This window comes from Pipistrellus kuhlii, unplaced genomic scaffold (assembly GCF_014108245.1).
Source record: "Pipistrellus kuhlii isolate mPipKuh1 unplaced genomic scaffold, mPipKuh1.p scaffold_m20_p_15, whole genome shotgun sequence".
Taxonomy (NCBI): domain Eukaryota; kingdom Metazoa; phylum Chordata; class Mammalia; order Chiroptera; family Vespertilionidae; genus Pipistrellus; species Pipistrellus kuhlii.
In genome coordinates this window covers 21,846,479-21,990,657 of record NW_023425460.1, presented here as the reverse complement: position 1 = coordinate 21,990,657, position 144,179 = coordinate 21,846,479, and the positions used below count along the sequence as shown (strand labels likewise).

Sequence of the window (144,179 nt, the reverse complement as noted above, 5' to 3'; positions counted from 1 at the left end):
CAGCAGGGCTGAGGGGACTGGGTGGAGAAGAGGACTTTTAGTTCATAGGGAATATACGTGCTCAGCCATACTAGGTTCTGACAAACTGTCCTCCACATTGGGCCATCAACCTGCTCTCCCAGCATGAGTCCTTTTCTCATACATTCTCCTCTAAACTTGGTATGAATCAGACTTTCTAATTGTAACTAGTCTTATGAGTGTGTAAAATATCTCACCATGCATGAGTATATGTGCACCATTTAGCATATTTGGGGAATTAATATTTTTTTTATTCTGTGTATTTTATAAGTATGGCACCTGACCAATAACTTACCTTTCACCCTTTAATTTTACATGGCTTTTATTTTAAATTAAAAAAACAAATTTATCCACCCTCTTTTAATGGTTTGTGATTTGTGCATAGTATTTCAGAAATTCTTTCTTATCTGGAGGTCATAAAATTATTTCCTATGTTTTTTTTCTAACGTTCTGTAGTTACTTCAATGAAGAGAAAAGAATCTAAGTAAAGGCTTCTACATATTTAGTGTTTTTCCTTACTAAGTCTTAGTCCATTTCTTCTGTTTTCTCTCATGATTTTATCTATATTCCGAATACTTTCAAAATACTTAACATGTTTCTGTCAAAAATCAATAATCTTTTCCCACTTGAAATGAATAGGAGAAATTTCCTAAAAAATGCCCCAAGTCTGTTTGTCTTAATACAGTTTGGAATTTCTAAACACACACACACACACACACACACACACACAACACACACACACACAAAACAACAAAAAACCCCCCACAACAACTAAGAGGTGAAATATTTAGTCTTTATTTTATCATTTTAGAATTTTAGTGGCTCAATAGGATGCTATAAACAACCTAATGCCTGACCTTCGTCTGTCCTCTGTTCTGCTGTATCATCTGCTGTCTGGTAGTACAGCCCAAGTTCTTCATAGCTACAGACACAGCTTTTACCTTAAGACAGATCACCTTCCTGTAGTCGATTTGCCTGAAGTTTCAGGCTGCTGTAATGGAGTAGTTGTTTGATGGTGTCATGTATCAGAATGGCCAGTACCAAGGGCTAGGTTGGTTCATAACCATTAATTTAAAAAAGGCGTTAGATGCCCTCCGCCTACCTTGATGGGGAACCCCATAGATTACAGAAGCCACACATTTCCCTTTGCTGGACTTGCCATTTTGATGCTCTAAAACAGTGATTTTTCAACCTCTTGCATTTCTTGGTGCACATGGACCAGTTACTAAAATTCTGCAGCACGCCAAAAAATATATCTTAAATTTTTTGCCGATCTGACAAAACACACACACACACACACACACACACACACATAGATATAATTTGATTCATACACATCAGATAGCTGTTATTGTTATTTGCTGTTGTCACTTTTTTTTTTTAATTTGACAATCTAAGGAAAAGAAGTCAGTGTCCCTGACTAAAAATAGTCAGGTATTGTATGTTTTACCAGTTGAAAATCTCCACTCTAGAACAATTTATATTCATGCAGTAGCTATTTCTTCCTTTTCTTCAATATTTTTCTATACTTCCCTCCATTTTATATAGGACAGTTTTTCCCTTCAGAGGCATTTGCAATAATTTTATAATAGTTTTAAATATGTGTCCTCAACCTGAAGTATAAAAAATGTGTTTTTCTGTATCACAACCTAATTTTAGTTTCAAAACTTCATTCTGTAGGAGTATGAGGGGGTTGTTCCAGGGGCTTCTGTGGCACATCTGTCTGAGCAGGGAAGGTCAGAGACCTACCTCTCATATTTAGGCCTTAGTCCAGCCACACAGATTTCTCTCTCTTTTTTTTTTTTTTTTTTTAAAAAATATATTTTTATTGATTTTTCACAGAGAGGAAGAGAGAGGGATAGAGAGTTAGAAACATCGATGCGAGAGAATCATCCATCAGCTGCCTCTTGCACACCCCCTACTGGGGATGTACCCGCAACCAAGGTACATGCCCTTGACCGAAATCGAACCCGGGACCTTTCAGTCCGCAGGCCGACGCTCTATCCACCGAGCCAAACCGGTCCCGGCCAGGGCACACAGATTTCTCTTGAGATGATCATGCTCTTGTCCTCAGGGCTCCTTCTCGTCTGTTAGCATTTGTCTTCCCCGTCAGAGGCAGATTTAAGGTGTGGACATGGTCCCACAGCTTCACATGGCAGTGGGCGTTCTCCACGTCTGTCCAGAACTCTGCTTGCCTGGATCCATTTCCCAGGACTTCTCTCCCCTCACTGTTGGTTTGCTGCCTTCCCAGAGCCCACTGGGAGCATCCTGCTGGGGAATCCAGGCACAGCCCGCCCTCCCCTCCCCCCTCCCCTTTCCAGAAAGCTATGGTTTCTCTTTTGTGTTCATTTCTTACCGTCTCTTGTCCTCTCCACCCAAGGGGAGTATGTTTCTAGCCTGAGTGGGAGTGGGCATGTACCACCTTTTTTTTGTTCCTTTGCTTTTTCTGTACGTTTTATTCTAAACCCTTACACTTACAGTTTCTCCCCAGGCATCTAAGCATTTGGAGCACTAAAAGGCAGACTGATGGGCTGTTTCTGCCATGTGTCCTGTTTCCTTCCTTTGCTGAAATGGTGAATGTAGGATCAAGTATTGTATTTGCCTGTGTGAGGCAATAGATAGGGAAAATTCTTGGAAACCATTAAAAAAAAATATATATATATATTAATTTTTAAAAATATATTTTTATTGATTTTTTACAGAGAGGAAGGGAGAGAGATAGAGAGCTGGAAATGTCGATGAGAGAGAAACATCGACCAGCTGCCTCCTGCACACCCCCCACCGGGGATGTGACCGCAACCAAGGTACATGCCCTTGACTGGAATTGAACATAGGACCTTTCGGTCCGCAGGCCGAGACTCTATCCACTGAGCCAAACCAGTTTTGGCCCATTTTTTTTTTTCTAAAGGAAAACATCAGTTATCTTCTTCAAACCATTATCCTGCCATGCTTATACTTTATAGTTTTGGTTGCAATAGCTTTGATTTCTGTATTTTTAAATTAGTATTATAATTTGGTGTGTTTATGATTGCCCTCTGATGATTCCATTTAATAGGAGTAATACTAAAAGTTCTCATTTTTTTTCAGTCTAAGTTCTTGCCAGCTGCCAGACCTGTACCTATTAAAATCCACATTTATTAATGCTCGTGGTTCATGGTTTGCCTTGAGTCTTTCTAATCACACTGTCCTTCCTGTCTTAGTTTTCTTTTAAATCAGACTTTAAAACATGTCTCCATTTCCTACCATCAATCATTAGTTAAGCCTTGGTTTGTTAAAACCTCTGTCTCAAGCATTACTCTAGCAAAATGATTGGACTCCAAGTCCATGTCTCTTATCATTAGCCAGAGTTCTTGCATCTGATCCCCACAGCGATTCAAGTGAAGAATTGTTTTCCATGAGCTGTCAAGGAGAAGGAGGTCATTATGACAAAAGCCTCCTGCCTAATTTATATGGTAAGGCATGCCCACTCACTCTGGCGTCAGCGCTCTGACCAGTTACCAATTGATTTCTATCAGTGTTGTGTGAGATGATAAATTTTAATCAGAGCTTTTTGGTCTCTATTAGTCTGGCTTTCTGTTTATAATGGGTTTCTCTCATTCATGCTTTTCCTAGTCTGCATTTTTATGACTGTGATGGGCTTTGATTTACTTCACTCAAAGTACGATGCTCTGGCTTCAATTACTCCATTTAACTTTAAATAGACATCGCTACAAGTCTCACTGATATAAAGAACATCTGGTGTCAATAAATTGCAGCAGGAGGTGCCATGCGGGAAGGAACCCAAACACTAAGCACGTCTCTGGGCACATCCATCAGGGCACGAACATGCATGTCCTGGCATCCGGCCACTGAGCTTCTTAAATGCTATCAGCGTGCGGCGAGTTCTAGGAGTTTAAGCCAGCTTGGCATCATTTTGATTTTTATTGTAGTAATTGCTGACTTGCTGACCCAAAGTTCTAGACAGAAAACATTTTGTTCAGTCGATAACATCTTTGAGGAAAACTTTTGCTAAACAGGAACGGCACTTTCTAAAAAGGAGACACTTTCTTCGGTGTCTAGGACAGACTGTTCAAGGAAGGATGTTGTAAAGAAGTCAGAATAAAGAATTCTGCTCTTTACACCCTCTCTAATCCTCCAACCCCTCCTCACCAACATGCACCAGAATCAAAATTCTGACATTTCCACAGGGAAAACCATATTTACTATTTTTGAGTGTATCCCAACTACAAATTTTAACAATTACCTAAGACCACCAAATCCAGATAATACAGTGTACCATGATTAAATAAAGATAAAACGTTGCCTTCCTTTAAGCCTTGAGGAGTAAACTCTTTCATTGTAAAATTAAGTATAATCCTATATAATAAAAACCTAATATGCTAACTGTCCAGTCGACCAGTAGGCCATTCAACCAATCTAAGTGTAATATGCTAATGATATGCTAAGGCAGCTCAACCACTCACTATGACATGCACTGACCACCAGGGGGCAGACACTCTGACTGGTAGGTTAGCTTGCTGCTGGGGTCCAGCCAGACTGAGCGAGATTGGCTGGACACACCCATGATCCCTCCCTGGCTGGCCAATCTTCCATATCTCTCCCTGGCCCTGATTGTGCACCAGTGGGGACCCTCGGCCTGGCCTGCGCCCTCTCACAATCTGGGACCCCTCGGGGTATGTCCGAGAGCTGGTTTTAGCCTGATCCCACAGGTGCACGGATTTGTGCACTAGGCGTCTTCTAGTATTTTAAATTAGTGCTTCACACTCTTTTGAACATAAGAGTACTTTTTAAATATTAAAAATTATAAAGCCTTTGGTGAGAGTAGATTGTGACAAAATACATAGTGCCCCTAACTACTGGGAATTCAGTAACACTTTTTATGTTTTCTTAGTTATAGTAACATTTCTATGCAATTGAAAAGTAGTATGTACATTGAATGCACAATACATACTAATTTTTTCTAAAGGTCACACTTAAAGTATACATGGATAAATTTGAGTTCCTAGTGAGGCACACAACACACAAATTGGGAACCGCTGCTCTAATCCATTGTTTCTGTCATGTGTAAAGGTACAGTCTGATTCCCTTCCTCTTTTTCCTCCTTACTCTCTTAACCCATAGAAAACACAATGACAAAGATATTTTTAAATTGCTTTTTATTGCTTTGATCATCAGTATTTGATTCAATAAATCAGAAGCTTTTGTGTGTGTGTGTTTCATTTTCTACTTTATACTGGTACAAGATGATGCTAGTACAGAAATAATTTCCCATAAATGCAATTTACATTTAAATTTTATTCTGTATTCAGGATCTCAAAGTCAAGTTATGCAATGATAATCTGATCCTTTTGAAGAAGGGTGTTCTTAAGCATAGGTTTTATTTAAATGACCTTCACTGACTTAATTTTTGGGCCACAAACGGGGAAGCATATTTCTGTTTTTTCACAGCATCTTGAGTATTTTGAAACTCAGATTTTTGGGCATGAGAACCAGGAACTCAGCCTCACCAGCCTCTTTTTGTCCACACAGCTTGTTTCTGTCTGGCTTCATGGGCTCTCTTCCTGAGCCTGGGAAGCAGGTCACGATGAGCTGTAGACATTACGTCCTCCCAGTCCAATGAATGCTCTCATCAGAGTGTTGCTCTTCCCCACATATTAACCTCCTAGCAGGACCTTGATTACCCTGTTCTGTGATATGCTCATCCTTGGAGTTATCACAGCTACAAGGAAGAGGACAGGCTGATCCAATCATTGAATCCACTACGTGGGGGAACAGTTTCTCTTCCCAGAAGAAGGAACATGAAAAAGCTGTCTGGGCAACAGAACAAAACAAACAAGCATACACACACACAAACAGGCCACGTAAATAATAGTTACCACCACTGGTGACATTTAGCAAACCAATTCTGAATAAAGGATTTGGAGAGAGGCATGCATTTCACACTGGAGACGTTTCATTTTCTTTGTTGTGTGTACCCAGAGCTGAAATGTCCTCGTTGGACAGACTGTCATGTCCTGCCATGAGATGGAAGGGAACAGACACTTCTGCACTTTGGAAGGATTCAACGGCAGTGAGACAATGTCACCTGAGATGCAAATATCAGAAAAGGGTTAGGCTAGGTCAGCACATTTTCAAGTATGTTCTCAGAGGATGGCAAAAAAGATGGCGTTAAATGAGTCAGAAAGATTTCTTTAATGAACATTTTTATAAAACTTTTCACATACCAGAATACTTTTGAGGATTTCAGAGGAGGATATGGCATGCATAATTTCCAAAACATATATAGTCAGAGAACTCTTTTAATTTTTATTCACTCGGGAAAGTAAAAGATGAAGTGGTTTCTTAATATCTTGCTTATCCTGATGTTCTTTAGATTTTGTAAATTTAAGAGCAATACAAAGCAGGGATTTTGTTAATGCATTGGATGTCTATGGGGACAGCCACAAATTCAAGAAGCTTTCCATACCCTGTGCTGATCTTCCTTCCCCATGTTCATGCCCAGATCCTGTAAAGGAGGGTCACTGGAATCATGTCACCTCAACAAAATGTGAACTACAGAGAAAGCAATATCATGAAAAGCATTGCAGTGCCTGCTATATAACAAAACTTCACTAGGGAAAGTCATTAAAGTTCAAGGTTCAAAATCCAGTTTATAGAACATCCATGTAGCTTTCCGAGAGTGGGTACCCACATTATCAAAGTACTACATATTACTTGACATGAAAGCTGAAGGAAACAAGGTATAGACACCGAGTCCCACTTCTTTCTGCATTCCTTGATTCCATAGCAACTTCACCTCATGTTAGAACTTCTTGAAATTCTCTACATCGATTCATAAAACTTGATACACATAACTAAAGTTCTGCAGGTTTAAAAAGTGCTCAAAAGAGATAAAAATCTACCTTTTTATACCAACTTCTCTGTGCAGAAACCAGCCATTTGACTGTCTTTGTCTAATGAATGTCACTTATGTTAAGCCAGGTATCTGCCAATACCTGGACAGAATGTTTTTGTCAGCTATTTTTAATCATGTTTACTTCACTTAGTGAGTTTTTTAAAGCAAGTATTTTTGCTTTAAATGTTTTTGCTTCTTTGCAATTTATTTTACTTTTGTACCTTTTCATAAAACAAGGTTAGTAATTAAAATGTGAAAATTTGGTAGGCAGCATATTTGATGGAGAAGGTTAAGAGAGTAACATACTTAATCCCATTTCAAAACCTGATGTCCAATGCAATGAGGTTTTAATAACATAGGGAAATCACAATGAGTCTCCGTATTACAACTTTTGATCTCCTCACAGACAAGATTCATAAACTCAACATTAAGTTTTATCTGTTCAGGGAAAACAATTGAATTGGTTTTTCTAGAATTAATATGCTTTCAGTTTTGAGTTGTGTCAATCTTATCAAAGTGCCAGTGTCACTATTTGTAACTGAATGACGGTTAATTTCTGAGATCACTAATAAGTGTTCAGGAATCAATGCATACGTTCACATCTATCACTCATGTTTTCAAAGTTTGTGTTCAAACAGTATAGTTAATTTAGACGTTTTACATGAAACAAGTATATGGTGTATAATATTATATGAAGATCCAGAATCAAACTCTCCTGCCCCTTTTATCTGTCTCTTCTTGGGTTGGTTATTTCATCTCCCTGAATTTTATGTTCCTCATTTGTAAACTGAGATGATAAGAACAACATTGGTTCTGCCCATTCACAGAGATGAGTGGTGATCAAATGAGATCATGTTTGTGATAGTTTGTATATTTGAAAATACTTTACAAAATCCTGGGTTGTGTACTAGGAATACAATGATGAATTAGAGAACCCTGAGCATATGAACCTTGCAGATAAGCAATTACTGTGTATAAGGGAAGTGTAGGGTGGTATCTAATACAGTCTTACAGAAGCAGAGGAGACCTCTGAGAGGCGGTGTCACCTCCTGTATGAGTTTAAAGATAACTAGGGAAAATAAAGAGGCGACATTTTTCAGATGGAGAATATGCAGGAATGAGAAGGAGAGAGAGCATGGCATATTTGGGAAATAAAAATGAGTTCAATTTGCTTGGACTATTAATTTTTAGAATTGGGCAGAGCATAGCAAGATATGGAGTGGGAAAGATAAATGGAGGTTGATGGTTTAAAGCACATTTAAGCATTTGAGATTTTAACATGAGAGAAGTGAAGAGTACAAATACAATTTATTTTAAAAGTTTAATTAGGGAATATCCAAATCATTTTAGGAATATTGATTATTTTTTGGATTTTTGTTAATTATTTTAGCAATGGTATTGAGATAGCCACTCTCACTTAACCTGCAAACATTTCGGAGAATGTTGTGAGGCAGTGTCCTGAGAACACTGTTGAATGATCCACACAGTATCCTTCTCTTTAACGTCTCCGTTCTTCGTTATTTTGTGTGGAACACACACGTTTTTAATAGACTTAATCTGCCATTAAAGAAACTTGGTAAGGTAATGTCAATCATAAAATAATTTGGAAATACAGAATAGTGCAGACATGCCTAGAATTTCAGTTGAACTGCATTTTGCGATTTCTTTAACATTTTCCATCAAAGGTTCTGTTGCCATTAATAAGCTTATAAAGCTTCATAATTCAGTTTGGGTTGCCATCCAACCAATGCTCTGTCAAAAAAATAGATATCATTTTCCAGGAAATGATGTGTCCAACTGATTGCTCTTAAACTCCACAAGTTAACTGAGAGAACCATGACTCAAAGAAGATGCGTTACCATTATTTATTTATTTATCCATTTATTTTTGAGTGCATGCCCTTAGCCTGCATGAAAGTTCAGCATTATCTTGAGGCGCTTGTTTGCCTTGCTGCTGGGATCCTCATCATTTGTGGATGATGTCTTTTAGATTAAAGGAGCTGTCCCTATTAACTCGAGGAAAGGGCTGTCCCTATTAACATTGCTCCTCTAACACATCTGGAAACACTTCCCGGGCAGATTGCCCCATCGCCCCTTCTGCTTGCTTTTGCAGTGGTCAGCTATTTAAGTTGCATTACATTCATGATGGAGTGATATAAAGATAGGGCCAGGACATCATTTTATCAAGTATACCTTCTTATTAAGATCTCCTTTTGAGATAGAGATCTTCATTGATTCCTAACTCATGCTCCCTATTAGCTTTAAAAAATCCATTTAAAGCTGCACAAATGTTAAATGGAAGTACTTTATTCTAAAAGATGTGGCTTATCTATATATCTGATTGTGGGGAAAAGTTGTTAATGAGATTTATGAGCAAAGCACCTTATCAAAATGGAAAGGATGGGGAAAATAAGAAAATGTATATTCTATCTAGGAGGGGGTAGAGAAGAGTGAGGTGGGGATTAATGATGTAGGAGAGAGGAAGGCTGCAGGGATATCTCCAGGAAAGAAGTTGGGTCTAGCACATGAGGGGAAGAACTGGCTTTAGATGAGTTTAGGTAGTTGTTCTATCCAGGGTTAAGAGGCTCCAAGGCAGAGTGTGTGCAGATGCTAGAAGGTAGGTAGCTGTAGATGTGGAACTTGTGGAGGTTGTCTTCTGAATGCATCTATTTTATCAGGAAAATAAGTCAGGAACTGAGATTGAGGACTGGGAGAGAAGGTGTGACAGGTTTGAGGAGAAAGAGGATTTACTAGTAAATAGTTATCAACAACTCTAGGATTGTGAATGGAGTAGGCTGAGTCATGAGTAGGTATTTTATCCTACCCTCTGAATGTCAAGATTTCTCTCACACCATATCCTTTACTTAGAACATTCTTTTTCCTTCTATGTTTACAAAAGCACTATTTAACTCAAAAGGATCTTCTAGAATAATCCTTTTAACTTATAAATTAAGTGATTCCTCTAGTGTTTATAGGAAGTATAGTTGCTCCAAAATATCCATAGAGAATTGGTTTCAGGATCCCCATAGACACCAAAATCCATGGGTGCTCAAGTTACTTATGTAAAACAAGAGGCCCAGTGCACGATATTTGTGCACTCGGGGGTGGGAGTCCTTCAGCCTGGTCTGTGCCCTTTCACAATCAGGGAGCCCTCAGGAGATGTCCAGCTGCTGGCTTAGGCCCACTCCTGGTGGGGAGCAGGCCTAATCCATCAGCTGGACATCTTAGCGCTGCCTTAGAGGTGGGAGAGGCTCCCACCACCACAGTTGCACTGTGAGTTGGGCTCAGGGCTGCTGGCTGAGCAGTGCTTCCCCAGTGGGAGCTCACCGACCACCAGGGGGCAGCTCCTGTGTGGAATGTCTTCCCCCTGGTGGTCAGTGCACATTATAGCAACTGATCAGTCGGCTATCTAGTTGATTTTCATATTAGCCTTTTATTATATAGGATGGTATAATATTTGTGTATAAGCTATACACATCCTCCCACAAAATTTAAATCATCTCTAGATTACTTATAATACCTAATATGATGTAACTGCTAAGTAAATACTTGTTATACTTTATTGTTTAGGGAATAATCACACGATTAAAAGCCTGTATATATTCAGTACAGATGTAACCATTGTAAGCCTAACTACATAGTACACAATCAGTGACATTTAAAAAATGTTTTTGATGCTGCTGGTTGAACCTAAGGATGTAGAATACATGGATGTTAAAGGTCTACTGTTCATTTAATCCTAAGGCTCTTTTAAAAAATATATTTTTATTGATTTCAGAAAGGAAGGGAGAGGGAGAGAGAGAGAGAGAGAGAGAGAGAGAGAGAGAGAGAGAGAGAGAGAGAGAGAGAAACATCAATGATGAGAATAATTCATCAGCTGCCTCCTGCATGCCCCCTACTGGGGATTAAGCCTGTAACTTGGGCATGTGCTCTTAACCAGAATCAAACCTGGGACCTTTTAGTCTGCAGGCTAATCACACTCTATCCACTGAGCCAAACCAGCTAGGGCTTAAGCCACTTTTTAAAAAAAGGTAAATTATAAGATAACTAGGTCATTGCAGTGGAAAGAATGTCTTTCCCAAATTCATATATTAAGCCCTAATCCCCACTGTGATGGTATTTGGAACTGGGGCCTCTGGGAGGTAATTAGGTTTAAGTGAAACCATGAGGGTGGAGTACCCATGATGGGATTAGGGTCCTTACAAAAAGAGGAGGCGCTACATCTCTCTTCCCTACCCACCTCTCCCTGCATGCACACACCAAGGAAGAGCCATATGAGGACTAAAGTAGGAAGGACACTCTTACAAGAACCCAACCATGCTGGCACCCTGACCTCAGATTCCCAGGCTTCAGAAAGATAAATTTTGTTTAAGCCATCAAGTCTGTGGAAGTTCATCATAGCAGCCCTAACTGACTTAAGATAGTTACTCTGTGGTATTTTATACAGTGACTTTGTTGGTAGGACAGTATTTTAACGGCATAGCAATGCTAGAAAATGACTGGATTTTAGGTCCCCTTAGTTAAAGATGTTTGAGTTCCTAGACAGATATTCCCCCATAAGAATGAGGCTATGTGTACTTCAAATTTGATTGCCAGGGTGTTTACATTGAAGAATTATTATGAATTTGACATTAAAGTAGTGGACAATATCTTTGTGGTCATCAAAAAACAGTGATGTATGAAACTTCAGTAACACACATAACCTAGAACTGTGTAACCAATGAAAGATGCCTTTTGCTAGAATCTATAATAATAAAAGTGCCATATGCTAATTGAACTGGACGTCCCTCCGAATGACCTTCCGGGCGAAGCTGGAGCTGCAAGGGAAGCTGGGTCCCAGGTGCCAGAGGGAAGCTGGTGCCTGCAGCTAGGGGAAGGAAGGCCTACTCTTGAACAAATTACATGCATCAGGCCTCTACTAGTATTATAATATTTAAGTTCTTAGGAGAACAGAGTTATTGACATTATTGCCAAATTTGACTAGTTAATAATTATTTACTGACAGATGATGCCACTTAACAACACCTATATTTAGTATGAAGTGGAATGGTTGGTAGAAAAATAATGACCCACAAGTGAGATGCATACTTTACTCAGCTCTTATATGCAGCGGGCCATCGACTTGCCCTTCCACCTGCCAAATGAAGGGATTTGGAGCCTCAGATTCCTTCATGTCCCAGTGTTTGTGAATCTCTTCTGTTATTTGTACCCTTTGAAACTTCTATATCCACTTATTTTTCTCCTACTGCCTGATCTTCAGCTGACTGAGGTATAAGAATATTTCATGTGTTTTGTTGCCTGCCTCGTTTAACCTTGTGTAGCCTTTGAGTGTCTGGATCAAATTTGCAGTCAAATAATATTAGGTTTCTCCCTCCCTCAGCCCTCTTCATTTCCCACCTCTTTCCATGATTTTTCAGTCTGTCCTATTTTTATGAGGTTGTTTGAAAAAATGCAGTGTGGGAGATTTGGAGAAAATGACTAGGTCGTTCGTTGCTGGGTAACTGTCCTTTAACAGTGATTCAGTGCTTAATAAGATTGTTTTATCTGGTTCCAGGGTCTTCCCAGAATTTCACTGTTGCTGATTTTGTGTCCTTTTAGGGAGAAAAACATACAGACACCACAAAGAAACAGTCAATGTAGAAGCTTTTTTGTTTCCTGTGATTTCCCCCAAATTTATACATTTTATTTTAAATTGATGCTCATTATTAAATAACTAGAGACCTGGTGCATGAAATTTGTGCAAGGGGAGAGGGGATTGTCCCTCAGCCCAGCCTGCACCCTCTAATCTGGGACTCCTTGAGGGATGTCCGACTGCCCATTTAGGCCCGATCCCACCACTAGCCTGTCTGCCTGATTGCCCCTAATCACTTCTGCCTGCCAGCCTGATCACCCCCTAACCATTCCCCTGTTAGCCTGCTTATTGCCTAACTGCTCCCCTGCCAGCCTGATTGCCCATAACTGCCTTCCCCTGCAGGCCTGGTCTCTCCTAACTGTCCTCCACTGTAGACCTAGTTCCCCCTAATTACCTTCCCCTATAAGCCTGGTTGCCCCAACTGCCCTCCTCTGCAGGGCTGGTTGCCCCCAACTGCCCTCCTCTGCCAGCCCAGCCACCCCTAACTGGCCTCGCTGCTGGCCTGATCACTCCCAACAGCTCTCCTTTGCAGGTTTATACCTCCCAACTGTCCTCCCTTGCTGGCCTGATCACCCACAAATGCCCTCCTATGCCAGCCATCTTGTGTTCACATGGGAGCAGCCATCTGTCATCACATTGGGGTGGCCATCTTGTGTGTTGGAGTAATGAACAATTTGCATATTACTCTTTTATTAGATAGAATACTTCACTAATCAGGGTTTATCCTTTGTCCTCTTGATTCAAAGGAACTTTCCTAAGAAATATCTTGAATAATATGTCCACCATATCTCTCAAAACAGTTCTAAAGACCAAAGGTAAAAAATAATGTACTTTAAACAGTTTATTTAAATAAGTTTCACAGCTCAGAAGCAAATCTTTTAACATAGCTTCTTCAGTTCCCAAATTATTTATTTATGGATTATTTTTAAGTGATGAAATTTATTAATAAATAGTATTTATTGATAAATTATGTTTTCAAAAGGGATCTTTAGTGCCATATTTTCTTAGTTCTTTGAGATTTAAACTACCTGCCTGCTGTCTTTATATAAATGGCACTTTGGCTTGCTGAAATTTTTGGATCACAAGTTCTTATCTTGGAGATTCTGTTACAATTATTCAGTATTCTTCTCTTTTTAAACTTGCCTTGAACAAGGTTGAAGCCAGACTGAATTTTTTCCTCTTGTAGGAAATATATATTTTGCTATTTAAATGGATGCCTAAAAAAAATGGATGCCTTAGGCCTTAAATCAAATAACTAGGAAATGTTGTATTGTTGACTGATTTGTATAAAATATTCTGATATATGGCAGTATATCATGATGTAAAGACTCAGAATTTACCTATTTCATAAAATTTATTTGAATTTTATATATATATTAGAGGCCCGGTGCATGAAATTTGTGCATGGGGTTAAGGGGAAGTCTCTCAGCCCGGCCTGCATTCTCTTGCAACCCGGGACCCCTTGGGGGATATCGGACCTAAATTGGCAGTCAGACATCCCTCTTGCAATCCAGGATGCTGCATGCACCAGTGACCACACTTTTCATACAGGTGAAAGGCATCTTGCTGTTGTATGGGCAGCTACATTTTTTGCCCTGATTATAAAAAGTAGTACATAACATGATCCTTCTGAGGCAGTGGTACTATTTTCCCCATCTTATGGGTGGAAAAACTGAAGCAGCGAGACATTAAGTAATTGACTTTGTCACACAGTTATAAGTGTCAGAGTCAGGGCTGACCGCAAAATGTGCAAGCCAGAGTCCATGCATGTCATCGCTGCATCATCCTGTTTTTTCAGTGTTAGAGTAGCCTTGCCCGGTTTTAATTTTTAAATCTAAGAGACTGTTCCCAATATATGGGGTAGAGTCCCTAGGTCTGGCCAGTGATCAGGGCTGATCTGGGGGTTGACCGGCCAGGAGGGCAATTGGGGGGTCCCTGCTGGCATCCACCTTGGCTGATGGCCTGGAGCAGCTGCCTGCTGGCCAGTCCACATAGAGACTGGTCATTCCACCATTTGGTCGATTTGCATATTAGTCTTTTTATTATATAGAATATATTCTTTTTGTTTTTAATCCTCACCCAAGGATATTTTTTTTCCATTGATTTTCTGGGAGAGTAGACTATAAAGAGGGAGGAGGAGAGAGAGAAACATGGATGTGAGAGAGGCACATTGATTAATTGCCTCCTGCATGCATCCCAAATGGGGCTAGGGATCAAACCAGAAACCCATCTATGTGCCCTTGACCAGGAATTGAACTCTGGGCCAACACTCTAACCACTGAGAAACACCATCCAAGTCTCCTGAGTTATATTAATGAATAATTTTTTGTTCTCCCTGTTGAATTTTTTATAATTCCACTTGTTCTGTTGATCTCTGCCTTCTTGCTCACACAAAATACTAGTAAGACTGCCCTTCTCCCAACAGGGCTGAGAGCAAGCCCCTTAACCATGGTCCCTAGTCTTTTTCTCCTCTGATGGGAACCCATTCAGAGGAACAATTTGTTTCCCAGGTATTCTTAACTCAGTTGTAAGGATCAGATTACCCTACTCTCCCATCAATCACCCTAGTTTCTAATAATCATAACTTTAAATCCACTGTGATAAATCACTAAGCATTTTATATGTCTATGATGCACAAAAGTTTATAGACTCCCAGATCATCTTGTATCTATCTCATCTTGATTTCTACATGAACCCATTTCTGCTCCATCCATGTTCCACCTATTCCCATTTCCAGAGATACTTCCATTTTGATTCTCTCAAGTTCATAGTCCATCCTCACAAAATCTCTTCAGTCCTCAAATTCTTCTCTGAACATTTGTTTCATATTAATGCTGCCACATAAATCTGACTTTCACTTGATGATTCTTCTTCCCCTTCAGTTGCTCATAACTCTTGAACCACAAAGTTGCTTAAATCATTCTTTGGGGACATGTGTTACGAGTGGTTCCAACACAATTCCTAACTTATTGTGGGTGGAACTCTCTGATTCCACTGATGTTAACAGACACCTCTAAACATTTATGTTTTTGTTATTCCTTGGGTTGGCCCATGTTTCCTGTTTATGGGTTTGTGTGTTTGATTCCCTCTGGGCCAATACCAGACCTTGCAAACACACTGAAGTCATACCCTGATGCGGGGCCTTGTATGTAAATGGACAGGAACCCTACAACCTAAGCCATGGTTCCCTTCAAATATAGAACCCCTTATATTTTTCCAGTTTGGGGAAAGCCAATTCAAGGCCAATCAATGTGCGAGTACATTTGTTGGTTTTCTATTCCATAGTCATCTAGGTCCATGTCCTCTTCAACAAGAGCATGATAGAGTCATTATTAACTTAGGTCAGGATATAAGTGCACATGCATGATGAGTCTAGCAGGTACTGTAGATAATGGCTGCCATCTAGGTGAGAAAATATATGGCTTGTTCAAAGCAGATAGGCTCACTTAACTCTAGCTGATGCTCTTTGCATATGAACCCTTTGATGACAGAACTCTGATTTTTCAACAGAAGCAGAAATTCCATATTTTTATATGAATTCCCCTGACTTTTAAATATGCTCTTAAATTGTTTAAAACATGCATGGAATATACACACTATGTTTGGTCAATGCTTTTTCACTTGACTTTCATGGTAGAAGTACCTTGGTCTCTCTTCCTACATCTCTTCTTACTCCACACACTTGTAACCAGTGTCATGACCAGCCAAGGCTTCAAATACTGTTCTGATGCTCACCTCTTTGCTCACACTGTATCCCAAAGCACCTAACTTGTCATGTCTCTTTGGTTGTTTTACAAATACATACTATGTCTAAGCTTGAACTCAAGATCTTTCTCCCAAGATTGTTCTTATTCCATCGTGTGGAACCTTCCTGAACTTCCTAGGAAAAAGAAACAAAGGCTAGGGCCCAGTCAAGATGGGAGGAAAGGCCAAAGACATTTGCAAGAAGCAACCTAAAAATCAAACATATAAACATGCAAACAAGTTAAAAAATCCCAAATCAAAACCTGTCCACAAAGAAAGAATGAAAGGAGACTGACTTGTCGTAACCCTAGCTCTGGGAGAAGCATTGATTTAAAAAAAAAAAAAAAAAAAAAAGTCTTTTCTGAAAATTACAACTGGGAGCTGTCCCTCATGTAAATTTGAGGCCAGAGTGTACCACCTATGTGATCCTCAAACATTTAACATTCCATTTGATTTCAGGCAACTTAAGTTTGTTTCCTCCAGCAAAAGCAGATCCAAATCTCTAAAACACGTGTCAAACACAAGGCCCGCGGGCCAAATCCATCCCGCCAGGCCTTGCAATGTGGCCCACACCGCGCTGTCATCACTGCACTCCGCTGCGTTTCCATCACAATGACAGTTTATGACTGTTCAGTAAACCATTCGGCCCGCGATTTAGGCTGGATTTTAGATTTTGGCCCCTTCTCTGATTGAGTTTGATACCCCTACTCTAAAGGAACACATCTTCTTTTCAACCATTAAAGGATTCATGGTAATAAAGTTACAAGAAATATGAGCTCAAATTTTCAAATCACAAACTCCTAAAGAAGTAAGCTAATATAAGTGAGGACACGTAAGATAGCACAAAACAGAAAAGACTGAAGATATTTTATATAAATTTAAAAATAAATATATATAATGAGTAACAAGAAATAAAAGGGGATAAAATTTATGACTATATAATAAGATATAACACAGTGTAACAAAGATTTATTTAAAATCTCAATATAATTTCAAGAAATAAAATATTGAGATTATAACTCAATACAAGAGAAAAATTATAAACTTAAAAATTCATCTGAAAAATAATGCCCTTATGAAACACAAATAGAGAAAGTGATAGATAATGTGAAAGAGCTTTTAAAATACATGTAGGATACAGTGAGAAAATCTAATTCTAGTTTAATCAGGATTTCAGGAGAACACAGAGACAGTGGATATAGAAAAATGTTGAAGATATATTCAAACAAAGCTAGAGTTAATATTATATATCAGTGGAGGGAATATAAATTGGTACATCTACTTAGGGGAACAATTTGACAATAACCAATAGAATTTAAAATATGTATACTTTCTGAGTCAGAAATGCTACTTCTAAGGATCCATCCTGGAAAAATTCTTATACATGGAGACATGTACAAAAGATAATAATTGCAGGACTGTTTATTGTTGCAAAAAAAGAAAGAAAAATTTATAATTGTCACTCAGTAGGGAAATGGGTAAATCATGGTTTATTTATAGATTGAAGCAGCATTCATTTAAAATGAATAATCTTGATTTACATGCATAAACATAGATGATCTTTTTTTTTTTTAAACACATTTTATTGATTTTTAACAGAGAGGAAGAGAGAGGGACAGAGAACTAGAAACATCAATGAGAAGAGAAACATCAATCAGATGCCTCCTGCACACCCACTACTGGGGATGTGCCCACAACCAAGGTACATGTCTTTGACCAAAATCGAACCCAGGACCTTTCAGTCTGCAGGCCGATGCTTTATCCACTGAGCCAAACTGGTTTTGGCCTTTTAGCCAACTATTAATGTCTCATTATGGTCTTAATTTTTATTTTGTTGATTACTCATGAGATGGGACACCTTTTCATGCTTGTTGTCTATTTGTATTTTTTTTGGTAGCATTCTGATGAAACAAAATGCATCAGATTTTTGATGAAACAAAATTCTGTTTAGCTCCTCTGGGAAGCTGACTCCCCAGGACGCAGGGCTTGGCAAGAGCAGGCTGTGGGCCAAGTCCTGACTCTCTGGGCAGGTCAAAGGCCGTGATTTAAATAATGGAAAGTTATCTTCTTAGAGTTGTAGAGGCTGGAACTCTGAGATCAGGGTGCCAGCATAGTACTCTGGGGAGGTCCCTCTTCCTAGCTTGCAGATGGCCTTGACCTCTTCACTTTGTGTCATCACCCGGAGCATGTGTCTGTGGGCCTCGCTCTTCCTCTTCATAGAAAGCCAAGTCCTATTGGATCAGGGACCCATCCTTATGACCTCAGTTAAACTTAATTACCCCCTAAAAACTCTCTCTCCAGATACACGCATGCTGTAGATTAGGGCTTCAACATATGAATTTGGGGGGGACACAATTTAGTCCAATACAAATAGGAAAGAACTTATAGTATAGAGGTTTGTGAGATAAAGCAAAAATGAAAGCCATTCATTTTACAGATGGCTGAGGTCTAGGAATAGGAAGCCCCAAGGAGCCAGGATTGGAATCCCTATGCATTCTGGGTCCTTCAGGACACCTGGGCTCCTCCAGCACACTTCCGGGAATGGGATGAACATAGATGATCTTAAAGAAAACAATATTAGTAAAACAACCTGAAGAAGTCATGCAGAATATAAGATTTGTGTAAATATTAACACACAATAATGGCATATGTTGTTTATGAATATACATATGTAGTTAATGTACAGAAACACATGGAAATGATACACACTTTCCTCTGAGGAGAAAGGGAGGAGAAAAGATTCCAGTTAGGGCCTTAACTCTGTATGTAGTTTTTTCCTTTTCTTACTCTTTTAGAAAGGTAAGGTCTGAAGTAAATATGGTGAAATGTTAACATCTGTTTTAGTGCTGAGTTCATGTGATATCTGTCATATTATTCTGTATCTTTTTTAGCATGTTGTATAATGTAAAACTTTAAAGATGAAAGGAGACTAAGAAAACATTTTTATAACTTGGAGTGTTGCAGTTTTTTGAAAATAAAATAAGGACAAAGTTGTTAGAAGAGGCAATCATTTTAAAAATGAGGGCTGGGAAAAATATTAGATTTAGCAATAACTTTTTTTTTAAAAAAAACAACACTTTTTGTGAGTGAGAAGCAAAGGAGCCAGAGGCTCTCTGGAAAGTTGGAAGAAGGCAAAAAGTAGATGGTATAGCATAAAATGTCAGATAGCCAAGAAAAGAAGTGTTAGAAGAAAATGCCATTTAGAATTTATCAGTATGGCATTAATATGAGTAACAGTAAACAAAAATATCTAGATTACATAAAATAGGTTGACTAAGAATTTTTTTTTAATTTGTTTGTATTGATATTTTAGAGACAAGGAGAAGTGGGGGGAGGGAGGGAGGGAGGGAGGGAGGAGAGAGAGAGAGAGAGAGAGAGAGAGAGAGAGAGAGAGAGAGAGAGAGAGAGAGAGACTTCAATGAGAGAGAAACATTGATCTGCTATCTCCTGTATGCCCCCTACTGGGGATCAGGGTCACAACCTCAAGCATGTGCTCTGACCAGGGATCAATCCAGTCACCTCTTGGTGCATGGGATGATGCTCAACCCACTGAGCCACACCAGTCAGGCTAAGCATTTTAAAATTTAATTTTGGAAGCATTCCATTTATAACAAAGTGGTATTTGTCTCTGAGAAGTCTTTAACACCACTGATACGTAGATAGATATGCAAACAGTTTTCAGTAACAGATAGCCATATTGAGTTAAGTAACAGATAGCTGTTTTAAAAGACATTTAGTTTCTATTTCTCATGTTAAGGACATCTAAAATATTCATCTAATCATACACAAATGCATTGAATTATTAATTGAAATGTACTTTCTCTTTAGCCCAAAGAAAAGGACTAAATTAAAATCATATGTAAAAAATTGTGGGTACACTATGGCTAAACTCAATGTTCATTTCTTGAAAACTTAAAAAAAAAACTTTCTCTGACCATTTAAAAATTATATAAATCTAAAATAAATTTGTTTATCTACTAATAACTACATTGTATTTAAACCTAAACATGTGACTTTTAAAATGATAATAAAGGGTGATTTTAGAGGCAGATTTATCTATATATATAAAACCCTAATATGCAAATTAGACCGGATGTTCTAACAACTGAACCACTGGTTGCTATGAAGTGCGCTGACCAACAGAGAGCATGCACGGACCGTGGCAAGTGTTGGCTGTGGTGTGATGGTGGAGCAGGTGAGCAAGGGCACCAGACCAAGGCAGAATGCTGGTTGCTGTGGAGGCTCTGGTGGTTACTGAAAATTCTTTGCTCCCATGTGGAGTGGTTCCACCTAGCGCTCACACATGCTGCCGACACCAGTGCTGACCCCACTCACACCAGCTGCTGGTGCCCAGTGCTGGTCCTGATTGCTCGATTCCATCAGCAGGTGCAGGTAGCATCAACCAGCCCCAATCACCCCTGAGGGCTTCTCCACCTCCCCCTACTCCTGAGGGGCAATTAGGGCAACAACCACCACTCACACCCCCTGACGTTCCTGGCCCAACTTGCACCTGCTGCTGGCACTGGCCCCAATTGCTCCATGGGAGGGAGCAGCGGCTGCAAGAGTGTGGCTACTAGCCGACAGGGGACCAAGGGCCATGGCAAGAGTGGCCGGGTGGGTATGCAGAGGATGGACCAAGCCCACTGCAGTCTCGCAGCCCATAGGTCCTTTCAAGGTGCATGAATTCATGCACTGGGCCCCTAGTTATTTAATAATCAAGAATAACTGAGCCCTATGCTGGTTTGGCTCAGTGGATAGAGTGCTGGACCTTAGACTGAAGGGTTCCAGGTTCAGTTCCAGTCAAGGGCAGGTACTCAGTTGTGGAAGAGGATTAACAACAACAACAACAAAATAATAATAATAATAATAAGTAAATAAAAAGAAAAAATAATTGAGAAATAAGAATTAAAACTATTTACTTGCTAATTATATACATGTGACCTATACTTATGACCTTGTAAGGTATAGAGTTTTGACACTGCTATTTTTCTTTGTGTAGGATGTGAGGATGTTGGAGCCACTTAGTGGCAGTTATGGTACCTGAAATTGCCATCGCAACCATAGAATTAGGCACTGCACTGTAATCATCATTTCCCAGGAAGCAGAAACTTTGAGGGAAAGTTAAACTTTGCATTGCACAAAATTCTTAAATGCATGCCATGGCACCTCCTCTTCAAATCTCAAGACCCTATTTCTTCAAATCAATCCCAATCAAATCAAATAAAAATGCATTCAACCCATAGTTCAAGTAACAAAAGTATACTTTTGATGGATCATAAAATACAAGTTTACTTGTTAATTATAATGATAATGCCGGTCCCCTTGTTGGAGAGATTTTTTTTTCTTTTATGATTTCCTTTGAAACCAGTATTTATTTACCAATTGCAACCCCTCTTAATTCTCCATTCTCAGTTTCATCCTGATTTCTCTTGCTTTTCACTCCATAACCTCTACCATTTCAATACACCAGTATATGTTCTACTTAGAACTCCTCAAGCTCTGAGGAGCAACGGATTACCAGGATATTCATTAAGAGTGCAGAGTCCAGAGCCCTATTCTAAAATCTTCTGATTTCAAATATACCGTGGCATAAGATGTGGGTGGGCCACAACCATGTTTGGATCACCTTTCCACCACATCACTTCCTAGGACTGGTAATTCCTGTTATCTGCTGTCTCTTCTCCCTAAGCCCTACTCCAAAGAGCAAGGCTTTTGAACATTTCCACCACAAATCTATGTGGTTAAGCATATGTGTTTTATAGTCAGACAGCCATCGGTTGACCCTGCTACATGCTAAATGTGTAATGGATAAATTATCAAAACACTCTCAGTTGTAATTCTCTTATCGGAAAAGTGGATATTCATCATTTATGTACTCATCCATTAATTTAATGGATTTATTTATGTTTTTAATAATTATCGAGTACAAATACTCCTATAAGAACCAGAGAGATAATAATAAACAACATCTAAAGATGCCTATCTTCATGAACCTTATGGTTCATTAAATGTTAGTATTTAAAGCATATGGCTGCTGAACGGATTAAATGAAAGAATATTATTAGTGTATGTGTCTATCTACCAGTATGTAAGTGCCAGATAGGTTTTAAGCACTTTACATAATTAACTTATTTATTTCTTATAACAATAATATGAGGTAGGTACTATTATTATTTTTATTTTATATGCGATGTCATGGAGCCACAGGAAGTTTAAGTTTTGTTTTTTGTTTTAAGTTTACTCATCTAGTAAGTGGGAATGCTGAGATTTTTCAGCCAGATGGCCTGGTCTGGAATCCATGCTCTATGACCTTTAGTATAATACTTCCTATTCCACAAGGCAATTAAAGTAACAAAATCATAATGTACTTATAAAATTTCTGCAGAAGTCAACATAAAATACAGAATGTCTCCAAGCTGAAGTCTATAACTTGATCAGATATTAACTTATTTTTAAAAAGAATTTATCAACAAACAGGACTAGACTCAATTAATATTATAAAAACTAGACTCTTGAAAGCAAACATTGCCAGGGTATAATCATCATTCCAGAGGAGAAACTTAATGTTAATAATACAAAACAACAACAGTAACAATAAGTATTGACTATTTATCACTTAGCCAGGCATTGTGCTAATTGCTTTCTACAGATTTACCTAATTCATTTAGATCCGTGGTGGGTAAACTGGCTCATGAGCCCCTTGAGTGTGGCTCTTCCACAAAATACCACGGCCTGGGCGAGTCTATTTTTAAGAAGTGGCATTAGAAGAAGTTTAAGCTTAAAGAATTTGGCTCTCAAAGGAAACTTCAATCATTGTACTGTTGATATTTGGCTCCGATGACTAATGAGTTTGCCGGCCACTGATTTAGACAATGACTTGCAAGGCATGTAATACATCCATCTTACAAGAAGAACAAACTGAGGTTAGTAAAAGTTGAATCATGTGTCGAAGTTCTTGCAGCCAGCACGCATCCCTAACCAGATGGTTGACCCAGCACACACCCTGTTTATGACTACTAGGAACCATTTTTATATCAGCTGTCACATTCAATCTGTACGACATAAAGCTGCTGGTCATTAGGCACATGTTTTTCACTTACGTAGCATAAGAGCTGGGTAGAGGGTTCTTAAAAACTATATAGCAAAATATTAGAAGGGTGCTATTCTCAAAGAGGCCTCCTCTGGCCACAACAACTAAATAAATGCCTCTATTAATATTGTTTCATAGAACTCTATTTTTATAATTCTTATTTTAATGTTTGCTCTCTATTCTAGACTCTAAAACCTATAAGGTTTTCATTTTCCAGTGCATGCCCAGTAGTTGGGTTAGCTGCCGTTATATGAATGTTTGGCAACAAAATGAATGCTCTGCTTCTGTGTTCACTGTGTACATTTTTAACCATATGCCTACTTTATTGGGTTCTCTGATGAAGAACTGCCAACACAAGCATGTTAAGCACCGGAAAAGGATATCCATAATGCAAATTCAATAGCATAAGAATAAAATGTGCAAAGAATTAGACTACCTGGGCTGCTTGTAACATTTCTCATTTTACTAATGCATTTGCCTTTTCGATTATATAACATAGTCTTGTGAGTTTGATTCATCGCCAAAGGACTAGTCAAATAACTAAGTAGAATTAAGCCTTAGGCCCATCACTTTGTCTCCTTATATCTTATTTTAACTTGTTAAAATGTCTCTGAGAAAGAAATACCCCACTTCTTTGACAAGGTACGCCTCTTCCTCTGAATATTAACCTCAGTACCTGCAGAAGCAGTTGTTTTCTTGATTTTTTTCTTTTTTCTTTTCTTTAAATATATTTTATTGATTTTTTTACAGAGAGGAAGGGAGAGAGATAGAGAGCTAGAAACATTGATGAGAGAGAAACATCGACCAGCTGCTTCCTGCACACCCCCACCGGGGATGTGCCCGCAACCAATGTACATGCCCCCAACAGGAATTGAACCCGGGACCTTTCAGTCCGCAGACCGACACTCTACCACTGAGCCAAACCGGCTTTGGCTTCTTTTTTCTTTTTAGAATAGTTTTTTAGAGAGAGGCACGGAGAGAAACATCGATGTGAGAGCGCAACATTAATTGGTTGCCTCCTGCACCACCCTTCTCAGGGATCAAGCCTACAGCCTGGGCTTGTGTCCTGACCAGGAATCAAACCAGCAACCCTTTGGTTCAATGGCTGATGCCCAACCAATTGAGCCACACCAGCCAGGGATTTTGATGATTTTTAAAAATTGTACTTTTCAGTTACAGTTTCCATTCAATATTATTTTGGATTGTTTCTAGTATATTTTATACTCCCTCTTTATTAGCTCTTATCCTAAGCAAAGATTCTCTCAACTCTGCTTCCTCCTCAGTCTACTACTCTTACTTACAAACTTCCTAAAGGTCTATTGATGTTTAGTGTTTCTTCTGCCATAGTAGAACTTACACCTTTGCAGCCAGGATTTTAACCAGCCCAGCATCCCTCTGTGTTGAGCATGGCTCAGTCTTGCTTAATGTATACATGTTTACATGTATCTTTTTCTGCCATGAACTTAGTGATCAGCTGACTCACCTTTATCATCATTGTAATAGCAACTAACATTGCCTTACATGTAGAATAGGTACCCAGTAAGTGAATGAGATTAAATTGTTCTATTCACTTTATATGTTTTGGATTATTTGATTGAGTTATTATAAAGTAATTAAAGTAATTTTATTGTAATTATTTCAAAGTACCATAAAATTAAAATGGGTATAAAAACAAATCTTTTTGGATTAAGGGAAAGCTGAAGGAAAATATTGTTAAATCTGTAATTTTTTTTTGAGGGTTGAAGAGTTACCCTATGTTTTGTAGTTTTAAAAATTATGTCTTCATATTTTACACATACTTAATTTATTACATTTTGGGTAAGGATATATATGTTAACATTTCAACATAATAAAAATCATATAATTCAGAGATTTTTTTCAGAACGGTAATTTTGGTGTGTTTTCAATCTTCCATTCCCCACTTTTTTTATTATACAAAGAAATTCAGGAAAGAAACTAATTTTTAAATGAATGCTATTTTAACTTTAATTTTATTTTCTCTTTTACTTACTGTTACAATTTACTAACAGTAAAATTTACCATTTTAAACAAACAGTTTTAAGCAGACCATACACTGACAAATTCATATAGTCAAGTAAGCACCAACAATCAAGGTAGAGAATATGTTCATCATTCCAAAAGGTTCTCTTAGGCCCCATTTTGTAGACAATATAGCTTCTGGCAATCCTGATGTTAAACAAACAAAAAAACAACAACAAAAAAAAAGTGAATGCCTTTCAGTATCTGAAGCAGAGACAGGGAACCTTTTTTCTGCCAAGGGCCATTTGTATCTTTATAATATCATTAGAGACCCGGTGCATGAAAATTCAAGCACTGGAGTAGTGGGAAGGGGAGGAGGAGTGGAGAGAGGGTCCCTCAGCCTGCAGTGCCCCCTCTCACTGTCCGAGAGCTTTCGGGGGTGGGAGGAGACCCAGTGATCAGGGAAAGACGGCACCCCCATCACACCTCTGCTGCTGTCAATGCCAGCAGCACAAGCCTTGGCCAACCCTGGTTATCTGAGCCTCCAGGCGGCCCTGGGTGGTTAGACAGCTGCCATTTGAGGCTTGCCTGCACCTTGGGCCAGCCCTGGGCAGCTAGGGAGCTAAGGGGATTAGGCACTGCCATCTTGTGGCTGCGGGCACCAACATTTTTGAGGGCATGGCAGTCAATTAGCATTTCCCTTCTTATTGGCTGTGGGCACCACCATCTTTGAGGGTGTGGCTGTCAATTAGTATATTCCCTCCTTATTGGCTGTGGGTGCTACCATCTTTGTGATGTTCTGAATATATGTGTCATAGTGATTAATGAATGAATGAATATGCCTGGCAAATGAAGATCATAGAACATGCCAAAGTATTCCAATGATTAGAGAAAAGAGCCATCTTTAAGTTGAAATAAAATGGAAATCCAATTAAAATTATTATATTTTTAGTTTAGTGATGAACATGTTGTAGAAAAGTGTGTTAACTGCATTTGGGGGGAAATAAAATTAATTACTGAGGAAGACTCATTTTGATGTGGCCTGCCTCCTCCACGCTCCCATCTTTGTCTAATATAAGCTTTGTGGAAGAGAGGAGAGAATCATGTCCACCTGCTGTGGAGGCGAGAGAGCTCTTGCCACTTCATCTGCACTCGCCAGTCGTGAGCCTGGCTTCTGGCTGAGTGGCGTTCCCCCTGGGGGAGTGCACTAACTACCAAGATGCAGCTCCTGCATTGAGTGTCTGCCCCTTGGTGGTCAGTGTGCATCATAGTGACTGGTTGTTCCACCATTTGATTGATTTGCATATTAGCCTTTTATTATATAGGATGGGAAAAACCCAAAAGTATTATCTATGATTTAATGTGTTCAGGAAATGAATATATTGACTTACCAATTAATTGGATTTCTCTCATTGTTTTTATAAATGTTAGTACTAATGGAACTAAAAGGAGAAAAGTTTAATTCCATTTCTTTTTCAATGTCTTTAGCTTTGTTTTTTTAAGACTAGTTCTTCAGAGCAGTTTTATGTTCACAACAAAATTGCAAGGAAAGTACAAGATTTTCCATATACCTCTTACCCCTACACATACATACCTACCCTCCATTATCAACATCACTCACCACAATAGTACATTTGTTACCAGGAGGAACCTATTTAATACACTCTAATCACCCAAAGTAAATAGTTTACTTTAGAATTCACTCTTGGTGTTTTATAGTCCATAGATTTGAACAAAATGTATAATGACACATCCATAATTATAGTATCATACAGAGTATTTTCATCGCCTTAAAAGTCCTATTGATTCCCTCACTTCTGCCACCACTCCATAGTTTTGAATTTTCCAGAATATCACATAGTTTGAATCATACAGTATATAGCCTTTCAGAGTGGTTTCTTTTACTTATTAATATGCATTTATGATTTCTCCATATATTTTCATAGCTTGGTAGCTCATTTCTTTTTAGCATTGAATAATATTCCATTGTCTGGCTGTCCTACAGTTTATCCATTTACCCACTGAAAAATATCTCAGTTGTTTTTAAGTTTTGTCAATTATGAAAAAAGCTTCTATAACATCCAGGTGCAGGTTTTTGTGTGGACAATTTTCCAACTCCTTTGATTAAATATCAAGGACTAGGATTGCTGAATGATAAGTATATGTTTAATTTTTCAAGAAACCACCAAATTGTCTTCTAAAATAGCTCTACTATTTTGTATTCCCACTAGCAATGTATGAGAGATCCTGTTACTCCACATCCTCACCAGCATTTGGTGTCCTCAGTGATCCAGATGTTGGCCATTCTAGTAGGTAAGTAGTTTTATCTCATTGTTTTAATTTGCTTTTGCCTGATGACATACAGTATAGAGCATCTTTTCATATGTTCATTTATCATCTGTATATCTTAATGAAACATGTGTAAGGAATTTTGGCTCACTTTTTTTTTATCAGGTTATTTGTTTCATATCATTCTGTTTATGTGTTCTTTGAAATTTTTTGGCTAATGGTCCTTTATTAGATATACCTTATGCAAATATTTCCTCCTAGTCTTAACTTGTCTTTTCATTTTTTTTCACATTGTCTTTGCATAGCAGAGGTTTTTAATTTTTATGAAGTCCAGTTTATGAGTTTTTCTTGAAAAAGGCATCACTATATCCAAGGTCATCTAGATATTTTTTCCCATGTTATCTTCTAGGAGTTGTATATTTTTACATTTAGGTTTATGATCCATTTTGAGTTAACTTTCTGTGAAGGGTATAAAGTCTCAGTCTAGATTTATTTACTTATATTTTGTATACAGATATACACCTGCTCCAGCATCTTTTTCTGGAGAACTATCTTTGTTCCATTGTATTGACTTTGGTTCTTTGTCAAAGATCTGTGGACTCTATTTATGGGAGTTTATTTTGGGATTCTCTATTCAGTCTGTTCATATGCTGATGCCACACTGTCATTATTATTATGGATTTATAGTAAGTTTGAAGTTGGATAGTGTTAAGTCCTCCAACATTGTTCTTTATTTTCATTTTTTTATTTGGTTATTCTGGATTTTTTGCCTCTTCTTATAACCTGAGAATAAGTTTGTTGATATTAATAAAATAACTTTCTAAAATTTTTATTGTGATTCCATGGAATTTATAGGTCAAGTTAGAAAAAAACTAATATTTTGACAATATTGAGTCTTCCTATTCTTTAACATGGAATATTTACTTATTTAGTTCTTCCTTGATTTCATCATATTTTTATATGTTTCTTAACACAGATATTACATGTACTTTTTTAGACATATACCTAAGTATTTTATTGTTTTGGGTACAATGTAAATGGAATTGTAGCTTTTATTTCAAGTTCTACCTATTCATTCTTGATACATAGTAAAGCAATTGACTTATACATTAACTTTATATCCTGCCTCCTTGCAATACACACATTAATTTCAGGAGGTGTTGTTGTTGATACTTTCGGATTTTTTACATAAACTATCATGTTATCTGTGAACAAAGACAGTTTTATATCTTCTTTTTCAAGTTGTATAACATTTATTTCCTTTTCCTGCCTTATAGCATTAGTATGAGTTTAGTAGTGTGTCAGGGCCAGCCTGACAGGTTGAACAGGGCTGAGGTAGGGAGGTGGAAATTGAGAAAAGAAAAAAGACAGGAAAGCGGGATTGGGAGGACTACAGGTCATCAAGAGACTGCGGCCATTTTATTAACTGTGTAATGCCTTTTATACACAAACACTTGAATAGGAGGTCTGTCAAGAGGAATGTATTCTTTGTTCCTCTTAATCTCTAAGGGAAAGACAGAACAGAAGGACAAATTCTCAGTATAGCAAATCTCAGTAAATAGTTACAAACTTCTAGGTAAGCCATGAAAGGTTGCTCTCATTCTACTGATAATTGCCATCCAAACAAGCCTGGAAAAACTGTGTGGGTAAGGAATCAGCCTTGCTAATGTCTTTGGGTGTAAGGACCGTATCAGCTTACACCCAGTCTCCCACAGCAGTTGTTGAAAAGGACAGGGCAAGGAGATATCCTTGCCTTTGCCTTGTACCTAATCCTAGTGGGGAAACTTCAAAGTTTCTCATCCTGTAGTATGATGTTAGCTGTATAGGGTTGCTTGTTTAAAACAGTCTTTATCAAGTTGAAAAGTTCTTATCTATTTCTAGTGCCCTAAAGTGTTCATCATGAATGGGTATTGGATTTTGCCAAATGTTTTTTCTGTATCTATTGATGATGGTGTGATTTTTCTTCATCAGTTTATTGTTGTGATGGATTACATTAGTTCATTTTCAAATATTGCACCAGGCTTGAATACCTAGAATAAGTCCTATTTTGTCATGATGCATAGTCTTTAATAGATTTTTAGATTCTATTTGTCAATATTTTATTGAAGATTTTTGCATTTAAGTGCATGAGAGATAATTATCTGTAGTCTTTTATTATTTTTTTAAATTCCTATGAAATCTTAGTGATGTCCCTTTTTTATTTGATATTAGTAATATAGGCCTTTTTATTTTTTACTTAGGTAGATTGGCTAAAGGCTTACAAATTTTATTGATCTTTTAAAAGAGCCAGTTTTGGGTTTTATTGGTTTTCTGCTTCTAATTCATTGATTTCAGCTCCAATTATTATTTTTTTTATTCTGTTTTTTTTTTTACTTTAATTTTTCTATTATTTTTCTAGTTTCCTAAGTTGGACCTGAGATTATTGATCTGAGAGTTTTTTTCTTTTCTATTATAAGCATTCAGTGCTATAAATTTTCCTTTAAGCACTGCTTTTACTGCATCCCAAAAGTTTCGATAAGTCATGCTTTCATTTTTATTCAGTTCAAAATATTTTTATTTATCTTTACTCTTGTGTTATTTAGATATGTGTTGTTTAATCTCCATATATTTTGTAATTTTTTTTTAGTGATTTTTCTGTTATTGAATTTTAGTTTCATTTTATTATGGTCTGAGAGCACATATTGATTAATTTCTGTTCTTTTAATTGGTAAAGGTTTGTTTTATTGCCCATATGTGTTCTATTTTGGTTAGTTTTAATTGTATTTCCTTTTGTGTTAAACCTTTGTCCAAAGAGTTTTCTAAAATTTGTGCTGCAATCAACAGTGGGCTAGAGATGACTCATATCAGCTTGCAAACGTGGATGGTTGATTTTTGGGTCAGTTTGCAAGCTGGTTGCTAAATAAACCATTATTAAAAAATAAAATTATATAAATTTACAATTAAGTACATTTATTAATAAATTAAATTATATTGAAAAAAGGTAATCAATACTTAGCATATTATAATTGTTCTATACAGTTTGCTATTATGTATAATCTTTAGGTTACGGTATTTACTTTGTTGTATATTGATACACTGGTGGCAGAACTATATAATCATAAACTACTGAGCATCACTTTCTCTGTTCAGTGACTTATTTTAGTAGTTTGAAATGAGCTATAGTGACAGTATTTATACTACAGAGATAGGCAAATGCTTCAAATCAGAACTTGTTTTATTATTTGGAGACTGTTATTTATAGTCTCCAAAATTGATGCAAAAAATGTTGCAAAACAAATAATGCAGAATCCATTTAAAAGTGTGATGTGCCTGCAGCTGTAATACACACACAAAATAGGAGAAAGAATCTTTTAATATTTTTAAACTATTGTCTTAATTTGAAAAGATGTTGCTCACATTATTAATGAAGGATTTAAATTCTGACGTTGATCTTCATTGCTTTACTTTTATCTTAATGAGTAAAGAATATATCAACCAACATTCACAACAGGGACACTCATATTTGTCAACTGCAACTATAGAAAAGTGTGAAAAATCAATAAAAGTGTTCACACTTGTTATATCAGTAAAATTTATAATAGCCTGATATACATAGATATGACTATACATACACATTTTTTTTTTTTTTTGGTAGAGAACCAGTTGTTATAGGATCATCATCACACCACTGGCTATAACTTTCTAGTATACTTTTTATTCAATTTAATGAAGGCTTAGTTAGAAAAATAAAAACTTTTAGATAGTGTTTGAAATATCAAATCAGAATAAGAATGCAACTATTTTGCTTCAGATCTTCTCCTTGACCTATAAGAATAGCAAGGATGTGATATCCTAGAGCATTGCACAAAAATCAATCTTTCTATTGAATAAATGGAAAAAAAAATATTGCCTCTTGGGGCAAATACTAGGGAGCAAGAGCTAAATATTTCATGAAGAACTTTTTGTTACTCTTAAAAATTGATAAGTATGTTTCAATTTGGAAAGTGTTAAAAAAAAGAAAAGAAAATTTATTCTTTTCTGCTTTATTCTGTTTTTGTTTCCTCATACTTTTATACCTTCTATTTCCTTCAGGGTAATTCTGCCCCCTGCAGGAAATGTGTGGATGAGGATAATTTTCATTATGAATTCACATTATTAAAATATTCTCTCCGGGACCGGTTTGGCTCAATGGATAGAGCGTTGGCTTGGGGACTGAAGGGTCCCGGGTTCGATTCCGGTCAAGGGCATGTACCTTGGTTGCGGGCAGATCCCCAGTAGGGGGTGTGCAAGAGGCAGCTGATTGATGACTCTCTCTCATCGATGTTTCTAACTATCTCTCTCCCTTCTTCCCTGTACAAAATCAATAAAATATATTTAAAAATATATATATATATAAAATATTCTCAAAAATACAAAAAACACACACAAACATGTTCTTATTAGTGACCTCAGATCAATGTGCTTCTCATAAAACAGTATTTTCTTTATTATAGAAATTAACATTTATCTCATGATGAGAAATTTATGCCATCCCTCCTATCAGATTTATGAAGTGTATACTTTGCCCCATCCCCAGCAAACTAGTACAGTAGTCTGCATATTTGAGTTCCTAAAAATGGTACAAAAGAATAAAATTTCTTAATTTTACTTCCTTTCCATTTCCAAATATCGCTATTTTGTAGAGAGGGTTTGTGTTTGTTTATGAAATAAATGCCTTTATATTCTTATAGAAAAATAGCATGGATATATTCCTTTTTTAATCTCTCTCTCTCTCTCTCTCTCTCTCTCTCTCTCTCTCTCTCTCTCTCTGTGTGTGTGTGTGTGTGTGTGTGTGTGTGTTTCAGTTTGGACCAATAGATCCAGTCTATGTTTTCAATTTTGTTTCAAATCCATGAAAATACTTAGAAAATGTAACAGAATCTATTTCACTTTGGTACCTGCTCTCACAGCTCATTTAAAGGGGATTTCATAGAATCTATGTATGCAGTTCTTTCAGTTAGGCACTGATCTCTGCTCTTCCAGCTGGTCTCCAGCTTCCATGCACTGCTTACTAGTTTGACTGAACAGAACCTCAGACATCATTTGTTGTTTTTCATGGTACAGGCAAGGTGATTAAAACAAGATAAACATACCAGAAGAAGAAAGAAGGAAAATACCTCAGAATAATTTGGGTGTGAAAAAAAAAATCCCTTTTGAACTCCCTAAAAGAAAGACTCAGGGGACTGTGTCATGGGGGGAGGTTTATGTGGTTAAAAGTAAAAAGAAGTTCATGTTACAGGGGAGGAAATATAAGGAGAATACACATCTCTGAAGAGTTATAAAAGAATATGGATAGTTTCATCTTCATGCAGAATTATACATTTTCATTGTGCTCCAAATCGTATTTTTTGTTTTGTTTTGCCATGGTTTGTATGCCTTAAAATATTTTTTTCTTAGCTAACTTATACTTAATTATAAAACTCCCTTCTTAATAGCTATTTCAAGAATCTTTTAACTTTAGATTGAAAGAAATGCTCCAAGTTAACACAGAGTTCCTATACACCCTTCACTCAGATCTGCTGTTGTTAATATATTATGCTACTGCGATACACTTGTCAAACTAAGAAATGAGATGGATATATTACTATTAATTAAACTCCAGGCATTATTTGGATTTTGTCAGTTTTTCAACTATCCTCTTTCTGTTCCAGGATGTAAGACAGGCTACTATATTGCATTTAGTTACACTATCTCTCCACTCCCTTCTGATCTGTGGCAATTCTTCAGTCTTTCCTTGGTTTTCATGACCTTAACAATCTTGAGAATTGTCCAGATATCCTATAAAATGTCCCTGATTTTGGGTTTATCTGATGATTTGTCATGATTAGGCTGGGTTTATAGGTTTGTAAAAATATCACAGGTGAAGTGCCCTCATCATCACATCATACTGAAAGTAGATGGTATCCACATGTCATTACTAAGAATGTTAACCTTCATTCTTTATTTAAGCCAAAGTTGGCCAGATTTCCCTACCATGTTTTCCCCTTTCCTTGCTCTATTTTTGGAAGCAAGTCACTAAGCAAGTCACCTCAAGTGGGGTGGGAGAGGATTCTGAAGGGGTCAAGAGTCTTTTGCTCCTTGTTCTATGACTTTGCATTGGTCAATAAAGTAGTTAAGAATCAATCAAGCTTAACTGACAAATTGGACAGTTCCATTAATTATATTGATATTCACATATTTCAAATATATATAGATTTGTATCAACTTTCCTAAGATGATTGAAATGCAAATTTCTTAACTTTATTTAAAACTAGTTCCATGGTGGAAGGTGAAGGGTTCCAGGACAGATTTGCATGGTAAGCCCATGTCATTATCTAAATAAATGATCCATGCACCAAATGGCAAAAGTTGGAATAAATGTTCCCAACGATTCATGGTTTCCCACATTGTTCCTTCCAGATTTTAAGTTTAAATATGATCCATGTCATCATCAAGCAGTAAAGATCTACATAAAATTTCAGGTGAGCTAATTTCAAGGTGTAGAAGAAGCCTCTTCAGACAAGTAATTCACTTTCACATTTTAGTGTCATCAAACATTTGTGGCCATAAATCTGTCTCTGTCAAACTCACTAAATCTAAATTTTAAAAAATTAAGGCTCTTTAATTTTGATTTTTTTTCTTCAAAAGCATGGGCCACCCAAAATAATGACCTAAGATAATGCCTTAGATTCAGTTGTCTTGTTAACCAGTGAGTCTGAGTCATGCACCTGGTTTTTATCTAGTACTGTACAAGGAATGAGAATATTTTTTCTACCCTAAGGATCCTTCAGATGATTTTCTTTTTGTTTCTTCTGAATAATTGTTATGAGCTGATGAACACCATGATAAATCAGATACTAGTAAACTACTCCATCAGATGTTTCTTCCTCCTTGCCTTGTCATAAAGTGAAAAAAGGATATGTAGCCTTAAGAGATCATATAATATACATTTTTAGTTTGCCATATTCATACCTTCATTTAATCTACCAATACTTCTTTCTTCTTTTTACCCAATTCTAATTTATATAAATTTGAAGTATTGCATGTGAATTACAAATCACTTTAAATCCCTTAGAAAACAAGTTGAAGCAAAAATATAGAAATGAAATTAAAATGTTGGGAGATGCTCAGGAGGAGCCTGGGTATTCATACGGAGTTTGTATTGGACTTAGATAACTGGTATTTATAATCCAACATACTTAGGCACATAAGCTTATGGCCTGTTAGTTGATCTTTTTTTTTTTTTTTTTTGCTTGTCAACTGATACCTTAGACACCAGAGGGTTTTTCGTGACTGTCTTCCATATAAGATTGCCTTTTCAAACCAATTCGAACCAGAGTACAGATCAGCAAAATGTAAATCTAAAATATTGTGTGGTAGAGTGGGAACCTTAGCATAATCTGATTTATCACTTCATTTTCTCCCCACACCAGAATTATGACAGACTTACCGTAGGGCCCTGACAAGTTTCAGTCTCTTGAACTGTCTAGCTTTGTCACTTTCCCTTGCTATTAGTCACTTATTGAGTCAGAAAAAGCTGCAGACACTGCAAGTGGGATGACTCCTCATATGTCATCAGGGATACAATTTTCTGAGCTACAAATCTACCAAGGGCATGAGAAAGGGGAGAAACCAAAAAGAAATCATTGCTGCTAATTCAATTGTGGGTTTCCTTGGATCAAAGACTAACTACTATAGCATACCAAGTTCAAGACTTTGCTCATAGGAAGCGGGAGGCCCTGTCCTCATGATTTATATTAAGGCCTATATAAGGTACACATGTGGCCTCTGTGGAATTACATGGAAAAGATTCTTTTGTATCACTGGCAAACTGAGGAACAGCATGCAAGGAGGTCCTATTCTGATGATGCTGTTTCAGTACAGCATCAGAAAGTTGAAGGAAGTGAAGGAAATGAATAAATAAAAGAAGAAAGATTCATACATTAAAACCAAGTAAGACTGAATCTCAAAGGAGATACTTCTAGCAAATGAAGTCACCCTATTTAAACATAGCAAAATAATTAAAATATCAGAGAGCTTGGTTCCCAGGGCCATAAGACAGAAGGAAAATAGTAATTTTAAAAACACATTTGGCCTGGGGGTCACTTTTTGAATAAGCATTTTCAACCTCTTCTTTAGATAATGCACTCCATTGGAGAAAAATAAGTGAAAAATACTTAATGGACATCATTTTTTCCAATTCTGCTAAATAAATAATTACTATAATTTTTAGTATACAAACCTAGGTGTCCAGGAGAAGGAATATTATATATTTGTTATTACTTTATTTCCATTTCAAGCCAGTTTTCTATCAATGGCAGATCCTTAGTTTAAAATAATCTTCAGTTAAGTGAAGCAATCTTCCTTCTCCTCCATCTTCTTCTCTTTCTCCTTCCTCTAGCTATTTCTCTATGGTTGGTTCAGAGCATTCCCCCTTTTGTTCTTGTAGAAAATAATGGTGAAAATTGTGTCAGTTAAACTTTCTTCTTTTTAGTAACTTTGCTGCACATTGGATGAGAATAGATACAGATCAGGTGATTTTCTGCTGTTTTTCATTTAGATGATTTCCTTTGTATTCCTCTGTAGAGTTTATAAAATAATTTATATGAGTTATCTTTAAAAACACTATTGGAAAATAATCATCTTAAGTTCCCTTTCAGCCAAATAAATAAAAATCATAAAAATTACTTTAAATAGAAGGCTCATGGCGGTAGGTACATATTGTTTTTACTTCCCAGAATCTTCTTGTTCTGCAAACTGCCACTCCTCCTACCCACATGTGCTTTTTTGTTCCCAAATTGGTAGCTGACCCAAAATGAGCCAAGTCTCATCCTCTCCCTAGGGAGAACTAATTGGACCAGGAGTAAGCAACTGATCCAAGCTGAACTTGTTGATCTCTCTGGGAATTTTAGAATCAGGACTAAGATTATGGATATGTCAGAGAACAGGGTAATAATTTTGGAGTTGGTAGTATTTTTGCTCTACTATGCAGACTGAGATGGCCGAAAAACATTGGTCAGCAATAAAACAGAAATAGCAGAAACACAGAACAAATATTCTAATAGTAATTGAGCCTTTGGCTTTAGTTGTTTGTAAGGCTCATTTTAAGTTTGCATTTCATGGTCCTGAGAAACACTAGGATTCTTTCCTCTTTCAGCTTCAAGTTGAAATGTATGATTCTTGCAACGAAACAAGTTCTAACCAATACTCTGCAATGCCTTTTATGCCAGGCAGATTCAGATGGACTCTATTACCATACAGAAGAGAGCAAATGACTTGGTATTTCTCACTAGCCATGTGAAGTCATTTCTCTAACCATGTGGTTTCATTTAGAAATTGAGGCACAGGAAGAGAACCACGTGTTTACAACTTCAAAACACCAAATGGAAAATTCATTCTCAGAGTCTTTCTAATAATCAGAGAGGTATTAATAATGATACAAGCCTCTATTCACTGAATTTTATTTTAGGATTTGACCAATGATTAGTTTAAAACATGACCATTTTTGCTGAAACCAGTTTGGCTCAGTGGATAGAGTGTTGGCCTGAAGACTGGAAGGTTCTGGGTTCGATTCCCGTCAAGGGCATGTACCTTGGTTGCAGGCACATCCCCAGTAGGGGGTGTGCAAGATGCAGCTGATCTATGATTCTCATCGATGTTTCTAATTATCTATCCCTCTCTCTTCCTCTCTGTGAAAAATCAATAAAATATATTAAAAAAATAAATAAATAAAAATAAAACATGACCATTTTTGTCAATTTAGCTATGAAAAAAAGTGCTGAAGGCTGGAGAAAGTTGTAAGTCTAGGCTTTTTAAAATAAGTTTTCTACTAGTTTAGGGCCTAATAAAAAAAAGAAATCAGGTATTTGTCTACAGATATAACTTATTGTGTTTAATTTCTAATTTCAAGAAACACAAAAGAACCAAAAGGAAAACCATAAAGTATTGCAGACTGATGGATGACATGGCTTAAAAGAGTTAACAGTGTTCATATACAAACTTTGCTGTGTGACTTAGTTACTCAATCTCTCAGTTTTCTTCTCTATAAAATGAGAATAACTACCACATCATTGGAGGGCCACGGGGTGTAAATGAATTAACATATGTACATCATGTGGAATAGTGGCCTATAATTAATGTGCTCATAATAAAGGCTCCATTCATGCCAACTATGATTTTCTTTGACAGAAATGCTAGAAGGTGTTGCAGTTTTAATAGAGCTTTGGTTGTCTTTTGCCAGTAGAGAACAATTAGTTCTTAAACAAATGGGTGTTTCAGAATTTATTCTTGTTTTTCTTAAGGTGTTTAAAAAACAAAAATAATATTTAAAATGCAAGGGAATAAAAGGGTATGCTCTATGCAAACTTTAAGAAGAGAAGGGGTGCCGAAACTGGTTTGGCTCAGTGGTAGAGCGTCGGTCTGCGGACTGAAAGGTCCCAGTTTCGATTCCGGTGAAGAGCATGTGCATTGGGGGTGTGCAGGAGGCAGCTGGTCGATGTTTCTCTCTCATCGATGTTTCTAGCTCTCTATCCCTCTCCCTTCCTCTCTGTAAAAAATCAATAAAATATATTTTTAAAGAAAGAACGAAAGAAAGAATGAAAGAACGGAAAGGAAAGGAAAGGAAAAGAAAGGAAAGGAAAGGAAAGGAAAGGAAAGGAAAGGAAAGGAAAAGGAAAGGAAAGGAAAGGAAAGGAAAGGAAAGAGGAGGAGGAAAAGGAAGAAAGGAAGGAAGGAAGGAAGGAATAATTAAGTAGTCAGCAGAAAGAACGCCACGAACTCACCGAACGCAACTCAACAAAGAATAACGAGAAGAAAAAGAACACCAAAAGACAAGAAACCCCGAAGAGACATACCTCCACCGCGCAGCGCTCGCACTACAGGGGCTTCCACAAAGTCTTACAGTGACAGAGTGCTCAAATTCCCGCATATTTGAGAACCTGCACATATGTAATACTTATATTGTTTTTCTCTACTCTCTCTCTTTTTTCTCCCCTTTTTGTTTAAAGAACTCTTATTTCATGTGGAAAGCATCCCACATGATTCAGTTGGGAGTGAAACTAAACCCTCCTATCCCAAGCCACATGGTGGGCATGTGACCCAGGCCTAGCTAATCAGAGCTGTTAGGGAAGGTACTCTGTCTGTGGTAGCTACCAGTATTTGGCTGTTAGCCATTGGTGATCCAGCAATGTGAAGAGAGTCATGGGACAGAGATAGGTGATCTCCTGATGGAATTAATTCTGCAAGACCTTGGACCCTATTTTTACGTGTGGAAATGTATCCCTGGACTTTAGTGACATGGCCTTCAAAGACACTCAGAAAAACTCCTTAAAATGTCATTGATGACTCTTTCCTATGGGCATAGTTAGAAAGTTTTCCTCCGCCACAGCTTTCACATCCACCTCCCACACTGAAAGCATTTTACTCTGCATCCATCCATAGACTACAGATGAAATTAAGACCCTTTATCCCTGTCATGCCACTTCCTCTACAACTGCGTGCTTCATGCTTGCTTTCCAAGTTTTGTTGTTTCTCAGACCTCCATATGTGCTCATATATCCAGAGAAGATGGGAAAATACAATGAACCAGGAAGATTGAAGTTTGGCTGTAATTGTCACTTCTAGGCAGCCCACTGTGGCAACAGCCATACATGGCATGGTATAGAAGGTCTTATTATTTAAAATTATATTTTAAACTCATGTTAAGTCCTACTCTATGCATTGGCTTTCCCCAGTTCTCCAAGTTTATAACAATATTGTCTCTTTCCTGAACTGCTGCAGGCTCTGTGTGTAAATAATCTTATGGTAGTCTTTCATTTATTGTGTATACGACTTCCCAACATAAGTATGGAATCCTCGGAGAGAAGTGTGACTGATTTCTACTGAATTCATTTTTCCTGCAACACCTCCCATTGCTCTAAGTTAAATATGTATGTGTGGCAGGTCTTGCCTATAGTCTTGCATTTAATGCTCACAGTTTCTCCTGCATGTGTTTTATGAAGCTTTGCATAAGAGCAAAAGCAAATGTGCTCTTTACAGTTTCAGGCCAGGCTAACCTCTCCTCAGTAGTCACACAACTAATAGTGCTAATTAGTAATGCGAGAAAAAAAAAAAAAAGGACAATATTTAACGAAATCGCTTTTGTGGCGCAGCGATTAAATTTAGATGAGTGGGTAGCTGCTCAATTATTCAAGTAAATAGCCTGGCTCTAAATCTTGTGGAGAGGAGAAAAGTGCCGGAGGTTGAAATAGAGAAAGGAGGTGAGAAGTTTATACAGGAACGACTTCAAAAGTAAAAGTAAATTTAAAAAATATGGGGGGGGTGGGGAAGGAAACAAAAGCAAAAGGATCGGACAAAAGGGAAATTAGTGTGTGCAGAAATACGCATGTATTATTTTCCTGTGTGCCCGTGTACAAACACATGAGAGAGACGCAAGGAAATCTGTTTCTTCTTACGGTTGACTCTTCTGTGTGTAGTGGGATTTTCTGGCTCCATCTGAGCCAAATATTATGGCAAATAGCAGAACACAGTAGTTATTGCACATGATTGTGAGCTGGGTGGGCAGGAATTTCTCATTTTATAAATCATTGCAGCTTGCTGCTCTAATCCCATAGCACTGAGAGACTAAAGAAAGCTCGAGAGAGAAAAGCATGTTTTTCGTTTTTGCTTCTTCTTCCACCCTTCCCAGTTTTGATAGCTCTTTAGTGTTAATGATTGGTGTTTTTTTAAAAAATATATATTTCAAAATACCTTTATTGCTCTGCTTTGGAAGCAAATTATGTTTTCCTATTTTATGTCCTTCCTTGCCAGGGAAATTCCGCATCAAAGCAAAGGAGTATACTGCTTCCTTCCTTTATTTCTGCTTATTTATGGCACAGTCTATATCAATGAAATAATGCTATATTATTTCCTTGCAGATTGCTTAATGTTCATAGTTCAAATTTCCAGCCAAGGTCCTGAAGTGGTTTAGCCCTTATTTAAGATTTCTCACTAAAGACATTCTATTACAGCTTTGCAAATAAATACCTCCCTGGCCTCAAGTCACTATAAAGGTAATTTAGTAATTTAAGTAAACACCCTCTGCCAATCTGTTTCCTCCCTCCTAGGAGACTGGGGAAGCAATTTCCTTCATATTTCAGGTTTCTCCCCATTTCCCTTAAATGATCCTTCAACCTTCAACCCAGAGGTTACCTTAGGTAAGTCATCTGTAATATGTCTCCAGGGCAAACTTGAAATGCAAGGAAATAAAATGAGTCCAAATATTTGCTTAACAGCTAGTGTCAGTGAGTATAGTTTTGTAATTTGCTTAACTACTTCAGTAAGAAATTTAAGTTAATCTTGAGACATTATAGTTATGATTAATCAATATCTAGACCAATTGTACCCCGTCTATAGAGTTAGGAACTTCACTCAACTCCCACTTCACCTTCTCCGCTGACTCTCACAGAGTCTTAAAAAAATGTTTCTCTTCAGTTCTTCCCCTATGCTAATCCTGCCTTCTCAGGTAGCATTCTAATAAGTTCCTCAGGCTTGTTTCTGTCTCATATTTAGAAATAGTTGATTGAAATAATATTCAGATGTCAAGTGAAGCATCTTTAACCTTCTAATTTGCTATGGTAACAACTAAGATGGAAAGAATTGCAGCTGGATTCTGATAACAGGTACACAACTCTTTGTGTGAGTGAGCTTTTGTCGGTTTTAGTCAACAGGTGTCTGGTTGGATTTCCATGAATATTATGAGTATCATTTGATCCTAATTTCTTTTGAAACAGTGCAAGCCACACTAGACAGTTAACTACTGTGATTTGGTTTCAAATAAGTTTTAAAAAATTTGAAAATATGAAAATGAGTTTTACTATATTGGCTGAGTTTAGTGTGGTTCTTCCCATATATTGTGATTTTTTTTTTAAAAGGTGTGAAAATTGAGGCCATATAAGAGGTAATCTACAGTTCAGAATGAGGAGGTACAGGGAAGTTGAGTCAAGTGGAGAGTTAAATTTCTGAAATACTTCATTTTCCTCAGTGTAAATAGCATGTCTAAACAGAGGTTTACAAAATTAGAGATAAAAATTCTTGATTTAATTAATACAATTCAAGAGAAAACTAGAAACAAACAAACAAAAAACAAACAACAACAACAACAAAAAAACTTTAGGTGAGCATACAGCTGCTCATTTGGGGTTTCTTTTGCTATTTTCCTCAGCTCTGGTCAATTTGTATGTGTATATATTTGTGTAAGTGCATCAAGGTGCATCCAGTGGGGTTAGGGAGAAGGTGAAATATGATAGGAAATCAAACTACTAACTGTCCAATTTAAAAGCCAAATAAAATGCTCTGTAGTTACTTTGAGACAACTGTGCTCTACAAAATTTTCAGTGCCTGGGAACTTTGCCATACTCTTTACTGAGGACGTTGGAAAAGGGAGGCCCAGAATTGCTATGTGTTCCTAGGTGATTTTGAACCCTATGATTTTGATCTTCTCCAGTCTCTGGCTCAGCTTCATGGAATAACAACGGAAAAAAAATATATATTGAAGTATTTTGCTTTGATGACATTATACTTAGACTGCAAGTTCTTTAAAATTAATGGGAATTAATTTCTTCTAATAAGAGTGGTTGTAATAGTAATAGTGGTGATAGAGTTCTTATTGTGATTAATAGTAGTAGCTAACATTTAATGAGCACTTATTATGTGCCAAGAATCATGTAAAGAGATTTAGATATATATTTTTTAAATAAATTAAGGTTTTGTTTTTTTAAAATATATTTTATTGATTTTGTACAGAGAGGAAGGGAGAGAGAGAGTTAGAAAAATTGATGAGAGAGAGTCATCCATCAGCTGCCTCCTGCTCACCCCCTACTAGGGATATGCCCACAATCAAGGTACATGCCCTTGACCGGAATTGAACCCGGGACCTTTCAGTCCCCAAGCCAACGCTCTATCCATTGAGCCAAACCGGTTTCGGCTAGAGATTTAGATATTTCTTTTTTGAATTTTAAAAAAGATTTTAATTGATTTTAGAGAGAGAGGAAGGGAGAGAGGTAGAGAGATAGAAACATCACTTAGAGAAACATTGACTGACTTCCTCTTGCAGGTCCCTACAGGAATAAAGCTCGCAACCAAGGCATGTGCCCTGACTGGGAATTGAACTGGTGACTCTCGGTTCATAGGTCAACGTTCAATCACTGAACCACACGAGCTGGGTATAAGCTATTTCATTTTAACTTTATAAGAAAAGTTATGTTTTATTCCCTTTTTTCACTCATTAGAAAACAAAATCAGAGTTGATAGTTATAGTCATGGAAGTTATACTTACAGTGGTAGTAGTAGTTGTGGTAACTAAGTTTTGTTTTTATTTTTTATTCTCTCCATGCAGGTCAAGTATCATTTAATCCTTATAAAAATACCATGAGTTAGGCATCACCTTTTCATCTATTTCTGTATGCTGGGGATTATAAACTATATTATTTAGTTATTATTTATTTTTCATTTTAGAAAAATAACACTACATTAAATTTATCATTTATAGAACTTGTTCAAAATTTAGAATTATTTAAATTTAAAATTACTTGTGTGCCTTTAAGCTGAGGAATAAAGTACTGTTGATGCCACTTTACAAGAAATAAAAAGTAAGCCTTAGTGATAATAAAAACATGCACAAATTCACACACACTGACTTAGTAGCAAAGCTGGGAATACAAGCCCGGGTCTGCGTGGCATAGAATCTGCATACACGGAGATTTGGTGAAGAATTGTCAGAGAGAAGGTCCACCATTGACATTGTCTCTTTCTAATGCACATCATCATCCAAAAATGTAAGAAACAAGGTTTGAGGCTCTGTCAACTCAATTTAAAAATTAGAAATCAAGTGGATATCCAAAATTAAATGAACAGTGAATTGTAGGCAGCCTTGGTGACCAATCATTGCAGAATCTGAACACAAATTCTCTTAGCAGCAAGATTTAGCTGAATTATTGACCTAACGCTCTAATTCCCCTTGCCTTTAAAAGTCAACAATTAACTGGATGTCTTGGCCCTTTGCCTAATTGGGCAATGATCCTAGGACATGATACCCATATTGTGAGAGTTATTTCTTTTCATATATGTAATGCTTCAAACAAAGACTGCTTGAGAAGCTAAATAATAGTGTTTGGGTGTACTTTTAGTCATGCCTTACCACTTAGTTATATGACCCAGTTCCCTGGATAACATTTTCTCAGGCAGTTATTTCCTGTGCACTTCCTGAGGTTTCCACAACTAGCGATTTTTAAAGAGAATGGTAGTTAAAATAATAGAGCTTTTAAGGAATCTGAAGTGATTAGGACTGTGGCCAATGGGCGTATTTCCTGCTATCTGTAAGCATATAGAAGGTAGAATTCTTTCCTAATTATTGCAAAAACAAACATCCTTCTCCCCACCCCCCTCATCCCCCACAGCAGATTGATAAGAGAGAAACTGAGCAGAACATAGTGTCCCAGAAACAACTGGTTGCCTTTGTGCTATAAGAGAAACAGGAAACCAACCAAAAAAACAAACAAAAAAAAAAGCAACAAAAGAAAAACAACTTAATTTCCTCATGCAAATTGAGAGAAACATATTTAGATATGTTATGCAATCAAAGGTTTACTATAACGTAAGAGGCCTGCATGTGATCAAAACTTCTGGACATTCTCTTACAAAGATACTTGGAACCAGTATTATTTATTTTCCTGTAGATCTTGAGTGGGAAAGTGTAGGTCTTTAGATAAGAGCTGGTTTATAATGAAGAACAGTTCTGCACATACAAAAGCTAAAACTACTCTACACTTCAAATGAACAGAGCTTATGTTTCATGCCTGAAAGGACAATGAAATTTTATCCAAGTGAACATGAAAACATTTACAGTATCTTTATGTTCTTGGGAATGTTCAAGATGGCAACCTCTTCTTTCTCAGCAACCTCAACCTTTCTTACCTATAAAAAATGCCATCATTCTTAATAAAAATTAGATGCAGTTCATCAAGATTATTATCGCTGTGCTGCTCTGATCTGTCTCCTGATCCATGCCTCCCCTTTAGAATCTCTTTCTGATTACTTCGATTACCCCTGAGCCAGGTCGATGGGATTTTTTAAAAGTTAATATGTATTTTTATTGATTTCAGAGAGGAAGGGAGTGGGAGAGAGACTCGATGAGAGAATCATCTATCGATCAGTTGTTTTCTGCATGTCTCCCACTGGGGATCAAACCCACAACCTGGGCATGTGCCCTGACCAGGAATTGAACCATGACCTCCTGGGTCATAGGTCAATGCTCAATCACAGAGCCATACTGGCAGAGCAGGTCCATTGGACTTTGATGGTGCATCCTTAAGCATGGTGCAGAGATGGTGGACTGCTACTGAGACAAGGTTTGGATATGCATAAAGAATGTCAGCAATGTAATCAGTCTTATGAAATGTAAAAGCTCTGGGTAGAATCCAAGAGATAAAAATCATACCTGGTATACTGGATATTTTGTTTTCTGGACACTCAACACCTTGCTCTTTTCTTTTGGTGATTACATATCCCAATTAACCCCTGAGGATCCACTGTAGTTCCTCTCTCAGCACAAGTGGTTGGGGAGACTCACACCAGTTGAGTCTGGTGCTGGAATACATGATGCTGGCTTATTCCAATCTCTTGTTTGTTGTGTGTATCTTTCCAGTGATTGGGCCAGTGTCTGGCATGTATTACACATTCAAAATTACTCTGCTGCTGAAACCGGTTTGGTTCAGTTGATAGGGCGTGTGTCTTTGGTTCCGGTCAAGGGCATGTACCTTGGTTGCAGGCACATCCCCAGTAGCGGGTGTGCAATAGGCAGTTGATTGATGTTTCTCTCTCATCAATGTTTCTAACTCTCAATCCCTCTCTCTTTCTCTCTATAAAAAATCAATAAAATATATTTTTTTAAAAAGATTACTCTGCTGATTTTAGGTAGAGAGGAGGATGCATATTCTGTTCCAATAAGATTCTTGGGAAGAAAAATAGAGAGCAAAAGCAACATGAGCTTATTTAAGAATAGTCAGAAAAAGTAGCATATTAAGTTACCCTTATCTGTGCAATTGTGAGCCCTGCTTATCTTACACGGAGGCAGAGAAGCAACTCTACTAGTATATTTGTTTCTTTCTTCATATTGCTGAGCCTAATCTTTTCTCTGCTTGACTTGTTACAATTAGGCCATCCTTAGCCCTGAACCATCTCTTACTTGACCTGTGACAAGCATGTTCCTAGCTTGTCACAGTTCAGTTTTTCTGGGGCATATTTAAGAAAATGCTGCTCAAATTATCTATGAACAGATAAAAACATGATCAGTCACAAGAAATATTTCAATGTTGTTAGTCTTGTAAAGCCAATAAAAGCCTTCCGTGAATCTTAAGTTGATTTCTGGAAAAATAAATTCCCCGAATGTGGAAATCCTTTCTCTGTACAGTGTTTAACTAGAAAAAATAAAAAGATCAAGTTAATGGTATATTAAATGTTTTCTAGTTCTATGCTTATTAAGTGTAGGACTTAAAATAAATGTGGCTGCCATTCCCACCTTAATATGTTAATGCTTAACACTAGAACAAATAAACCAAAAAACAAGTTTATAAATAATAGAGTATATTGGTAATCTTTAGTTATTCATGGGACTTATTAAATTAAAAAAATAATTTTTTAAGAAATTAAAAAAATAATTGAACAAAAAGGAAAATAACTTGTAATTTTTGTTTATCTATTATAAACAACTTTTATAATAGACTAGAGGCCCAGTGCATGCACTGGAGGGGGGTATCCCTCAGCTGGGCCTGCCCCTCTCACAGTCTGGGAGCCCTCAGGGGTGGGAGGCGATGCAGTGATCAGGGGAAGGCAATGCCCCATCACACCTCTGCTGTTGCCACTTTCAGCAGACAAGTCTTGGCCAGCCCGGTTACCTGAGCCTTAGGGGGCCCTGGGCAGCTGAGAAGCCACCATCTGAGGCTTTCCTGCACCTGAGGCTGGCCCTGGGCAGCTGGGGGGGTTGAAGGGAGTGGGGGACTCTGGAGGCAGGCACCCTGGTGGGGCTGAGGGAACTGGGTGTCACTATCTTGTGGCTGTGGGTGCTGCCATCTTTGTGATGATGTGAGGGTCAAACTAGTATATTCCCTCTTCATTAGATAGGATAAGCTACTTTGATAAGTTACTGATAGAGCCATTTAGTTTATTGATTTGTAACAGGTAAGAAGTAATATAAAAATGTGAATGTTCTATTTTGAAAGGAAGTTGTATAAATAAACAAGAAATATTATATTTTATCTCATTTCACTGAAAGTAGTACTTGATATAAGGTGAGAGCCACAAAATGGCAAGAAGTAGATTATTAATTCTATCGTTGCCTAAAATTCTCAAGATCTTGCAGGTGAGTCAAAAATTGTAAGAATTTAAAATCACATCACTAAATAGACTATCTAATTGTTCATATGCATTCAATAATTACCAATACAAATTAGGGGTGGGTGGAGGAGGTGGAGATGTGATCAGCCTTCTAGGCGTGGTGGGATGCCTCTTGTCACCCAGGATCCGGATCCGTCCCACTAACATCCACACCGGTTGTTGGCAGCCACCTGGCAACTGCTTTTATATTGTTTTTTCCTTGTGGAGCATCTAGGGAGGAGAAGTGTCCACGATGCTATGCCTGACTTCCAGGAGGCCGGTGGCACTGTCAGGATTGTGCCAGCGGCGCCAGTCTGTTGGTGCCTGGCCCATTCTCTGGAGATTGGACCTGCAGGACCCCTGAGGGAGGGAGTGGCCGCCACCGGGCTGGTGGGCCACAGGGACAGGTCAGTCAGCTGAGTGGTGCTCCCTCTGTGGGAGCGCACTGACCACCTGGGGGGAAGCTCCTGCATTGAGCATCTGCCTCCTGGTGGTCATTGCATGTCATAGCAACCGGTTGTTCCAGTCGTTCAGGCATTCCGATCACTTAGGCTTTTATATATCTAGATTTGCAGCAGGCCTAGGGGCACGCTTTGAGAGTCTATTCAGGTGGAAATATAAAAAAAACATTATGCTGCTCTGCCTTATCAAATAATAATAAATTCCTTCAGTTAACAAAACCCATTAGGAGAGCCTGATATTCTTCAACAATATTGTTAGTTAGGGCTGTGGTGACTGAACAAATTGAATCAAAAAGAGGAAGCTGTTTTGGGGGAGGGATCTACATTCTTTTTGGACTAGATACATACCAAAACCCTAACATTTGTTAATGCTAATCACCTAACATATATCATCATATTTAATCCTTTCATAGATGCTCTGTGACATCTTATCTCTGTGATTTATTATTGTTTCCATTTTCAAGACATAAAAAAATGAGGCTTAGAGAAGTGGGTAGCTTTCCCCAAGTCTAAAATTAGAAAGAAACTAAACAAGAATAGAAAAATCCAAGTCTTATGTGTGATTATGATTTAGATTAGTAAGAGATTAACAAATTATATTTATAATCATCTTTCCTATGTTTCTATATCTTGTATAGTTATAAATCTTATATAAATTATATAATGATTGTACAAAGCAACTATTTTTCAGAAATAAATAAGTTAGCTCTTATACAACTTAAAAATAAAGTAGATAGTGCCCTAGCTTTTTTGCTTTGATGGATAGTGTGTCAGCCTGCAGACTGCAGGGTCCTGGATTCAATTCTGGTCAAAGGCATATACCTCCATTGCAAGCTAGATCCCTGTGCTCTGTGAGAGGAAACCAATTGATGTGTCTCTCTCACATCAATGTTTCTCTCTCCCTCCCTTCCACTTTCTCTAAAAATCAATGGAAAAAATATACTTGGGTGAGGATTAACAAAAACAAACAAACAAAAAGTAGGTCATAATTAATATTATTTTTAAATTATTTGCTCCCTCTACTGGTGACTTTTTGAAGTGATATAATTCAATTAAACAAAGTTGATGTTAATTTCCTAACATACATCAAACTCTTAAAATAGAATTAATATTCACTTTATTAAAAATATATTTTGCAAATTAGTGTACTATTACCTTACTTCTGTGTTCCCATTGTTACAGAAGTTCTCTAGGTTTTTTTTTGTTTTGTTAATTTTATAGGAAAAGCATATTTCTTCTGATTATAGTTAAATTTTGTTTATTTAGTATTAAAATTAACATTAGTCTTCTTTATATATGTGTATGTGCTTGTATAAAATTTCTAAACAGCTTAGATTTGAGTCAAGTAGACATTTCTAATTCTGTATAGTGAGTTTGAGATTCAAAAGATACTGAAATAAGTGTTCAAATAAATGGCATAGGCTCATAAATGTTTAAAGATATATATATAAATGCTTAAAGATATATATCATAATTGCAGTACAAATGTATGTATCTTCTCAACTGAATGGACTTCTCAGTGGTCATGGTACACTGCCAAAGAATGTTTTATAGGTTTACTCTGTATGTGGGGTGTGTTTGTGTGTATGTGTGTCTGTGTGTGTGTTGGTGGTAGAAAGAAGAAGGATAAATGAAGATAACTGCTGCATGTTGCATTCTTATTTTGTTTTCTTCTCTAATGGCTGTAGATGTTCAAGAGTTGTGACATATGCCAAATTTTTGGTTTAAAAAGACCTCTAGTAGAATGAGGTAGTATGTCAATATTGATAACCTGTGGGCAACTCGATATCTCAGAAACTTTGTAAAAGTTTCTTTTCTGTGGCTGCTTCTGCTCACAATATAGGAATAGCATGTGTCTTTGTTTTGTACTGAATATTCATCAGTTATATCATGAAGGCATTTTGTGAATGCCACCCTGTTTCAAACCTATGTAAGCACATAAATACTAGTTTTTTGTCTTTTCCTTTATTCCAAATTTAAAAATATATAAGTGGATAAAATATTCTTTACCCTTATCTTTTGTAAGAATCCTATATAATAAAAACCTAATATGCAAATTGACTGGACAGCAGAATGACCAGACACTATGATGTGCACTGACCATCAGGAGGCAGATGCTCAACTCAGGAGCTGCACCCTGGTGGTCAGTGTGCTTTCCAGAGAAAGCACTCTCAGCCAGAAGCTGGGCTCACAGCTGGCAAGTCCAGCAGTGGTGACAGGAACCTCTCTCATCTCCGTGGCAGTACTAAGGAGCAGCAAGCCAAGTAGTAAGAAGCAATTAGCAGGTGGGCGGTAAATAGCGAGAGGTCCCAGACTGTGAGAGGGATGTCCAACTGCTGGTTTAGGCCTGCTCCCCATGGGGAATGGGCCTAAACCAGCAGGCAGACATCCCCCAAGTGTTCCAGACTGCGACAGGGCACAGATTGGAATGAGGAATGACCCTCCCCTGCACGAATTTCATGCACCAGGCCTCTAGTTTTTCATAAAAATTATAGAGATGTTTGATGCTTGTAAAGTTTGCTTTTAGTTGTGATAGACTAGCCTATAACAGATGAACCCTCTGCTTGAGAACAACTAGAAATAAAAAAATTAAAAAATTAACAAAAAACATTAGAAAATTACCAAAACAATGCACATTTCAGAGGACAATCATGTAGATATGGAGAGCTAAAGCATTACATTCTTTTCTTCTTTTCCATTTGTTTTCATTAATAATAGAAAGTTGTAGAAATAATTCTAGTTTAGCACCCTTGTGCCGAAAGGCTGGATTATGGAAATGCATTGCAACTGTGACTTTCACCAAGAGTTCTTATTTTTTTCTTAGAAAATTATAATTCTATAGCTATTTCCAACTCTATTATTTTGAGAGCTATTTTAGATTTTAGAGATTAGCAGAGAATGTAATTCTCCAAAGTAAATCATAATAAATATTACAGTCACAACAAAGTAGAAAATATAAATGATTACTATGCATAATACAAAAAATAGCTTTTCTTGATTCTTAAAAGCTTACATTTGAGTTAGGTAGACATGGATTTGAATTCTGTCTGACTATTCATTTTCTGGCCATTTTATTTTTGGTAAATTAATTATGGTAACTATATAGGTTTTATTATGTTAAATTATCTTATGTGTATAAAATGCTCAGACCAGCCAAAACCGGTTTGGCTCAAAGGATAGAGCATCGGCCTGCGGACTGAAAGGTCACAGGTTCGATTCCGGTCAAGGGCATGTACCTTGGTTGCAGGCACATCCCCAGTAGGGGGTGTGCAAGAGACAACTGATTGATAATTCTCTTTCATTGATGTTTCTAACTCTCTATCCCTCTCTCTTCCTCTCTGTAAAAAATCAATAAAATATATTTAAAAATAAATAAATAAAATGCTTAAACCAGTGATTGACACATTGTGCAACTCAATTACTATTACCAATTATTATTAGAGGACAATGTCAACTTCATTAGTAAATTAAAGAAATTTGAATTAAAAAAAATAACCATGATCTACAATATTTCACTAGGCAGAATAGTAAAGACTTAATTGTAAATGATAATGCTACCAACGGTGATCAGATAGGTAGCCATATGTATGAGACACATGATTTTTCTAAAAAGCAATATAACACTGAAAAATATTGTACCCTTGGTCTAATAATTATACTTGTGATCTACATTAAAAGAGTAAAACCAAAGGCAGCCAAGAATTTATTTAAAAGAATGTTCACAACATTATTTATATTATAGAAAAATTGGAAACAGACTAAATGTCTTATATATAAAAAGCCAGCAACTAGAACACTGGAATGACTAGAATGACCAGTCACTGTGATGCCCACTGTGGCCGGCCAACTGACCTGATCAGGGGCAGGGCCAGCCAGCCAACCTCCTTCAGCCCCTCCCCTCATCCAGTCCCACCTCCAATCGACCCCCATCAGGATGGGCCGGCCTGATCCCACCCCTGCATGAATTCATGCATTAGCCTCTAGTGTTTTATAAATAGAAATATTACTGTAAAATGGGATAGTATACAGACATTATAACAATATTTGTGAAGATACTTTTAATGTGGTAATAAAAAGTTTATTAGGTTACTAGAGGCCTGATGCAGAAAGATTCGTGCAAGAATGGGCCTTTCACCTGGCTGGCAGCACCACCTTGGCTGTAGCTGGAGCTGCCTTTTTGCTCTGGCCCGAGTGGCTGCCACACTGCCTTCCCACACTGCCCAGAAGCCCAGAGTGGCTGGGGCAGTGTGGAACACTTGTGTAGGCGACAACATAAGCATCCTGGCCGCTCAGTGCCTGTGTATGCAAATTAAACTACCACCCTTTTTTTGTGTTAATTTGCATACTTACTCCAGATTGGCTGGTGGACATCACAAAGGTATAGTCAATTTGCATCCTACACTTTATTAATGGAGATACTCTTTTCTTATGTGGCCTGGGTGGGTTTAACATGTAACCCACATCTAAGTCTATAGGAGTAAAATGTTCCCTTATATTAGTAATAGCGTTGAGGAAGTGTCTCTGATGTAAGCAGGTATGATTAGAGTATATTTTTGCACTTTTGTTAGAAAGGTGTGAACAAAATTTTTCTTTCAAAGAGTTTTGGAAAAGAGATTCTCTCTCTTGGGACACCGAGATGAGAGGGTGTAAAGTCTGGAACTGATACTGATGAATTTGGTGAGAAAAGTTAGCATGAGGACAAAACCAGCAAAGAGAGCAACTCTGCAGGTAAATGGAACCAGACAGAGCCAGCAGAACCTTTGGTTTGTGCTTGAATCTACTTCCTCTCGACTCTTTAGTTCTAGAGCCAATAATTTCCTGGATTTGTTTCAGCCAGTTTAAGTTAGGATTTCTGACTCTTGAAACATAATAAATTATAAATGATATATGTATGCTATAATATTAAATGGGTAAAGAGGATGAATCAAAATTTCAATATGCAATATGTTCCCTATCATGGAATATGCATGTTCATGGAAACTATGTAAAAATATCTCTAGTTGATGATCAAGTATTATTTATTCTTTTGGATTTTATATGCATTTTTCAAGCTTTTATAATGGGCCCATATTAGCTTCATTAAACATCAAACTGTTTATTTTTTCAAGTCCTATCATGCAAGGCCTGTTGGGCAAATCATTTATGATAAACTCTGTTTCCTTCTATAGCAGCATAATTTGTACATAGATAAGCTAATAATTCAACTCTGATCACAAGACAAAACACGTTTAAAATCATTATTCTGGGAGCTCATCTCCTCTTTTATTTTTTTTCCACTTTAATATTCTGTATACCTACTTACATGATTTGAGGGACACTGATGTCCCTTTTAATTGTGCACCCAGCTGTAGTTGGGCCCATCAGCCCACATATCCCAGCCAGCCCCGTTGTGCAAGTCTTTACTGTAAGCCCCATTCCTGGTCCTGAGATAAGGTTCATATTTGGAATCATTTTTCAATATGTATATTCAAAGGTTGTATTGTAACTAATTAACTGTTAAAGATTCTGATATATTGCTTAGGCCTTTTTCACACTAAATCTACAATTCTAAACTAAATCTACAATTCTAAATGCAGAAACAAAACCCAAAAACCCACTCCTGTTTCTGTGTTAAATTATCAAACAATGGCAATGATCATCTTTGTTAAATTCTTATTTGTCCGTCTCTGATATGAGTTGTTTTCATGCCTGTATATTTTCCCTTTGCCATTAAAATATTTTTTAAAAGAATTTTTAAAATTTTATTTAAAAATAGCTTTAAAGAAAGATGTTCAGTTGGCTAGAAAAGCTTATCACCAAAGGCAGGAAAGAAAGACTAAAAGCAGCCCGCAGATGTGGCATAGCCCCTGAGACGGCAGGGAGTGTGTGAAGAGTGATTTAAGTCCCTTTTCTCAGTGTGAGATAACAGGATGGAAAATGTGAATGGACAGGCAGTACGCTGCTCAGGCACACATCCAAGGGGGTCCTGGGCCTTCGAAAGTCTAGGTCAAGCTCCCAAGCACGGAAACCACAGGGACTTAATGATAATTGAGATCATATGTTTCTTATCAAAGCTTCCTCAAGAAAAGCAGCTTAAGGGAAAACTCATAAATACGTGTCTTGACCACAGTCTACCAATCCCCTTCCGCATTGGAGCCTTTAGCTAATTTGTTGACTTAATTACCCAAGGCACAGAAAGGTTACACAGAGTGATAATCTGATTTTCTCTGATTGCTGATCACTGCAAAAAGCAGCCCATAGGATACGAAATAAAGTTAGAACCTTAGGCAATGTAAAATGCAGAGGTGAGGCAATTATCCAGATAATCCAGGCAAAGCTGACTGTTTACAGTAATCAAATTATCTGGATAAGTACTCAACCTACACTGTCTACCAGAACAGTGGCTTTAATCATATCATTTGGTCTGGTTATTTCTTATATCTAAATTTAGTGTGAACTACTTATATTTAATACTCAAAATCATAAGGAAAACACTATTATAAGATTCTATTTAAAAACATCATCCTACATGATAGGGATAATAAGCAACACTTTGAGTAAAGAATGAGTTCTTATCTTTAAGTAATTAGATACCATGAAACCACAGAAAGAAAATAGATGGAAAAATATAATTTTATATTTTATATAATTTATATATTTTATATAATTTATATTTTATATTTATATAAATGTGGCTGGATTTAATATGAAGGCCTGTATAAAAAATGAGGTAAGGAACCGGAGGCTGTATGGTAAATGAGAGTTTATCTCACACTGTCATTAGAAATCTATATCCTGATGATTTCTGGTTGTTAAGAGGCAGTAAAAAGGAAATATCTTTAAACAGAAAGAAGACCCTGTTAATTCATTTTTTGTTTATTTTAGAAAATATGAAAAATTATAAAGGAGAAAACCCAAAGCAGCACTCTTAATGTTACTGTGTATGTAAACCAGGCATGCTTTTTCAATTACGAAGGCCAACAAAAATGTTGGAATTATGCTATACATACTGTTTTTGGAACATGCCTTTCTCACTAGATAACATTTTGGGTGTCTTTCTATGTCAGTGACTATGTGGATACAGAATCATTTTCAATTCTCTTACATGAAAACAACATAAATCCAACCTCTATTTTTGGACTCAGTTGTTTCCAATTTTCTTATAAACCACACAGTGGTATATATCCTTACAAGTGCATCTTCATATATTTTTTCTTAGATTAAATTTCTAGAAAGAGGATTTCTGGCTCCAAATAAATGCACATTTTTTATGGTCTTTAATATCTATTGGTCAACTGAATAACATACATTTTTATGACTTTTCAAAGGCATGAGCTTGGTATAAGACTACCTTATACCAAGAGTGGTTCCATATAGCATGTTATTCCTAAACAATACCTTTACTTAAAATTATTTTTTATTTTGCAATTTGCTATTTTTCTTTGTATTTAAAAAATAAATATTATTTTATGGTTATTTTCCATTTATATTTTTATTTTGTTAATATCCTCTTCATATCATTACATCTTTTTTCTTTTGGGATATTTTTAAATTTATTTTTTATATACTAGTATCAGAACTCATTATTATAGCAAGAATATCAAACCTCTAAAACTATTTTGCAAATAATTTTTCATGTTTTTTATTTGCCTTATAATATTTCAATTATATGTTTTCAGTGTAGAAGCTTCCCAAATTCATATGATCAGTTTTTATGAAGTTTTTTTTATTGTATCTGCCTTTGATCTTTTGCTTAAAAAGTGTTTCATTTCCAGAATAATAACTAATTTATCCTAGCCCATTTTCCCCCATTATTTTAAATTTAAAATATTTAGCCCTAGACGGTTTTGCTCAGTGGATAGAACATTGGCCTACAGACCAAAGGGATCCATGTTTGGTTCTGGTCAAAGGCATGTACCTGGGTAGCAGGCTCCTACCCGGCCTGAGCCCTGGTCAGGGGTCATGCAGGAGGCAACTAATCGATGTGTTTCTCCCATATCGATGTTTCTCTCCGTCTTTCCTTCTCTCTTCCAATCTCCCTTAAAATTAATGGAAAAAATATCCTCTGGTGAGGATTAATATAAAAAATAATAATAATTAATTAAATATGTAATCCACTAGAAAAAAAACATTATCAAGAAAATAAATGTATAGGTAGTGTATTTTGGTTATATTTTTACAGGAGAATCATTTGTGGGAGTGAGGTTCTTGTGATTTCTTTAAAAATTAATTTTCTAAGATTCACATCGGGGAATGAGATGTAGAAAAAAGGCTTTATTTGCAAGGAGTTACAGCACTGGGGTTGCAAAGTCCCATGCCCCTTAAGTCAGTCCTGAAAGAGGTGCAGCTGGGGCTCCAGGAGAGCCGAAAGCTAGGCCAGTATCCAGGCTTCCATTCCATGCTGCAGCTGGGTCCTGCAGAGCACCAGTCAATGAAAGCCCATTAGCCGTTGTGTGAGTCCCACATGGCCTTGAGCCACATGGCACAGGGAGGTGTGCCCCCGCAACAGAAATCACAGGAGCACAGGCAAGCAGGGAGGCAAGAGCCAAGAGCAAACAGATTGAGAAAAACAAAACAAAACAAAACAAAAACAACCAAGAGAGTGTGCTCCTTTGTTCAGAAGTTTAAATATTCAGGTCTTGTGCCCTTGCAGTGGCCACTCTCATTGTGGCCTACTGACCCGCTCAAGGTGTGACTGACAGACAAGGAAGCACCTTCCCACAACATTCAGACCTCACTGGGCATGTCTGTTGTCCAGTTCCTCCCTACATCAATGAGCAGGAAACAGATTTATAGTGTTAAATTAGCAAAGCTGTATAAATGGCATGCCTTTTTTTATCTAGTCTTCCCTTTCCTCTTTTCCAGTTAAATCGTAACCAGGTTATTACAATGGTACCAATACCAGTAATCTTGGCCCTTCAAAACTTTATCATTTGATACATATAAGGTACCCCCAGGCCCACAGGTCTCTATGAAGTGACATTGAAACTGCCTTGGGGACCTCAGGGTTTTTAGCTTAAGGAATGAAATTCCGAAAACCTATAATACAATAAGACCATTAAAACGATCAGAGAACAAACATCAAATTGTGTGGAAAGAAATAAGAAAATATTTTATTAATATGATATGTTAGAAAACAATGAAACCAAGTGTTCCCAATTCTGAGATAAAGTAATTTCAACCTAGATTTTTTTATTCTAACATTCATTCAAGAATGAGCACAAACAAAGACTTTTTTTTATATGCAAAGAGAAACATAGTAACTTATATTTCATGGACATCTTCTTGGGACATTACATGAAATGTTTCAGTGAAATGAAAGCAAAAAGTAGCAATTCAGCCCTACCCAGTTGCTCAGTGGATAGAGCGTCGGCCTGTAGATGGTTCATGGTTTGATTCCCGTCAAGGGCACATCCCAAGTAGGGGACATGCAGGAAGCAGTCAATCAATGATTCTCTCTCATCATGGATGTTCTATCTCTCTCTTCCCTCTCCCTTCCTCTCTGAAATTAAAAAATAAATAAATAAATAAGAGGTTGCAATGCATTTTGATCCACCAAAGAAGCAAAAGTTTCAACCTGGGAAAGTAGTAAGATCAGCATCAGAACTGAGCATTAGAACAAGGGCAACCAATTCAGTGGAGCATAGGGAGGTAGGGTTCGGAGGATTCTTCTGTAAGGAAAAAGGTACACAAAGACTAATATAATAAACTAGTGGCATGGTGCATGAAATTTGAGTGCAGGGGAGGGGGGGGCGGTTGTTCCTAAGTCCAGCCTGCACCTCTCCAATCTGGGACCCCCTGGGGAATGTCCAGCTGCCATTTTAGGCCCAATCTCTGCAGTCGGACATCTTTCTTGCAATTCTGGACCACTTCCTGCCTGCCTGATGGCCCCAAACCACTTTGCCTGCCGGCTTGCTCACCCCCAACTGCCCTCCACTCCTGGCCTGATCACTCCTAACAGCCTCTGCCTTGGCCCTGCCATCATGGCTTTGTCCAGAGGATGTCCAGAAGGTCTCTGGGTCTAATTAGCATATTACCCTTTTATTAGTATAGATGATAGAATAGAGAATTGGAAGCAGAAATAGTTTACAATAAAGGTGAGTACTGCAAGAACTTAAATAAAGGATATTAGAAACTATAAGAAGACTAAATTATTGTTTTGACAAAAATAATAAATTTAAATGAGGTATGATTTTAAGTGAGGTATAAATAAGAAAGGTTTATTTAACACTAATGCTAGGAACAATCTCCTTTGCTTTGCTTGATGTTTGTGGCAAAGGACCTAAAAATATACAAATGTAATGCTAGCACATTATTTAGCCCAACATATATTATTTACATAGTCATAATAATATAAATCCTACAATTGATCTCCAATTTTTAGAGCCAATTTAAGAAACAAAGTGACCATGCAAATAAAGTAAAGGGCTAATGGGACTTAATAGAGAAGTTGAACAAAGGAATAGCAATGCTATCACATCTGTAGCAGATAACTCCTCTGAATTATAACTGAGAAGATGATTGCCCAGAATTAAGATGTTTCCTAGCATGTGCTTTCACTTCCCCTTACCTCTTTTCCAGCTGCCAGAAACATGAACTTATAATCAAATTAAATAAAGGAAAAGAAAGGTTGGAAAGGTAAAGTGTCTTGCTATAGGTGATCAACAACAAATCGCAGAGCTAAAAGAAAAATGCATGGTATTATGATGCAAAATCTCCACTAAGTATATAAATCTGAATATTCTATTACATCTTGTACTCCAAAAATAATTTAGCATTCTAAAACAATTTACCATGTTAAGGCATTTACTAAAGAGATTCCTTTATTACTGGACAGTGGTTTATAGATTGAGACATTCATGATATTGGACGTTATTTTATAATAAGATCTTTAAAAAATATTTTAAAAGCAAATTATATTTCCAGGATTCTCACATAAAAAATTTGCATTGTGACTTTGATTATAATTAAAAACTGACATACACATCCAAGTAATCTTTAAAAATGAATAAATTTGGAGGATTCACACTTCTCAATTTCAAAAGGTACTTAAAATGACAGTAATTAAGACTGTGTGGTGCCGGAAAAAGGTATACAGATCAATGGATTAGAATTGAGAGAAATAAACCCATGTCTATTCAATCAATTTACAAAAGGGGAGCTATAATCATTTTGTGGGGAAAGAATAGTCTTTTCATCAAATGGTGCTAAGATAAACTGATATCCACATGTGAAAGAGTTGAATTAAATTCTTACCTCATACCACATTAAAAAATTAAGGAATAAAGACCTTAATGTTAGAACTAAAGCTATAAAACTCTTAGAAGAATTCATAAGGGTAAATCTTTGGAATCAAGGATTAGGCAGTGGTTTCTTATAAGAAACACCAAAAATACAAGCAACTAAAGAAAAAAATAGATAGTCTGCCTAACACTCCCAATAAAGTGAAAAGACAACCTACAGAATGGAAGAAAATATTTGCAAATCATATATCTGATAGTGGCTTAGTATCTAGATTACATAAAGAACTCTTGCCACTCAAATATGAAGATAAATAACCCAATTAAAAAATGGGCAAAGAACTTTAATAGACACTTTTTTTTTCAAGAAAAGATATACAAATAGTCAACAAGCACATAAAAAATTTCAGTATCATTTGTCATTAGGAAAATAGAGATCAAAATAATGAGATGCCACTTTACATATATTTAGAAATCACAAGTGCCCTATATATGCTTATTGTGCTTTTGGTTGTTGATGTGGAAAAATTGGAATCCTCTTAGATTACTGGTGGGAATATAAAACAGTGCAGCCTCTTTGAAAAATAGTCCAGCAGCTCCTCAAAGAGTGAAACAGAAAGTTACCATATGACTCATTAATCTCACTCCTATATATACTACCCAAGAGAACCAAAAACATTATGTTCAGACAAAAATTTGTATATGAATAGTCTTTTCATCAAATGGTGCTCCGATAACCTGATATCCACAGGTGAGAGTTGAATTAAATTCTTACCTCATACCACATTAAAAAATTAAGGAATAAAGACCTCATAGCCAAAAAAGCAGAGTAAACCCAAATGTCCATTAAGTGATGAGTGGATACACAAAATGCAACCTACCCATACACTGGTATATTATGTAGCCATACAAAGAATGAAGTATGGATACATCTTATAACGAATAAATCTTAAGTGCTAGGTGAAAGAAGCCAATCACAAAAGACCATATATTAAATGATTCCATTTATAAGAAATGCCCAGGTTAGGCAAATGCATAGAGACAGAAAATAGAAAAGAGGTTACCATGGGCTACAATGGGGAGTGTCTGCTAATGACTATGGAGTTTCATGTTGAGGTGATGAAATGTGGTATTAGATCGTGGTAAAGGCTAAACAGCTTTATTTATGTACTAGAAACTGCTGAATTCTATATCATTTACGAAGTGAATTTTGTGCAATGTGAATTATATCTGAGACATACACACTAAATACACAGGTATTAGGGAAAGAATTGGTGGCATCTATTACTTGGTGGTCATTTTATTCTTCCAACCATCTTGAAGAAATAATTACAGGAGGTTCTGGTAAATCAAAGGTTTACATTAAATTTTATTCAATTTAATCTCCTTTTCTTTTTTTGTGTGATTTTTTCCTCCCCATAACCATACCCTTTACCTTTTCTTTCAAAACTGTAGCATCTTTTTCTTTCTATAGTTGAATGTAATTTGAGAATAAAAAATGTCACATTAGCTTTAACTGCCAGTGGTGTAGACCTGCTGGCACCATAGACAAAAGGGGAGGATTCTGACACTGAGGGAAGATGCTGTTATGTTGCTGGTCACAGAGAGCCAAAGTAAGCCCTATTATTAAGCCAGTAAGACCAGATTCACCTTGTGATTAATCGCCCAAGAGGAGGCACAAATTCAGTATGGGTTGCACTTGTGTGGGGGTCAGAGAGCTTTCCCAGAGCTTGTGCAGGGCTTCGGGCTTGCAATTTTCCCCTTCTACAATCATCTTTCTTCTAACATGCAGTTTAAAAACTGAAGTTTGGATGATGCTTCTCTTTGGAAGCAATGTGGTTGCCAAAATATCAGGCCAGGAAAAATGGCAAGAGGATTTGGTTTTATTCTTGTAGGACATGTCATTCTTCAAATTCCTCAAATGAGATAATGAAGGATAACACCACATTTTATCCTTTTGATCTTTGCTCCATTGCAATTCTTCCCTCTGTGAGAGAGAGAGAGAGAGAGAGAGAGAGAGAGAGAGAGAGAGAGAGAGAGAGAGAGAAGTAATGTGGCATTGCAAGGTCATGATTTAAAAATATCTTGCTTTTTCCCAAGGTCTTTAAAAATATCTGTGATTAACTAAGCAACCAATTACTGTACATCCCAAATGCATGTTTTCACAGCTATTTTAGGGGCAAGATTCAGTCACTACACATCCTGTCCCCTCGAAACAACAGACAGCCAGAGAGGGCAGCTAATGAGTAGGTAGCCAAATGACAATGTCTCCTTACTTTTGACTTTGCTTCCAAGGCCCAAGCGGCTGCCTGGCCGTCTCCACGCTGGCGTCAAACAGTCCCTTGCAGTATGCAGACAATTTAAATTATTACAAGGCAATGTTACAAGTATGAACCCTGGCACAAAATAAAGTAATTATATTCAATTAGCAGCCCCCAGAGTGATGGCCCGGTGCTGAGGGCTTTAGATGTTGTCTTTTGTTGACTTACAGAAGCCAGGTAATGAGTGAAACTTCAAAGTGCAAGGGGCTAAAGTGCTGCTTAATTAGTGGAAACAAGAACAGAAAACATGGCCAAAGAGGAGGAAAAAAAACATACAATTTTCTTTTGTTGTAGGAATTCAGATAATACGCTCCATTTCCCAAATAACAACAACCTGAATACCCAAATACAGAAATGTCCTTCCAAGGAAAAACCCACTGGACTGATATTGTATGAGGTGTTTTTTGTTTGTTTGTTTGTTTGTTTGTTTGTTTTTAAAGGGGGGTGAGAAAGGGACATAAATTTGATGTCCTATTTGCACCCCTCGTAGTGTATCTTCCTTTGAAAAGATAAAACAAATATTCTTGTTTGAAGTTTAAGAAATAAATGTAAATGGGATTTTATTAGATTAAATGAATGCTTTCTAAATTTCACTACCCCACCAGTTATAAGCTTGCTTCTCTGAAGAACAAGGCTGGACTCAAACATAGCCAGAAATATTCTGAAAAATGAAGAAATGTAGGGCAAACTAGCTCTGCTCTTTATTAAAATATCATGTTTTTTTTAATACATGCAGGGCTTCTTTTCTGTTTATAATTTGTTATAGGAAACAAAGTGGCATTGTCTGTGAAGTAAAGATCATTAATCAATAAATGGGTTGAGAAAAGTGGTTAAATCTGTATTTCACTCATTATATTTGTATTACACCAAATATATATTTCAGGTGGATTAGAGATTTAAACAAGTAAAATAAAACTAGAAACTAGAAGAAAATAGAGGTGTTTAAAAAAACACACAACAACAACAACAACAAAAAAACAACCCACTTAAGAATGAGCCATTCTAAAGGTAACACCAAATCCAGTCCATAGGAGAGAGTAGATGGATTTTATCTATTTTAGTATTAAAAATTACCTTTATTTTGCCGAAATCGGTTTGGCTCAATGGATAGAGCTTCGGCTTGGGGACTGAAAGGTCCTGGGTTCGATTCCGGTCAAGGGCATGTACCTTGGTTGCGAGCATATCCCCAGTAGGGGGTGTGCAAGAGGCAGCTGATCGATGCATCGGTGTTTCTAACCCTCTATCTCTCTCCCTTCCTCTCTGTACAAAATCAATAAAAATATGTTTTAAAAAATTACCTTTATTTTATATTTTTGTTTCCTAATTCTTTAAATTTTATTTTTATTGTTGGCAGTATTACAGATGCCTTCCATATGTGTGCAAGTACATGCCTATATGACCCCGGAAAGGGAAAAGGTAGAAGAATTTACACTAAGCTGATGTCACCCGACAGGGTGGTGGGAGCACTTTTAGCTGCAAGGACCAGTGATTCCAAATCTAATTGACTTAAAGTGAGGGAAGAGAGTGGAGTAGAAATCTGTGCTAGAAATCTAGCCATAGAGTGGTTTTAGGCTCAGGGCCTCTCTGGTGCTGCTGTCTGTGATTTTCTTGGCTGTTCCCTCTTTGAAAGATTTGGGCACTACCTTTTTCCTCTCTCTCCTTTCTTTATACTGGCAAATAGCTGTTGCAATTCTTTGTTTCCTATCCACAGGCCTGGATGACTGTCTAACCTATCATCTAATCTGAGAAATTTTGGACAGTGAAAGGGGTGCAACAGGCATAAGTCAGAGCAGTCCAAGGGACACTGGGACCTATGGCCACACTTCACATGTCACAACCCCCAAGGAGGAGAAAATGACATCTGCCATTTCTAAATTACCCTAGACAGCAGTTTTCCAAGTGTAAGTAGGGGACCCCTGCATGAAGAGGGTTTATTACTGGTAGTTTACAATGGTTAATAAATGTGTTTAAAATTTCTACTTTAATTGCTAATGTAGTAAATATTAAGATATAACCCGGATAAACACTAAGAGTGAAAGGGAGTCCTAAGCCAAAAGTTTGGAATCCTGCCTTAGACCAAATATCCAGACTTCTGGGGCTTAGAGTGGGCTATGAGAAGGAGCACTATTCTACCTAAACAAAATCTTCCTGGTCGGCATAGCTCAGTGATTGAACATTGACCTAAGAGCCAGGAGGTCACAGTTAGTTTCCGTGTCAGGGCACATGCCCAGGTTGTGGGCTCCATCCCCAGAAGGAGACATGCAGGAGACAGCCCATCAATGATTCTCTCTCATCATTGACGTTTCTATCTCTCTCTCTCCCTTTCCCTTCCTCTCTGAAATCAATGAAAACATATTTAAAAATATAACTAAATAAGATCAGTGTTTCATCAGAGAGATCTAAAAGGGAATGGATGCTTAGAGGCAGTCAACATTATCCACCACATGCAGAAATAAAGAGGTCAGGTTGGCTCATTTTATCAACATTTCCTCTCATTAAATTATCTCAAAGGAGCATGTGATATTTTTCTAATTTTATAAAATAGATTTAATCAAAAATATAATGATGAATGATTTTCAATCATTAGAACAAAATTAAGGTAAACTTAATCTTCAACTATGACTAAGATCTTTTCTCACTTACAAAGAAAGAAGAAATAAAGTCAATTTGGCCGAAACCGGTTTGGCTCAGTGGATAGAGCATCGGCCTGTGGACTGAAAGGTCCCGGGTTCGATTCTGGTCAAGGGCATGTATCTTGGTTGCAGGCACATCCCCAGTAGGGAGTGTGCAAGAGGCAGCTGATTGATGAGTCTCTCTCATTGATGTTTCTAACTCTCTGACCCTCTCTCTTCCTCTCTGTAAAAAAATCAATAAAATATATATTTTTTAAAAAGTTAATTTGATTATTATTATATTACCCCAAATATTCATTATCCCAGACATTTTAAAAATAATTTTAGTAAAAAGTACTGTATTCTAATTTCTACATAGTAATGGGTTGTGAATTTTGTCTCTGCGTTTAAGTTTGGATACACAGGAAATTTTGACTAGATTCTTTCATGAAGATAAAAAGCAGTGCAGTTTATTTCTAGAATTTTGTAGTAGTGCTATTTGAATATTGTTTATTTAAAATTAACAAAAATGTTATTTTATTTTGACTACATTAAATCCATTTTTTTTCCCAACTGACACTCTCTGTTTCTAGTCTAGTTTTTAGAATAAATTTTGGCATATGTGTCAGAAATTTTGGAAGGAAGACTAACTAGGAATTATCAAATGTTTTCCCCCATTATTTAGGATGGAAATGGAATTTTGTTAAATGTCCCTTGTCATCAATTTAGACCATATTTTTTTCTTCCTATACTAATAGATTTTATACTATTAAGACATTCTTGCTTTCCACATTTGAATAATACTTGAGTATTTTGTAATATGTCTTAAAAACTTTGATAAATTATTTGTTTACATTTTATGAGATTTCTACATTTAATTTAAAAAGACAGACTATTGTATGGTTTGATCTTCAGTATATAATTTTGTCAGGTGTAATTTCAATATTATACTTTGTGAAAATAATTCAGAAGGATTTTTGCCTCTGTGTTCTGAAATTATATATATCTATATTAATAAAAGGGTTATATGCTAATTAAACCGGGTCAACCAGCCATCTTCCAGATGTCCAACTTTCTTTCAGACAAAGCCATGGTGGTGGGGGCAGAGGCAGTTAGGGGCGATCAGGCCGGCAAGGGAGACCAATTGGGGGGCAAGATCAGGCCTGCAGGGGGGTAAGGGCAATCAGGCCAGCAGGGGAGGGCAGTTGGGAGTCTCCAAGCCATCAGAAGAGGGCAGTTGGGGGTGAGATCAGGCTGGCAGGGGAGGGCAGTTGGGGTGATCAGTCAGGCAGAGGCAGTTAGAGGCAATCAGGCAGGCAGGCAGGTGAGCAGTTAGGAGCCAGCAGTCACAGATTGTGAGAGGGATGTCTGATTGGAGAGGGTGCAGGCTGGGCTGAGGGCCCCCATACACAAATTCATGCACTGTGCCACGTGTGTGTGTGTGTGTGTGTGTGTGTATGAAACAGGAAAATTTGTTTGCAAAACTCTCATGTAGAACTTGCCACATGCCAGACACTATTCTAAGCATTATACTAATACTAGCTTGTTTAATACTCATAACAACACTATGAATTAGGCACTACTATTATTCCTATTTTATAGATGAGTAATAGAGCCACAGAGAAATTAAGTAACTTGTCCAGGATAACAAAGCTTGTTAGTGGCAGAATTAGGTAGAATTTAACTTCAGACATCTGGTCCCAGAGTTTATGTAGAATCCACACTTTGACATATTTGAACTGTGGGGTTCTTTTTATAATTTTTTGATAGTTTTTCAATGTCTCCTGTGATCTCCATAATTTCCTTCCATGAATCAAAATAATTCATTCATTTTGTATGTCAAACTTAATTATTCAGAGTTTTGCAAATCAGTCACATGGCTATTTAATGAGCAGATGAACAGTGTGATAAAGATTTAAGCATCAGTTACTTCTGTCAAAAAATGACTATGAAGGACCTCCTGTGATTCAGACACTGATTTGGATGAGGGAGGTAGAGTAGTGAGCAATTACAAGAAAGGTCATATTTCTGTTCTCATAGAATTACATTAAAATGGGAAAAGAAACAATATAATAGGTAAGTGGTGGTGCCATGAAAATAATAATAAAATAGGATAAAGAGACTCTAAGTCATAGGGGAGGGGTGGACTATTTTAGATAGGGTGTCATGGATAATCAGAATGAAGCAATGGAACCAGTCATGTGGATGGATATCTGGGGAGAACATTTTAGCAGCAAGGGAAAGGACTTGAACAGGAATATTCTTGGAGATTCTAGAAACAGTAAAGAGGACAATATAGCCAATACAGAATGACAGAGAGGATCATGGTAAAGGTTGAGTTTGGGTTGTTTCTGGGGCCAACTTCTATAAAGCCTTGTAGGCCATAGTAAGAACTATTTTATTTTATTAAGTTGAAAAGCCAGGAAGAGTTTTAGCAGAGTGGCACAGGATGACTTACCGATACAAAATGGTCATTCTACTACCATGTGAGAAAGAATCAATAATGTAGACAGGGTGGAAACAAGGAAACCAAAATTGGTATTGCAATTTTTGAGGAAATAATTGCTATAAATAACTTGATGGAGTTGGATATGGTGATAGACATTACAGTTTCACATATTTATAGAAGGTAGATTTGTGCTCTTCTACCTGCCTCTTATATTTTTAAAAACTCTTGTGATTATATTGGGTACCCTCCCTCCAAATAATATGAGAAAATCTCACTATTTTAAAATCATCTGATTAGCAATTATTTAGTTCCATCTACAACATGAAGTTCCCTTTGCCATCTAAGGTGACACACTCACTGGTCCCAGGAATTAGGTTGGGGACATTTTGGGAAGGGGCATTATTCTGCCTACCATAGATGTCAGTTTGACAACCAAATGGAGCTCCAATAACATAATATATACCTTTTATTTTCTTCCAAAATAATATATAAAGAAGCAAGATGAAGGGTGAAGTGAAAATGAATAATGCTATTCAATAAAAAATAAAAATAAAAATGCAGAATTACCAAATCAGCTCTCTCTATATAAATTTCAATTCTAAAACATTTAGAAATAAAACAATTGGCTTAATAATTATTACATTTTTACCTATCTTTATAATTGTTCAAATGGATACAAATGTATTTATAAGATTTTGTGCTAATTGTTCACTCAGTTGAACTTTTAAGCCTTTTTCTTGAGGAAGAAATTAAAATAAATTCTTTAGAGTCATAAAATTGAAAGCAGTGCCATGTTATCTTTGTAAAGTGCTGTTTATAAACAAACTAGAGGCCCAGAGCATGAAATTCAGGCACTTGCAGGCTGCCAGTTGCCAACTGAGGCACCTCCCTTCCCCCAGCTGCCTGTTGTGCTGGCCCCACACCCTGGTCGAACTCTTGGTAGAGGGGATGATTTGCATATTAGGCTTTTATTATAGAGGATATATAAATTAATCATAAATGTGCATTAAAAATGGTTTTCCTCACTAAATAAAATACTGACAATGTTTTGATTATATACTTTGCCATTAGAATGCATATGAATATAAATACATGGTTATTTATACTCACAGACACATATGTTTATGTGCATTAACTGTATGCATAACTTACTGTATGTACAGTTTTGCTTATTTAGTGCCTTTTTTGTGCCAGGCTCTCTGCTAGTTACTTGTATGTAGGGAACATAACACACAGAGCCTCTTTCCTATGGAGTTTACAGTCTTGTAGAGAAGGAAACGACTCAGCTGGTAGTTATTCCAAGGCATACTGAGTGTTGTGTTGGGAGAATTACAGGGTGATACATAAGTGTGTGTCCTCTGCACTGCAGTCTTTTATACTTCCCTTTCGTGGCCTTGTTACACTAAAACAGAATATTTGTGTATGTGCTGGTTTTTTCCTTTAGACGATAAACTCCTTGACAGCTGACATCTTGTTTATTTTTGTTACCCTGGAGCCTAACAGTTCCAAATCCATAGTAGGTGCCTAGTAAATGTTTTTGAGTGGTTGATTGATTGTAACTAGTCTCCAATTAGGTAAGCAATGTTTCAGTTCCTCTTCTGTTACTTTCAATGATATGTTATGTTGGAGTGAAAATGTTAATTATGTGATTTATGCTAATCAACCTAATTTCTTGGAATAAAAAAGAATGCCCTTCATTCACTCTCTTATTCAACAAATACTTTGTTCATTTGTCATCCACAAAGATATTACTTCATGTAAGCAGGAAGTACCGAAATAAATTAGGCCTTGAGCTCACATTCAGGATTTGAGTCTAGTGGAAAAGGTAAGAAAACATCCTAACAAAATATTGAGATGACCATTCAGGAAATGTGTATGTGTGTGTGATTGTAAAAATATTCTGCATCCATCCTTGGAAAGAATGACTTGATCAGAAAGAATGGGATGAAGTGATTCATTCTTCAAGAAGGGTGGCTAGGCCTTCCTTTCAGTTACTTCTAATGACCATCAGACTTTGCAGATGAATCATCCAAGTGTGGAAGGAACCCTTTGTAATGGAGGGCTCCCTCAGGACGAGTGGCCCATAAAGTTCTCAAGTTCTATGTGTGTGGGTATTTGGGCCCACTTGCATCCAGCAGCTCTGATGAGAAAAGGCCTGAGGTGATGGTGGCTCTGTGGGTACCTGGATGGACTGGGTATGAACTCTCACGCCTTGGCCACCAACACAAGAGTGAGTCATAACCAAGCTGCTAATGAGGGAATGAAATCACACTCGAAGCCAGCCTCCTTCAAAAGACCAGACTGGCATAGGCAGAGACACCATGTGAAACAACAGCAATTGGCGGAGGAAGAAAGACCCCAACATCTCAGGGTGGCACTGGACACACCAGCAAGTGATGCTGGAGCAGAGATGCCAGGATTCTTCTCAGGCAGAACCTTCAAAGCCCTGAAAAGTTTAAGAAACTGTCACCCACTTACCCTACATGTAAATCAAAGTCAACATACTATGAAACCATGAAGTAAAACCTGTATGTGTGCTAAAATCAAAACACCTTCTGTCTATATTTTTAGATGAAAAAAAAAAAATTAACTTTTCTCATCTTGTTGATGCCCTGATTTTACTGGTGGTCTAGGCCTTTGGTTATTTGGTGCAGTGGGTAAACACTAGTTCTACCCTTTAAAAAAATATATATTTTATTGATTTTCCACAGAGAGGAAAGGAGAGGGATAGAGAGATAGAAACATTGATGAGAGAGAAACATCGACCAGCTGCCTCCTGCACACCCCCTTCCAGGGATGTGCCCACAACCAATGTACATGCCCTTGACTGGAATTGAACCTGGGACCTTCCAGTGTGCAGGCTGACGCTCTATCAACTGAGCCAAACAGGTTTCGGCTAGCTCTATCTTTCTTGAGAAGAAAGATCAATGATCTATTTTCTGGACTTGTTTTCCTGGATGACCTACGTTGTCAAATAGGTAGCATCAAGAATATGATTCTGGACTTCCTGCTAATCTAGACTTGTCCTGAGTTTCTAGAACATAATTCTGATTTAATTTGAGAAATAAACAGTATAATCTTATTCACACACTGAATGGTATGAAACAATTCATCTCTATGACAGCTAAAACAGGGGGAAAAGAGCCAACAAGCAAATGTGAGACTTAAATAAGTTATTAATGGAAGTTTAGAAAGCAGGAGATAATTACATTAGGGTTTTTAGAAGAGTTTTTTACTGAGACTTTACAGGTGATAAAAGTGAAGGAGTCACAGATGCAGGGGACAGCTTTTACCTCGAGGGTTGGGAGAGAGAACTCAAGGAAGGAATTAACTTAGAAGCACTGTCCCCCATTCCAAAGTGAGATCCAGGCTTCTCTGAAGAGAATATGCTTGTGCCCACTGGATAGTAAAGTGTGTTGAGTGATACAGGTAGAAAATGTGAAGAAGAAAAACCACAATCCGGGGGTATCAGCAGGACTTGCAGAGAAGCTGCCCCTGGGATACTGGTGAGGCTCACTGGGAAGATGCCCACGGTTGTACTGATAAAACTCCTTGGAAGGGTGTGTACTACTGAGCCCCTCATGGCAATGGCAATGGAGCTGCCCAACCATCTGTGAGCAAGGATGCTGCCTGCTGGCAAGGAAGCCAAACCTTGGCAGCTGAGCTGTTAGACTAAGAGATACAGCACCACCAGAACAAGGAAAAACCCTTTAGCAGTGTACCCCCTCCAGAATTTTCTATTGACAGGGCATGGTGCCAGCTAGCAAGAGAGAAATATGTTACAGGGCACCGGAAGAATGGATTTGGACCTAAGAGACAATCTATAATAATAAAAGTGTAATATGCTAATTAGACCCAACAGCCAAACAGCCTTCCAGACATCCTTCCAGACAACCTTCCGGAAAAAGCCAGGGCTACAAGGGCTGAGCTCCTTGCATGAATTTCGTGCATCGGGCCTCTAGTGGATTCATAATTGGCACAATGACTATGTATGTGTAAATGTCTCAAAATGATTGACCCATTGCCTATGTTCCACTTATCTTCAGGCTGTGAATTATCAGAATAAAAGTAACCTGAGGTGAGCCAAAATTATCTCAATAAGGCACAAGAAATTTATATGTCTAGTTTCTTTTATCCTCTCAGTAGCATACTTCTAGGATTTCTCCGTAGGGCTGAGATAGTTATATTTTACTGAATTGAGTGCAGACTCGACTAACTCTAGTTTTAATAATTATACTCTGTTTTCCTGGACTATATGCCCTCTAAATGGCACCTATTGACCTCAATCTTCTGTATACTATCCCGAATTCCTTGTTATTTGGGATAATGGTACTCAGAAAATATAATTTGTTTTTATTTGTACTGGTTCCAAATGAAAAGTAGTCTTTGGAACAAGACACACCTGAGTTAAAATTCCAGGTCTTTTGCTGAAGTTGTGTGTAAACCTGAGTACATTACTTAATTTTTCTTATGCAGGTTTTCCCATCTGTGAGGGCTATAAAATCTATCTAGTCTGGTTGCTCTAAGAATTAAATGAGACTGACTCTAAAAAGGTTAGCCTGGCACTTACTGGGTCTTCAACAATTGACAGATAGTGTTAATAGAGAGTGTTTCAAGTTGCATTGATAATTAAAATAAGTGAAAATATCACAGACTTTTTGATATAATCTCTAATATGTGCTTCCCTAAAATAAGATTTTAGAAAATTAAAAAATTAGAAAAGCAAAAAATACAAGGACCTCAAGAAGAGAACTGAATCTTTGATAAATGACTGAACTACGTCTAGGAAGATAATTCTACAAAGGTAACAAAAATGGGGAATTTTAAAAAAGGAATAACTAGATCCGGTTTGCATTTCATCAGGCTGTGTCATAGGCCAAGTCCGTTTTACTGTCTCATTTATGTGACAGATGGTGTGACAACGTATTGAGCTGATAAATTGTTTTCAGTTATTTAATTACAGTGCAATCATCTTACTGTATTTCGACTCCCCTAATTTGAAACAGCTTTAACCCTTTGGTCCAGATGGTTTCCTGTACGTGCCATGCCAGTCAGCCGGCCGGGCTGTCCCCTTCTGAATGTTTGTCCAAACCAGACTCTTGGAGACAACGGCATGCTTATGTCACTAGCCACATCTGTCATGGCAGGATTTGTGTGTTTCCTCAGCTTAATAATATCTGATGGAGGCACCCAGTCTCCCTTCCTTAAAAGCACGGGTACCAGTCTAGGAAGAGGTGCCTCAAAGATCAAAACCAGGTCTGTGTCAGTGACATGTGAGTTTGTGAATTGGGAATGGCTGTGTCAAATCTCTCCTACAGCAAGAAAACGTCCCTTGGCTAATGGAAAGGGAGCATGGTGTATTGTTGGCCCCAATTAGAGACCCAAGTTTTGCAAAGTCACCAGGTTCACTGGTAGTATTTTATGAAGCACTGCACAGAATTTTAGGAAAATACACTAGGGAAGGACAGACAGGATGTGAATTGTAAGTAGATAAGCAAGTTCAGAGATGAGGGCACACTGAGTTGCCTTCTCTCAGCTTTCACTTTGGAGAGGGGACTTTTTTTGCTCTGGAGAGACTATTTTATTTATTTATTAAAAAAATACATTTTTATTGATTTCAGAAAGAAAGGAAGAGGGAGAGAGAAATAGAAACATTAATGATGAGAGAGAATCATTGATTGGCTGCCTCTTGTACTCTCCCTAACTGGGGATGGGACCCACAACCCAAGCATGTGCCCTGACTGGGAATTAAACCGTGACCTCCAGATTCATAGGTCAATGCTCAACCACTGAGCCATGCCAGCTGGGCAAGGTTGGATGTTTTAAAATTTTTAATTGGGATAACAAGTAAACAGGAGTTAAGACCTGAAATTAAAACTTGGTAAGATCTCTATAATAGAATACTACGTTGCTGTAAAAATGAAGGAATTCTTATCATTTGCAACAGCATGGATGGGACTGGAGAGAATTATGCTAAGTGAAATAAGCCAGTCAGAAAAAGAGAAATATCACATGATCTCACTCATTTGTGGAATATAATAAACAACATAAACTGATGAACAAAGACAGAATTAGAGTCATAGAAGCATCAAACAGACTATATAATCGATGAGGGAAGGCAGGGGGTAAGGGAGTAAAAGATCAACCAAAGGACTTGTATGCATGCCTATGAGCAAAGCCATTGGATACAGACAGTAGGGGGGTGAGGGCATGTGCTGGGAGGGGTGAAGGTGGAGGGAGAGAGGCCAATGGGGGAAAAAGGAGACTCATGTAATAATTCAAACAATAAAGAATTTAAATATAAAAAAAACTTAGTAAAATAATAATGACAATAATAATAGCTATGCTTATGTAGAGACAAATAATTATTATTTAGAGGCTTTAATAATAATGATGATATTACCAAATATTTATTAGTACTTATTTTATACTAAGAAGTCATATGCACCCATTTAATCCTCATTGAAAACCATGCTAGAACTTTTCACTAATTAATTACTCATTAATATATTCAACATTTATTTAGCACCCTCTCTATTTCTGACACACAGACCCATTTGTTTCTCATAACATTAGGAGGTAGGCATAATTGTCACCTTGCAGATTCTCAAAGAGGTTAAGTAATATACTAAGACCTTGAAACTTGTGTGGTACAAGTAGTTTTCAAATTCATGTCTGGCTCATATTCTTTCCTTTATTACTGGCTACTTCTCAAACTGTGTCCCTAATTCTTTGTTTCAGCCACATATTCACAACCCCTTGTGTAATTCCCTAACCTCTTTTAGTCTTAGTTTCCGCATTAGTATCATCATCCTCTTCTTATTCATCATCATCATTATCATCATCCGGACCACATGGGTTGTTGTGAAGTTAAAGGAGATATCATATTAGAATGTTGACCTACACTTAAATACATTTTGGTTGAATCAATCCAAAGTGTGTGTTTTATATTAGTGACCTCAATCCACTGAAGAATGTAATAATTTCATTGTTCTTTGTCATCAGGATTTAATTAATACATAGTCCAATTGCAAATATTTTTAAACCAAGATTTCCCTATTTTTTATTGGCACTTTTTTTAAAAAGCTCAAAATCTAGCAAAAACATTCAGAGAAATGTAAATAATTACACTTAAAAATCCCAAAACTTGGTACTTTAGAACACATTGTCTTCAACTCCAGATTGCTTGATTATTAAGATAATGCTTGTCCAAATTGGGTGCCTGACTTTTTCTAGTCTGTTGTCTGCCATCCAAGTAAGTTTTATAAAACAAAATCTTAGAAAATCATAAGACACTTGAAAAGGAAATTGAAGAAGAGGCAAATAAATGAAAGCATATACTGTGTTCATGGATTGGAATAATTAACATCATTAACATGCCCATACTACTCAGAGTGATCTACAGACTCTTGCTATCAAGATACAATTGTATATTGCTAATCAAGTTATCAATGGTATATTTCACAGAACTATAACAAATATTCCAAAAAAATTATATGGAACTACAAAAGATTCCAAATAATTATAGCAATCTTGAGAAAGAAGAAAAAAGTTGGGAGAATCATGCTGCATGGTATCAAACTATACTTACTACAAGGCCATAGTAATCAAAACAGCATGGTACTGGCAGAAAAAATAACAACACACAAATCAATGAAACAAAATAATGAGCCCAGAAATCAGCCCATACCTTTATGGTCAATTATTATTTGACAAAGGAGATCAAGAACATAAAAAGAGGTAAAGATAGTATTTTCAATAAATGGTGTTGGGGAAATTAGAGATATATTGCAGAAAAAATGAATCCAGACCACCTTTTTATACCACACACAAAAATAAACTCAAATGGATTAAAGACCTAAATGTTAGACTTGAAACCATAAAAACTTAGAAGAGAACATAAGCAGTAAAATCTTAGACATTTATCATAGCAATAGTTTTTCTGATATACCTCCTCAGGCAAGGAAAACAAAAGAAAAAAATAAATGGGATTGCATCAAACTAAAAATGTTTGCACAGCAAAGGAAACCATCCACAAAATAAAAAGATAACCCACTGAATGGGAGAGCATATTCACCGATATATCTGATAAGGGGTTAATGTCCAACATTTATAGGAATATATGCAACCCAACACCAATAAAATAATCCAATTAAAAAGTGGACAAAGGACCTGAATATACACTTTTTAAAAGAGGACATACAGATGGCTAAGAGACATATGAAAAGATGCTCAATGTCATTAGTCATCAGAAAAATGCAAGTTAAAATTACAACGAGATATCACCTCATACTGTCAGAATGGCTATCACCAATAAATTAATAAAAAGTATTGTCAAGAATGTGGAGAAAAGAGAACATTCATGCCCTGTTAATGGGAATGCAAAATGGTGTAGCCACTGTGGAAACCAGTATGGAGTTACTTTAAAAAGTTAAAAACAGAACTGCCTCATGACCTAGCTATTATATATTTGGGAATAGATCTAAAGAAACCTGAAACATTAATTCAAAAGATATATTCTTCCTTTTGTTCATTCTAGTATTATTTACAATAGCCAAGATTTGGAAAATAACCAACTGCCCAACAGTAGTTGAGTGAATAAAAAAGAAGTGGTACCCTAACTAGTGTGGCTCAGTTAGTTGAAGCCTTATCCCATACACCAAAAGGTGGTGGGTTCGATTCCTGGCCAGGGCACATACGAGAGGCAATCAATTAGAGAGGGGCGATAATGATAGCTAGTTTAGAGAGAGTGAGCCTATCGATGGATAGCTAAGAGCGATATTTATCCTATGAGCGCTCCTCTTCTATCTCCTCTCTTCTCTCAATCGTATCGCTCTCTCTCTCCCTCTCCTCTCTCTCTCTCTCTCTCTCCCTCTCTGTCTCTCTCTCTCTCTCTCTCTCTCTCTCTCTCTCTCTCTCTTCCTCCCTCCTCTCCCCTTTGTATTTCTAAAAAATCAGTAATTTTTTTTACAGAGGTGGTATATATACACAATGAAAGATTACAGGGCCACAATAAATAAGGAAATCTTCACTTTTATTACAGAATAGTCAGACATGGAGAATATTATGCTAAGTGAAATAACCCAGTCTGAGAAAGACAAGTACTATATGATTTCACTTATATGTGCACTCTAATGAACAAAATAAACTAAAAAACAAAATAGAAACAGACTAATAGATACAGAGAAGAAAGAGACTGACAGTTGTCACAGGGGAGGGAGTTTGGGGCTGGATGGGAAGGATGAAGGATTAAGTAAAACAAACAAATAAACACCAAGAAATTCATAGATACCTACTACAGCATGGTGCTTACCAGAGGGAAAAAGGGATGTGGGGATATAGAAGAAGGTAAAGGGGACATAAGTGGTGATAGAAAGAAACTTAATTTGGGGTGGTGAACATACAATATAATATGCAGATGATGTATTATAGAATTGCACACCTGAAACCTACATAATTTTATTAACTAATGTCACCCCCAATAAATTCAATTATAAAAAAAGATTAAACTGAAATATGTTTCTAATAGGAAGTTATGCTTCCATGACAGGATGCATAGGAAATTTAATCTCTACTAATGAACTTATGTAGGGCTTATGAATGGCAATATTTTCAAATCAAATAGCTAAATATAAGAACAGCACTAAGAGTCATGATGTTGGATCTGTTTGCTAGTGTTTCTCCTAAAGCACAAACTTTCTTTGCTGTGGTATTAGCAAACATTTCCCTAAGAGATGAGGAATGGAAGGGACAGATAATCCAAGGAGAACCACACTTAGGGAGTCCTGAACAGTTCCTGTGTTAGATTCATTTTCTTTGTGACTAAGAAAATTTTAAATGGAAATTCTTTGCAATTTTAGATCTCCATTCTGGCTCTACTTATGAAAACCGTGTTTGGTACAGTAAAAGTAAAATGACATAATTTTCTAATAAGTTCATGCCTGTCACTTGAACATTTTTTACTGAAAGTCTGATGAAATCAGCCACACATTTTTAAAAAGCGTAATATCTGTAGTTTAAACTGCAAAAGTTCAGACTTATGTATCCGTGAAAATGAATTAAAAGTGGAATCAGTAAATGCTGTTTTCTGCTGTAACAATGTTCACAAGCAAACAGAATTCAATGATCTCTTACTAAACTCTGCCAAACTATGATGGTTTTGTATTTATCCCCATTCTTCCTTTGCTAAATAATGAATCTACCATTGCTACTTATAATTATGTCCATTTTGCTTTCAGAAGGAAGTAAAGCATCTATGTACTCTATTAAAAGATTTTAAAGAAGTAAGGAACTGCTTTTTATTTATTTTTTAGATATATTTTATTATTTTGTACAGTGAGGAAGGGAGAGAGGTAGTTAGAAACATCGATGAGAGAGTCATCGATCAGCTGCCTCTTGCACACCCCCTACTGGGGATGTGCCCGCAACCAAGGTACATGCCCTTGACCGGAATCGAACCCGGGACCTTTCAGTCCCCAAGCCGACGCTCTATCCATTGAGCCAAACCGGTTTCGGCTCTATTGAAAGATTTTAAAAATAAAAATAAACTGATGAAGTGATACCTATACCGAAGAAGAAAAAGGAGAAAAAAAAGAGAAGTGAAATCCACATTGAGGTTGCCGTGCCAGTCACTTGCCGTGAGGTCATTTGTGGTGGCTAACGATGGGCCACACGTTTAGTTCTGAACTTCCTTGCGACCAAAGTGAGAAAGATCATTCATTAATTCATTCATACACTCATTCATTCAATAAATAAATATAAATCAATCTGCTAGTATTTGTTTGGTTCTCTGGAGGGTATTATAATTTTCTAAAATAAAGGAACCAAAGTAGATGACACATTAAAATCCAGCAAGCTATTTTAAAATGCACTCCTTTTCCTAATATTAAGAGCCAGAGAAAGTCCATCTGATGGATTCTTATAAAACAAGTTTAATTAATTTTAATTATAATAGTAATTTTTACTATTGTGTGATGGCAAACAATTACCATGAATCAATGAAGCGGTTGTAATGATGAGCATCAGTACACAGGGATCCTTGGATGAGGACATTTAAGTAGGCCTGAAGAATCAGAGAAGTATTTACAGCTAGCTAGCATTTAGGTCATTCTTGGAAATCGATGAATTACCTAGCAGAAATTTCTGGCATTCCAAGAAAAAATAAAATGTAAATACAAATGCAGATAAACCAGGAGAGAAAAGAATGTTCATGGATTCTCAGTAGTTCAAGTTTGCATATGATGAATTTTGAGCAACAGACAAAGATGAGTGGGTAAGCAAAAAGTCAGATCATTAAATGCTTTGAATGTCATGCAAAAAATAATTTGATTTGCTAAAAATTGAAAGCAATTGAGGAGTGACAATCAGACTTATAAGTTAAAAAGAACAGAGGAAAAAAAGCACTTGAAAAGTTAAGGAAAGATTACAGGCTGGAAGAAAGAAAAGGGAACTAAAGTAAAAGCCAGAGTCAGAGGTGATTAGCTAGAACTTGACCTATAGCAATGACAACAGAGCCAAGAAGATAAGAATAGATCTGGGAAATATTTGGGAACTCAAATATCCACGCATTGATTTGATTGAGAATTTTCAACTCATACTGATGTAAACATGGGACAGTTTTATCTTTCTAAAACTGCTTTTAATTATAGACTGGGAAGTAGACTATTTTCATAATAGCTCCGTAAAATTTCATAACATTTTAGCCACTTGGTTTTTTTAGAGAAGGCTTTTCTCCTATTTAAAATTCTTCTTCAGCACAGACCACACTGTGGGAAGGGAGTTTGGCTCAATTTTCTCCATTTTTCCTCCTTTCCACTTTTCCTTCTGATATAATAGTGTTCGTTAAGCCTGTATCTATCAATGGCAGAGTGTATTGAAGGGTAACAAGTTGCTCCTGACAGATACGTTGTCCCCTTTTTTGCTGGTCACTACCTTCTCAGGGTAAAGCAATCTGTGAGGCAGACCTCACAGTATTGGTTTTCTTTTGTAGGCACATCCTATTTTGTTGGGAAGATGTTCCAAAGGCATCCTTTGTAGTCCTGTGACATGGGAGAGCTGGCTGGCCATGAGCCAGTCCCTCCCTCCCTCAGGACTCCCTTTCCTCTGGTATCCCCAGCATATTTGTCCACCCCACAACCTTTACCTGCTGGGGTGTCTTTAACCACTTACTGAATGCCCATGGTACATGGTAAGGGAATGGTAATGGAGCCAGAAATATGGCTTAAGCCTCAGCCTCCAGTCTAAAAAAGAAAATTTAGGTTTATATATCCTTGCATGGGAATCTGGTCTACCTATTGATGCTCCCTGTCTCGATTGTCCTGTTTTCTCTTGACCCTTTCTTCACATCCCAAGAACATGGGTGCTCTGTCAGTTTGATGGCTCAACAACTTTCAGGCAACTTCACTTGCCCAACTCAGTATAAGGCAGAAAGGAAGGTTTTTGACACCTGTCATCATATACCGTACAAGAGAGACAGAAAGGTTGAATGTTCTTTTATCTAGAGAGAAGGGAGAAGTGGATGAGAGGATTACCAAGCTCTTCCTATTCCTAACAGAGGAGACCACCTTTTCTTCTCCCAGTTCCTTCTTGTGATGCTGGCAGGCAAAAGACCATTTAAGCAGTTTCTCTCATACCTGGGAGAAAACCTAGTGTCTCATCTAAAGAAAGTAGATGTGGTCTTTACTATAATGCCGTGTTCTATTAACTACCTCCAGGCACAGAAGAAAAATTTCAATATATGTCTCATGCCATTTTACTATATAACTTTTGAAAATATGAAATATAGATGGTAACAAGCCACTTACACTATCTCCAAAGTATTTGCCATGGGAAACTGAAGAAGTGGTGGCATCATGTACCAGGATTAATGCCACAAAAAAGATGAGGATAGACAGCAATATCTTTCATTTTAGATATGCTTAGTTTAAGATGCTTTGGGGAGAACCAGATAGAGATGCTCAGAGGTTAGTGGGCCTCAGGTATCTGAATCTCCAAAGAGAGAAACTTGGGCTGTTAGTATAGAGTTGAAAGTCATTGGTTGGCTCAGAGTTGAAGCTATGGATATCGATTTGAAAGATACAAGATTTTGCCGAAACCAGTTTGGCTCAATGGATAGAGCGTCGGCTTGGGGACTGAAAGGTCCTGGATTCGATTCCGGTCAAGGGCATGTACCTTGGTTGCGGGCATATCCCCAGTAGGGGGTGTGCAAGAGGCAGCTGATCGATGACTCTCTCTCATCGATGTTTCTAACTCTGTATCTTTCTCCCTTCCTCTCTGTACAAAATCAATAAAAATATTTTTTAAAAAGAAAGATACAAGATTTTGCTCAACTAAAACAAAAAAACTTGATTTCTTTCTCAAATTTAAACATTTTCACAGAATTATAGAACTTCATGAAGTAGATACCTCAGGTATCATCTACTTGGTCCCACTGATTTTTAAATGTAGAGAGTACCTATCAATGCTCCTATAGCATACTGTGAATATAAGTTTTATTTTCTGAAGATCCTCTAAACAACAAAATTGTTGTGTGTTATATGAAAAATAACCTCAAATAGATGCTTTGTGTAGTAGTAAAGATTCTGTAATACTTGTGCTTTGTGATCAAAGGGTAGATTTTAACCTCTGACCCTAGTATTGTTCTTTATGGTTTGGGAACTTAGCAATTAAGACCACAGATTATTTTCTTGGTATCCATCACTTTGATAAATTTTAGGCAGCTTCATGAGTCCTTTAAAGGGAATAATAAATTTAAGAAATGTACATTAGTAACCATTTCAGATATATTTATGCACTGAGACCCAAAGTTTTCTCAAGAAGTTTTATAGAGAGTAAGAACATGGCTTCCACTATTATTTTCCAAATTTTATGAGTTTTCTTATTGAGAAAGAGTCACCGATATTTTTCTTTTCTTTAACTGAATTAGATTAAATTAGACCAGCTCTTAGAAATAGAATGCTGCATTTGTATTGGGTTTAAATTTTTTTTTCTACTAGATACTAGGCAGTTAACAAGGTTGTTGTAGGAAGCCTGCCCAATTTAAATTTAATACATATTTTCACAATTTGTTATCTCAATTTGTAGGAAACCATATCTCACCTACTTCAAGCAATTCCTGCACAAATATAAATTAATTTTCTACACTACTTTCAGATAATAAGCTTTGTTGTAAATTTATAATTTTTATTTTTATTTATTTTTTTAAAAAATATTTAATGCATTAGGTATAGAAACTAGGTTTAAAATATGTGAATGACTCTTCTATGAATTTTATACAACTAATCAAATCAGCTAGTAATATGTAAATTTATGAAATCTAAGGTTTCAGAAAGGACCTAATTGAGTTGATGTTTTCCAGTGTAATTATTAGCTTTGTAGCTATTTGACTGCCAAACCAATACTTTACCCCATGAATGAGATTATAGTACTATGTGCATATAGGCTGTATACCTATAACCAAATATCAGTGCTAAAGAAGAGATCACCATAGCTACCCAGTAATTTAAAAATTGATAAATACTATACAACAAGGGGTATTTATAAAACAGCACAGATCCCAGAACATTATGGGAACCATTATGTTGAGAATGACTATAAAGTAAATCAAACTTGGGGGAGATTATTCAAGTCTGTAGAGTATCGTGCTTTTGGCTTTTGATCAAAGCATTTAATAATCCAACTCTTATAACCTATGTCCTTGTTACTTAGTATCTCACTGTAGTGCCACGTTTCAATAAGGAGTTGCACTTATGCTGTGTTTTTTGTACAAAAATATTTTTTATATTCCTAAAACATGTTGGAAGCACACTGTTTGAGCAGCATAGATTTCCTTTAACATGTATCCCTCTATTGCATTTAAAATATTGTAGCTAGGCCAGCCCTGGCAGGAGTGGCTCAGTTGGTTGAGCATTGTCCTGTGCACCAAAAGGTCACTGGTTTAATTTCCTGTCAGGGCACATACCCAGGTTGTGGGTTCAATCCCCAGGTTCTTAAAGCTAAAATTTTCATGTGAACTTTTCTAGTTATTAGGCTTTTTTCCAATTTTCATAAATTAAGAGTGGATGATTGAGGAACCACAATCATATTCTCTTCTTCTGACTCTGAGAACCGATTGCTATTTTAAGAATTCCTGAGATTAACATACAGATTGAGGAGAAAAAAAAAAAAGAAGTGAAAGTCTGAATAGAAGTTAGATTATTTAGAAAATATAAAAGAAGTCATATGCCCTGCATATCTGAATTTAATCTCAATGAGCTTCATATCTGCTTTATCATCAATGAGGTAGCAAAGATCATGAGCTAATTTAAAATTATGGATGATTTGAGAAAGTTTTTATCTAGTTTATTTTATAAGCATATATCTTACCAGTAAATAAAATAAAATAAAATAAAATAAAATAAAATAAAATAAAATAGTCTTGGTTGTCTCTAGTGGTCAATTCAGTGTATAAAGACCAATCTTAGCATGACTTTTAGTAGTCTCTCTCTCCCTCTCCATCTCTCTTAACCACTACTTCTCTACTGTACCTGTATTTACTGTTCTTTTCTTTTGTATTAACTCTTTATTGTGAAAAGTTTTCAAATGAATAGGAAATTTGAAACATTAGTACAATGAACAGTGTCTTCACATCATATAGAATCAATAATTAACATTGGATTGTCCTCTATTAAATAATTAATTTTACATGAATTCTGTATGCTTCATATTTTTCTCTCTATAAACACACATTTTTTTCTGAAATTTTGTAAAATAAATTTCAGACAACATAATTTCACTCTTAAATTCTTCAAAGTGAGGTTATATAAGTGTAGTACTATTAACATACCTAAGAAAATAAACAAAAATCCCTTGCAATCATCTAATATTCAAATTTCTCCACTTATGCCAAGCATGTGTTTTCTAGCTCCTTTATTTATTTATTTAATTTATTTAATAAAGAATTTGATCTAGGCTCATACATTATGTGTATTATTAAATTTTTTTGTTTATTTCTCTGAGAGAATAGTTCCACTCATCCTTTTTTTAATAAACCTTATGTTTTTAAGAGTCCAGACCAGTTTTCTCATAAAATGTTCCATTATGAATTTGTGTGTTTCCTCACTGTGTAGATTAATGTGTCCTCCCATCTCTTGTATTTGTTAGAAATTGAAATTTAAGGTCTACAAGCTTGATTAGTTTCAGAGAAAATTTTTTTTTTCCATGAGTACATCATTGGTGACATTGTTGTATATTTCACATTTCATCACATCCGTACGGACAAAGGTCAGGTTTTACCATCATTTGGTCCTTTGGTTAAGGTGGTTCCAACCAGATCTCTCCACTCTAAAGACACATTTTCCCTTTTGCAATAAGTAATTCATCTATGGGTTTATTTTAGACTTTTTAGAAGGACTCCATTCGTCATCCTTCCTTCCTTCACTGCTTTGGTTCTTAACCAATTGCTTACCTCAAAGATGTTATTTCATCTTCCTCACCCATTAGCTAAGAACAAATACGAGGTAGTTGTTGGTATTTGGTGAAGTAAAGTGCATAATACAGTTTTGTAAATTGTGCATGCATTTATAATTATAAGCTGTCTTTATTTGTATAAAAGGGTAGTTTCCAGTGGTGCTCTGAGTAGTCCACTCATTCAGTGGAAGCAGTGGAGTTCTGGTACATGCTCCACGGCCAGCTCGCCAAAGAGAAAAGCCTGCTTCTCAAGTTATGCCAATTTCTGCAGTGTTAATACTCCCACCCTGGCCAATTTCAAGCTACCAACTCAATGTCAACCAAACTGCAAATCCCAGAATTTCCAACAGCCAGCTCTTTCAAGCTTGAACAAGCTAGTCCAGCACAGTACTGGAAGGGTGACTGCAGAAATAGAGTTGCTAGATTTAGCAAATAAAAATATTCCAATAAAGTCAATATTTAGGAAATACCTATACTAAACAATTATTTGTTATCTGAATTCACATTTAACCAGGTCCTATATTTTATCTGGCAACCCTATGTAAAGGGTACGTGTGTGTGTGTGTGTGTGTGTGTGTGTGTGTGTGTGTGTGTTTGGAGTATAAGTGAAAGGCTTAAAAAGACAGATTTCCATATTTACCTTCTTCCCTTAACAATCTCATCCAGAGCCTCGGCATTTGTTGTTTATTTTCCTTCCTTCCTTCCTTCCTTCCTTCCTTCCTTCCTTCCTTCCTTCCTTCCTTCCTTCCTTCTTTCCTTCCATCTCCTTTGGTTTAGTCAAACAAATGCTATACCAGTCATATTTGTATTCAGACCAAAAAAAAGCAAACTTTGAGAAGGAGAATTGAGAAAATTAACAAACTAATCAAATAAACAATTTTTATAAATTCTGTGTTATTTAAAGAGGCTCTCTACATTGACCCAACTTAATTCCAACACTTTTCAAAACATGTAAGTAAACAGAAGCCTATCATTTTTTTCATAGGCTAACAATTAGCCTGACTAGTGTGGTCGACTGTTGACCTATGAACTAAGAGGTCACTGGTTCAATTACTGGTCAGGGCACATGTCCAGGTGGTGGGCTCAATCCCCAGCAGGGGCTTGCAGGAGGCAGCCAATCCATGATGTGATGACGTTTCTCTCATCAATGTTCCTATCCCTCTATCCCTCTCCTTTCCTCTCTCAAAAAAAAAAAAAATCAATTAAAAAATTTTAAAGGGCTAAAGCTTAGAATTTTCTGTAGGGAATATGTAAGCAAATTATTAATGAAAACTTTGGTTGTTTATAATAACTCTTTTACAAGTAGGTTTTATTAGCAATATTTAGGTGAAGCAGTTATTTTTAAAACTAGGCATGTGTAAAATAAGCTGAAGAACTGACTATATCTCAGATTGCCATAGTGGGGTAGGCTATACTTTGAACAGATATTTACATAAATATTTATATTAATGATATTTATCTGTAGAGTAAGAAGAGTAAAAAGAAAATCCTTTTGTTGGCATTGTATTGTAGCTTGAGTGTGCTCATTCCCTGTAAGAAGAAAAATGTGCATTTACTAGTAGTAGTTTGCTAAGGAAGCCAGAACGACAGCAAAAGAAAGAGAAAATACAGATTGGGTAAGTTAAATGACAGAAATGAATTTCCTCACAATTCTTGAAGCTAGAAATCCAAAACAAAGGGGAAGACAGGTTTGGTTTCTTCTGAGGTCGCCTTGGCTTGCAGATGGTCACTGTGTCCTCACATTGCCGGTCCTCTGTGTGTTCCTCTGGTGTTTCTTTGTGTGCCCTAATCTCTTTCTATGGGGACACCAGTCATATTGAATTGGGGCCCAACCCAATCGCCTCATTTTAACTGAATCCTTTCATTAAATGTACTAATATTTGGGGGGTGAGGGTGGGTGCAATTCAGCCCGTAACGACATTCTTCCCTGCCATTTATGCTAAGGACATTAGAATGGTAATAACAGATTTCTAATTCTTTCTCACTAGGAAAAGAGTCAATAGCTCAGTAATTCTAGTTAACTCATAGAGCCATAGGATGGACTCCTTTGTCAGATCCCTCCAACTGCCTCCTGTCGTGGTCAGAATACCAACAGAGTCTTTATTGTTAGAACCCTCAGGGCTCTATCCAATCTGCTCTGCTCAGCCTTGTGAGCTCTCTGAATCCATGGGCCACTTCTCTATCAGCCCATCCGCTTCAGTGCCTGGGCCACTCCAGCAGCCCTTCCACCTAAGGGCTAATGCATTCTCCTTCTCTGGGTGCAATGTGCTTTCCTCCACTTCTTCCCTTCCTTCACCTCTTCTTCAAGCAAATATTACCTTCCTGTGAGGTCCCTGGCCAACTACCTAATAAATAGTATCCATCCTAACTTTCTGTGCTTTTATGTATTCTCTGTAGCATTTATCAATATATTTAAGGTTCTGTTTACTGATCTTGTTTGTTATGTATCACCCCACAAGTACACATACTAGATTTTTATCTGCTTTATTGACCAGTATGCCCCCTCCTTTTGGAACACTGTCTGCAAATGGCAAATGCTCAGTAAGCACTTTGAGTGAAGTGAATGAAGGAATGAGAGGTTCAGTTTGGATTTATCTTCTTTCATGTCCTCTTATTATTATTATGGGGAGAGAAGTACATTCAGTGTTTCCTGGGCCTTGGAAGCAGAGAGAAATTAGGCAGTGATGGTCTAAATGGCCTGTCGATGCTCCATCTTGGGTTAGAGACTTATGAATCTGAGCCTTAAGCTACTCAGTGAAATTAATTACTTTCTTAAATGGGTGGTGAAATTAAATGGGTAAAATGGTTAGCAAGTGATTGATTATTGTAATTCTAAATTTAAATCTGAACTCATTAGGACTGTGTTACAATTGATTAATCTGGTCTATTAGGCAGTTTTGCTCAGTTGATAGAGCATTGACCCATAGACTGAAGGGTCCTGGATTTGATTCTGGTCAAGGGCATGTACATTTGCTGTGGGCACATCCCCAGTGGGGTTGTGCAGGAGGCAGCTGGTCGATGTTTCTCTCTCATCAACATTTCTAGCTCTCTAACTCTCTCCCTTCCTCTCTGTAAAAAAATCAATAAAATATATTTTAAAAAATTCTATCTCACTATTGTTTCTATCTCTCTCTTCCTCTCCTTTCTTCTCTGAAATCAATATATATATATATATATATATATATATATATATATATATATATACACATACATATACATGTATGTGGGTGGGGCCATTATAAAGAGTAAATGATGCCTGTCTTCATGAGTCTTATCATGCTATATTATTGTTTTCCTTTCTTGCACAGAGATTACTGTATCTTCTAAACCAGTTAAAGAAAATCACCACAATTTATATAGCTTCTTTTGGTTTCAAAATTGAAAAGTAACAGAAAGATTCTTTGCTCTCTTTAATGTCTTATCTTTTCCTTTTAAAAATATATTTTTATTGATCCCAGAAAGGAAGGGAGAGATAGAAACATCAAAGATGAGAATCATTGATTGGCTGCCTCTTGCACGCCCCCTGCTGGGGATTCAGCCTGCAACCAAGGTATTATACATGCCCTTGACCTGAATCGAACCCGGTACTCTTCAGTCTACAGGCCAATGCTCTGTCCACTGAGCCAAACCAGTTAGCCCTACGTCTTATCTTTTCTTTGTCATATATATTCTCTCTTATAATTTGACAGAATTACACATTTTTGGCCTGCATTTTCCAAAGTTTCTTAGAAATTGTATGAATTGGGATTGTTATTTTAATTATTTTGTCTATGTCCCAGATTCTTCCAGTGACGGAGGTAAAACCCAAACTGAGACTTACCCAAAGATACACACAGCAATTGAGAGACTGAGACCAGGAACATATCTAATATGCAGAAGGAAACTAGCATTGCCTGCCCCATAGGAGTTCTGAAACAGAAGAGTTTTTCAGTAAGAAAACTGAGGCTTGGCAGAAGTGATATGAAATGGCCTAAAGGTCACTTCACTGAAAGTATCTTCTGCCCTCAGGTCCAGCTCTTCCCATTATACTCCCCTGCCTCTGCCATGTTTTCACTAATGAAGAATTACAGTCCTGACTCTGGCTCCCCACTGAGAAGGTGCCCTGTGGCTTAATGGTCTCCTGGTCTCAGTGAGCATGGGCTCACTGGTGTTTTGTGAAGATTCCTCCTGATTTAAATGGACTTGAATTTGGGAGGCTGCATTTGAATTTGAAACCTAACAAACTGCCACCATCTATTTTGAAAGAACACAACTCACACACAACCCACCGTCTCCATTCACAATGACTGCAAAATAATCATTCTAAGGCTTTTATATTTCCTGAGACGAGTTTTCTTCCTCTTGCTTTTTCCTGAGTGAGGAAGTGCTTATAATCTCACCTCTTAAATTACATTGTAAGGCCCTACAAACCATAGTAAAGGAAGGGACAGAGTCAGCACTAATTTCATAAACTATCTGTAAGGGAATTAATTACAACCTGACTTATTTTTCTTTTAGAAAGAAGTTGTAAAAAGATCCCATAAATTTTGAAGAAGGAATAAATTCTTTCTCAAAAGGGGTGAGAACTGTAGTAAAATGTTAAAATAGCACAAATTAAAGTTGACTGGAATCTCCTGTAAAATCAAACCAAGCCAATGGGTAATAAATATCACTCTCTGAAGAAAAATCAGTGTCTTTCAGACAATAAAGCTGATTAAAATATTACATTTAAATGTATGATGTGAAAGACATTCTGAGTCAAGATACAAACAAATCATATATATATTCCAGTCAAGATACAAACAAATATATATATATTCCAGTAGCATTTTGGGTTGAATTTAATATGTTTTCTCAAACTTCTCTCTCAAATGGGAAAATACAGGGTATCCCTAAAAAATGTATACACCCTGATAGCTCAATTGTCTAATATCTGATAGCTCAATCCTGGAAAACAGTTAAATCAAGATGTTACCTCTAACTAGTGCACTTCACTTGACACCATAAACTATTTTATGTGCATATATAAAGATAAATATATAAAGTGTCATTTATCAACTTCCCACATAAGGCTTCTCTGTATCATATTTTTCTTTCAGTCCCTCAACGTGTTATCTCTTTCTTTTATGTGATCACTGAGTAGTTAGGGATAGAAATTCACTTTAACTTTATTCAAGGAAAATTGTAATCTTTATATCTCCATTGCCAAGAATCACATCTTGCTTATAGCAGACTCACTCAAATATATTCGCCAATTGAGAATATTTTAAAAAATTGAATCTGCTAGTGGTATATGTAATACATCCTTAAATTATTTATTTGAGGAGAGTTATTTGTCATTATTTAGGGCACGCCTCCCTCTGTGTTTTATAAATATTTAAGATTCAGCCTGGCCAGTGTGGATCAGTGGTTTAGTATTGATGTATAAACCAGGAGGTCGTGGTTTGATTCCTGGTCAGGGCACATGCTCGCTGTGTGGGCTCGATCCCTAGTTTGGGGCTTGCAGGAGATAGACAACCGATGATTGTCTCTCTTCATTGATGCTTCTCTCTTCTCTCTCTCTCTCTCTCTCTCTCTCTCTCTCTCTCTCTCTCTCTCTATCTCTCTCTATCTCTCTCTCCTTCCCTCCCTCCCTCCCTCTCCTTCCCTGTCTTTCTCACTTCCTCTCTGAAATCAACAAAAATATTAAAAAGAAAAGATGACTGTCCTCTTTGGAGAAGTGTCTACTTAAGATTCAATTGCATCTTCATGGAACTTTAATTACTTAATCTTCACTCTAACATAGATATCAGGTACATTTTTTTTGAGTCATACACCAACATGAGCCTTACCTCTGCCACTAATTAGCATGTTACTTGATTTCTCTGCATGTCAGTTTCCCCATGTGTAAAATCAATGGGGAAAATATTTTACTCATCCTTTTTAAAATATTTAAACATTATGTTAATGCAGGTGGAGCATCTGGAGCAATAATGGAAAAGTTAAAAATTGCTACTCAATGTTTATTGTGATAATGGTTATGAAAATGAATTTTTTTTATAACCAAGTAATGTGACTTGGGTGTCAGCGATGTCTTTGATTTCAGCTATCTCATTTTTAAAAAATATAATTGTTGAGCTAAGCTGTCATTGTTGCCCTCCCCAACTCCAAAAGCTAATCCTCTTATAAAGAGGAAATATGCAAATGGACCGTCATCCCATCACAAAGATAGTGGCGCCCACAGTGGAGGTGGGATTTTCATAACACGAGGTGGCTGAGCCCACAGTGGAGGCTGAGTTCCTGTAACGAGCCTCAACAAGCAATCAGCAGGGCCCTGAGGCTGCACTCCACACCTAGGGGGAGCTTGATGGGGCACCTGAGGCTGTGTCCCCCACCCAGCACCAGGCCAGGGGACCTGAGGCTGTGCCCCCTTCCCTATGGGGCTTGACAAGGGTGGGGCCAACCAGGTCTGGATCTCGCCCAATGGGGGTGGAGCTGGCTGGGTCTGGGTCTCACTCTATTTTGGGCGGGGACTTGACTCTGGGTCCTGTGGCATGCCCCAGACTCTGCCAGGAGGAAGATTTTCATATACATTATACTAATTTTTTTTTTTCATTTCTGACACTTCTATGATAGAGAAAGGGCAAATAGCAATATAAGAATATTTCCTCTAATTAATCCCCTTTTAATATGCATGAATTTTGTACAATGGGCCACTAGTAATATTATAATTCTAAGGCAAGTTGCATGTGGTCTGAGAGATCTATTTCATAAATTCAATTCAAATATCTGCAGTTCCCCCCGCCCCCAACTATTAAAATAATACATATTAGATGTGGCCTCCAAAGAGTGGAAAGCACACTAGAGAATTTAGAGGGAGAGGCACTTGGTTTAGCATCACCCCAAGCAGTAGCTAGCTTTGTCATTGACTCATTACCTCTATGTGGCTGATGATTCTCAATTATAGGTGTACTGTAAGAAGTGAACTGACAGCCCAGCACTTTATGGCAAACGACAATGATTATACCAGAGTTTACAGACTTCACAGTGCTCTAAGAATTCTTTGTGTTCAATAAACTTGTATATGCTCCAGCACACTAGGGACATGATCAGCATGTACAACATTACCTATCAGGTTTAAGACACAACATCTAGCTGGAACTGGTTTGGCTCAGTGGATAGAGTGTCAGCCTGTGGACTGAAGGATCCCTGGTTCAATTCCGGTCAGGGGCACGTACCTTGGTTCTGGGCACATCCCCAGTAGGAAGTGTGCAAGAGGCAGCTGATCGATGATTTCCTCTCATCAATGTTTCTAACTCTCTATCCCTCTCTGTAAAAAATCAATAAACTATATTAAAAAAAAAAAAGACACAAGATCTAATGCAGATTATCAGCTTCACCACATTCCTCCCAGCAACTTATTTTTCCAAATTTCCTTCAAAGTTAATGTAGGAAGAGAAACAAAGTGTCCCCAAGAATCTTTCTGCACTTGGTAGGCAAAAAATATAAGACATAAGTTATGTAACCCTCAGCAAGTTCTGTGGCTAAGTTTGTAGCACTTGGTAACCTCTAATTTGCATGTGCTTTCTTTGGATTTTTGTCTGTCCAACTTCGTCTGGGTTTGGAACATCATCTTCAGAGGTCAAGCAGGTTGGAGCCATACCCGTACAGACCTACTTTTATTTTGCACACAAAATGCCCCAGTGAAAACTGTAGGGATTTATGATGAGTAAGCAGAAGGTCTTCTTCCTCTGCTTCATTTGATCCAAGATTTGAAAACACTAAGTGATGTGATTAGCCATGAGAATGGGTTGCTATCCATAAAAATAGGTGATACCCTATAGAAGGCAAAGTCTCTGACTCTGTTTATGAAAGAACTCTCAGCGAAATGTTTTTTTTGACAATATTATCATTTTTGTATTGTTGTATGTATATGTATTTATGGTAGCCTGACTTTTATTGATTTTTTAAATATTTAATTTATGTCTTTGTGTCCTGTGATGGCTAAAATAAACATCTTTGATTTCCTTTGAGATTGCCAAGAGTTACACATCAGGTACTTACTGCTAATTAGTTCCATAATAAAGAGTAAAGTTGTTCTGCAAACTCTGCTGGATAAGTGAATGAAAGTAAGAAACAAAAACAAAAACACAAAACTGCTTTCTTCTGAATATGAAATAAAACTACAGTTATTTGTGCTTAGGTAAAGAGAGAGAAAACCTGGGCATGTAACTCCATGTTAAGCCTGTGCTTTTGTTTCACTCATTTTATTTAGAACAGTTGCATACTTAGAAAAGTGAAGAAAACCTATATTTTCTCTCAATCAATTAGTCCATTATAACTTTTTGCAGATTCATATAATTATCTCAATTATTTTAATTTATTTAAACATATATCTCACTTTTAAAAGCTAAAAGTATTCCTACAGATAGATATTGTAAGATTAATTTTTCCAGATCTGTGCATTATTACTTTGAAATCTAAAGATACTTTGGATGTGCTGCCAATGGAATTCATGGTCTCTTATTCAGGTGTATTCTTAAATATGCACCGTAGCACTTGGTGTGCATAATATTTAATGAACAAATAAAAAATAATTTGTACAAAAGTACTTTTTCTCTTGGGAGTGACAAATAATATTTTATAAACATATACCACATACAACTTTCAAAAATTAACTCATGTCATGTCATTCATTGCTGTTCACTTTTATTGTTTCTTTTTCTATCCAAAAACTTTGGTGAGACTTTCCATTTATCTGTGAGATATCTGTGTATTCAGAGTCTATGCCAAAGTCCCTAATAGTTCATCCTATGCTACATCCCCTTGCTCCCATCTCTCTGAACAAAAGTAACTTTTCCTGGGCCCCATTCCCTTAAGGATCCATCCTGATAAAGTGGTTATGAATGGCACATCCCACTCATGAATAACAAGCACTTTTATAGATTTCTGAAGTTAGTGACTCTGTTTAGGAAGTGGGCATACATTTTAAACACTCTCCAGGTCTGTTCAAAAGAATTTTGAGCAAGTAAGCTGTTTATTATTTTTAGAGTCATATTCTATTATGTAGCTACTTGCCACTTACTATGCATGGGTCTACTCTGAAGGGAACTGACATAAATACTGTGTACAGGGTAGGATAGTTTTCCAGAACTACTTGGCTACTTTACCCAAATAATCAATGTCTGAATAACAGGAGACACACATCACATGGACTTGGGACTTAGGCAATGTTTATACAAGGGTTTCTGTGTTTCAGGGAGGAAAAGAATGATGTATACATGGCTGGTACTTTAAAGGAACACCGGCCTGTCTAGCCACTCATTTAGCGAGGTATGCTGGCCAGCCAGTGGGGAGACTTCCAAGTATTCATTGGTCTATCCTTACGTAAGCACTGAATCAACTTTTGGCCGAGCAGTGCCAAAACAGCAAGAAGATCCTGGAGGCTGTCTCCTCCATAGAGTCTGATTTGTACACAAAATTAAAAAGACATGTGCAAAGGTAACTAATTTCAATCTTTTAGATAATTTGAGAGGATAAGGGGTCATTTGAAAATATATTTTTATTGATTTCAGAGAGGAAGGGAGAGGGAAACAGAAACATCAATAATGAGAGAGAATCATTGATCAGCTGTCTCCTGCACACCCACTACTGGGGATCAAGTCTGCAACCCTGGCCATGTGCCCTGACTGGGAATCCAACCATGACCTCCTTCCTGGTTCATAGGTCAATGCTCACTGGGCCACACAGGTCGAGCAAGGGTACATTTTTTTTTAAAGAAGACCTGAACTTGGAAAAGAGTGTTGCGTTAGGAGCAGAGAAAGCCTGCAAAACAGTGCAGCCTTAGTTATTCTGGGTCTCACTTCTGGTTTAGATCCCACCACTGTGATGATCTAAATGTACCCCTGAATATTCAGCGTCCCATTTCCTTTCATTCTCCTCAGTCCACCTCAGAGCATCTTTCCCCCTTTGCTTTTAATGGCAGTGTTCTCAAATAGCTAGATGTTCTCTTAAAATAGTTCTCATCTTAGCAGGCTGATTATTGAAATAAAATAACTATTGTCCATCCAGCCGTAGACAATCAAAATCTGTAGGAATGATATTGGATCCCAGGACTTGAGTCTCTGGTAAATACTTAAGGCTCCCTTTCAAAAGGAAAGGGACGGATTTCTCCTAAAGAGCTCTATTTTATGCTAAAGATTTAAAGAATACACTAGCAAAAAAAAAAAAAAAAAAAAAAAAAAAAAATCAACACCCTCCATTTTCCGTCTTCTTTCCTACAATCCCATGGTGCATTTACTCATCACATTCACCACTCATCCTTGTCAAATGGGTCTTTTGGGTTTCTCCTGAGAAATCACCTTCCAATTTTGTTCTCATTCTCCTTAGTCCTAGCCCCTGCTTTCTTCAATTAAAACCCATCCCGAAGGCCATAAAAGCTTTCCTAGGAGTCTCTGTTCTCAGAAAGCCTTTTCATTTTTTAAAAAATGTCTATTCTCTTATGATCTAGTGGCCCATGTGATTCATTACTTGCCTATGAACCCCTTTATAATAATGTGGTAAGAGTACCTAAACATGAGCTTTGTGTTTTGAAGGCATTGTTTTCAGAGCTAGACAAATGTTATTTAATCCTCCCAGAAATTATATGAGATAGAGTTTTTATAGAAAATGAGGGGAGCCTTAACCAGTTTGGCTCAGTGGATAGAGTGTTGGCCTGCGGACTGAAGGGTCCCAGATTTGATTTTGGTCAAGGGCATGTACCTTGGTTGCAGACACATCCCCAGTTTAGGAGGCAGCTGATCAATGTTTCTCATCAATGTTTCTAACTCCCTATCCATCTCCCTTCCTCTCTGTAAAAAAATAATAAAATATATTAAAAAACAAAACAAAACAACAAAAGAAAATGAGGGGAGAGACCAGGAACCTCCCCAGCAGCTGGGAATATGCCCATGCCCTTGACCACTTTATATGCTCCTGTGAAGATCCATCCTCTATAACTATTATATCTTCCATAGTACCCAGCAGAAAGTGATGTGTGTGTTAATAAGTAGCGACTAATGTAATGTCAAAGTTAAATAGCAGCTATGCTTGGATAGCTTATCCTCATAATACTTTGCAGTGACTTTGAAATCTGGAAGGAAATAGGAGTGACCACAAAAAGTAAACAGAATTCTCTATATCATCATATTCAGATGGTACCTGGGTGTTCTAGAATGGGCAGATTGATTAGATCTTGGCTTTTCAGGCATTTCTACTTAAGTTTATATTGTGGATACCATATTTACATTAATTTTTAACTCCTAATGTCATCTTATGCAAGCATCCAGAAGGGTGCAGGATGGGAGACAAAAACAGAAACGATGAGAAGATAATTATATGCTCAGCTACACCAGAACAATTGCTCTAAGACCTGATATAGAGAGAAGGATGCCAGGAATCATGAAGTAAGAGACAGCTTCCGAGTTTGGCTAACCACAGAAAACTGCATGTAAACCAATTAGCCCTTGAGAGAGACACAGAGTCCACAAACACACAGCATGCATTTTTTTTTTAACCACTTACCTGGAAAAGAGAGATAGTAATTGCAAAAATGAGATCACAAAAGTACTTACACTGTGACCATATCAGGATATTCTGGCAAAGTGCTAATAGTGCCAAGAATAAAAGTAAAAATACAAAAGTGGGTGATTACATACTCCAAATGAATATCCAATTTACAGACTAGCCTAAAATATATATATATTTTTTGTCCAATTTAAGTTCAATGATATTTTTAGCACTATGATAGCACAAAAACAATGCAAAATAAAACAATATTTCTGTCTTTCTTTTATCCTTTCCTCTCTTCCTCTCAACTCATGCACACCCTGGAGAAAACACATGTATAGCATAGATGTGTCTATATATGTTAGAAGGTATTCTGTGCATCCATCTATTCTATATAAAAATTTCAAGGTGAATAATAAAATAACTTGTGAAATGAAAGAAATCCAAACATTTGACTTCTCTTTCTATTTCCTTTGTATTATTGAGTTTATTACAAAATGAATTAATAGTATAGTACTTTAACATTAATAAGAAAAAGAGCACCATTTACTATCATTATTAGCATAGAAAATGCTACCACAAATTTTTCCTTTCTTGACTCCATCTTTACAAGCCCAGTATAATTTAAAGGATAATTCAACTCATACTTCCTTTTACTTTAAAATATTTTAATATACCACATTTTCTAAAGCTTTCTATTTTTGGTTTCAAGAAAGTTCACACTTGAAATCAAGCAGGTATATATCATTTATAAATGCTATTTCAAAAGGAAATTTCAAAGTGTTGGAAATCTATTAACATTGGTTAAGTAGCAATATATAATAAATGAAAAGAAGGGAATTATTTTATGCAGAAGAAAAAAGGGCCTATGAGTTATCCAAAATACACAGTGTTGTAGTCTGCTTTATATGTTGTTTAAAAGTCAACCAAATTTGCCTTTTAGTATTTACCTATGATAATAGTTTTCTTTAGTGATTCCCTCTACATATACTACTAAGTATAGGAAATAGGAATTAAATATGTCTATTCCTATTGATTCAGAAGCATTAATATACTTTTACATTTAAGCTCATTTTGACTTAGTCAGTGTAGTCTTTGATTTACAAGTAGTTCTGCACAAGGAAAAAATCTTTAGATACAACTTAACACAAAGAGAAAATGACAATAGCATTTTTAGTTGTACATAAATTTTTGTGGGAAAAGATCAAATTATACCTTAAGCCACTAATGAAAGATTTAAAATATGATTTTGCATTCTAAGGTATTTTGTTGTTGTTATTTTAGAACTGTATTACAGGACAGGTTTTAAAGGAAATTAATTTTCTAAGAGAATAAGTAAAAATAGATAGGTTTTTAAAATATAAATATGAAAGGTCATCACTTTATAAATCAATTATTTTAATAAAGCTCCTTTGTAAGTTAATAGTTTGAAAGTTGGAGCATGCATATAGAGATAGCAAAGTTGGAAACATTTGCCAAATTTGGCATATTAGAACTAAAAAATAGTGAAAAAAGATATTATAAAAGAGCATTTTAGTATTTATTTCTAAATTAATGGACTCCTTAGCTATCCTATATAGAAGTGGCTGGATAAATATTTTAAAGTTTATGTCAAGAGGGATGTTAAATACAAGAATAATCTGAAAAATAATATCCACATGGTGATGATATTTGTGATTTACACACACGTAAATCAAAGCAAAACCACATATTGATTTTTATGTATAAACACATATGTGACAGAGTAACACTTAAGAATATTAATTGATTGGTTTTTCTATACTTACCCCTCTCTTACTGGTACCCCCTAGGCACATTAAGCCCATAGGGAAGCAAAAGCAGAAATTCAAATAAACTGCTGATCTAAGTCTAAGAAAGATTTGGGTTCATAATCGAAGAGACAACTTTTCTGCTCACCAGTCTAGTTAAAATGGGTACAAAGAGAAAGGAGCAGGAAGACTAGAGTCTTCAGTTGGGAAGGAGTAGGCTTCTTCCTATGACCACAGAGAAGAGTTGCAGGGCATTGAGCCACAGTTACACTAGTGTTGAGAGCAGACCCTGTCATCCATCTCTTGGGGACATTTCTAAGTCCCTGACCCCAGTCAGAGCAGTGGACACCATGTATGGGGATGACCAAGGGAAAAAAGTGACCAGAATCAGTTAAATATTTTGTAAAGATTTGAAGCCAGGGGGGAATGTGTGGAAAAGGCCTAAAAGGAAATACACCAAAGGATGGTCTTTACATCTAAGGCATTTTGTAGAATTGAGGGGGGAGACAGTCAAGGAGAATTTTTACAAGAACAAAAAAGTATTCAATTACAGTTTATGTGATTCAAATAATTTTGAATCATTGATTAGACTTTCACAAAACAGGGAAATAAATTAGAATAAAATGTTTTTAAAATGTTCTCAATAGCTGGTGACTTTTGCAAATGGGGAAGTTTAGAAAGTGTTAAGGGACTGAATTTCTGAATCTGTCCCACTTTTATAGATTAAAATCCTAACCCCTCAGTGGATGGGGTCTTTGGAAGGAGATTAGGACAGGAGAGTGGAGCCCTCATGAATGAGATTAGTGCCTTTATGAGGCCCCAGAGAGCATGGTCAGCCCTTCTGCCAGGTAAGCACACAGCAAAAGCACAGCAGCCTCTGAATCCGCAGTCAGGCCCTCACTAGACATCAAACCTGCCACACTTCGGTCTTGTCCCAGTTTCCAGAACTGCGAAAATAAATTTCTGTTGTCTATTATTCAGCAGTCTATGGTCGTTAGTCATGGTCATATGAACAGACAAAGATAGGAAGCATATGAAAATTTTTACTGAGATTCTAAATGCTTCTTCTGAGTGGTGCCAAGAGAATTATAAGTTGTATTAGTCGTGTCAGATGCAGGGTGTCCTAAAAATTGCATACACACTTTGAGTAATTGTAAAGGCAATGTTTATTAAAATACATTTCATTTTCAAAATGTAACAGCTATTAGCTTTTAGAGTGTGACATTTTTGGGGACACCTTGTATATTAATTTTATTTTCATTGATATATTCATGTCACTAATCACTAATATATATAATACTAGAAGCCTGGTGCATGAAATTTGTGCATAATGGTCGGGGGAGGGGGGTCCCTCAGCTCAGCCTGAACCCTCTTGCAATCTAGGACACCTTGGGGGATGTCCGACTGCCAGTTTAGGCCCAATCCCTGCAAGACCTAAACCAGCAGTCAGACATCCATCTCACAATCTGGGACCACTGGCTTCTAACCATTCGACTGCCTGCCTGTCTTAAAGCCCCTAACCACTCTCCTGCCTGCCTATCACCCCTAACCACTCTCCTGCCTGCCTCATCACCATAACCATTCGCCTGCCTGCCTGCCTAATTGTCCCATATCTGCCTCTACCCCAGTCGCCATGGCTTCATCCAGAAGGACGTCCAGACACTAAAGGATGTCAGACACTAAATTTAGCATATGTGACTTAATATAATTCTTCAAAACAACTTTATGAGATAGGTGCTATTATTACTCCAATTTACAAATTAGGCAATTGAGAGATAAACAAATTAAGCAACCTGTCCAAGGCCACAAAGCAGGTCAGGAGTGAAGGAGAGAGGTGAACCTAGAAAGTCTAATTCTAGAGGTGTACTTCTAGCCACCATATCGTACTTCCTTCAGTGTATGTGATAAGTGTTTAGAAAGAAGCAATTAATTGAGATAGGATATGGAAAAACAGAAGAAAGTGAAATGTATACAAAAAAATGGTACAACCCTAGCCTGTTTGGCTCAGTGGATAGAGTGTCAGCTTGTGGACTGAAGGGTCCCAGGTTCGATTCCACTCAAGGGCACATGCCTGCGTTACAGGCTCGATCCCCAGTAGGGGGCATGCAGGAGGAAGCTGATCAATTATTCTTTCTCATCATTGATGTTTCTATATTTCCCTCTCCCTTCCTCTTTGAAATCAATAAAAATATATTTTTAAAAAAGAAATGGTATATTATACTAGGGAATTAATTTTAGATAACAGAATTCCTTACATGGCCACTAGGTGGCAGTGGTGGACAAGAACAGTTTATTTTCCAGAACAAGAGGGTTCAACCATAGGCCTCAGGATGGTTATAAAATGGTGAAACTGTACAACCTCATTCAAATGGAAGGGATGTTAATAAATCAAATGTGACTTAAAGGGACATATCCAATTCTGACTTAAGACAAATAGGAAATATCATCTATTAATTTATTAATTCCTTCTATAAAACTTAAAGTTTGCCACTGCAATTAATAATACCATCTTGATAAGGACATAATCCTAAACCAAGTATCATGTATATATCATTTGGTAGAAAAAGACTGCATCTTTTTCTTCAGGGTCATTATCAAAAAGATGATGATGCAATGCAAGATTAAAGTAAAATGGTGTTTATTAGAAATTAGTGTGGCATCATGCTAAAATCACATGATATTTAGAATATGATTACTAAACCCTAGTATGCATAATCACTCTGTCCCCATGACATTCCTGAGAAATAAATATTCAAAAGAGGCAAACACAAACGATAGAGTTTCTCATCCCCTTTGTTGTGGATTTCGGGGCTGCTGTTGCCCCCAATTTTAAATTTGCTGGAAAATTGGGCATGCACACATGATTGGGCTCAAAAACAAAGTGAAGATTCTGCCCTTGATTGGGCCGCTATTCTTACCACCAACTGGTTTCCAAAATGAAGTTAGTTTTTCTAAAAGTCTAAATTCCTCCTGGCTGTATAAGCAAATGAGAGCTCAGGATAATTGCCTGCATTAAAGGGCCATTTCCTGCATCAGTTTTTGTTTGTTTGTTTGTTTGTTTGTTTGTTTGTTTGTTAGAGGCAGGGAAGGGACAGAAAATATAGACAAATTTCCAAGAAAGGGTCACACCCAACTATGGGAACGTTTAGTACCAGGTGATTATGATGCTAGAAAATGTGGTTTAATCACTGTTTTAAAAGCTGGTCCCAACAGAAGAACAACTCCACATTTGGGGATGCAGTCAGTAAGAAGTGGAAGATGAGTGAGAATTAAACTCCTCTTCCCATCACATCTATACTAATAAAAGGGTGATATGTAAATTGGTCACAACACCCTCACAGTAACAACCCAACAGCAGGCTGGTTGTGGGCACATCGCCAGTAGGAGGTGTGCAGGAGACAGCTGATTGATGTTTCTCTCTCATCGATGTTTTTAGCTCTCTGTCCCTCTCCCTTCCTGTCTGTAAAAAATCAATGGAATATATATATATATATATATATATATATATATATATATATATATATATATTTAAAGCATACATCTGATGCAAGGTCAGTTGAAAATAAAAAAAGCTAGTATTTTGATGGGCATAGTTAAGAAAATAAGAAACTGGAAAAATCTGTCAAACTTAATGTTCTCGGCAATTAAAATTTGTTGTATAGATTTAAAAAATGCTGTTGCTCATTGTATAAAAAATTTATAAAGATAAAGTGGGCAATATTAGACTTTTTTAGGAAATGCATAGTACAGTTGATAATGAAATCTCTAAAAATTTTAAATATTTTCAAAACAGGATCTAAGCATTTAAAAACTTGACAAGTTCTAAGGTGGCTTGAATTATTTCAGACACAAAATTATTTTTAGATTGATGGTAAAAATATCATAATTTCAATTATGGTACTTTTGTTAGAGAATTTTTATATGAAAAAATCAGTTTCTGTTTTAAAATTTCAATCTATTAAAATTTCAAAACAAGAGATTATGTTTTTATTATTGCTTTATTCCACTGTATAATGCACATTGAAAATATTTGTGCTTTGTCTTCTGAGAATCTTAAGTGCCATGAATGCAGTTATTAAAATAATTCAAGTTCAAATTTAAAGGCCATGGATATACATATATTCAAAGGCCACGAATCATTGCTAGTTTATGGAAATGCTGAAAGGAATGAAGGACAATGGACTCAATAATCTAGTGCTCTTTGCTAATGCTCATTGAGTCATGAATTAATTTTACAAAGATGTTTTATATTAACGAGGAATCAAGATTTTTCTAAACAAAGAACAAAAAAAAAGATAAAAATAGCAGATTGATTTCTGTTTTCTCACTTATATGACACTGCATAAAAATCAGCTAAATTTGAAGCTCCAAGGAAAAGAAGTATTTGTGATCTAATTAGAAAGGTATAAGATTTATATTAAAATAAAAACTATCTATAATAATAAAAGTGAAATATGCTAATTAGATCAGATGACCTTCTGGATGAAGCTGGGCTGCAGGGAAGCTCAGGTCCCGGGTACCAGATGGAAGCTGGCGCCAGCAGCTGGGAGGAGGAAGGACTGCTCTTGCATGAATTTCAGGCACCAGGCCTCTAGTTCTTATTATAAGTTCATAATAACGATTTTATACATTTTTCTAACAACCAATATACAGAAGATGTTAATTGTAATCATCTATATTATATAAATTGGCTGCAAAAAGAAAAAAAATTTGAGAAATAATGTTGATATTGATAAACTTTTAAAATAGTTTTTTTATTTTATAAAACACTTCCTTTGAAGTAATGTTAATAATACTGAGTTGATACAAAAGTTAATGCATTTATTTAGTTTGGATATACATAGTTTGAAACTGATATACTTTTGCTTCAAAGGCAAATCAATTCTACAGAATGATGAACCAGTTTTATCAATGTATCAATAGATGTCAATCATTTATACATATGCAACTTTTTATTGATTTCAGAGAGGAAGGGAGAGGGAGAGGAAGAAAGAGATAGACATATCAGTAATGACAGAGAATCATTGATCGGCTGCCTCCTGCACACTGTTTTACTGGGAATTGAGCCAGCTACCCAAGCATTTCCCCTACTGAGCCAAACCAGCTAGAGATAGATATCAATCTTAACAGGAAAAAAAAATTGTTAGTCGCTTCAGTTATTATAAAACATTTAAATATTTCTGAAAATATATAGGTCTGCGAATCTTCTTTTTCAATGATAAATTTTATGAAATCTAACTACAGACCATATATTTCCAGTAAAAATTTAGATCCCATACAATATGTACTATGGCCTATAAGTATAATATACATACCAGATTTTCAAAAATTAGTATAAAAAAACTAACGTGAAATATCACATTAATATTTTACAAAAGGATTACTTATTAAAATAATAATATTTTAATGTGTTGGGTTAAATGAAGTATAGTAGTAGAATTATTTTCACTTTTTTTTTGTAGTTACTATAACATTTATAGTTACCTATATGGCTCCCATTCTACTTATGTTGAGTAGTGCTGATCTATGCTATGTTAAGAATTGCTTGGGGAGTTCCACTGAGCTCAGAAGGATTTCACAGCATTATTTTGATCTAACATCCTTGTAATGTTTGACTCCAGAGTTCACCCTCAGAATGAAAAACAATCTGATACATACCATATTCCCCTATAGTGAAAATATTTTCCTGGTTTTCCACACTCCATAAGCATAATTTCCCTGACAAATCAAGGTATACAGTACCCTCATTAATTCTATAAAACTGTTCTCCCTCAACTCTACAGCTGCCTTCCCCTCCCCTCAGTTTCCTATGACCATTTACGTAAAGCTTAAACCCACATCCCACTTCTCCAGAAATCTTATATTTTTTCCATCCAATCTGCCCTCTTTTCCTTCCCCTTCTTTATTGTACACACATCTGTTGAGGCTAATTGGCTTCCTTTAGGGTCTCTTAGAGGGAATCAGACATTCTAATCAGCAAAGAGGTTATCGTTTGGTCCATCTGGTTCTGAAAACTCTCAGAAGTTACTATCTACATAATGAAAGACATGTCTCCTCACCTCTGTTAAACTTACAGAAAGGAAAGAAAGAAAGCCCATGAGTTCATGCTTCCCTTGCTTCCAATTTGTGGCTCAGACAAAAAATCAGAATTATTATGGAACATGAGTCAAAAGTTAAACCAAACAGACATATGTATCAGGCAAGGACTAATTTAGAAAGTGTTTTTGAAGATTAGCATGCAGAGAGGGACAAAGTTAAATGATAAAAAAGCAAAACAAAAACATGCTGTGCAAACTGAAATACTATGTAGCAAATTAAGTTTGAAATTGTTTTAATTGGTATGTACATGTGGAAACAATAGAAAGCCAACAAGAAAATATATATATTTAATTCTGAATGCACCCAGGCATGTTATGAATTATTTTATACCAGAGGCCAGGTGCATGAAATTTATACACAGTTGGGAGGGAGGTCCCCTCAGCCCAGGCTGCACCCTCTCCAATCTGGGACCCCTCGGGGGATGTCCACTGCCAGTTTGGGCCAGATCCTAAGATCAGGCCCAAACTAGCAGTCTGACACCCCTCTCACAATCCTGGACCACTAGCTCCTAATTGCGCACCTGCCTGCTTGTCTGCCTGCCTGCCTGGTTGCCTCTAACTGCCCCCTCCTTCCATCCTAATCACCCCTCACTGCCCCTCCTGCCAGCCTAATCACCCCCAATGGCCCCCTCCCCCTACTGGCCTGGTTGCTCCCAACTGCACCCCCCGGCCAGCCTGGTTGCCCCTAACTGCCCCCCACCCAACATTCTGGTCACTTCTTACTGTTTCCCCCTGCAGACCTGGTCGCCCCCAATTGCCCTACTCCCTGCAGGCCTCGTCTCCCCTTACGGTCCCCCCCCCCGCACTGGCCTGGTCAGCAGCCTGCTGTTCAGTCGTTTGGTCATCCCTCACTAACCCCCCTATCGGCCTGGTTGCCCCATGCAGCCTGCTTGTTCAGTTGTTTGGTCGTCCCTCACCAAGCCCCCTGCTTGCCTAGTTATAGGCAGCCATTTTGTGAGGGCATGAGGGTTAATTTGCATATTACCTCTTTATTATATAGGATTAGAATTTTAGGCAAGAGAATATTATTATTATACAATAGCTCTTTAGTAATAACAAATTTATCCTAAAATTAGTTTCTCTTCTCTTTTTCTTTTCCACAGGTTTACCAGGATTTAAAAAAAAAAATTAAAAAATAATTTGTAATGATTTTCATGTAAATATTTATGTTTATGTTATGCTATTTAGGGTAATCACTCCATTTTCTGATCTTTTTTTAATCAGAAAAAAAATCTAAGTCTAAGATTACCAGTATTTGTTGTTGTTAATTCTCACCCAAGGATATTTTTTCCATTGATTTCTTTTTTTAGAGAGATTGGGAGGGAAAGAGGGTAGAGGGAGAGAGAGAGAAACATCAATGTGAGAGAGACACATCGATTGGTTGCCTCCCACACGACTCTGACTGGGGCTAGGGATCCTGCAACCTTTGACCAGAAATAAAACCTTCAACCAGTATTAAAAATAAAACACTTTACGCTTTTCTCTTGGCTGATGACTTAATGCTCTATTATACCTAACACTCTGAATATTACCATCAGTGTTCTTTTCTTTAAATTGGTATAAGAATGGTATCTCCTTCATGGGGTTGTTGTGATAATTAAATGAGATAATGTGCCTGGCACAGAGATATGCAAACACTCATATTATTATCATCATTTGCATTATCATTACCTGATCCCTTTCAGCATACTTGCATCCAATTTTATTATCAAATAGCAATATGTATTAGAGTAGTTTCCAGCATATGGTGAAGTTACATCATAAGAACTTTTAATTGGCAACTAGAATTCTACATTGTCTGGAAAAAAGAGAGATGAATAATAATATTATTAGTCTCATGTTTTTGTGCACTTATAACTGAGCATCCCTGAATATGATTTTTAGAATTGAACATATATCTTTTTTATACACCAGACCACTATTTCAGAAGTAAAAACTGTTATTGGGCTAAGTGAAAGATAGCAATTTTTGTTTTGTTTTACTCTTTCAATAAAGTGAAATATACTTTATGGGCAACTGAAGGGATTTTCAAAAGTAATTTTTATAAATGCAATATTAAGTGCTACTTTCAGAATCTAATTCTGCCATCACATGGGACTCTATTAGGTGGGTCAAACCTGCCTGTTGGCAATTTCTCTTCATTAGCTGTGAGTCTCTGTGATCGGAGTCATCAAGTCTCTTCCTCTCGTACACAGAGGTGAGAGAGAAGCCTGGGAGGCACTTGAGATGCCTTTGAACAGATTCAAAAAGCACTGGCAACACCTGGGGGTCTCGAATAAAAAGTATGACTGATTTTTTTTTAAGACAATACACTGATTTTTTTAAAAATGTTTCTCAAAAGTTGTTGCCTTATAACTCTGAATCCAAAGAATCAATTGTCTATATTGTTGTAGTAAAACAATTTTCAACTGGTGCGCCATAAGAATTTTTAAAGCATTCAATACCTGAGTATTTAGTCAGGGGCACTGACCCTAATCCCTTAGAATCTTTAGGGGTGTCGAACTCAATCAGAGAAGGGGCCAAAATCTAAAATCCAGCCTAAATCGCGGGCCGAATGGTTTACTGAACAGTCATAAACTGTCATTGTGATGGAAACGCAGTGGAGTGCAGTGATGACAGCGTGGTGCGGGCCACATGCAAGGCCTGGCGGGACAGATTTGGCCCGCGGGCCTTGTGTTTGACACATGTGCCTTAGATTGTCAAATTAAAAAAAAAAAAAAAGCAAGCGAACAAACAAACAAACAAACAAAAAAGACAATAGCCAACACAATGCATGAATCAAAATTATATCTATTTTTTTGTCAGGTCAGCAGAAATATATATTTTTTGGTGTGTTGCAAAATTTTAGTAAGAATATTTCAAAATGCTGCTTTATAGAGAATAAAGTCAATGTTTCAAAATGCTGCTTTATAGAGAATAAAGTCAATGCTCAATTTGATATTTTAGGTTCAAGTTTTTGTTGTTGCTGGTGGAGTTTTCGTTTGTTTGTTTGTTTGTTTTGTTTTGTTTTTAATGGACTTAGAGCAAGATAATATCTACCAAGCTAGTTTTTATGAGAAAAACAAAACAGGATTTCTAAAATTTTTAATTGTATCAGGGTGGAACCTGAAATTCAAGGCATAGAGCTTTCTTCTCCTATTTTATGAAGAAATACATAATAGAAGGTGCTTTCTTTTAAAAAAAAGAAAATGGCAATAGAAAGCTCTTTCCCTTCTGAGATTAGGAAACGTGGGGCGATAAAAACCAGCTGACTTAGGTGAGGATAAGCCTGCTGCCTCTTGGGTGGGGGGTGGAAAGAAGAAAAGAAAATATTAGGCCTAGTAATAATTAATGTCGTTTTCTAATACTTTTTAAAATCGAATTTATTTAAACAATACAACAAAATTTAATCAACAATATAGTTGCCGTTGTTTTCTACTACTTGTGCCCAACGCTCAGGAAGCATTTTAATCCCCCTGTTGTAAAATTCTTGTGATTTTGATGCAAAAAATTCGGTCAATGCATTTTTGAGGCATTCTTCATTATTAAATTTTTTTCCAAGAAGAAAGTTTTGCAAAGAATGAAACAAATGGTAATTGGAAGGGGCAATATCAGGAGAATATGCAGGTTGAGGGAGAACTTCCCATTCCAACTGGCGCAGTTTTTCAGCAGTGATTCTTGCAGTGTGCGGTCGTGCGTTATCGTGGTGAAGAATTACGCCCTTCCGATTAATCAGCGCGGGTTCTTTTTCTCTTAAAGCTTGGGCTAACCTTTCCAATTGGGCACTATACACTGCACTTGTAATGGTTTGGTTAGATGGTAAAAGTTCATAATGAAGAATTCCTTTAAAATTCTACCAAACACACAACATCACTTTTTTCGCATGCAAGTCAGGTTTTGGCGTGGGCTGCGGAGCCTCATTTTTGTCCAACCATTGAGGCCGCCTTTTCAAATTAACATACAGCACCCATTCTTCATGTCCGGTAACAATTTGCTCTAAAAACGGCAAACGGTTTTGAGGAGAGAGGAGCGAACTGCAAATTGTGACTCTTTGATTACGGTTGTTGTCGGTCAACTCATGAGGAACCCATTTTCCAAACTTTTGGACTTTGCCAAGTGCACGCAATTGATTGGAAATTGTTTTTTGTGAACAACTTAAAGTTGTCGCAAGCTCTTGTTGGGTAATTTGAGGATTTTGCACCAAAAGAGCTTGAAGAGCTTCTTGATCAAAATTGGACACACGGCCTCGACCACTCTTGTCATCTAACAAAAAATTTCCCTTGTGAAATTTCTCAAACCAACGCTGGCATTTTCTGGCGCTAACTGCATCTTGACCAAGAGCACTACAGATGTTTTTTGCAGCTTCACTTGCTTTTCTTCCTAATTGGAACTCGTAAAGCATGCAGTGCCGAATATGCTCTTCATCTGCCATCTTCTTAGCCCTAGTTTTGCAATAAAAACCAAACCAAACACAGACTTTTTCAAGCAAAACTTGTTAATTGCACTTCACACGTTCTGTAGATACCACGTGTTTGAAGGTTATGTCAATACAAGTCAACGCCAAGCAAGATTTTAAGCGAATGTTAAAAAACGACATTAATTACTAGTAGACCTGATATGATAGACATTCTGATCTGGATTGAGTGAGGGGGAATCAAAGAATATCCAGACTTCTGCTCTCTTCCCTCTGCTTCGTGCAGCATGGTGCCAGGGTGCTGGCTCAGTGCAGGCAGGCCGGAGGGTCCAGATGAACAGTCTTGGGGCTGTGCGCTCCTGCTCTACAGTCTATGCTTGACACAGACAAGGTCAGGATGCTCCAGCATCACTATGCAAAGGAAGAAGGAGGTGGCAGAGAATTAAAAGTAAGAATAACGAAGCAAAGTTGAGCATTTCTGCCAACAGGTCACTATGGGTCAGGAGAGGAGACCTTTGCAAAGTTTACAGCCCCAAGGAAAGGCCATGATGAAGTCTCAGAGAATCAACACTGGTGGGGGGAGGTGGTAAAAAGTCAGACCCTACCTAGACAAGTTTGCTGAGCTTCATGGAGTAATCGCTCTGCTTTGCCTGAGAGCATAGACCTTGAGCATCATAATCCACAGGCATTTTAGCTAGTGTCTGTAGCAATGACCAACCAGTGCCAAGACCCATCAGATATTTTTCAATTAGTTAGCAGGACTAGCAGAGGATGACATGTGGCTCCAAGTTCACTTTTCCTTGTCTTCGTGAAATTACAGGCCTTAAAAAAGAGAGAAGATATCCAAAATAATTGAGTATTTACCCTTAAGAGACTGAGTTCACCCAAGAGCCTTTTTAAAAAATACATATTTTATTGATTTTTTTACAGAGGAATAGAGAGGGATAGAGAGGTAGAAACATCGATGAGAGAGAAACATTCATCAGCTGCCTCCTACCCCTTCTCCCCACCACCACTGGGGATGTGTCTGCAACCAAGGTACATGCCCTTGACCAGAATCAAACCTGGGACCTTTCAGTCCACAGGCTGACAATCTATCCACTGAGCCAAACCAGTTAGGGCAACCCAAGAGCCTTTTAAATAAAGAGACAAAGTTGCCATTTATCATCAAATTTCAAGATTTTTTTGTTTGGGTTTTTTGTTTTCAAATTAGAGAAAGAAAGGATCAAGGTCTAGATGATGTCAATCACAGAACAGAACAATGACTAGTTTGGTACATATACATTTCAGTGTGTACATTTTAACCTTGCTCCAGGCCGTATCTCAGGGCTGTTCAATCTTCTATCCATTATGCAAACCCTACACTTGAACACAGCACTTTGTAGCCTTCTCTCTCTGCCAGTTAAAGGGTTAGCATATGTTAGAAATTCAGTAGATGAGTCAAATACCATTAAATGTTACTTGGAACGTAGAGTGAGACATAGGAGACCTTTATAGATGAATCAGATAAAAATGAAAAAGAAAAGATATTCTCATAGCAAAAAATGCCATTTTTTTGGATTGGCAGTCAATAAGTATCATTTTCACTGCTATTCCCCAAATATCCCTAAATTGGGAAAACCCCATAACTTGTGGCAGCAAGGACTTGGCAGTTAGATGTCCCCCTAAACAATGGGTCTGTTTGAGAAGGTAATTGACAATGCCACACACTGTGATCATGTATGACCCCAGGGGGTTCTCTTGGAATTTATTTTTAGTTATTTGATGACACAGTTCTCTTGATCCACAACATTTTGCTCTTCTTTCCCCCACATTCGCATCAGACTACCCCATAAAACGAATGTTCAATAAATAATTTCATATTCTTGCTGCTTAAAATCATTTCTGCTTTATTTTTGGTAAATCTCCACTTGTTTGCCATTCAGATGTGCCTTTTATTTTAAGGAGCTAAAGAGGCAAATCATTTTTAATTGCCCTGCAAATATTTACATCCTATACATCCTGTGATTACAGCAATTACACTTATCAGTTTTCCACCCCCTGCTAACGTAACCACAACATTGTCATGAGAAAATCATGATGGGGGAAAAAAATGCTACAGCAGACTCATTCAGCTTTGAGTACAGTGGAAGAAGAAATGCCTTCCCTCACTACCTTGAACTGCAAAATTATTTCCCACCCTCAGGAGCAATCGGTCTTTTCCCACCACTTGAGGGGCCACCACTGATGCAGGACTTAACTGTTACCTCGGAAATACCAACTAAGATTGTTATATTACAATGCTGTGTCCTGTAAATACTTGAGCTATGCCTATAATTGCCCTAAAAGGCACTATTGCCTGCTGTGCTTGCTTAAGTCCAAGAGCAGTTTGGAAGGCAAGACTGAATGCTTAAATAGCCTTGATTGCTGGCTGTTACTTGGTTATGAAGAGACTGGGATAAGAAGCAATAGTTGATATTTGTGTCTCATTATCAAAGAAATTATTCTGGCCAAAACAGGTTTGGCTCAGTGGATAGAGTATTGGCCTGCGGACTGAAAGGTCCCGTGTTCGATTCCGGTTAAGGGCATGTACTTTGGTTGTGGGCAAATCCCTAGTAGGGAGTGTGTAGGAGGCAGCTGGTTGGTGTTTCTCTCTCATCAATGTTTCTAGTTCTCTATCCTCCTCTTTTCCTCTCTGTAAAATTCAATAAAAAATAAATAAATATATATATATATTTATATAAATATAAATATATATAAATATATATATATATAAATATATATATATATATATATTTATATATATATATATATATATATATTTTTTTTTTAAAGAAATGATTCTGGAACTCTTTCATGGATGATAATTTAATTCATTCTGATTCAGGTGTTCATTTAGGCTATTAATTATTTCCCCCCACCCCATAAAATATGTAGCAAGTGCAGAATTTCTTGCTGATAAGTAGACCTTTTTAATAATCTGAGTGTAGGATGAATCTTATACCTTATGGGCCTTGGAGGTTTCCTGGCCTTTTCCCTGGACTCTTGCTCCTGGGATAGATTAGATTTAGAATCTGCAAATAGCAACATCTGTGGCAGGCTGGTTGCAGGGGGGCGGGGGAGGGGGGGATCCTGGGGTTCTACAATAGTGCAAAATGAGGCGTGCTTGTGTTTGGTTTGCGTGGAGCAACAGTGACATCCAGTGCTAAGACAGTTGCTGTGAAGAGCCTTCAAGAGTAACATTACATCACTTCTTGGTAAATGAACAAATATCACGATGAGAGAAATGTGGTTAAGATTAGTGTCCTCACTAAGAGCTGCTGACAACAGAGGCAGATCATGTTCAAGGTGAGAGAGAACATTCACAGGGCACATGCTAGCAGAAAGCAGAAGCAGTGTGCAGGCTTCTGTTCCATTTCCAGCCACACTTCTGAGAAATCAGGCAGTGCCCTGGAGCCTTCAGCACCCTCTCAGTTTATCTCTGGGTACCCACTCTTCAGTCTTGTCTCTGAGACAGTGGCAGGGACTTGAACTCCGAGTACTCTCTAAGTGTCTCTCTCAGTACTCACTACTGTTTATCTGCAAAATGGAGATGGTGACACTATTCCACTGTTTGACTATCCATGCGTCAGGCTCAGCCTTAATTGATCTGGAGTTAGCCTTCCTCCAGGTGGAAGATGAATCCTTAGAGACATCACTACATAGAAATGACCAACCAGTTTGTAACTTTATTGGGATTATTGCAGATTTTATTTCAGTCTTCTCTCCAGTGAAACATTCATTTCTAGGTGCTCTTTCTATCATAATCAATAAGCACTGAGAAAGCCATATGCCAGTCGGTGTATGCCTTCACACCACATGGGTGGCTGCTATCTTGCTGCCTGTTTGAAGAAGAGTTATTTTTGATGCTACCATATGAAGCCTTGTCTATTTATTTGATGTTTACAATAAATAGTACCTTAAATAACTATTCCTAATCAATATAGAATATATTGAATACCTATTATAAGCAGGCACAACAATAAGCCCTCCTTATACATTATATTTAATGTTTACATTATCCACATAAAGCAGGTTTTGGCTACACTTTATAGATGAAGAAAATGAAGTTTCAGGGGCTCAGTAATTTTCCCAAGTTCATAAGCATGGGAAGTGGAGATTGCAGGATTTGAACCCAGACCTCATGGCACCACCTTGCTTTTCTGCAAATGTAGTACAGAGTCCTGAGTCACATGGGTGGAAGTTCAAGGTCCCATGAAGGCCATGTGCCTGGACCTCTCTATGAGTAAGAGCTGTGATAGTTAATTTTATGTCAACTTCTCTGGGCCATGAGATCTCCTGAGTGCTGGTTAAACACTGCTTCTGGATGTGTCTGTGAGGGTGTTCCCAAAGAAGACTAGCATTTGAGGTAGTAGACTGCCTAAAGCAGATTGTCCTCTCTAATGTAGGTGGGCATCATCCAATCAGTTGAGAGCCTGAAGAAAACAAAAAAAGCAGAGGAAGGTTGAATTCATTTCTCACTAACTTCTGGGCAATTATCTCTTGCCCTCAGTGCTCCTGGTTCTCATACCTTTGGACTTGGACTTTAAATACATCACTCCCCCTCCTGGAACTCCAGCTTGCAGGTAGATAGAAGACCATGGGACTTCTCAGCCTCCATAATCATGTGAGCCAAGTCCTTATAATAAATCTATCTATCTCTCTGTTCTATTGGTCCTGTTTCTCTGGAAGAAAACACTGATTACTACAAAGGCTTAGTTCTAGCTATGGTTTTTATATTTAATACCATATTTTTCGCACCATAAGACGCACCGGACCATAAGATGCACCAGTTTTTAGAGAAGGGAAATGAAGAAAAAAGATTCTGAAACAAATAGTGTCCTAAAATACTTTATGTGCATTAAAACCCAACATCACAGTCATAAACACATGTAATCAACCCTGTAAAGTAAACAGCAGCATTTAGAACCATTTTAGAGCCGGGCAAGCACACAGAGACCACACAGAGCCAGGCAAGTAAAAAAACTTTTTTTTAAAAGTATATGTGTAGGCTATATTTGGACCATAAGACGCAGGGACTTTTCCCCCCACTTCTGGGGGGGAAAAAGTGCGTCTTATGGTCCGAAAAATACGGTACTTTTACTCGTGTGTGGCATATGAACTGCATGCAATCCTAACTAAATTTTAATCTCCTTTATAGCAGTAATGTTAGTTTTAGTTTTTCTTTGCCATAGACTTTAGTCCATGCTTAGACACATGTCAGTTCCTTCTTTTAAATTTGTTTACAATGGAAAAATTCACCAGAAAAAATGGCCTTACCCTCAAATTTTGATTCCTCTCATTCTCTTTCAAATGCTTTATAAAAGCAGGTGTGTAAAAACAGTCTTTTCAATGAATTGTATTAGCAAAACTGGACAAATACATACAAAAAATAACCCCACAATGAAATTGGATCACTATCCTATACCGTATGAAAATAAATTCAAAATGGATTAAAGACTTAAATGTTAGACCTGAAACTATAAAAATTCTGGAGGAAAACTCTTTGATGTTGTTCTTAGCAATATCTTTCTGTATATATCTCATTGAATATGGAAAACAAAAGAAAAAAATAAATGAGACTAAATCAAAATAAGAAGTTGTTTTTGCACAAGAAGGAAACCATCAATAAAATGAAAGTACAACCTAGTAATGGGAGGAGATATTTACAGGTGATATATCTGATAAGGGGTTAATATCCAAAATATATAAGAATTCCATACAACTTAGCGTGCACACACACACACACACACACACACACACACAAATCCAATTTAAAAATGGTCAGAGGACCTGAATAGACGTTTCTCCCAAGAAAACCTACCCAAGGCCAAGAGACATGAAAAGATGCTCAACATCACTGATTATCAGGTAAAGGTAAATTAAAACCTCAATGAGATATCACCTCACACCTGTCAGAATGAGTACTAGCAATAAATCAACAAACAAGTGTTGAAAGGCTGTAGAAAAAAGGAAACCCTCATGCACTGTTGGTGGGACTGTAAAATTTATGCAGCCACTATGGAAAATGGCATGGAGATAAAAAATATTAAAAATAGAGCTACCATGCAATCCAGCAATTATACTTATACTTATACAATTATACCCAAAGAAAACAAAAACACTAATTTAAAAAGGTACATGCACTTCTATGCTCCCTGAAGTATTACCAGTAATAGCCAAGATATGGGAACAGTTTAGGTATTCATCAATAGATTAGATAAAGAAGATGTCAAACATATATACAAAGGAATGTTATTCAGTCATAAAAAAAAAAAAGAATGAAATCTTGCCATTTGCATGAAAGGACCTAGAGGGTATTGTGCTAATTAAAACAAGTCAGAGAGAAAAACAAATACCATGTGATCTCACTTATATGTGCAATCTAAAAACACAAAATAAATGAATAAAATAAAAATAAAAATAAAGCCAAAACCGGTTTGGCTCAATGGATAGAGCATCGGCTTGGGGACTGAAGGGTCCCGGGTTTGATTCTGGTCAAGGGCATGTACCTTGGTTGCAGGCACATCCCCAGTAGGGGGTGTGCAAGAGGCAGCTGATCAATGACTCTCTCTCATTGATGCTTCTAACTCTCTATCTCTCTCCCTTCCTTTCTGTACAAAATCAATAAAATATATTTTTTAAAAATAAATAAATAAAATAAAAATAAAAAGACAGAAACAGACCCATAGATTCAGAGAAAAAGTTGATGGTTGCCAAAGGGGTAGGTGTGGTGGAATGGGAATAAATGAATAGGATAAAACCTGCCCTCTAAAAAGAAAAAGAAAAAAAAGGTAGTGGAATCATGTTTTCTAAGAAAGCAAAGTCACCTGGTAGCTTCTATTTGGATTCTATACACTTTTGGGTTCTGGGAAAGGCAAGGGCCATGTCTTTTAAATCTTTGATAATCCACAATACACAGCACAGTGATTTAAACATAGTAAAATGCCAAATATAACTTAAATCTGAAGACATATTGGGTTTTCTTTGAACACTTTAGTTAGTAGGAAATCAGTTTTATTTCCCAGAGGCAGAGAGAAGAATATAGAGATACCAATTCCCATTTCTCAGATGAATAAGGCCTTTTGCTTGGAAGAATCAACTAATCCCTGTCTGCTCAAGATGAAAAGCTCAAACAGGAGAAATCTCTTTTCAGTCTAAAGGATGGATTTTGGAAGAATTCAAAGTACCCAGGGGGAAAAAGAGGGTCCTTTGATAGAATCTGATACAGAATTAAATATGCTCATGAACACACAGTTCCAGTATAGCACCATCTGAATGAAATAACTAGAATCCATCTTTTTCTTTCCTTGTGATCCTTCGTGAGGCAAAATACAAGAGATGCAATTTGAGATAAGAAAATGTTGCCTGGGCGGCAGAGTTCAGTGGTTGAGTGTTAACCTATGAACCAGGAGATTAGGGTCTGATTCCCAATCAGGGCACATGCCCAGGTTGCTGGCTCGACTCCCCTTCCCTCCCCAATACCCCCCTCTCCAGTGTAGGGTGTATGGGAGGCAATTATCTCTCATCATTGATGTTTATATCCCTCTCCTTCTTCTCTGAAGTAAATAAATAAATATATTAAGTCTTTATATCTGCTAAAGTACATGTGCAATGAGGGCTATCTCATAGAAAGCAACCAAGTCTGTAGATTTTTAGTACCAAGACTGGCTTGCAATGCTTACTATTATGTTAATAGTAGTAAATAAGTGAATGAATAAATGAGTGATAAATGTTGAGTAGGGACTTTAATTTGGAAAATGAAGTCCAGAACAGGAAATACTGAGCTAACTGTTCCTGAACATGTTAAGTCATGCATTATTTAATACAGTAGCCACCAGCTGCACATGGCTGTTTAAATTTAATTAAATGGAAATAAAATTAGAAATTCAGTTTTTCAGTCTTACAAGCCACATTACAAATATGCAGTAGCACATGCATCCAGTGACTACCATAAGGTGCGGTGCAAATATAGAACATGTTCTATTGGACAGTGTCCCTTTAGGCTACAGGGTTTAAGGAAGAAAAGAAAAGGATGCCTTTTAAAAAATAATTTTATTGATTTTTTACAGAGAGGAAGGGAGAGAGATAGAGAGCTAGAAACTTCAATGAGAGAGAAACATCAATCAGCTGCCTCTTGCACACCCCCTACTGGAGATGTGCCCGCAACCAAGGTATATGCCCTTGACCAGAATCGAACCTAGGACCTTTCAGTCTGCAGGCTGATGCTTTATCCACTGAGCCAAACCGGTTTTGGCAAAAGGATGCCGTTAATGTTTTTTAAAAGTTTGGTGTCTATCCCAGCTCATAAGTAAGAAAGTATTCAGAGCCTCAGGGCTTTAAGAGAGTTCTGGAATAAATGATATGCATCTCCTGGGGAGTTGTGGGCTGTATTTCACAACAGCTAAGCCAAAACAAAACTGGAATGAAAAGCTTGTAGGGTAGGAAAGCATCCTCAACAAATCCCCTATTTAGCTCAGTCTCTGGTTATTTGCATTAAGTTCTGGGGATTTCAAGTTGTCCTTTTGGGACTGCCAGGACTGGGAACAAATGTTTATATTAATTTTTTTTCTTTGACTACAAAAGTTTATTGGACAAAATTTATAAAAACAAAAATAAATAAGCATGTAACATTAAAATCAATTTTCCTCCCAAAAGAACACATTTTAGAAAATATTCTTTGAATTTTTTTTTTTCCTGTGCATTTTTCCTTGATGTGATGCATCACGAACCATTGTCTATGTCATTGTTTTTAAACTTTCGGCTGCAACATCTTATTAATGAGGGCATTTTATCACATTTGGTGGATTGATTACACATTCCTTAACTGTCTCTAGCCAATGGACATTGAATTCACTTTTGATGTCATGATTTTTTTTACGAACACACATTCAATAAACATCCTCACTGAAAATGCTTCTATCCTTCCTTAAAATTATTACAAAAGCTAGACATTCAGGATCAAATTGTAAGTAAAACTTTAAGTCTTTTTGGCACGCATTGCCAAGTTGGCCTTCCATGTTTACATTTACACTTGGGGCTGCCACTGCATTGTCCCTAGCAGAACGCTCTTCTCATTGAACCTGGGCAAGGTGTTTGACGGCTACTTTTGGAGTCCAACCTGGAGGAGGCGAGGAAGGCTCATTTCGGCGGAATATATTTTAAAATCTTAGCGATAGCTCACTAAGACATGGCAATGCTTTTGCTCTTATCTCCTTTTCTAGGATAGATTCTGGGGCATATTTCTGGCTTCAGATCTTGGCTCTGCTACTGGCTAGTTGTGAGACTGGATATGTACATTACTTAACTTCTCTGGCCTCTCCTCCTTAACTGTAAAATCTGAATAAAAAAAATAATATCTGGCCGAAACCAGTTTGGCTCAGTGGATAGAGCGTCGGCCTGCGGACTGAAAGGTCCCAGGTTCGAATCCGGTCAAGGGTATGTACCTTGGTTGCGGGCACATAACCTGGTGGGGGATGTGCAGGAGGCAGCTGATCAATGATTCTCTCTCATCGATATTTCTAACTCTCTATCCCTCTCTCTTCCTCTCTGTAAAAAATCAATAAAATATATTTAAAAAAATAAAAAAATAATAATATGTGCCTTGTAGGATTCCTAGGGTTATATAAATTAATATTTGTGAAGGGCCTACAACAGTGCCTGGGCCTTTGTGAGCATTATAAAGTGTTTGTCGAGTAAGCGAAATAAGGAAATCTCTTCTGAAGTCTTTTCTTTCACTTCTTAATGTTTTCAGAGTGTGTTTGTGTCTCTTCTGCCCACCCACTCAGATTTTATTGCTTTTGTTCCTTTGTCATAGCTTTCCAATGACCTTTCTAAATCTCTAATTTTTTCCTGTTATCTCGGATCAGACATTTAGGACTCTCTTGCAGGGACTGTTTTACATCAAGACTGAATAATAAAATATGGCATAATGTTAATCATTGCTAGTACTGAACACTTAATTATGAGCCAGAGATGACTCAGAACTTCATCTAAAAATCTTCTGTAATCCTCACAAACATCATCTAGATTAAGTACAGCTCAGCTATTATCCTCACATTAAACAAGAGACAAGAGATTAAGCCACGTTCCCAAGGTCTTACTAGCACGGCAGAGCTGGGCTGGGAAACTGGATTTATCTGAAGCTTTTTATCACCCCTTCCCCGTTTCACTCTGTTGAAGGTACAGACAGATAAAAAACTCAGCTTACTTTTGATTAGCATGCTGTTGATGATGACAATCATATCAACAAAACAACAATAAAAATAGCCACTCTTTCCTGGCAGCCTCCTATGGTTAGATACTTGTTCTCCTGTAGGCCTGTTACCGTCAACAAGGAGGCTGCTAGACTGAGGTGCTTCATTTTATTTTTTCAATTACGGGTTCCATTTGATATTATTTTGTATCAGATCCAGTGGTACAACATGGTGGTGAGACAGTCATATACTTTGCAGAATGTTCCCCTCTAAATTTTGGGACCCACCTGGCACCAAGCACTGAGGTGGGTCTTCGGCCAAGGTGGTCACCTGAGCAAGCCAAAATCTAAGCGCAGAAATGCCTCAAGGTTACAAAATCAAAACGCTATGAGGAACCAATCCCCCAAAAAAAGGCAACCAGGCTTACTGTCTGGCCAATCAATTAATTCCTTTTTTGTTGTTGTTGTTATTGTTCTTTTTTTGTTTGTTTTTGCTTCTGCACTTTATGTATGTCCAGGGCTCCTATTCTCCAGCGTTCCTACTACTTATGGCTTGGTGCTGTCCTAAATGCTCAAATTAACTCTCAACCATTCTTAGTGTGACTAAGTTTATTTTGAACAGGTATTGAAATAGCTTTTTTGCACCCAAATGGAAAACCTTGCCAAACCTGGTGGCTCTCGGGGCTATTCTTTCTATCCCATTTCCTCCAGGCCTGCAGGTGGGATCCTAGGGAAACTGGCAGAAGTGGCAAAGGGTGAGAATTCTTTCCGGAGTTCATTCTCTGGGATCTCTGTGGTCCCCCAATCAAGAGAGGAAGGCACAATTCCACGTTGTCCCTTTCTTTCCAGGTCCAGATGGTGCTTGGGAATGTGGGGTACCCATTTGTTACCAATCCTTTCTCCCCCAAGGTAACTGTTTTCTTCTTATTTGCGGTGTTTTGTGTCCTGAGAACTAGGGTTAGCATCCTGCCTGCCTGGGGCATGTAGGTTGTTTATTCTTGGGTATGCTGGCAGCTCAACTGTCAGATTGGGGCTCAAAAATGTGGCCAAAGAGAAATGTGGGTTGTATGCCGTGTGCAGCTAAGGTGCTGGTGCTGACTGTTGCCAGCTTTCAGTTTTCCTTTTGCCCAGAGTTGGAAGTGACTCTGAATCTTGGGAGGATAGTACCATATCTTTTGCACCCTTACGGGCAGGGGTGGGGTGGGGTGGGGGATAGAGGGAGACATCTCTTTTGTTCATGGGGTTATTCAATACTGTCAGTAATGTTTATTGTTAGTCCCAGCTGAAACTTTTTTTTGGTAGCTCTATGGTCTGAAGTTGGCCATATTGGAAGTGATGTTCAGAGCCCAAGAGGAACTTTTTAAAAGGCTTTTTCTCCCCTAAACTAAAATGAAAATAATTACCCAGTAGGAAAGTACAAACATTCTAAATATTAACCTAAATTTAGAAAACTGGAACCATTATTTCTATCTTAATTGAAGATATTCTCCCTGATATAAGAAAGCAGTAGTCCTATAATCTAGGCCAAAATTTGTTATTTGGATCTGTCTGTCATCAAGCCACACTATGCCACTTCCTCTGGGCCTCCTCGATTCTATACCATTTAAAGAAAAAATTAACGTCTCCATTGAACATATGTTAATGTATACCTTTATATGTCTGAATTTGGGGGAGCCTAGAGCATCATCTTCTCAACTGAAGTGGTATACCAATAGAATTACAATTCTTGTGAGCAAGAATTACATATTGTTCTTTTCCCACGCATGAGTGTAAAACATCAAGGAGACACAAAGTCCAGCAACAGGAGGCCTATCTCTGCGCTTACCGGGGGGGGTGGGGGGGTGGGGGGGGGGGGGTGGGGGGGGTGGGGGGGGCGGAGTGGGAGAAAAGACTATAGATCTAGTTTATTGTTTGCTCAAAGCATTAATATTTATCCTTTACTGCCAGGAATGCTTGTGAAGCCCTGTCACTCTAATTTAAAAAATGCTTCTGAGGAGGGCTCCACACTGTCTGCCCTGAAATGGGACCTTGCCATTCTTATTTGTAAACTGTCAGCATGAGGCAGGAACTAACCATTAGGAAGATTTGCTTTTACAAAAATTTAAAGTGATTGGGAAAACCCCAAACATCTATAAGTCCAACTTCTTTTATTCCTTATAATTTTCTTTCTCTTATGCCTTATGGAAAAAGCATAGCATCCACTGGGCTTTATCATTATTTTTTGGGGGGGGACTTTTAACTCAGATGATTTATGTATATGCTACATTTGCAGAATCAGTTCATGAACAAAGGTTATAAGAGAATCAAAGAGCATTGCAAAACATTTTGCTCTGTCCCCCTACTCTTAAAAATGTCCATATGTTTAATTCCAGTATGTGTCTCCACCTCTAAACAGCAGATTGTTTTATTTGGTTTGGGGGAAATAAGAAAGACAGTGTGGAAAAATTTTCATGAAGCTATTTTCAAGTTATAGAATGATAATTTACTCTGAGACTATGATGTTTCCTTCCTCAGTTTTGAGATCTTATTTCTCTAATGAAGTTATGGTGATAAAAAAAATAACTAATTAAAATGTTCTTGTGTTCCAAAAGAAGATACTGATATTCTTATGGTTTCTTATGGTGGCCCTTATCCTTTTTTTTTTTTTTTTTTTTTTTACTATTTGGTTAACTCCTGAGCACTCATATTTTAGAGAATAAGTAAAAAATTCTAAAGCAATTATGGGATTTCTTGGAGGAAGGCCTAGTAAAGGATGCTAAAGCAACTATTTTCCTGTGTGCTTGTTTCTAGAAGAAGTCTAATTAAACTAAGCCATTGGTGATAATGTTCTTAAAATTCACTGTACACACCTGACACATAAAGCAAAGACACACCTGGTTTTTATTTTAGAAAGGATCTACATGTTTCTAATTTTACACCTCTGCTTCAAGTATTCATTAAGCTAGAAATGCCATCCTCTCATCTCTGCCTACTAAAATCAGAATTAACCATATATTAATAATAGAGTTTCATAAAATCCAATTTCATGTCCTTAATGCCTCGTTGAAATACTTTCTCTTTCATGAAAATAAATAAATAAATAAAAATCCCTGATTGCTTCCACCTCTTTCTTCTAAATATTGGAATGTTTAGCATAAATCTTTCTCATATTCACTTTTTTTTTTTTTTTTTTTTTTAACAAGAATAACACCCTTGGTAACCAGTGTGTACTTGTATTGGTTTTCTATGCTGCCATACAAAGGGCCAAAAACTGGGTGGATTAAGGCAACAGAAATTGTGTCACAGGTCCTGAGGCTAGAAGTCTGAAATGGAGGTGCTCTCTCTGAGGGCACTAAGGAAGGAACTGGCTGATGCCTCTCTGCTGGCTTCTGCCAGCCTCAGGCATTGCTCAACTTGCAGAGTGATCATAACTCTCCATCTTCACTGAGCATTCTCCCTCACTTGGCATAATCTTTCCTCTGCATGTCTCCCTGGTCAAAATTTCCCGTTTTATGAAGACAGGAATTATATTGGATTAGGGCCAACCCTAATCACCTCATTTTACTGATTATCTCTATTAAAGGCCCTGTTTTGATATAAGGTCACATTCTGGGATGTTGGGGTTAGGACTTAACCATATCTTTTGTTTAGGGACACAATTTTACCCATAATGGTAATCTGGAATGATTAATCTATGAGGATTCTGAGAAACACTGAGGGATGAGGTTGGAGAGATAAACAAGGGACAGACAATAAAGGCACTTTCCTAAAGGGGAGGTATCAACCAAAGGACTTGTGTGCATACATATGAGCCTAACCAGTGGTCAAGGACAACAGGAGGGTGAAGGCATGCATGGGGAGGGGTGGAGGACAAATATGTGATACCTTAATCAATAAAGACATTTAAAATAAAATAAAGGCACTTTCTACCAGGCTACAAGTTTAAACTCCATCTAATTTTAAAGGATTGGGTCAAATTTAGGAGAGGAATGATATAATTATATTTATGTTTTAGGGAATTTATTCTGTCTTAAATCCTTGTATTACCAGCTCAAAATTCAAAGTCCCGTAGGAACTGAACGTTTAAGTGCTATTCCCTGGCCTCTAAGGGCAAGAAAAGAAAGGACATAGCCCTTCACAGAGGAGACAACTACCTTTCAATCAAGACTTCTCTCAGTGGTGGATTTCCAAAGAAAGAGTGGGCTACCTATATAGGAAGAGAGACTGGATATGAAATACATTGATAAATAATAATAATAATAATAATTATATGTCAAAACACAAAATGATTAAAATAGAGTTTCATAAAATCCAATCTATTTTGCAAGACAGTCATTGACAAATCTGTTGGAATTCGCTGGGTGATAAGCAGCATCTTTTGTTTTAATGAGGTGACTCTTGGTGAGCTCCTGGATGGAGGTTGATTATCTCTGAGGAGGGGAGAGGAGCTAGAGTTTGAGTTGGTAATGGATCATGGCTACATGATGTAACCTTCCTAAAAATTCCTGAGGGGCTCAGAATGCTTCTGAGTTGGTGAATGCATCCATATGCTGGCAGGGTGGAGCACCACAGCTCCAGGAGTACAGAAACTCCTGCACTCAGGATCCCACTAGACCACTCTTGGTATTAATTTATATCTTTTATAATATTCCTTATAATAAACTGGTAGACATAAGTAAAGTGTTTTCCTGAGTTTTGTCAGATGTTATAGCAAATTATTGAACCTGAGGAGGCAATTTAGCCAGTCATTCAAAAGTTTGGGAGATCAGGACATGAGATTGATATCTAAAGTGTGTGTGTGTGTGTGTGTGTGTGTGTGTGTGTGTGTGTAAGCATCCTTGTGCCCTTGACCTTTGGGTTTATGTTAGTTCCAAATAGCTAGTAACAGAATTAAATAGAAATTTAGGGCATCCTATTGGTGTCTGAAAAGCTACTGAATTGATTGGTGTGAGAGAATAAATTGATATCAGGAGGAAGTGTTATGAATAGAGAAAGTTTTCCTTTAGCAATTTAATACAACCACCATTTTATTATAGTTCATAATTTGGGATCAGGAGTTTGGACATAGCTCAGCTGGGTGATTTGTCTCTTCCATATAATATCAACTAAGGATACTTGTTGGTATTAAGTTGGTATTTAGGCTTGTCTTGAGCATCAAAGAAGGTTATTGGGGTAAATAACTATAATAAAAGATTAGAATCAGCAAGGACTATCAACTGGAGTGCGTACTGGTGGTCTCTCCAATGTGGTTGTCTCAGAGTAGCCAGATTTCTTACACAGCAGCTCAGGGCTCCCAGAGAGAGTTTCAAGAAGCCTGAGAAAGTGGCAAGGCTTCTTATTAATCGAGCCTCAGAATCTCAGGATGTAACACATTCTATTGGTCAAACAAGTTACTATCTTGGATTGAAGAGGAAAAGAATTAGACTCACCTCAATTGGAGGAGGAGTAAAGAATGCGTACCCATCTTTATTTGAGCACAGCAGGAGTTAATATTAGCATAACTATTAATAAAAGTTCCTCATATAGTTTTGGAGATGCTGACAAAGTTTCAAAAAATAAGCAAGTAAACAATGAAGCTAATCAGGTGCTAAGTTGTATCATATGGTATTATGTGTGCACTTATGATATGTATTAATAAAGCTAGACCTTTGTACTGGAGAACATTACTTCAAGATTTGGGCAATTTTGAGTTGAGAACACTTACTTAGTTAATTGTTTAAGGTTTCTAATATATCACAATATTCCTATATATCACAATCCTATATAATAAAGAGCTAATATGCTAATTAGACCGGATGGCAGAATGACCTTCCGGAATGACCTTCCAGAATGTCCAGTGGGTGGGACTGTGGGGCCAGGGGGCCATGGGCCGCGAGGCAGCTTGGACCGCAAGGGCCTAGCCCCTTGCACAAATTTTGTACATCTGGCCTCTGGTACAATATAAACTACTGTAATAGTGCAATTTGAGAATCATCAAAAGAATACTGTCCATTAAGACATTATTAAAATGTTAGATGTGCATTGACAGATTTCAACCATTATATACATACATACATTTATTTATATATATTTATTAATATATATATATATATATATATATATATATATATATATATGAAATACACCATAGTTTTGTTTTTTAAAGCTTTGAAAGTGTTGCCATAATGAGTTGTGAACAAAGATTGAGATCATTGGGAATATTTAAAAACCCAGCCCTTGGATACTATTTTCTCACTTTTACACAGTTCCATAAAACACAAATAGCAGCTTTATTGCTGCTCTCTGTTGTTTTACAAGTTTCATGTTGGCAGCAGTCAGGGTTATGATGCAGTCAGCATTTTCAGACCGGCATGCACGAAAACATTAGATCCGAGAAGAGAGACTCAGCTCCACTGATATCCTGTAGTGTTTTGTTTCGGGAAATGCCATGCTGGTGATTATAAAGGATGAAGTCATATATTTCTACCAACCACATCCTACCATTATGGTAATTCTAATTGTAGTGAACTGTAGAATCAATGAAAGAGAAAAAATAACTTCCTTCCAATAAAATAAGAAACAAACAAAATAAAACATTAAATGTTTGGCAACCTTTGTTCAATCACATTATATATATATATATATATATATATATATATATATATATATATATATATATATATATATATATATAAAAGGTACATTATGATCCTTAAAGAACAAAGGAATAGTAGAGGATCTGTCTGAATATATAAAAACTTACTATTATTATCAGCATCATTGTGTTGTATGAATTTGTTGTCCCAAAACTCACTGATCGAGGTTAAGCAATCTCAACAACTAGTTAATATACCAATTAGTCTGTGACAAAGTCATGTTGCCTTTCACTAATTAGAGTACCATTAACTACTTTTCTACCAACATATACTCTTCTGCTGTGGACAGCCTATTATTTACTGCATTTTTCTTACCACTAAAACCACAGAATTAGAATTGAATGGTAAAGTTGGACCTATCTGAGACTCATTTCCACCAGTGGAGTCAATATTTGCCCAGTGCTGGGTTCAGTAAGAGGGTAGATACTTTCATACTATGGAATGAATGATTTTACATATTGGTTCATTTCACAATATCAAGTCCCCAAACAAAGATGCAGGATCTTTTGCTTTCTTTTCAGGACCTAAATAAATAAATAAATAAATAAATAAATAAATGAATAAATAAATAGTTCAGATTCCCCTCACTCAATATTTTGTTTCTAATAACCAAGACATACAAGCATTATGCTGGTATAGGGTTAAAAAGATGAGTGAAAAATGTCTGTTCACAGAGGTATACAGTAAAGTCAAAGAGGAATATACACACATGTAAATATTGTAAGTGATGATTTCATTCTTTGAATTTGCTCAAGTGAGACTCTAAAAGATTTTACTTAAATTTTAAGAATAATCATTTGAGCTATTCTTTTAAAGCTTTACTTGCTTATTGTAGAATAAATTAAAACTTTGGTTTATCATGCTAAGATTACCATAAATTCTCAATTTCACATAATTGAATTTAGCCAGGGAACCCAATAGAGCAGTATTTTGCTTTTACTTTAAAATTACATTTGATCTCCATCAAAGATCCAGCCAGTTGCAATCCTATATTATAAAAGCCCAGCAACCAAACAGCAGAATGACCACTTGATGGGTTGCTATGACGTGCGCTGTTCACCAAGGGGCAGACGCTCAATGCAGGAGCTGCCCCCTGGTGGTCAGTGCACTCCCACAGTGGAAGCGCTGTTCAGCTGACCAGAATGAGTGGTGCTCCCACAGCAGGCCAGTCCCCACAGGCCACACCCCCACCAGTGAACGAATCCCTTGCACTGGACCTCTAGTGTAAAATACAATAGACCTCTAAAGAAAAGTATATTTTACCCATAATAAATTTTAAACCTTGTATTCATTCTGGAATTAAACACATACACTATTATGAATAAGAAGAAGCTACATGATGAGGAGCTTGAAGTGCTGGATAGTAATATATCTGAAAACCTGCTGTGCATGTTTTGTCACATGATGGTGTGACAAAAGATAGTAGTGCCACAATGGTCAGAATGTATTGTATTTTCAACTCTGACTTCTATCCACACAAGAAAGATCCAGTGTAACCCCCCCACCCCCACCTCTTGCTACATCATAGGTTCTATGCCCAGATCATGGCAGACGTTACATCATCATAAAAGAGTGGTGTGTAGAGAGAAAACCATAGGGCAGAATACACAGATAGACACCTTCCTTGTGGTAATAAGTAAAACAGCTGTCAGCATTTTGTTAAACATATTGGAGAGAAGCAAAACCTTACAGAGTTAGTTACTAAAATGGAATATAAAGTTAAATTTGAAAATGTCTCACCCCTTGGGATAGTCAGGGATATCCTTTAGGGCACTGGGGAAATGAAACAATATCCATCTTCAACTGCTTTTAGTCTTCAGGATCTAGTGTTGTCTGATATCCAAAGAAGATAATCCATGTGCAGGCGCTGATGTGCGTGAGATTATACGGGACACTCCCTAATTGTGTTCTAGGAAGACAATTCATTAGGCGTTTGAGTAAGCATGATTTAACATAAAGATAAACATGTAAGACTTTCATATCAAGTCATCTGCAAACTAAAGAGTACTAAAGTTCCTTTCTTTCTGTCAGAGCCTGTGTTCCTTCCCTTAATGCACACCAACCAAGTGCTAAAGACTTGGCATTGCAGGGGCCTCTCTCTCTCTCTCTCTCTCTCTCTCTCTCTCTCTCTCTCTCTCTCTCTCTCTCAGCCTAAGAAGCATCCTTAGTTCTTTTTCCTAATCTAACCTACAGACTATTCAGATCAGATTTCACACATTGTCCTATTTGTCTTCTGTAAGAATTTTTCAGGTCCAGGATCCAATCCTAGATTACCTGCTGCATTTCAGTAGTCATGTCTTTTTAGCTTTCCTTAATCTGGATCAGTCTTAATTTAAAAAATATATATATATTTTATTGATTTTTTTTATAGAGAGGGAGGGAGAGGGATAGAGAGTTAGAAACATCGATGAGAGGGAAACATCAATCAGTTGCCTCCTGCACACCGCCTACTGGGGATGTGCCCGCAACTAAGGAACATGCCCTTGACCAGAATTGAACCTGGGACTTTTCAGTCCACAGGCTGATGTTCTATCCACTGAGTCAAAACCAGTTTCAACATAGGTTAGTCTTAATTTTTATTTGTTCTCTGAACTGTGGTATTTTGAAGAGCTGGGGCCATTTATTTTGTAGAATATCTTCTCCATAGAAGTCACTAATGTTATGACCTAATCTAATTTTCATTTAAAGGACCCACCTTCAAATACTTCCAAATACTAGCATATTGAGGGGTAGAACTTCAACATACAAATTTTGGGGGCACACAAACATTGAGACCATAACACCCATATTGCCTCATTTGATCTTCATACCACCTATGAAGTAAATAATAATTTGATCCATTTTACAGGTGGAGAAATTGAGGCAGAGAGAGGTTATGTCATGTATATAAGGCCATAAAACCAGTAAGTGGCAGAATTTAAATCTAAGCAGTTTGAACCTATAGTCTGGGCTCTTGACTACTATGTTATACCACCTTATAATATTAAAAATGAATCATGAGGGAACAACATGAAGTGTTCAATAATTCAGATTAAGATATGTGTCTATCTTATCAGAAAGCTTCCCAAAGTAAACTTATAACTTGCTATATATCCTCATTCAGCTAAGATTACTGTGTGGAGACTCTTAGAAGCAAAATTTAAACTATTTTTTTTTTCTCATCAATTACCTAAATGTCACAATATTGATTAGGGACTACATATAGGTTAAATGAATGTTCTTTCCATAATAAATCTGAAAAAGGCACTTGAAAATTTATTTTTAATGTGCCCTTTAACTATTTGTCTTTCCTTTCTTGACATATTATTACTATGGGTCTAGCTCTAAATCATTTTCTCCCCATTATTCTGGCAGCAACATTGCCAGAATAAAGCATCTAGAATAATAAAAGCATGATAGGCTAATTAGACCAGTCGTCCTTCCAGAGGACCTTCTGGACGACGCCAGGGCTGTGAGGGAAGCCTGGCTCCTGGGTGCCAGAGGGAAGCCAGTGCTGGCAGCCGAGGGAAGGAAGGCCTACTCTTGCACGAGTTTTGTGCATTGAGCCTTTAGTAATTATTGTATATAAATAAAAACATGGAATGGTATTTTATACACTAAAAATGGCTGAAGTATTTCAACAGTTTAAATTATACAACCTGAATGACATCAATATATGAAATTTAGGTGAGAATGTTTTGTATCTTTTAGGTTGAGGTTTATTAAACTGTTCATTCATTTGCCAAATATTTACTATGTCTTCACTCTGTGGCAGACACTATTTAGGTACCAGAGGTGTTTCGTGGAAACCAAACAGATCAGATGGCAGCTCTAAGGGAGTTTCTATTTTGGTAGAGAGATAATAGACAATACACAACTCAATAGAAAAAATAAACAAGAAAACGTATAAAATAGTAATAAGTTCTTCAAAAAGAATTAAGTTAGATGTAGTACTGAATTACTGATGGCTTACTTCAGAATAGATGGTTAGGGGAGGCCTCTCTAAAAATGGCATTGAGAACCTAACATCTGAATGACAGATAGGATCTAGCCAATCAGAGAAGCCAAAACCCCGGAGTGTTCTAAGCAGAAGGTAGTATACTAACCAAGTCCCTAAAGAGCTTACTTGGCATGACCTAGGAAAAGAAAGCCAGATCAGTGATAAAAGGCAAAGAAGAGACAGCTTAGAGATGAGCTCAGAGAGACAGGTAGAAAGTAGTTCACACTGGGCTTTGTATGGATTTCTTTTTCGGGGAGATGTAAGCCACACTGAAGTAAGGTAGTGATACAACTGAATGTACATTTCAGAAGATCACTCCAGCTTCTGTGCGAAGAATGGATCATGGAGGGTGTCAGTTGATGCTGGATTTGGGAGCATGTAATAAAAAAATCTAAGAATAGTAGCTTGAGTAACATGGTTCTTTTTCTTTTTCTCACATAGCATAATACCCAGAGGTAGGCAGTTTGAATATTTGTAGCGATCTTTGCATTTCCTTTCTTCTTTTACCTTTTTTTTTTTTGAATTTTTGAGAAATTATTTTATTGATATCAGAGAGGAAGGGAGAGGGAGAGAGAAATAGAAACATCAATGGTGAGAAAGAATCATCAATTTGCTGCCTCCTGAACACCCTCTACTGGGGATTGAGCCCAAAACATGGGCATGTGCCCTGACTGGGAATTGAACCCTGACCTCCTGGTTCATAGATTGATGCTCAGCTATGGAGCCACATCTGCTGGGCTTGTTTTTTTTCCCTTTATTGTCAACATTAGCCGAAGATAGCAGGCCTTTGTTCAATCTAAATAGAAAGAGCAATGAAACTTAAGGGACAGAGAGGGCTTCTACCAGATGAATTGTCCTATTTAAATGGATTTTTCAGAAATCTCACTAAAAACTTACAACTGATTGATCAATACTGTGTATGTGGCCAACACTATTTTCAAAGAGCACTGTTCTTAAGTTTTGGGCTAGACACAATGCTGCATCCATCAAAGCTGTGGCTAATTACTCATCTCTCTCAGTTTTTGTTTTCTCATTTATAAAATGACAACAACAATAATAACAATACTCCTAAATAGTTACTTTATTATGGTGAGCTTAGAGGTTAAAGGAGATGGTAAATTGGAACATTTAGCACATTGGATGGGATGTACCATGTCCAGGAATACTATTTATTGGAATGCAAGCTCCATGAAGGTAGGAATCACATCTGCCTCGTGCAGGTTTTCAGCATATATTTGTTGGGTGTTAAATAAATAAGTACAGGAGGAAAACTTAGAGGGTATGACTGTGGTTGGGCTCATTTGGTAGAGTGTATATGTTTGTGTTAAAAATAAACACATGAGGGGGAAATAACACCAACAGAGTGCTTTCCAAACATATCATTAACTGAGCCCAGATTAGGCTCTCATTGCATTCTCTGAATTTTTGGAAAAAAATTCATTGCTGGTAATGTTTTCCCTCAGGTATTGCCAGGATTCAAAAATATCAATTTGCTTCAAATAACGTTTGGTGAAGACAGAGGTAATACAAAAGAATAAAGAATTTAACTGTTAAAATTCAACTGCTTTTTGAGTTAGGTAAAAATAAATTTAAAAGCCAAACACCTCTGTCCAATTTTAGATTTTTTTTTAATTTAAATTTTATTTTTAATTTTTACTTAAGGAGAACAATTTACCAGCAACTGAGGGGAGAAAAAACAAACACCTGACCATTGTTGCTATTTTTAAGCTGAATCTCATTACAAAGAGGCAGATTTTTTTCCTCCCATAAAATATATTTAGACCAATAAAATTTGAAAAAAAGGAAAAATACATTAATAGCTCTTTAATTACCAAACCATTTTTTATGAGGTTTAATTTGTTTGTTTTATTTTGTATTTGTTTTGTTTTGAATAGTGACAGGGAGGGCTTCTGACTGTTTACTAGGCTTTCTTTTTGTATCTAGTCTTACTTAAAAAAATTTTTTTTTTTCATGCTATTACACATTCACCTTGCAGAAACAAAAATGATAGTCACTTACTGACTTAAAAGTAATTAGCTTTCTAAGTCCCAATGAATACATTTGGGTTTCTGAAACAAAAGAGCAAAGGTATAAGCATTCCTATCTTGGTGGTAGAAGTCATAAAACAAGTAAGTCGAGGACCTTATGCGGAAGCTCTTGCAGACCACACAAGTGAATTTAGATGCTACTTTAACCAGAGGGAGATGTTGAAGAACTGCAAGCAAAGGGGTCCTGTGTTCAGGTTTTTAGGATGGAAATGCAATTCTGCCTGTAGGATATAGGATGAGGGTTTGAGGTAGTCATGAGAAAATAGAGGGAGAAGTAAACCGTAGAGTACTGAACTGGTCAAGAATGATGCAACTCTGACTTAGGACACTGATGGCTATGATTCTTGTGATTGTATCAGTATAAATTATATTTTGATAGTAGAAGCAACCATGCTGAACAGGAATTGTATATACAGACGTAAGGAAGAGGAGGAAGCAAGGGAGCATTCTAATTTTCTGCAGAGGACAATGAGATGGTGTGATTAACCTGAATTATGAAGCTAGAAATAAGTTTGAGGAGAAAGATGAGTTTTAGACATATGAAGTATCCACTGATATCCATTAAGAAGTTGGGTATAGTGTGTTAAAACCCAAAAAAAGAGGTTGAGCTGTATATATAAAAGGTCTGGAAGCAGAACATTATGTAGAGTAAGTTGAAGAGTACAGAAGAACCAGCTTACAGGGGATAGGGGTTGCTTGTCAGGGGAAAGGCCAGTGCAAATATGCAGGCACAGAACCAGAGACAGCTTCATACCAAAAAGTTATGTGGGACAACTACAGAGGCAGGCTGTGCCCAGATTTAAAAAAAGGAAGATCTGGTATGTCAGCTATCCCAAAGACCTTGGGTTTTATCTTGCAATGACTAGGAAGCCACTGAAAGGTTTTTAAGGGGAGTGATATGATACCATCCAGGCTGGAGGCAATTATAAAGAATGGAATGTGAGGAGTCTGGCTGGAGAGAGGGTGACTAATTAGGAAGCTCTTGCAATCCCTGGGTAAGAGATAATGAGAGAGTGTTTACTAAGATAGCAGCAGTGGAAAAGGATGTGAGGACAAAGAATGGAGATAGAGTGAGTGTTTAGAAGTTGGGTATGAAGACAGAGGGAAAGTGAGGGGTCAAGGATGATGCCCCAGTGTTTTTATTTGGGTGATATGATGACTGTATCATCACATTAAAAAACTGGAAAAGATAATGGGGGAATGCAGGAGAAAGGAGACTGAGAAGATATGGCTAAATAATTAGGAAGGAATTTAAAAAGAATGTCGTGTTGGGAACATCGAGAATGTAGAGTTTCAAGAAGGGGTCCATAATGCTAAATGCTCTTAGCAGTCAAGTAAATTAAGAACTGAAACTTTTACCTCAGATTTAATGATCCGAAGAACATTTCTGGGTGAAAGGGTTTCACTGGGGTGATATGGAGAGAAATCAGACTGCCGTGGGAGGAAGACAAAAGGAGGAAGTGGTAATAGTCTAGACACCATCTTCAAGGAGCTTAGAAAATAATAGAAGAGGGAGACAGAGAAGAAAATGAGACTGTAGGATAAATCCAGTTTTTTAATTTTCTTGACTGAATGATAGGTCATATATATATATATATATATATATATATATATATGCTAATTCCTCACTTTCTAAGATTAAATTGTTTAATATGCAATATGAACAATTTTATGTAAGCCATAAAAAGTAGAAAGTAAAATATTAAATACCATCATTTATTATTAATACTTTAAATAGTATAAAATGGAGATAAAATCAATAGTATTAGATACCAACAATAATTACATTACTGCTATCCTTTTTAGAATATATTAGTCAAATATTACTTTGTCAAGATTTTTTAAAAATAAAATCCTGCTTAAGATGAGGAAGTCCTCCCCAACTGATTACATTTTCCATATGTTATTCATTTTTTAGCAGTAGGATAATTATTCCCAGACTTCTAGTGAACCTCTGAAGGCCTCTGGAATGTTTACTTTACTTGGGCTTTTGTCTTATTGTTGTGTGCTCAGTATTCCTTTAGAGTGGGATTTGGATATCGAGGATTAACATTCATAAAACAGCAGAGTCCTCTCATCAAGCAAGCAAATCCCAAACATTCTATGGTTTAATAAAACAAAAGCATTTCCCCTTGCTTAAAACTAGAGAATATCAACTATGCTAGAAAACCACTCTCCACATTTATACCCTAAACCAGTGGTCGGCAAACTCATTAGTCAACAGAGCCTAATATCAACAGTACAGCGATTGAAAATTCTTTTGAGAGCCACATTTTTTAAACTTAAGCTTCTTCTAATGCCACTTCTTCAAAATAGTCTTGCCCAGGCCGTGGTATTTTGTGGAAGAGCCATACTCAAGGGGCCAAAGAGCCGCATGTGGCTTGCGAGCCACAGTTTGCCGATCACTGCCTTAAACCATCTCCCAAGAGCTTTATTTACTCATTAATTTATGCATTGTACAGTTTTTATTCTGCATTGTTGTGTACAAGTGTTCAGTTGCTAAAAGATACTTCAAAACCACATATATAAAAATCATTTACCTTTGTACCTGCAGAATTTTTAAATTCCAAATTAGATTCCTAACGGTAGCTCTTGCATGGATGCCCTCTATACCCTCTCACCATGCTTTCCTCCTTGTGAATGCACTCCACACCCCTCTCAGACTCTGATATCTCATACTAGTCATGACTCCCTCTCCCATATGAAGAAATTTGTTTGTGTGACTCAAATAAATGTTAAAGCTTTATGCACATGCAGGAGCACCTGTGGAGCATCAAGGTAACTCCCCTAAGTGAAGTAGGACTGAAGTTTTGTAAGGTAAAGAGAGGGCTATATGTACTTGAGGTCTGGCTGGGTTGAAGATTCCTTGAGCTTTAACTGCTGCAAAACCTTCGGTGAAAAAGACTGGAGATTTTTCTGTTTGTCATAACTTTTGCTAGGGACCATTGGTTCAATTCCCTCCTGGAAACTGTCAGAACAATTTACTTAAAATATGTTTTAGCAATTTCTGCATTTTTTTCAGGTTTAGAAGAGTGGGAAGTAGAAAAAAAAAGGAAAGAAAAAAGCGGGAGTGGCAGGGGGAGAAAGAGAGGAGAAACAGCAAAGGTTGAAGGGTTGAAAAAAGGGTTGAAAAAAGGGTTGAAAAAAGAGAAACTGGGGTCTGTTTTAATTCTCTTACCATACCAAGAGGTTCACTTTGGTCAGCTGTGACTCCTCATGAAGGGTAGCTTCTCTGTGAATGTTCCCTAGTTTCTGAGTTCCAGTAACCCTGCCCTGAGCCAGCTTCCTTCACCTACCCCACCCTCCACAGGTGCTTAACTTGCTCTGCCTAAGCTCAGCATAGACATTAGACTAAAACTGTTCCAACAGGGAAGAAAAGAGAAGGGTGGACACCACTTGCCCTACTTGGTGACTCACTGAGAACCTACCTCATGAACTTGAGTACCAGGAGAGGCTTCTTCAGTTACTGAACCTGACTGGAAGCCAACAGTGGAGGCAGGGGGATCTCAGGGTGCTTCGGGACTTTTGTTGTTCTGCCCTAGGCCTGGTGTTAATAAAAGCAAGCTTTGGTATACAACTTGGTCCTTCCCATGCACATCCAGATCCAGTAGCAGCAGCTACAAGCTCTTTGTTGACCTAGTTTCTGATTGACAGAAAGGTATACTAAATGTGTACTAATGTGTAGTTGATATAGATAGCATGATACATTTGAGAAGTATAATTCTTACACTAAATCAGGAAGCATAAATCTATTTTATGTTCTAGAGCTTCTGAATTTTGTTTTGGTTAGGACTCCACTGTCCTTGAATAACAATGAGATTATTTCTTGACTAGATTGTGCTGAAAACCAAATATCTTAAGTATTTTTTCTCTGTTCTGCAGAGTTGGTTCTGCTATGCTAAATCTCAACTGGTACATAGAGAGGGAACTCATGAGTGAGTAAAATTGCCAATCTTCTCTCATAAGGAAATCTGCACTTTGAACTAGAGAACTATCTCAAACAAAGGTAGTTTTTTTTTTATAGAGACCATAAGAAATCCTCAAAGTATCCATAAGAACTATCACCCTATTCCCTTAGATACTTTTCAGAGCTATATTGCTGATTGATAACCTTTTTTATTGCCCTTACCAGGTTGTCTGGTACACTTAACAAGCCAAGTTTTCACATTTCTGTGCCTCATGTTTGGAGTTATACTACTACTTTTTTCTTCTAGTTTATAAATAACAGAAATTTATTTACCACATTTATATTGTATACTACTCCTTCTACCTATTACAGCAAGTTGAATCTGTCACTTATCATCCTTAAGAGAGTATTGTTCCTGACAGCTGTTGCCATAACAGTATATATATTCCTTGTAGGAAAAAAAAATGTTTTTATGCATCAAAGTTACGCTACACACGTATGAAGAGTTTATAGAACACTAGAATTCCCTCCAAAAAACAGTTGAGTGCTGACAGAATGTCTGAGTGACCATCCCATAAAAATTCCTATCTGATTAATACCTTTTCATCTAAACTGAGTTATATTTTTGAATTTTTCAAAGACAGTATATATATATATATATTCACTGGATATTTATATTAAAATTTACAAATAAGAATTTCAAAAATTCACTAGCATATTTTATTCTAATTTATTTTGAAATCTAATTTAGTGGATTTCTGTATGAGTAGATTCATTAACAAATCCAACAAATGATCTTAATTTTTTGTGCAAATTTCTGATAATGCAGAACTTGGAAAAGTACACATTGCTCTAATTAGTAGCTCCACAAATAATTGAAAGAATATTTAGGGGATTTTTATAGGAATAATAATTTTACAGTACCAGCTTGATTGTATTAATACTACTAGCAATCCTGTCACATTTATCTGTCCACAACCTTAATTTCTTTCTCTTCTCTCTCTTCTCTTGCTCTCTCCTTTCTCTCTTTCAACTGAAGGATATTTAAATATTCTCATCTCCCCTCCAACCTCCAGCAGTTCTTTTTCAGTTGGGGCCATTATTGTTACACTGAGACAACCACCACTATAACTATCCATTCACCTCCATGTATTTCCACATACTCGGACTTCCTTCCTATTACTCTGGATGAACTGTTTATGTTAATATAAGGTTGACCCTTATACCTGGGCAGAAGACCTCAGTCTTCCCCTCCTAGAGTGTATCACTCAATATTGCCCCCTGTTTCTCTGCGTCATCAGTTTACTTACCTCTATGGGATCATTACCATCAGCTCACACATTTTCAATATTTCCTCCCATCTGAGAAGAGAAAAACCATCCCCCTTGATCTAACATTTGCTCTAATTCTTACCCACGTCTCTCCTTTCTCTAAGAGGACAATTCCTCAAATGAGTTGCCTGTGCTCAGACTCTAATGGCTGTCCTCCCTCCTCACATGAAAATACTCCAGTCAAGCTTCAAGTCTCTACCCCTCCATTGCCACAGCTCTGGTCAACATCACTATCAAACTTCATGTTGCTCGTGCAAAGGTTTAATTTTCATTGTCCATCCTACTTGATCTGTTAGCAGGTGATAAGCAGCTGCTGCCTCACTTTCTTCACTGGGCTTTCAGGAAGCCAGCCTCTGCAGGTTTTCATCCTAATTCCCTATTTCTTCTCAGCCTCTTTCCTGGCCTCTCACTTTATCTTCCTGACCTTGACAGTCAGATTTCTCCAGGGCCAGTTCTTGGAGTACTTTTCTTCTCTGGATTTATTCATTCCTTTGGTGAATTCATGTTTGAGCTTTCTAATGTTTAGAAACATTATTTTTTCTAATGTTTGAGCTTTAAATACCACCAATGTTTGGTGACTCAAATGTATATACTTAGCCTACACACATTTCTTGAATTTCTGGCTCTTATTTTCAACCTAGAAGCCCCAGGGATCTTTGAAAAATGCAAATTAGCTAATTCCTTGTCCCTGTTCAAATTTTACCCCTGGATTCTTGTGTCCCTCAGAATAAAAGGAAAATACCTCTTATTGGCTCATAAGACCTCACCTGAGCTGACCTTCCCATTGCCTCTCTGCCTTGTTTTCTTCTGCTGTCCAGTCACTCACTCAGCTCCAGCCATGATTGTCTTCCTCGTGTTCTTTAAACTCGGTGAGTGCACTCCAGCCTTAGAGCATGTGAGCTGACTTTTCCTCCAGATGTCTCTGACTCGCTCCTCTGCTCTTTAAGTTCTTGCCTTCTGAGTAAGGCCTCCTTCATCATATCCCCTTCACCACTTCATCAGTGATACATCCCATTTTCTTTTTTGTTTTTCTTCACAGCACTTTTCACTAACATGCTGCATATTTGCATTATGGATTTATTGTACATACTTTTCCACTGGAACATAAGATCTATGAGGACAGGGATTTGTATCAGTTTTGTTGTTTGCTGCTGTATCCCTAGCACACAGCACTTGGCAAATATTCATGTTCAATATGTTGGCGTTTCTCAAAGTGTGGTGCCCTGACTGCTAGCATAATAGTAACCAGAACCCATTCAGAGCACGTTAGAAATGCCAATTTTTGGAGCCTACCATAGTCCCACTAAACCTGAAACTCTGGGCCAGGGTTTGCCAATCTGTGTTTTACAAGTCCTCCATGTAATTCTTATTTCTACTCATGTTTGAGGCTCCATATACTAAAAGTTTATTGAATTAGGGAAAAAAGGAGAAAATTTATATTCCTGTGTTAAAATGCCATGCAAATAAATGTAAAAACACTGTAGAATTTGTTTCCCTGATATAAATCATAATATACCTAATTAAAAAAAAGGTTTTAGTTTATCATTTAGAAAGTGAAAAACATACATTATCCTATGCCATGAATCCAAATCTATTGAAAAGTGGTAGATTTAGTTATAACTGTATATACAATTAATGTATGGTGGAAAATTACGTTAAAAATTAGTGCCACGACCTGTGTCCCTATGATTTAAAAATTAAACAAAGCTTACTTCTGTTGTTCTTTCCTATTCTTAGATTTTCAATTCTAATTTTATTACTGAGAACTGCTCAGCGTCTCTGACCTCTAGAGCCAATTGTATCACACATGAGCCTCTATTCCACATTTAATGCCTGGGATACACTCTCTGCCCTCAAAGAGATAGGGCAGAGAATGTATTACAGTTGGTAAAATCACACCTATTGTAAGATTATGAAGCAAGTGGATAACTTCCTCCTTTACTGTCTGTACATGAAGTTGTTAAGATCCTCCCCAGGGGAATAAGTGTCTCTGTTAGCCCAGCACAGTTCCAGTTTATACTCAACATCGTGATGTAATCATTAATTACATCCTTCATTGCCAAAAGTGTCCTAGCTTGATGTCAAATTATATGGTTACCTGCCGGGACCGGTTTGGCTCAGTGGATAGAGAGTCGGCCTGCGGACTGAAAGGTCCTGGGTTCGATTCCGGTCAAGGGCATGTACCTTGGTTGCAGGCACATCCCCAGTGGGGTGTGTGCAAGAGGCAGCTGGTTGATATTTCTCTCTCATTGACGTTTCTAACTCTCTGTCCCTCTCAATTCCTCTCTGTGTAAAATCAATAAAAATATATTTTAAAAAAATGAAAATAAAAATGTTTTAAAAAAAATTATATGGTCACCCTATTCATTTTATATACAAATATGTAACACACACACACACACACACACACACACACGTATCACTTTTAATCTACATAATTACACAGTGTGTAATGAATATTGGAAACCAGGGTTCTAATTATATTTTATATTCACTAGGAATATTACATTTGGACAGTTATTCAAAAAGTCTAGATATTAGTTCTTTTAACATTATAATGAGGAAGGAGAATTTTAATGTGACATTTGTAAAAATTAATATTATATATTTTACTAAGATTTCTACGTATTTACATAGTTTCTTACCTGCTTTAGATTTCACTTAAACCTATTATAATTCTAATACTAAATGCTAGGATCAGTTTCCATGGATGTCATGTTTGTCATTATGTTTCCTCAAGATAATTTCATGATGTTCCTACAACAGACAGAATAGTGAAAAACAATGCAATTTCAGATTAATAAGCCTGAATTTCCCCCCTTTACTAAGTTAGCTAATCCTTCCTTTTATTTGACATTATAAAGATTTAACCTCAGAACTCATGCCTTTTTAGAGGACCAATAGATGTGTGCAGAATTATCACTGGGCCTGATTAGAATTTCTGGGTCAGTGTCTTTGGACTGGCGAACACAGCAGTTTTTGTCTTGCATCTGTTTTCAGGCAAAATCAAAATAAATAAATAAATAGATAGATAAATAAAATATATTGAAGTATAGGTTAAAAATGAAGTAAATATAATAAATACACTTATCTTATCAAATAAATACACTCGGGGACTTAAGTCTTTTTTTCCTTCCTTTAAGAATTCTGATCTTACATGAATGTTAAATTACATTACTCTGAACCAATTTTTGCTTGTGTGTGATTACTCCTTTGCAATAATTTTAAAGCTAATCTGGCATATACTTTATTGAGAATTTATTGTGAACTAATGTAGTGGGTCCTAGGCTTCATTATCACATGTTATTTTAAGAGAAAAATAGATGTTAGCTGAGAGCAATGTCCAGTTTGTAAAACAATCTATGTTGGATGTTTCAGCAAATATTTCAAGTACCCTGTTTCCCTGAAAATAAGAGTGTCTTATTGTATATTAATTTTTTCTCCCAAAGTTGCGCTAGGTCTTATTTTCAGAGGATGTCTTATCTTTCCATGCTCTAGGTCTTATCTTCGGAGGATGTCTTATTTTTGGGGAAACACGGTATATGATCACAACTGTGCAGTTCATCCAGACTATTAGTCTTGGTAACATAGATGCTCAGTTGATTGATTTTTATAATTGCCTCAATGCTACTTAGCACAGATAATCATCCTCTTTCTGGCAGTCTGTTCATTAGAGTCTGTGTTGGCATACACTCCACCTGCAAGACCCGGAACAACTCTGTGGAGCTATGCATGTGTAACAGAACTGGCTGGCATAAACACACTGACCTTGGCATGACACCGCGCGTAGGCGGTTTGTATACATAATCATGGCCACAGCCTGCTTGGCTTGTTCAAGGTCATATAACAAGTGTGGGTTTGGTTACCACTTGGAGTTGTCCAATTTCTAGTCTGGGGTTGAGCTTAAAATAGCCAATCCAACACTTTCTTTCTTCAATAAGTGCTTTAAAAGTAGCCTCCGTTTTAAAGCGCGCATTATTTTTATGAGAAAAAAAATTGTTGCATCAATCTAATGCCACTCTCTTTAATGACTTGCTTTATAACTGGGAGGCACGCATTTATGAGTTATTTTATTCTGGACCAGAAGGTATGCCTGGTCTGATATCATGGTACATCTTCACTGAGCATCAGTTCTACACTATCACTCCATGAAGAATATGTTATGGTGAAAGAAATATATTCTAGAATAGTATACAAAATCCATACCCGGTTTTAAAAATATGAGCCTTTATAAAGTTGTCTTGTGAGTCTGGGTTCAGGCTAAATAGTCAGATACTTTGGAGCAGAGTTTCTTCTATTCTGGGTACTAATTATGGGTGTTGTTTTTTGTTTTGTTTTGTTTTGTTTTTGGTGGAAAGGCTTGAGACTGGCCAATCTCAATGTCAGAGATTTTTTTCATTTTATTTAGCAAGTTCGATACTTTTGAATGCTACATTTCCTCCATCAGAAAAAAAATGACAGCAATAATTAAAGTCTTCTATGTTTGAATTGGAACAAGTTTCAGTGATCTCTAATCTATTAGAAGTAGGTTTATTCAGCAATTTACAAAAATATGTAACTTTATTACCAGCTATACTGTTTGTATTAAAACACACACACACACACACACACACACACACACAAGCAAAAAAAGAAACAAAAAAAAGAAACCTTTGTCACATTCTTACTTTTTTGAATCCTCACCAAACTCTGAACTATCTTTATGCTCTTTATTTTTTTAACTTATGCTGTATACTTGTTCAGTTTTTCTTATGGAAGGACTCTGTTGTATGCATATATAAAAGAATTTTGAACACAAGTTAATGCATTGTAAGCTTTGGAGAATGGATACATTATGAAATAGAAGCTTGCGTCCTGATTATTAAGACTTAGATGTAGTTATTTAAAGGCCCCTGTTTTAATTATTTAAAGGCCCCTGATTATTAAGTCTTACAGGTTTAGTTATTTAAAGGCCCCTGCTTGCTTCGAGTCTGGAATAGAGTCAGTCTTCAGAAAGTAAAGCAGTTTTGAGAATTTCGGGTGCAGTTTCCCCCCCCCCCCCCCCCCCTCACAACTGCCCTGTGCCTCATGGCTGATCACTCCAAGTTCACTTTATTGATGTGTTTGAGAACAACACAGGTTCCCATCATTTCTCACAATGCAGTGGTGTGCTTTCCCCCTTGAGCCTGTCACCCTAACAGATACAGACTTTTGAAGCATGAAATGTACCACTGCTCCAGTGTATATTGAATAGAGTGAACTCCAGACATGCTTATTTTTTGTTTTCTGAGTATAACAATTGGAACATAATAACCCTGTCCCCACACTTCTCCCCCTCCCCAAACAAACCAGAGCATTAGATAAAATTGGTAGCACTGAAATTGAGGATATCTAAAAACAGCAACCTATAACCTTGGGGATTTTGAGTGATATAAATACAATGGCTGAGGACATTTTTAACCACAGAATTTTTGCCTATTATACTTAGACACTTGCAAGGTTGTTGAGTTGCTCTTCTTGTAACCCATATGAAAATGCTTATGTTTGGGAACTACACAATTCACATCCAAGGACTTTCTCACTCCCCCCAATGAGTCCATATTTGTAACCAACTTGTAACGTCTGGTTCAATTCCCCACCAAACAAGCAAATGCACTTTCTGAAGAGCGATAGTAATTCTATGCCCGTTGTTTACAAATTGTCTGACAAAATGTCTACACATTTTTCTTTTTTTCTTTCTTCCTTTTTTTTTTTTTTTTTTTTTTTTTTTTTGTATATAACTCTTCTCAAGTTGATTTAGCAAACTGGAATAATTTCCTGTCTTTCTTTCCATCTTTATAACCTAAGTAAAGTGACGTTAATGCTTTCAGTCTTTCTGCCTGATATGCAAGTGACACCGGGTGTGTCACTGAGAAAATAATACCTTCTCTATTCCATGAAATTGTACTGACTTATCACAGAAACCTGGTTTTTGGTTACATCATCACTCAGAATGCTGCCTGTGCCTGGGGAAGCGGGTACTCCAATTAGCAGTAAATCAAAGTTCTTTCTCTCTGATGCAAGAGGACTGTGAAATAAATTGTGATGGGTGAGCTGTATCAGCAAGCTCCAGTGATTAGGAGGATTGGCTGACAAATCTATTAAGACTTCTCCAAAGGAACCCACACCCATTAAAGGGCTAGGAACTACATTTTTGTGTGGTTTTACTGTTGATCCCTGTTTCCTCATACAGAGTTCACTGTAATTTACAATCAGGCTGATAACAACACAAAATGCTTTAATCTAAATATTTCAAGGTGCTTCTTATTTATTTATTTATTTACTTATTTATTTATTGTAATCAAATGAAGTGGGATTTTTAAAATTGAATCAATGGGAATGTAAGATCATGGTTATAAGCAACAACCCAAACCATTAAAATAAATAAAGGAAGACTGTCCTCCAGCAGGGAAGAAAAAAAAAAATGAGTTGTTGCACACTCTTCTGTTAAGTGCGCATATATATTTATAAAAAAATGTACAATTAGCCCGAATTACCTCTCTTGGTTGTAGTTGTAAATTCATAAATTGAACAGTCCTTCAACTACTTTTGCTTGGGTCCATATCCTGAAAATTACAAAACATGTTTAAAAAATAGTCTTTGCACAGTTCAATGTAGATACACTTCAGTTAACTCTAAATCTAAATTTTAATGTTATGAACAAAAGCAACAATGTTCCAAGGACATTACCATTGATAAAGTTACTGATTTTATTAGTCTGTAGTAATTAAGAGTCATTTTTGAGAAATCAGAGAGTACATGTCTCATTGGGCTAAGTGACTACTTTGCAATTGAATTGGTAGACATTGGAGACATAAGTCTTTTCTCGACTTCTTTCCTTTTCAACTCTTTATCAAACTCTAAGCACTTCCTCCTAAGGCATACAGCACTGTTATCAATGGTTTTCTACCCTGCATACATGTAAAGCTATATTTAAGGATTAAAAAATAAATACCATTGGTTACACTTGAAATTTATGTGATCCTTTTAATGAATGTCATCCCAATAAATTTAACAAAACAAGTGGGTGTCCAATAAACAAACAAACAAATAAATTCCTTTGATTGGGGGTCCTAAAACAATTGAATCAGTTTTGTAGGAACAAGGTATTGGCAGGGTGGGAGGCAGGCGTCAATACTTTTTCCAGCTTTATGGATATAATTGTTATGCTAAGATGTGCTCTTGTGCAAATTTCAAGTATACCATGTGATGACTTGATATACATGTACAATATGAGATGATTACCATAGTAAGGTTTGTAAACATATCCATCACCTCACACAGTTACCATTTGTATGTGTATGGTAGGAATATATAAGATCTACTCTCTTAGCAAATTTCAACCATACAATACAATACTGCAGACCATAGTATCATGCTGTACATTAGGTCTCCAGAATTTATCATAGAGTTGAAAGTTTGTACCATTTAACTAACATCTCCTTACTTCCTCCACTATCAATCCCTGACCCAAAGGAAACAAAACCACTATCTCAAAGATATATCTTCACCCCCATGTTTTTTGCAGCATTATCACAGCAGCTAAGACATGGGAAGAACCTAAGTGTCTATGGGTGGATGAATGAATAAAAAAAATCTGATATACATATCCTATCTAATAAAAGGCTAATATGCAAATAGATCAAATGGCAGAACAACTGAACAACTGAACAACCAGTTGTTATAATGTGCAGTGACCACCAGGGGGAGCGCATAGAACATGGCCTGTGTTGGCAGCAGCTAGCAGTCCATGGAACATGGTAGGTGTCAGCTGTGGCAGGATGGTGACCAGGTGAGCGGGGGCACTAGATCAAGGTGGGAAGTTGGTTGCTATCATCAGGGTGAGCCTCTGGTGGTTAGTGAAAATTCTTTGCTCCCTCATGTCCTGGTCCCACCCAGCACTCATGGTGCTACCCAGCACTGGTGCTGATTGCTCAGTGCCGTCAGCAGGTGCAAGCAGAAGATGCTGGCTCTGATCTCCCCTCAGGGCTTCTCTACCGCCCCTGCTCCAGCAATTGCCACTCACACACGCTGATGACACCAGCCCCAATGGCTATAATACGAGCAGAGCACCGTCAGCACATGGAAGTGGTAGTGGAGGGAACTGGACTGCTGGCAGACAGGGAACTGGGGGCAATGGTGGGACGGGCTGAGCAGGAGCATGGAGGATGGGCAGAGACCTGCTCCTGTGCCCACTGCAGCCCCATTATCCACAGTTCCTTTCAAGGTGCATGAACACGTGCACTGGGCCCCTAGAATATATACATAAAATACATATAATAGAATACTATTCATTCATATAAAGAAGGAAATTCTGCAATTTGCAAGGACGTGAATGCACATCTAGGGCATTAGCCAAGTGAAGTTAATCAGAAAAGACAAATACTGTATGATCTCATATATTAGTAAAATCTAAAAAGGCATCAATATTTTTTGCCAGGACCGGTTTGGCTCAACGGATAGAGCGTCGGCTTGGGGACTGAAGGGTCTCGGGTTCGATTCCGGTCAAGGGCATGTACCTTGGTTGCGGGCACATCCCCAGTAGGGGGTGTGCAAGAGGCAGCTGATCGATGACTCTTTCTCATCGATGTTTCTAACTCTCTATTTCTCTCCCTTCCTCTCTGTACAAAATCAATAAAAATATATTAAAAAAATATATATATATATTTTTAAAGTGCCTTAGGAGCAACTGCATAACTCCTCCCTCTCCCCTGTGCACTATCTAATCTCAAGCCAGTCTTCTTGCCTCTTCAAAATCATAATTATTCCTGGCTTTGAGCATTTGTACTTGCTTTTCTCTCTACCTAGAATTTCTTTTTTTAAGGTTTTCATAAGGCTGTGTTCTTGATATTTGGTTGTAGCTCAAATGTCACTACTACAAAAAGAACTCCTCCTTGCTGAAACCAGTTTGGCTCAGTGGATAGAGCGTCGGTCTGCGGACTGAAAGGTCCCAGGTTCAATTCCGGTCAAGGGCATGTACATTGGTTGCGGGCACATCCCCAGTGGGGGATGTGCAGGAGATAGCTGATCGATGTTTCTCTCTCATCGATGTTTCTAGCTCTCTATCCCTTTCTCTTCCTCTCTGTAAAAAACAAACAAAAAAAAATCAATAATATATATATATATAAAGAACTCCTCCAAAGTGCTCCCCAACTCAATACATTCACATTATCCTGTGTCATGTTCTTGATAACCTTCTTTCAAAACTTATTTAGGTATTTGTATGCTTGCTTAATATCTCTCTAAAGCATTAGACAAAGTTTCATATTGCTAGAACCTTGTATACCTTCCCCATGATCCTAGCCCCTTGCAGCACATTGTAGATACTTGATCAAGTTCCTCATGTGAACAAATGTTTATTAAGCACTTACTATGTTGAGGTAATGAAGTAGGTAACGAGGACAAAGCAATAAATGAAACAGAAAAAAATAAATGAAGGTAAGTATCTTGCTATAGTGCCCAGTGCAGAGGTTCTCTAGAATAACTCTGCTTACAAGGATTTTTTTTTTATATATCAATGAATTTCCACAACTAAAAAGAACAATCCCACAGAGTTCTGTTCAGAACTTATAGGATTGCAGCCAAGAAAGGATGCAAGACCTGGCACCAGAGGACCTGAATCCTAATCCTCACTCTACCTCACATGTGTCAAACACAAGGCCCGCGGGCCAAATCCGTCCCTCCAGGCCTTGCAATGTGGCCCACACCGCGCTGTCATCACTGCACTCCGCTGCGTTTCCATCAC

At 37.1% G+C, this 144,179-nt stretch overlaps 1 long non-coding RNA gene across 6 annotated transcripts; it reads right to left on the bottom strand.

Moving 5' to 3' along the window:
- Positions 1-60,546: 60,546 nt before the first annotated feature.
- On the bottom strand, positions 60,547-135,383 carry LOC123652377. 6 transcript variants are annotated; one of them, XR_006741684.1, is made up of 5 exons: positions 135,184-135,383; positions 130,538-130,670; positions 124,892-125,060; positions 106,930-107,146; positions 106,434-106,735 (listed from the first exon to the last, which is right to left on the bottom strand). It is a non-coding gene; the product is annotated as an uncharacterized LOC123652377 (long non-coding RNA). The 6 variants fall into 6 exon arrangements; XR_006741685.1 differs by lacking the exons at positions 106,434-106,735; positions 106,930-107,146 and adding an exon at positions 60,547-60,718 and having other exon boundaries at positions 135,184-135,378; XR_006741683.1 differs by lacking the exon at positions 130,538-130,670 and having other exon boundaries at positions 135,184-135,382.
- Between the last annotated feature and the right edge of the window lie 8,796 nt (positions 135,384-144,179).